Genomic DNA, 144,179 nt, shown 5'->3' with positions numbered 1-144,179 from the left:
CCACCTCCTTGGGGGCTCGACGTCCTCATCAGCACATTCGCACCACATGGTATAGTGGCTCTGATACCATTTTGTCACATCCCAGTCTTGCTCCGCCGGAGCACGATATTGTCCACTTTAGGCCCCGACCACGCCCTCACGGTTTTGTCATGATGTAAATTAAACTTGAAATCACCTTCACCCAAGTGTAGAAAACTACCACAAAATTTAAAGTTAGTAGAAAAACTTTTATTACATTCGAAAGTGTACGAAGTGCCAATTTTAAAGAGGCAAACGTTGGATTTGAAATACGTAATTTGCACGTAACGGTCACACACGTTTACTTCTGCTACGTTGACACCAATTATGTTAGTCATTGTCTTTTTCTTGATTTGAGAGTGGTTAGGTAATACTTTTGTTTGTTTTACTTGATTTATATAGTTGAAGATTATTTGTTAGAGATATCTTCATGTAATTCAATACATAACAAGAGATGTGTGTTGTGTTAGTGCCAACTGATCAGCCTTATCAGAAACTTACTGCTTATAGTGCCCATTACTTTTATCAGTGGAACTTTTTTTTTTTCAATTTTTTAAATATTTTTTGTATTACTACTCATAACAATCCGTGTTTAATAAATAGCGTATATGTTTCAAGATTTTGTATTAATTTCTAATTACTTACTTAGGGTATGGTCCCCCGATCCATTCTCTTTAAATATTGTAACCAAACATGGTAACACAATATTTGTCATTTAGTATTATTGTCCAGTAGTATTCCTTTTTACTTGTAAGTGAGAAGTCTTAGATTTGATTCTCGTCAAAGGCAAAATTCAACCACATTATTGTTAGTTCATTGTGAGATCAAACACATCATTTCTCATTTAATGTAGATAATATCGTTTATTCCAAAAAAAAAAAAAAGTTTGTTCAAAAAAAAAAACATAGTACTTGTCACATCCCAGACCGGCTCCACCGTAATACGATATTGTCCGTTTTGGGCCACACCCTCACGGTTTTATTTTTGGGAACTCATGAACAACTTCCTAGTGGGTCACCCATTCTGGGATTGCTCTCGCCCAAACTCACATAACTTCGGAGTTCAGATGGAATCCGAAGCCAGTGAGTTCCCCAAAGGTCTTGTGCTATATGGAGGTGGGCATGTACATATAAGGCACATCACCCATTTTCGTTGGTCAATGTGGGATGTTACAATTCACCCCCTTAGGGGCCCAACGTCCTCGTCGACACACTTACACCACATGGCATAATGGCTTTGATATCATTTTGTCCCATTCCAGTCGACTTCGCCAGAGCACGATATTGTCCTCTTTGGGCCTTGGCCACGCCCTCACGGTTTTGTTTATGGGAACTCACACAATAACTTCCCAGTGAGTCACCCATCATAGGATTGCTCTCGCCAAAACTCGTTTAACTTCGGAGTTCCGATGGAATCCGAAGCCAATGAGTTCTCAAAAAGGCCTCGTGTTATATGGAGGTGGGTATGTACATATAAGGCACATCACACCCTCTCCGTTGGTCGATGTGGGATGTTACAGTACTTGACTCTTTGCCACCTTTTTACTTGTCCCTTTTAGAAGGATGCCCTTGTTTTTGTTGGTCCACATAATTATCTGCTTTTAAATACACAACTAATTGGTCACTTAGTATTACAGTCTAATGATATTTCTTACTGTATAAGTAGACGGTAAAGTTGTAAACACATGAGAAATAAAAAAATGAATAATTTTCGAATTCACTTTTTTTTTTTTTTTTTTTTTTTTATCAAGAAGTAAACTTCATTCAAAGCTTAAAATCTATTGCACAACTTCTCATGCAATCAAATATAAAAGCATTATGAGCTAAAGTCGGTAAACAATACTCCCAAAAGTTAGGGCAAGATAAGTGTCAGATCATTGTGTGCCAAGACGTCAGTTACAAAGTTTGCTTTTCTGTATACATGGTTCTACTAAATACAGTTAAACTCAAAGCCCAACCATCTTATGTCCTTAATAATAGATTTCAGGTTTCATGGAGCATCCCAGATTTCCTGCACCGATTGGATAATCAATCTTGAATCTCCCTCCACCATAATGTTCTTGATTCCTCTATGTCTGGCATACCTTAGACATTCTCTTAGAGTCATGGCCTCATCCACCGAGATGGTTACACCATCTAAGTTTAAAACTCCAACTCCAATAAGTTGCGCTTCAACATTTCTTAACACAAATGCAGCAGCTGCTTCCTTTATGTGTGAGTCAAATATAATAAGTTCACCAATCAAACGAAGACGAAGTATTACTAGACCAAACAAATACCCTTTATCTTTTGATGGTGTAAAATTTGACTTTCTCAAATTTCCTTCCAAAGTTGTAAATAGAATGCGTTCACTCAAGCACCTTTTTTGTTTTTTTGCCATCTTCACTTCAGCACGTTAGTGAATAATTTAACACATTTTGGTAGATGTGGATGATGATAATGTAAACACTTGAGCTGAGGACCACTTGCTATTTTTTTTCAGGACCAGTAAACTTTAAATTCGAAGGCAACCTCCCTAAAAATAGAAATATCACACATAAGTTTGACAATTTCTTGCACTACTTGTCAATCCGACACGAAAAATAAAATGACACAACATGTTAACGAATCAAGTCATTATGGGATCACCTATTAAAAGGTCGTACCCAGTGCACAAGGCTCCCGCTTTACGCAGGGTCTGGGAGAGGTGAATGTCGGCTAGCCTTACCCCCATTTTATGGAGAGGCTGCTTCCAAGTCTCGAACCCGAGACCTACCGCTCATGGGCGAAGGCACATGAGATAGCATGTGTGATAAAAAATCCATTAAAATAACCGATTTGACATCATACAGCTCAATAAGATAGCATGTGTGATAAAAAAAAATGACACGAACATGACAAAAGCGATCCCGTTTACCAGGCCTAATAACACATTACATGATGGACTAGGATTCTCTTCCCTTCTCTTTTTATCCCTTTTTATCCCATCCTCTCACATTATCTGTTTTGTTTTTCTCTTTCTATAAAAAAATTAATATAAGATATTGACGCGACTTAACCGTAATCATTCAAATAGAAGATGAGGAAAGAGAAGAAAAAAAAAAGGGGAGAAAATTTTACTCCTTACATGATTCTCTTTGCATTGGCTAAACATGACATTTATTGTCCTGAAACGTGACTTTTTTTTTGACAAATCTAACGTGACATTTGATAGCACTTGTTGAAATAAAACAATTCATTGGGTTGTTTGAAAGTCAAACAAATATAACTTTTTGTGGTCAATCAACAAATATATATTATAAATTTAGGACATAGCTTCTCTGTCCTTTCAGTTTCCATACACTTTCATCCCTTTTTATTTTTGCGATTACAGTTAAGTTACTTCAACATTTTATATCACTATTATATTTTGTCTTATTATCTCTATTAAAAATTAATATAAAATATTAGTATGACTTAACTGTGACCGCACAAATTAAAAATTGATAAGATTGTATGGAAACTGAAGGGCAGAAGCCAGGTCCATATATTAATGCATTTTTGATCTGGACCAGACAAACTTATAAGTTCAACAGTCAAATAATTACGTGATATTATTCTACGTGTCATAAATATTTTGAACAACAAAATAATTATTTTATGCACATTGACTTCTTGGGGTAAGATATTGAAGTGCCTCTAAATTTAAATTTAAACGGAAATTAAGAAAGAGAGAGAGAGAGAGAGAGAGAGAGAGAGAGAGAGAGCAAATGATGGGTCGGGTCCAAGGGACTCGGGTGTGCAGGTAATCGAGAGAGCAAATGGTGAGTCGGGTCCAAGGGACTCGGGTGTACAGGTAATCGACCCATTTCCAAGAAAGAATCACCGTTTTCTTGTTGTACATTGTATTTGTATCGTTGTAATTTAATCAATCAATATAGAAGAATACATAGCTTTTAAGGAAAGGAATACAATATCGAATTTCAAAGATTCGATATTTTTCAAGTTACACTTAATAGATCATTTTTGTAAAATATTAGCTAAATCAAAAATGATAGAGGCATTTAATTGACTTCATAAAATTTGACGTACAATATTTGAGTCATCTAATTAAGGTCTTAGGTTCGATTCTCGTCAAAAGTAAATTTGAACTGTATTATTGCTAGCACACTCCCTCACCACTTTAATGTAGATAATATCGTTTGTTAAAAAAAAAGTAAAACATTAAAATTTCATAGTGATAATTAAATAAGCAAATGATTTTGGATTGAGTTGAAATTCTATAAAGATGATTAATAAATCGAGACTTATACAATAAACAGTTCGAATCATTAAAGTTCGATATAGAGAGACTCCTACAATTAATTCTATTTTTTGAAAAAAATAATAGAAATCTCTTCTTTAAAGGGCCGGAGAAGAATATTCAGACTTCCAAATCTTACGAACACCGTCGTCACCTTCAACTTCCTCAAAACTCATCGACTGCGATATACAAGCCAATCAAAAAATACGACATCCCGTTTATTATATAATGGGCCCATATGGAGTTACTTGTTGGGCCAAACCGTTTGGAATTAACTTAATGGGCCACGTGTTTATTCAACTTATTGGGTTTTTGGGTCTTCAACTTTCATTTTCTTTTTATTCACAAGATGATTGGGCTCTACATGATAATCATTGCATAATTGTAGGAATTTTATTAATTTCTTTCATTTTAAGTTCATTTTACGGGTTGGAGTTTGTTTAAAGTAAAGGAGTGGCATAATGGCTATGTGATACTAAATTGAAACTAAATTTTAAAAGCATCTCCAATGGTCACTCAGTACTACGGTCAGGTGATATTCCTCTTCACTTGGAAGTGAGAAGTCTTAGGTTCAAATCTTATTGATGGTGAATTTGATAACAAATTAGGCTATTTATTGTGTGACTTAGCCGAACTTCCCCTCCCCTTATCAAATATTACTTTTGAAGGCTTATGTGGCAATGACAAATTTTTTTGCTCCAACCAATATATTTTATCTTATTTAATTATAATTGTAGGACCCACTCTTCAAAACAAATAAATAAAAACTAATTTTCATAATTTATGATTGGTGCATTACTAGAAACCACACAACAAAATATTTAAAAAAATAGTTTGACAGATTTTCTCATATGTCAAAATTGGCAGCACTATATATATATATATGTCAATCCACACAAAATTAGTATATCGGTTGAAGTTTTTATCTCATATGCTTTCGAATTTTATCACTGGCATTTTACTTAGCCTGCGAGGTTTTTCATTTCGGTTGGTTTGACGAAAAGAAAAAAAAAGAATTAGTCATTTGTTAGTGACATGTTTATTTAATTGGAATGAGAAAGTTTTGAATTAAAGATATGAAAAATAAGATGATTTGAAATACGTGATTTGCATGTGAAGATCACACACTTTTATTTCTGCAACATAACATTGACACCAATTATGTTAGTCATTGTATTTTTCTTGTTTTGTACTTTAGTTTGTTTTACTTGATTTATATAGTTGAAGATTATTTGTTAGAGATATCTTCATGTAATTCAATACATAAGATGTGTGTTGGTGCCAAGGGATCAGCCTTATCAGAAACTTTGCTTCCAAAAGAGATAATAGTGCCCATTACTTTTAGCAGTGGAACTTTTTTTTCAATTTTTTAAAATATTTTTTGTATTACTACTCATAATAATACTTGGTTAATAAACAGGGTATATGTTTCAAGATTTTGTATTAATTTCTAATTACTCACTTAGGGTATGGTCCCCTATCCATTCTCTTTAAATTATGTAAAAAAAAAAAGGGAACACAGTACTTGACACTTAATACTATTGGCCAGTAGTACTAGTATTCCTCTTTACTTGTAAGTGAGAGGTCTTAGGTTTGATTCTCGTCAAATGCGAATTTCAATCACATTATTGCTAGCCCATTGTGAGGTTAAGCATATCCCCTCCATTTTAGTATAGATAATATCGTTTGTTCGAAAAAAAGTTTGTTCAAAAAAAAAAAAAAAAACACACAGCACTTGACTCTTCGCCACCTTTTTACTTGTCCCTTTTAGAAGGATGTCCTTATTTTTGTTGGTCCACATAATTATATGTTTTTAAATTCACAACTAACTTGTCACTTAGTATTACGGTCTAATGATATTTCTTATAACTTATAAGTAAGATGTCACAAGTTCAAATCTCGAAAATAACGAGTTTGCAACTAATGTATTCCATGCAAGTTTTGTTTTAAGTCACTAGGCTTAGATGTAGGTTGAGAGATTAATTTCTTATTTTCGTTAATAGGCATAAGATAAATCTAGAGTTCGAAACCTTCCAATGTGACTAAAAAATAAATACCCAAAGTTTGAATTTTACTTAAGCATTGGTATATAAACACATTGCCAATGAAGATATTTCCCTAATAAATTTTAGATACATTTTTTCTAATATTAGCCAAAATTAAAACCTTATAAACTTTTAACCAAATATTTTATGACATATTAAATTGGACGCAGGGAACTCATAAATTGAAGAAGAGAAAGAATGAATAGATATTTGATCATCAAGGGGAAACTTGATATAAGTCCAATTTTTTTAAGTCAATAGTAGGAATAATCCAATTTATTAAAATAAGTCCAATTCCTTAAATTTAATTATTTAATTATCAATAATTATCTCTTCAATGAAAAAAATTATTGTAAAAATCAAATTTCTCCCTAATTATCTCTTTGATTATTTCTTTTTATTTATTTATTTTGTTATTTCTTGTTCTTCCTCTGCTTTATCCTATTTATAGATTTTATTTTAATTTTTATAATCAACCTTTATTACAGGTTAATTGTATTTATCTACCTATATGACAGATTTTTTTCATAATCAACCTATCATAGATTAATATGTCTTGTTTGTAGGTATATTTTGTTTTTTTCTACCTTTTAGTTAGGTTTCATATCTCGCTTATAAATATAATATACATTCATAAATTTGCTACTTGAGTTAGGGTAGAATGTTTTGCAGATATATTTATGTTAGTATATTAGTTTTTTGGGTAAATTACACTTTCATATATCAGGTTTGGGGTCTATTTCAATTCATTACAACATCTTTAAAACATTTCCCTTTTTTATTTCAAAATAATACTTCCGTTACATTTTCCATCCATTGATCCGTTAAATGCTGACGTGACTGCCACATATATGCCAAATGTCTGCCACGTGGCAACAAAAAAAACCTGAATTTTCTCCACAAAAAAAATCCACAATCCCTTCCCCCCCCCCCAGCGACCCACATCTGCAAGAACATCTGCAGGGAGGAAGAAAGGAAAAAAAAATTGAGAAGAAGAAGAAGATATGCAGGGAGGAAGAAAGGGAAAACAAAATTAAGGGGGGGGCGAGAGGAGGGTCGTCGGGCGGGGGGGGGGAATTGAGAAGAAGAAGAAGCTGCAGAAGGAAGAAAGGAAAATAAAATTGAGAAGAAGAAGAAGATTTGTAGGGAGGAAGAAAAGGAAAAAAAATTGAGGGGGGTGCGGGAGGAGGTTCGCCGGCCGGGGGGGGAATTGAGAAGAAGAAGAAGCTGCAGAAGGAAGAAAGGAAGAAAAAAATTGAGAAGAAGAAGAAAAAGATCTGCAAGGAGGAAGAAAGGGAAAAAAAATTGAGGGGGGACGGGAGGAGGGTCGCGGGGCGGGGGGGGGGAGGGTTCTTTTTCTTCTTCTTGGAGGAAGAAGGAAAAAAAATTGAGGGGGGGACGGGATGAGGGTCGCCGCCCGGGGGGGGGGGGGGACTGGAAGAGGGTCGGGGGGGGGGGAGGGAAGGGATTATGGGTTTTTTTGAGAAAATTCAGGTTTAAAAAAAAAAAAAATTGCCACGTGGCAGACATTTGGCAGCCACGTGACATATATGTGGCAGCCACGTCAGCATTTAACGGATCAATGGATGGAAAATGTAACGGATGTATTATTTTGAAATTAAATAGTACTTAAGGTATGAAAGTGAAATGTTTTGAAGATGTTGTAAGGAATTGATATAAACTCCAAACCTGAGGTATGAAAGTGTAATTTACCCTAGTTTTTTTGTTATAAGATATTAATTAGATATTTTGGAGTTTGAAAATGCATAATATTAAAAGATTTTAATTGATTTTTAATATTTTTAGAAAACATTAAATGAGTATAAAAGAAATAAATACATATAATTAGATAACTGGATTCACTCCTAAAAACACTCTGTGATTTTGGACCTAGATCTAAAAGCCCCTTTGATCAATTAGCCTTCTCAGTTGTTCTAATTTCTAATTTTTGATATATTGATTTACAAATCGTAAATTTAGAAACTAGTTTTATTTTTTAATTTTATATAGTAATAAACACATGAGAAGTTTTTTTATACGATAATATGTTTACACTAAGAGTTGAGAAAATAAAATTGGTATAGTAACCATCACAATATTGGAATTTAATACCCATCATTCACAAGTGAAGAAAAGTAATACTAAATCGTATAACTAACTAGGTGGTAAAGTTGTAAACGCATGAGAAATTAAAAAAATGAATAATTTTCGAATTCACTTTTTTTTATTTTTTATCAAGAAGTAAAATTCATTCAAAGCTTAAAATCTAGGGAACTTTAATTAAAAGCTTCTGGTACTGTTCATTTTAACGAAAAATCACATTTTTACACTAAGTAAGATAAGGCGAGACCATTGTGTGCCAAGACGTCAGCTACAAAGTTTTTTTTTTTTTTTTTTTGTATATATGGTTCCACTAAATACAGTTAAACTCAAAGCCCAACCATCTTATATCTTTAATAATATATTTCAGGTTCCATAAAGCATCCCAGATTTCCTGCACCGATTAGATGATCAATCTTGAATCTCCCTCCACCATAATGTTCTTTATTCCTCTATGTCCGGCATACCTTAACATTCCTTAGAGTCATGGCCTCATCCACCGAGATAATTACACCATCTAAGTTCAAGGCTCCAACTCCAATAAGTTGCCCTCCAACATTTCTTAACACAAATGCAGCAGCTGCTTCCTTTATGCGTCAGTCAAATATAATAACCAATCAAACGAAGATAGAGTACTACTAGATCAACGAATCACGAAAAAATACCCTTTATCTTTTGATAGTTGTTGATCCTAAAAACTATTAAGCTTACGTGGCGCGGCGACCGAGTAACTAATGAGCTAACTACGTCATTCGGTTGTTTGCAGGTGTGCCAACTCGTCTGCTGAGCTCGGTCGAGGAGTAAAATTTGTTGATGTTGCGTTGGGTGCTGCTGACTTCTGGTTCTAGAGCCTGAAGACAATGCTGCTAGTTCTGCGAAGTTCAATATCAAATTCGGCTTTCAATGTGCCAAATGTAATAACTTGTAACACCTCACTTTGCCGAAAAGGCTAAGGAGATGACCTTTGCCAATAAGGATTCGAAAATCCTTCTTGACCGAGACTTGAATAGATAACCAGTCGGCCTCGACGCAGTGCTGTTTATCCAAATTGAAAGTGCTCTGCGGTCGGCTGATTCTACGACAACAATGTTGTTTATCCAAACTGAAGATGTTCGCCGGTTACCTTCACAGTGTTGTTTATCCAAACTGAAGATGTGTTGGCAAAAAAGAAAAAAAAAATCTCAAGATGTTTGAGAGGTTTAGTATAGAGCGAGGGTTTGCACATGGCAGTTTGTGTGTTGAATTTATGCATCTCGTATTTATAGGACTATCATCTCGATGGCCGTCGTGTTGTAAAACTGCCGTCAATACCAACGCTTCCTCCTGCATAACAATTTCATGCAAAACAAAAGATTGTTATGCCTTATCACTTACCAGCACAACACCACCACGTGCTAATTAATAGCATGTACCAATTATTAGCACATATCTTTATGTTGATAAGCATCTTAATTTGAAATATGCCACATCTTGCATGCACGGCTAACCAACTCCAAAAGCACACGTGGAGTTGATTCTCTGTTGATTACGCATCTTGGCATCCCATTTAAATGCATGCATTAATCTTCTCTGCCAATCAATATCCGTTTGCCAACCAACGCTGCAATATATTAAGACTCTTGATAAAATGCTCTGATGCTTCAATCCACCACGCGTCCAAACTCCAAGAGTCCCAAATCAAATTGAACTGCATTACTTGCTTTGGAAATATAATTTGCATCTCATCTATCTTTAAACAATCAGCGGGATATATTAGGTTTAGATAATCTAACATATATTAAGAGATAATATTATGATTAAAACCACAATATTATTCCTTAATAATAGTTGAAAATCATCTCAACCACTTTATCATCCAACGGTCTAAAACTCTATTCATCTAACGGTCTCGATTACTCAAACCGATAGTGTAATTTTGGGCCCAAACAATAGTATAAAATTTGACCTTCTCAAATTTCATTCCAAAGTTGTAAATAAAATGTGTTCACTCAAACACGTTTTCTTCTTTTTTTTTTTTTTTTTTTTTGTCATCTTCACTTCATCACGTTAGTGAATAATTGAACACATTTTGGTACGTGTGGATGATGCTAATGTAAACACTTAAGAGCTGAGGACCACTTGCTATTTATTTAGTTTCAGGACCCGTAAGTTTTAAATTCGAAAGCAACCTCCCTAAAAATCAAAATATCACACATAGGCTTGACAATTTTTTGCACTACTTGTCAATCCAACACGAAAAATAAAATGATATGGCACGCTAACGAATCAAGTCGTTATGAAATCACCTGTTAAAAATCCATTAAAATAACGGATTCGATATGACAAAACTCTTTAAGATGATATATATAATACAGAAAACGACACAAACATAACAAATATAACCCCGTTTATCAGGCCTAGTAACCCATTACATGATTCTCTTTGCATTTGGTTAAACATGACATTTAATGTCCTGAAACGTGACTTTTTTTGGCCAAATCCAATGTGACATTTGATAGCACTTGTTGAAATAAAACAATTCATTGGGCTGTTAGAAAGTCAAATAAATATAACTTTTTGTGGTCAATCAACAAATATATTATATATTTATACATTTTTGATCCGGACTAGACAAACTTATGAGTTCAACAGTCAAATAATTATGTGATATTATTCTACGTGTCATAAATATTTTGAAGGAAGTTTTATCGAAAAGTCTGCGGTACTATTTATTTTAACAAAAAATTACATTTTTACACTAAAAAGTCAAATCTAGTACTATTCACTTTACCCTTTTATTTTGTCATTATCGTTAAAACTCAAAGTTTTCAAACATTTTTCATTAGTTTTCTTTATTTTGAACAATAAAATAATTATTTTATGTATATTGACTTCTTGTGATAAGTAATTGAGTGACTTTAAATTTAAATTTAAACGGAAACTAAGAGAGAGAGAGCGCGAATGGTGAGTCGGATTGAGGGAAGTGGATTTCATCCGGATTCACTTTGTGAGGATCTTAAGGATCTCTACATTTTAGTCATTTATCGTGTGATCATAAATCATTTGATTTTCTTATTTAAAATTAAACACAAATAGTATTTGATAAAAACTGATCGCACGATATACGATAAACGGTTAAAATGTGAGTATCCCTACAATCTCTACAAAGTAAATCCAGAAAGAATCCCCTTTCCGGGGACCCGGGTTGCAGGTATCGACCCATTTCCAAGAAAGAATTATTGTTTTCTTGTTGTACAGGGTATCGGTGTAAATTAATCAATCAGTTGACATGAATATTCAGCCTTCCAAATTTTACCGACGCCGTCGTCACCTTCAACTTCAACTTCAACTATTTGGAAGTTCCCTAATGGGCCAAATGTGTTTATTCAACTTGGTTTTTTGGGTGTTCAACTTTCATTTTTCTTTTTATTTATTTACAATATGATTGGGTACTACGTGATAATCATTGAGTTTGGTTGAAGTAAACTAGTGACATTATTCATTTTATTTTTCATTTTAGTCGGTTCGATGGCCAAGAATAAACACTACATATATTGTTGAATATATATACTTAATACATCTTATATTTGTTTCTCAATTAAAAGTAATCTTAATACATCTCAGACTCTTAGTTGAACAACCAACTTAATAAAACAAATTAAGGGGTTAAGAATTTGTATGTTTTGAGGCCTAAAAATGTCACATGCAAACCCCATCATGTCTCGAGGCCTAGTTGCTATACGAGCCTCATGCAAAGGTGCGTAATCGAGAAAGGAATGCATCCACAACCATGCCACGATACAGTAATTAAGCCAGATACTTGTATAAATCATGACATGATGCCAAGCTCTATCAAGCTAATTACGATTCACGCTAGAATAAGATCAAGTAGGGTGATATGGCCTTGCCAAGTGAATTGTGGTGTGGATGGTTACAGAAGTTTATTGGGCCTATGTGGAGTCAAGATTATGGAAGACTTTGGGCTACTTGGTGGCCCAAATATCCAAGCCTATAACCTTTGAAGCCCATGTGGGTACGCCTGAGAGAGAACCAAACCCAGTTTCCCATTTCCCTAGCAAGCTAACCAACTTAGTTAGGAGCGAATCAAATCCTTCAACCTTAGAATCACATGAAGAGCCAGTAAAGCCTACATTAATAGGTCACGCATAAGATCGACGCACAAAATTCATGAGGCGCCACTAGAAGTAGCGTCCATGGAAAACTAACCCGTAAAAACAACACCTTGGGAAGAAGGCATGATGCAAGTTTCATAAGGTGGCAGCACCTAGCCATCTTGCACCAAAATAGGGGTGGCAGAAAAACTATGGAGAAAGGGGAGAAAAGACCAAGCCACAATTAGAGATTCCTTAGGAAGCAATCGTTCAACCACAAATGTAGGTCAAAATCCTTAGAGAAAAGGGATAACACAAAGATTCGAAGCCCATAAAGCAACACCCCTGCAACCTTAGTGTTCTTCCATAGCTTTTCCTCTGAGTATTCTATCCATCATAAACTTCGTTACTACAATAGGAAACCAAGATTATCCAACCTAACACACTATACAACCATGCAAACTTTCTCTCATGCTAAATTGATGGACTTCTAGCATCCACACCATGTCTCACTCGAGCAAGCCATTATTTCCTGAATCATGCTAATCTTCGAGTCATTGATCTAACTGGGATATTTCCTAAGACAAGCTAACTCTTTCAAGATATTTTGGGACTTGATACGAAACCGAACTAAGGGAGACAAGAGGACGTTCTCAAAACCCAAGTCCACCTTGACCTAAAAGTCTCTCAACAATAAAGAAGATTGATTGGATTGAAGGAATCAAGTTCCATAAAGATGAAAATTTGCCAAAGAGGAATATACAAATGGGGGACAAAAGTTGGGATTAATTGGTTGAATATCAATTATCAACGTGAAGGTTCTCTTAGAATATATATTTTTTTCCAATCTATATGCTTGTAGTTTTATTGATTAGGGTTTTATTTTACAAAGGAGGGCGAGAATGGTTTTTAGAGTTGAAGAAGATAAATAATATTGAAATATACACATTAAAAGTGACTTAGGGTGTGTTTATATATATATTTTTTAAACCTTATGAGGTTAAAATTATCATTGTATATGAAGATATATAAATCATTTAATATTATATTTTTAATGTTGAGGGTGTTTAACACTATATGAAGTGCCAATAAAAAAAAGTCATAAGTGAAAATAGTTGCAACCAGAACCTCGAACAACGACGTTTAGCCAGCACACTAATAAAGTATTATTTTTTATTTTTAGTACCTTTTTTGAGAGAGGAGGGGAAAACTTCAAATTTTATTATTCAGGAAATACTCTATTTCTACCCCTCCCTTTCTTTCTCATCTCTTTTGACTCTCTATGTCTATTTTAATTTGGCTCTTAATTTCTAGTGTTTAGAGAAGCAGAGCTTTAATTCCATCTTTTATTTTCGAATTCCTGTAAGATGAGAATCAAAACTAAATCCTCTCACTTCCAAGCGAAGTGGAATTTGGCATTTGAAGTCGGAATTTTGGTTCAAGTAATGGCACTTAGCAAAGATAATGGCTTGTGTAATCGTATTGGAAAGTTTCAAAAGTCTCTCGTGAAGAGTCTCACTTTGGCACTTCTCAAATAAGATGCACACTACAAAATTTAAACTCAAAAAACAAAAGCTACTAGTATTAAATTCAAACAGTATCCTATTATATCATCCATTACAAACTTGAAAGTCTTAACATCTTTGCTTAGTCCTCAACTACGCTCTCACCGGAGGGAGGGTCATCGTTAATCAGCAAGATGGTCACAACTCTCGACAGCCCTTGGACTACAAGGGGCCAATATGCTTCAGCAATATCGTCATGATTTAGAATGGAATCTGGATAATTTGACAAATTAACCCTGTATTCTGGTCTATAACAACGAGATTCACCAAATGAGCCACATTTAACATCAAATCACCTGCATCCTCGCAACGATGGATGTCAAATGTTCCCATGGGCTCTATATCTCCATTTGGGTTAGCCATGGAAACTGGTATGAATTTGGGGAGAAACAAGTCTCTAGCTTCAACAGAGATTATAAATCCGGCTAGGTTAATCCAGGGAGGATTTTGAACATTCTGCAAGCCTTGGAGATCCACTCTTTGTTGTTCATTGCTGGCTTGGAGAACGTACGTGACACCATATCCTCCATCTGGGAGATCAATGTTGGGAAGCGGGTGGAGGGACAACTCATTAAGCACAAGCTGGTGCAATGTACCAGCATTAGGCTATCCTAGTGGATCAACGTGAGATACAGCAACGTTCAAATTATACGTGATCTTTCAGATTTCTACATGACCACCGCCATCATCGTCATTGTTGTCATCTCCAACGTCACCTTCAACTTCATCGTTTGCTTCCGATCCGTCGTCATCATTGTCTATGACAACGCCTTCATCACCACCAAGGTTTGCATCAGCATCCTTTGCCAAACCAGCATCCATATCCACTGCGGCAGCTGCACCACCAAGGGTTGATGCAAACCTTGGTGGTGCAGCTGCCGCAGTGGATATGGATGCTGGTTTGGCAGAGGATGCTGATGCAAACCTTGGTGGTGATGAAGGCGTTGTCATAGACAATGATGACGACGGATTAAAAGCAGACGATGAAGTTGAAGGTGACGTTGGAAACGACAACAATGACGATGATGGTGGTGCACACGTACAAATCCAAAGGATCACATACGATTTGAAGGTTCCTGTGTCTCGCGTTGATCCACTCGGACAACCTAATGCTGGTGTATTGCACCAGCTTGTGCTTAATGAGTTGTCCCTCCACCCGCTTCCTGACATTGATGTCCTTGATGGAAGATATGGTGTCACGTACGTTCTCCAAGCTGGCAATGAACAACGAAGAGTGGATCTCCAAGGCTTGCAGAATGTTCAAAAGCCGGATTATTGTCTCTGTTGAAGCTAGAGACTTGTTTCTCCCCAAATTCATACCAATTTCCATGGATACCCCAAATGGAGATGCACAACCCATGAGAACATTTGACATCCGTCGTTGCGAGGATACAGCTGATTTGATGTTAGATGTGGCTTATTTGGTGAATCCCGTTGTTATACGCTACAACACAGAATACAGGGTTAATTTGCCAAATTATACAGATTACAATCAATCTTTCTGGAACTTGATTAAATAAAAAAATAGCAATCCTATATCCATAATAGCATACAAATCAAGACAATTAAAGCAAAAGAGAGAATTTGCAAATAGCATACAAATCAAGACAATTAAAGCAAAAGAGAGAATTTGCAACTAACTTCCTCATGTTCTCGCTCATGCTAGGACTGGTAGACAAAGCCTTCTCCCGCAATCACATGCATGGAGGCCCAAATTAGAACAACGTATCCACTGAAAGCTTTGGAAGTAAATATGATAATTATGACGCAAATATAATGAAGCGAGATATTCCTACCATCTTGTATGGTCTCTGATTCCAAGGGTCTAAATGCACAAACGCGTTTCTCGTTATGTCCACAGAGGCCCTTTTCCTTCTTTTCTCTAGCAAACTTCTGAAAATATATTAAAAGCGTATGTGAAAACTGAAGCATCTTGTTCCAATGTAGCAATAAAAATTAAGACAATTGGGGCACAAAGTCATTGGCAACAAACTTCTCTTGAATCTCAGGAATGTCACTCTTTTCAGCAGCTTTCTTAACAATCATCTGCACAAAGGCACAACGGCACGAATCAGACTAGAGCACATGCCAGTGACTAGGAAGAAAACATATCTGATTCGCTGAAACTCTTACCGGTATCGGATCTGGATTGTTCTGTTCTGCTTGCATGCTTTCTGAATATTTTAGACCAAAAACATCAGAAAAAGACAGATGAGAAGATAAACATGGCTGAGCATCATCATTTACAAAATACACCATACGATCACTATGCTATCTGAATCTATAAAATTTGGAATTATTCCTTAGTGAGACCCATCTACCAAGACGAAATACTAAAATAGGCACATGGGTATTGCACAAGCAATACAATTACCCGGAAAGTTAAAAAAACATACCTAGATGGTTTTCTTGCTTATAAGAACTTTCGCCCAAGTCAAAACTCCCACCACGGCTGTCCTCTGCAAAATTTCAAACAATAAACATCACAACTGCACAAACTAACTAACGACTTAAATCGCAAGTATAGAAATAAAATTTCTTCCAAAATAAAGCGTCAAAAACATCAACCCCACATTTGTGAAACTTTTAACTAACAATTAAACTATAGAGGCCATCTTATCTCAAAGAAGAAAATTTAGCAACACACCATTTATGTAACTTTTTTCTCCACTGTAGGTCACATAAAGAAAGCCATCTTCATCCTTGTTTTCCTCATGGATGGCAGACATCAAGGCACCTGTACCATTGGACAAACTATTTACAATTACAACTCCAGGAACAAAAAATTATGCTTGAAGCCAAAATGAGTTGCAACTCACTGTTGGGAGGCTTAGTGTTCTTGAAAAAGACAAATATAGGTTTTTTAGAGCGCATGTGCCCCCGAAGAAAATGAACAAATTCCCTAAGAGGGGTACCATCATAGACATGACATCTGCAGTCAGAAAAAAATAAAATAAAATAAAATAAAACCACATGAGACCACCTCATTTAAGACAATCTAAAAAGAATTAAATGAAAAAGATAAAACCAAGCTACAAGTACAAATGATCTTGAGAGTTTGTGTCTGTACTTTGTAGTAACAAGTAGGTTTTCTTATATACTGATATGCTTATGAAAATTACTGGGTAGGAAGGCTTCCATACTTGGGTAACCAATCCAGGCAAACCATTACAACCAGAACCAGCCCTCGAACTTCCACTAAAGTACCCGACTCAATTATTTTGAAAATGTTAACAATCCATGAACAATACACATGACCAAAACCTCGGGTCCAGATAGATTACTTACACACATTAACAAGCTCATCCTACACAACAAGAACAAAACAAGTGTTGGGCTTTTTCACATATCTCATTTCTTTTTCTTTCCTATTTCCTGACAGATTTCAGATAGTAATCAAAAGCATAAATGAAAAGGGAACAATCCTAATTTATTACAGCAATGCAAATCAACTAACCTCCTCATGTCAACGTCAGGAACGTCACTCCTTGCATCCTTCTTCAAAATCACCTGCAAGGAAACTCAAATTAGAATAGAGTGCATTCACCAAATGGATTGCTAGTAAAATGTTTGATGCTTTGGATTGTTACCGGTATATAATCTGGACGCATCTCCCTTAATTTCACAGCATCTAAGCTAGCAAGGTGCTTGAATCTTTTCATTGGATCCCTGAACATATATCAAAGGCATAAATGAAAATTGCATTGTTGAAATACAATTCAAACCTAATGTTCATGGCAGGATTCACTATTCCTGGAGCCTTCTACATAATCACATGCAAGGAGACACAAATTAGATTACAGTGTACACTGAGTGTGTAAAACACAAACTTATTGATTCAGTGAAACCCTATGATGCACGGATACTTCTGTTTGGTCCCGTATCCCGTATCCGATACTTGATCGGATACGATACTTGCCCGATACTCTTGGATACTCGTCCGACACGTATCCTGGTTGATGGACACGAATTTGACATAATGGATATGCGTATCCTACATTTAGGATACACGTATCCTGCTTTTAAAATACATTTACACTTTCAAAAAAAGGTAATGAGGAGGAGAAAATTAATAAGAGACATCTATAATTGAAAGTTGCTAAATACAAAGAGCTTCCCTCTAATTAAAACCATGAATACAATTCTCACACTTATTCTACTGTATAAAGAGGATTAGATTTTGAACTTTCCTTCTCTAACAACTCAAATGTACTTAAATTTGAATGATGAATTATGTTTTAAAATGTATATTTTTGTTGCTATATAGATTTTTATTTGCCGTATCCATAGCGTATCGTATCTTAATTTTTAGAGATTTTCTGTATCGCCGTGTCGTGTCGTATCGTATCGCCGTATCCGTATCCGTATCCATGCTTCATAGGTGAAACCCTTACCAAATTCCTATCATTCCATGGGTCCAAAAAATAAATGGGCTTTGTAAGGGCTTGCATACTGTTTTCCTCTTTCCATGTGACGAATTTCTGGACATATATAACAAACATAATAAAACATTGAAAATCTTGTCCCATTGTAGCGATACAAATGAAGAAAATTATAACACAAGGGTATTGCAACGAACTTTTTCTCTTCCAAGTCTGGAATGGCACTCCTTGCAGTAGCATTCTCCTTCAACACCTGCATTAGCCACCTCCCAATGTCTAGGGAGTGAATATATGAATATAATTAATTAAGTGATATTCTTACAGCTAACATATTTCTATTGCTCTCTTATACTTGATTAGTTTCTAAAATATTCTAGTCCAAAAACATAAAAAGAAAACAGATATTAGAAAGCAATCAAGACCTAAAGTATTAGCCAAGGGTGCTGTTATTGGCTCTCCACAAAAATTCATCTTGCACTCCTCGTGTAGAAAAAATGACAAATCTTTACTGAAAGAGGAATGCAGGATGACCATTTTGGAGTGCCAATAACAACCCTCATAACCAATTTCCAAAATAAACCATAATTACCGTCAACCTTTCCACCAATGAAATTGTAAAATCAACCATAAGAAACCACATAGGCCTTCGACAAGGACAAAATACCAAAATTGCATAAACTGTTAACCAGAAAAGAGAAGAAAAAAAATCAACAAACCTTGAGGATTTTCAAAACTCCTACTACCGCTGTTCTCTGCAAATTTCAAATGACAAAACATAAAAACTTATCTTAATCAGAGATTAAAAAACAGCTTTAAATACAATCATGGCACAAAACTCTCTTCCCACGATAAAGTATAATCACAGTCAACCCTTCATCGATAAAAGTTATAATAACTTTTTGAATTACAGAAAACCATCTTCTCAAAAAGAAGAGAAATGACTACACACACCGTTTATGTTTTAGCATGAAGAAAAAAAACAGAAATATTTAGACTTGGCCAAATAAAAGGTTGTTATTTTAAAACCTCCATAGTTTGACCATCAAGCGGAAAAATTTGGATACAAAAATTAACACTAATTAGAAGCATAAAAGTCCCACTTTCTGTTTACTATTACTATTTTTTTAAAACAGCCCCAACCCCAAAAGAGCCAAAGCTCAGTAATTCTGGTTGAAAAATCAAACATCCAAAAATCATCACTGAATCTTAGAACAACCCAAAAAGGCACATGGCCATTGCCAAACTATAGTATCGCTCCCCCCCCCCCTCCCAAAAAAAAAAAAAAAAACACACATGGGCCACAACAAAAATAAAACGAACAAACCCACCCAAAAATTAATTAACTAGCGACATCAAACACAAGTATGACAAGAAAACATTAATGTTGAACTATTTCACAGAGAAACAGAACGCCAAAAACTTAAAGGGAATCAATAAAGGTTTGGTAATTGAAGAATTGATTGTTGAGAATTGAAAAACAACAGAGGGTCAAAATTCAATCAAATGGGGAAAGAATTCTTCAGCACAAATCATAAAAGATGATCACGTTCTTAAGGGTTTAATATCGGGGAACAAACCTGTTTTTGGGCTATTCCTGACTAAAAAATTCCAACAAGAAGCCTGCACTGTATTTTAATGTTTCTCAATTTCTCTCTTATTTCTCATATTACCAGTCTCATACTTCTTACCAAACTTATAAATATGCAAAAGAACAGTGTACTAAGTCACCATGGAAGTCAAATCAAGAATCCAAAACCTACAATTAAAGAACAAGAACAACACGGCAAATTTATCATAAATGAGCACCAAAGCATACAACCATTTAGGGTAGCAAGAAAAACAAAGAAAGTTCAATGTATTGAACAACTAAAAATTTTAAGTCACATTAACCTCGTTCAGCCTCACATCCATAAGATCAAAACTGAGGGTCCACTTTCCTTTAAGAAAGAACAAACTGTCCGAAATATCCATTTAAAGAAGGAATTTTGTTACTGTCTATATTTCTGACCCATCAAATTGAAGATTGAAAAAGCAAAATAAAAAGAGATGGATCGGATGAGTCAAAAAACTGGTCACCAAATATATAACAAGTTAGAGATACAATGTGTGCTCCAAATGTACCACATTTTATTACTTTTCAACTATTTTCTGCCATACCATACGCAAAACTGAATAGCAGGACATTCATGTTTAATCCAAAGAGATGGACTTTGTTACTACAGCTAACAAATCACGCGTTGAAATCGTGAAATCAGGCATGTAATTAAAATTGACTCAGGTAACAGCAAATTTCAAGCCTAAACCGAAACTTCAGAATCCGGAAAATTTCAAACCGGAACTTATAAATGTTTATAACATGCATTCCTTTTTCAACTAACACAGACCCCAAGTTTTCTTTTTCAGTGTCACGGTTACCCTCAGAAATTGTGGTTGTATTACAGAACTTTGCTCTCACGGTAAAAAATTAAGGGTTTTCTTTATCAATCTGTTAGGGTTACTAATTAGGGGTGTTTGCCAATTGAAAATGAAAAACCCAATTTTCAGGGTTTTCTATAAATAAATAAATAAAAACTTGGGATTTCTCTGAACTGACGAAGAAAACCCAAAGTTTTTAGGGTTCCTGAAAATTGGAAAAGAAACCCACAATTTTCAAACACTACCCCTAATATTTAAAGAGAAAATTAGGGTTCCTGTCAATAGAAAACAAAAAGGCTACAAGTTTTATGGTTCCTTGAAAATTAAAAGCCCTAAATTTTATCATTAGACTCAGACAGACGACAGATTCATAGAACGAACACCAGCTTCTAACATTACCAACGAATCCATGATATCAAAACACAAAAAGAAAACGGTGAAAATCGTGAATGATGATACCTTTACCGGCAGCCATCGACGAATCCATGACGACCCCAACTTTCACACAACGTTCTCTTTGATTCGGTTTGTTGCAACAAGAACCCCAAACGGTCACGTTATAGCCAACACACTAAAAGAGCAACTCCAGCGGGATGAATTGCTGGAGGGACAGTGGGTGGAACAGGGCCGGATTGCCCGAGGGAGCAAGGCCAGCTTTGGCTGGCGAGGGAGCTGGAGCAAGCCCGAGCGCCAGGCCCGTGCATTGGTGCCGGCCCTTGAGCCCGAGATGGGTCTGACGTCAGCTTACGTCAGACGCCTTTATTAATTTTTTTTCTGTCAAGCGCGCGTTAGGAGACACAAAATCAGAAAACCGGCCCGCGGCTCAGATTTTTTTTTTACCGTTGGGGAGCCACGTGGCTTCCCCACGGTCGTTGGATTTCAATGGATATAAATTGTGAACCGTTTGATTTCCAACGGTAAAAAAAATAAAAAAACTTCATTTAATATCAGCAGTTAGATCTGAGATCAACGGTCCACGTTATTAGACTTTAAAATTAAAAAAAAAAAGTTAAAAAATCAGAAATGTTACCGTTGTGCCACGTGGCACAATCTAGAGTGTTGGAATTCAAATCGGTTTAAATCCAAACAGTATAGATTAATTAGGTGAATTAAAAAAAATTTAAAATGTAAAAAATTATTAAAAATCCGAAAAAAAATTTGAAAAATTAAAAAAAAATTTGATTTTACTTTTCTATAAATACCTTCTCATTATCTTCTACCTTACACCACAATTTCATATCTTCTCAAAGTTTCAATCCAATTTCATATATTGTCAAGTTTGAATCCAATTTCATAGTTTTATATATTTACTTTTCTATAAATTCAAACTCAAGTTTGAATTCAATTTCATAGTTTTATATATTTACTTTTCTATAAATTCAACATATATTGTCAAGTTTGAATTCAATTTCATACTCATGGTTGCAAACAGCGCCCATGTGAACAAATGACGTTCCATTCTAAAACGGCGTCTAAAGTACGTATCAAGGAATGCACTTTTACAGACAAAATAATCGTCCAAGAGATACTCACCTCGTCGTTGCCTGTCTCTATCAATGTTTACAACACAGTTGGGCCTGCAGATCTGAGCCACAACTTGGATGACTCGACGGGGAATGTGAGGCTCTTGCCATTCTTGATTCGTCGTCTCTCCGTCTACGCTCCTCATCCTCTTCCCTTTGATTTTGGGCCGCCTGGCGTTTGAACATTCCTTCTGATTGGTTAAACAATTCTTCCTCTTGCTGATCGATTTCCCACATCATCCTTGAGGAAGAAGAAGATATTGTAAGAAGGAAGCAAAAACTATGAATAATAATAGAGATTTAGGTGAATAAGGAAGCAAAAACTATGAATAATGATATAGATCTTGAGAAAATTGGTGTGAGATTTCTGAGGATGGATGATGGATTATATGGAGGATTCATAAAGGATTAGGTTGTAGATAATGTCACGTGGCATGCTGTCATTCGTTAAAAATAAGGTGGAAATCTATCCTCAAAGATTGTAAACAGATTGTAACACATGGCGCGACATGATTGGTTAAAAATCTTATCAGAAATCCATCACCAATAATTGTCTTTTCGGATAATGACACGTGGTGCAACGAGAACGATTAAAAATCTTATCCGAAATTACGAATAAAATTATTTTATAAATAAAAAAAATACTAATATTTTATTGCTATATTCTTTTCGATTAATGACATGTGGCGCAACAAGAACGATTAAAAATCTTATCCGAAATTACAAATAAAATTATTTTATATTATTTTATAAATAAAAAAAATATTAATATTTTATTGCCAATTATTAGGGCTATTGAGTACAAGGGTGGAGATGCAAAAAGTCATTACTGTTTATTAAGGGTAGTTACTGTTCAATGGATGGATAGCATAATGGATTGTCCTAGGGACAATGGGCCACGCTGGAACTGCTATAATGAAATGTTTATTTGTTTTTTTTTTTTGACTTTTATTTGAGAGAGAGTGAGGGAGAGGCTCCAATTTTATTATTTAGGGAAAACTCTATTTCTACCCGGAAAAGATCCTCTTTGAATTCTCTTTGTGGGAATTCGAAGGATCAATAAATCATGTCCGTTTATCGTACATTATGCGGTCAGTAATTATTTAAAATTTAAAATTTAAAATTGAATATAAATAGTACCTAACAAAAATTGATCGCATGATGAACGGAAATGATCAATTGATCCCCGAATCCCCACAAAGAGGATATGGAGAGGATCCTTTTCCTTTCTATCCCTATCTCTTTCTATAATGGAAAACCAATGCACTTCCATGTATCAAAAACACAACTTGAAAAATAAGGTTATTCGGAAGTGTTTTTAAAATAGTTGAAAGTATTTTTTTGTTAAATTGATTTCATGTTCCAAAAACATAAGTGTTTTTTGAAAGAAGCATTAGATTTGTGTTTCTTATAAGAAGCGCTTAGAGTGTTTTTCTATGATCCACCTGAATTTTACTAAGAATTAATTCAAAAATATTTTTACTAAAAACTTTTTCAGCCATTTTAAAAGTACTATCAAAAGAGCAATAAATTGTTTATTAGTTGGTTGTTTGGTCCAAGTAATTGCCATTATCTGTAAATTGGAAATACTTGAAATTATATTATAATTTTTTTTTATATTGGGATAAACTCAATCCTTGGACAGTGAAACAACAAAAAAAAGAGACCTCACAAAACGTTATTATTCATGAAATTATAAGAGTTTGTTTGATATCCTACTTAAATCTAACTTTTTAAACTCAAAAATAATTTTCAAGTTTTAGGCTTTAAAAATTTGTTTGGTATGAGTGTTTTAAAAAACTGAACTTAAGACTAACTAAAAAGTATAGTTTATTATCTAAAAACATAAAAAATGAGTTTTTAGAGTTTTTAAACTTAAACTCACTCATTTCTTTTCTCTCCCTCCCCCCTCTCACTCCAAATCTATCTCTCTCTCTCTCTCTCTCTTTTTTTATATCTTTTTCGTCTCTTATCCAATTCGCTATTCTTTCTCTCTCCTTTTTTTTTATAATTTTTATAATTTTTTATATCTTTTTCGTCTCTTCTCCAATTCGCTATCTTCATTATTTCGTTATTTCTCTCACTCATTTTCCTCTCTATCTCGTCCAATCCTCCCTCTTCTTTCTCTTTCCTTCATTTATCTCTTACTTTCTTTCCTCCTCTCTTTTCTTTCTCCCTCTCCTACGACTCTATTTTTTTAGATCTATTTGTCTAGTTTGAGTCGTACAATTTAAAATTTTTAAATCGCAAACCAATCAAGTTTTTGAGTTTTAAAGAAAATTGTTTTCAAGAAATGTTTTTAAGAAATGTTTTGAGAAATGATAAAAAATTTCAAATACGATATCAAACAGGCCCTTAATGATAGTTCTAGCCATCGCTCTCCTAGGGTTTACGAGAAAACCTAGAGGGCCTTTTTTTTCTTAGTTAGAATTATTAACTTGGCTAAACTGACCACTTAAAAGCCAAGTGCTCTTTTACCCCTAGGTTGGACATAACCTAATAGGCAAGCTAGGCAGAGTCGTTTATTTAGTCTTACAACGCACTCACTCTTTTTCAAAGATTTAAATATTTAATTTTACTTTAAAATTTCAATTTTCCAACTTTTTATAGATCTTCTCTAATGTTAGAAATGTTCCAAGTTCTAATTTTTTCTCTCTTTATCATAAAAATAAAATTTTTGAAAAAAAATTATAACAACAAAGCTCTTAGCCCAAGTGATTAGGATAATCTGCACCCAAGATCTTAAATATCATCCTACATCTTCAAATTTCAATAATAAAAATTAGAGATAAGACCCACCAACACATGTATCTCTATTAAATAAATGATACAAATAATAGTAAAAATATATGGTAAGAATATCATTCTTGATAAAAATAAATAACCATTCCAATTCTGACAAATTTAGAGCATCGCTGGAAGTCAACCAATTGCAAGGGCAATTGGATTGAACTGCCTTTGGCCCAAAAAAAATCAACTTCACCAAGGAAAAAATGGACGACAATTGCAAGAAAGGCATGTACTTTGGCAGTTGCCCTGTCAAAGTAAAAAATTGGCCAGTTCAACTGTGATGATTAATCTAAGTCTAAAAAATTCATAAATATCATAAAAATTATTAGGGTAAATTACATAGTAGTTCCTTATGTTTGAGGTGTATTACAACCCCATACAACATCTTTAAAACATTTCACTTTCATACCTCAAATACTATTTTATTTCAAAATAATACATCCGTTACATTTTCTATCCATTGATCGGTTAAGTTAAGTGCTGATGTGGCTACTACCTATGTGCGACGAGGCAAAATTTTTTTTTTTATTAAAAAAAAAAAACCTGAATCTTCTTAAAAAAAAAAAAAAAAAACCTGAAAAACGCAGAACCCACTCCACCTTCCCCGCAACCCCTCCCCACCCCTCTTCTCCCTCCTGAGTCTCCCAACCCACATCTTCTACATCAACCCACAACTTCTACAATCCACATACTCTAACCCATGAAAAACGCAGCCGCGACCTTCGAACCTCACAGGGTCGCAGCAATACCCAGCTTCGAACCTCACATGGCCGTAGCAAAACCCAGCTTCAAAACTGCAAAGTCACGAAAAAACCCAGATTTCAAACTCAGAAACTCTGCAATCTACAAGGCCACAGCTTCAAACCAAACGGAAAAATCGAAGCCCTAATTGAGAAATCGCATTGCAGGGGACTTAAAGGGTAAAGTAAGTAAGGAGATTTCAATCCCAAACCCAACAATTTCAAGAAGAAAAAAAAAATCTAGCAGACATAATTGAAATCCCCCGCGCAATACCAAGAGAAAAAACGAAGAAAAATTGAGGATTTTTTAAGCCCTAGAACAAGTAAAGACAGCGGCGATTGGGGAGAGGAACTACTGACATGTGCCGGAGAGCTGGTTTCCCTCTTTCGCTGCGGGTGTGGCTGCGACTGTGACCCTGTGAGTGTTTCCCTGTCTGGTAGGGAGTTGGAAATGGTATTTATACCTAGAAAGCTAAAAGGCTGATTGAGCCTTGGGCTCTGGTGATGAGGTAGAAGACGGGTTGGTTTTGGGTGTTTGGATTGCAGGGAAGGGAAGGGCACGGGGAAGAAGATGTGGGTTTTATTTTTAAATATTATTTTTTTGCCACGTGGCAGTGACGTCAGCACTTAACGGATCAATTGATGGAAAATGTAACGGATGTATTATTTTGAAATAAAATATTATTTAAGGTATGAAAGTGAAATATTTTAAAAATGTTGTATGTGATTGTAATAGACTTCAAACATAAGGGGCTACTATGTAATTTACCCACAAACTTATGAAGTTTACATTCTTAAATTCTTATAAAGTTTAACACACTTGCATTGCAAATTATACATTTATAATTGCCCAAAAATCTACGATGATATTAATATATAAGGATAAGACAAAGAAAACATTAATATATATATATATACACACACACATATTGCTTAAGGGGAGGGATTCCCAATTTTCTAAAAAAATGGGAACACGCTCCCACTGTTAGATTGGTTTTAATGAAATTATGTGGTTGATATTAAAACACAGGCCACATAATCTCAACCATACAATTTTATTAAAGTTAAATCCAACGGTGGTGAGTGTGTCCCTATATTTTTTTTAAAAATGGGATCCCTCCCGTTAAGCAATATATATATATTAGTAAATAGTAATGACCCTTGCCCTTCCTCATTCCAAACTAATGAATCTGCACAAGGACAATTACTACTTTAAGTGAGCGGTAAAAACAATTTCATTGCTATTGTCATCCAATTGCTATTGTCTTTTACCAACCGATGGAAATGCTCTTAAAAAAAAAAAGAAAATGATTCTGGCCAGATCATTTTTCTAGGAATCTTATGATCGTGATCGTTCATCGTATATCGTCAAAAGCGAATTTGAATCATATTATTGCTAATCCATTATGAAACTTAACATACTCTCTCGTCCTTTAGTATAGATACTATCGTATGTAAAAAAAATAAAAAAATAAAAAAACCTTTGTCCAAATATTATCAAGGAAAAAAAGAAAAAAGAAATAAACGAACCCAACAAAGCAAACGTTTCGTGTGCAGCGAGGCAAAGCAAAATTCACAGCGAAGCGTTTTTTTCGTATTTAAGCATGTAACACCTGTGCAGTTACTTTCGCGAAAGTAACGGAGTCCATAGTCAGAGTCGCCAAATCACGTCATCTTCTCGAACCAGCAGTCATGTTGCAGAGACCTCGACGCCGCTGCGAAGGCACTGCCATGGGCGCCATCGTCCTCGATCTCCGGCCCGGCCTCGGAATCGGACCCTTCACCATCGGTAATCGGCAGTTAGTTTCTGAATTTTATTTGTTAATCATCGAATTAATTCGAAATTTGTTCATTTCTTTAACCTAAGAGCAAGAATTACTTGTGGAAATTGAAATTTGAATTGAATTATTTGCGAGCGTTTCATTTGTGTAAATTAATTTTACCATATTTGTGAGTTATCTCAGCTGTTTGATATATGTGTGGTTAAATGTGAGTTGTTTTTTCTTGGGATTTTTAGAGTCAAGTAGTTGATGGTGTAGAGATTGGATATGAAAAATTGATTTGGCATGTGTAGGTTTTTTAAATAAATTCACTGGTGTTAGAACCGCAGCTCGGATTATTTTTGGAATTGAATCATGGATTGAAATGTTTGTTTCAGGAATGCCGATATGCCAAGCATTTGCTCAGATAGAGCAGGAGCCTAACATTTACGACGTTGTCCACGTGAAGTTTTACGACGAGGTTGGATCTGTTTGCTAAGTTGTGTATCATTATGGCCTGTGTAATCTATTGTAGAAGCACATTTTGTTGGGTTTCATTTTTTTTTCCCTAATATTAGGCGTATGCACATGTTTCGTGGGATGAAACAAATAGCTCAGTGATTCATAAAGTGCATGTACTGAAATACCGATAAGTTGTAATGACTGCTTATCACTGTTCTTCTCCCATGCAGGAGCCCCTGAAGTTGGATATTGTTATCAGCTTTCCAGATCATGGTTTTCATCTTCGTTTTGATCCTTGGTCACAGGTTCGTTTTTGCATACGTCTGATTTGTTCTCTTTCGTGCTCGTGCCTTTTTCTTTGCGTATCAAAAATTTGTTTTTACATATGTGGCGATCTTTTGTTTACTTTGATTCCTCATAAATATATGACCCGAGGGTGATGCAGCTATTAACTAATGGCCATGTACTGTGGCATGTGGTATTTACTCATCAATTAAAATTGTTACTATTTAAAGAAAATCCACAAATACTTGACCGGATTCTTTTATTTTAATGGTTGTAGTAGCTAATACCGTGTGTTAAAAGTTACCTTAATTGGTTGTCATACAAAATAAGAAAATGTCTGTGGGATGTTAGAGCGGTACGCCATGGGTAGTCCATGAAACACTGGCAGATAGCCATCCTCTTCAGCTATTTTTCTCTTTAGCGGGTTAATACGGCTATGCTTTTGATTCGTATATGTCTATTTTATTTAAAATGGCAGGTGAATTTGTACATGGATTGCTTTTACTGTTGGGTTGTAATATCTATAAATACCTCCTGATATGATATGGCTTGCTGATTTGAAATTTTGGTGCAGAGGCTACGTCTTGTTGAAATATTTGATATAAAACGGCTTCAAATGCGCTATGCTACTTCTTTGATTGGGTGAGTTACTTTACTTGAGGCTTTCTATTATATACAATGAGGCATACTATTGAATTTCGTCTCTACTTTCAGGGGACCATCTACATTAGCTACTTTTGTAGCTGTATATGCACTATTTGGGCCAACTTTCCCTGGAATTTATGACAAGGATAGAGGTGTCTACACTCTGTTTTACCCAGTATGTAAATTTAACTTGACTTTCATATTTCTTTAATTTTATCTACTTATGAATCATCTTACAAGCTGGAATCTGTTTGTGTGTCTACCAACCATGGCTACTGTAGGGGCTTTCCTTTTCTTTTCCAATTCCTAGCCAGTATACAGACTGCTGCCATAATAGAGAAGGTATTTTACTGACACTGTTTACTCAATTGCTTCTTGCTTCAAAAATTTTGCAAGCTCTAATTACTTGAATTTTTTTTTTCGGTTGTTTATGAAAGTGGAATTGCCATTGGAGTTTCCTGATGGAACCACACCAGTTACGTGCCGTGTCTCTATATATGATAGTTCTACAGATAAAAAAGTTGGTGTGGGGTCCCTAATGGATAAGGCATCTGCTCCTCCATTACCTGTTGGCAGCCTCTATATGGAAGAGGTGCACGTTAAGGTTTGACTTTTTTCTCCATCTTCCTGGCGTAATTTCAGTTAAACCATGGTTTGTTTTCTTCTATGAGCTTGAGGTGAATCATGGAGATTTTAAACCATGATTTGGAGAAGAATCAAATGCTTTGGCTTTGCGGCTTCCTTCATTTGTGGTTTACTATTGCCCCAGTGAGCAGTTTGACACTGGTGATTGTTGTTCTTGGATGTAATCCAATTCAGTTTTTATTTTATCCAGCTAGGGGAAGAATTGTACTTCAATGTTGGTGGCCAGAATATTCCTTTTGGAGCTTCACCTCAGGCAAGTTTTAATTTTGCTTTGTTTAAGCTCTAGTTAGTCTTTCTATTTGGCTGGCTAGTTCTGCCATTCTTTCGTTGTTCATCCTGTGTAATTCATGTTTTTTCTTTTTATTTACAGGATGTTTGGACTGAATTGGGTCGTCCGTGTGGCATACATCAGAAGCAGGTAACTCCCACTGTTATGCCTATGTAGTATGTTTTCTAAATGCATTTGTCTTCTTGTTGGTGATTGTTGATTCTCTGTGCTGTGTAGGTAGACCAAATGGTTATTCATTCTGGCTTGGACCCTCGTCCACGGACAACTCTCTGTGGCGATTACTTCTACAATTACTTTACACGTGGTTTGGATATTTTATTTGATGGCCAGGTATTAACTTATTTTCTGGTTAAATATACGTTCAAAATGTTTTGCATGGTAATATTTGTGCTTGGAAGTTCTCAGATCACTTTTCTTTTTGTTTGCCTCCAGACTCACAAAATCAAGAAGTTTGTTTTGCATACAAACTATCCTGGTCATGCAGATTTCAACTCTTACATAAAGTGCAATTTTGCCATCTTTGCATCTGACTGTAAGTCCCCCACTGATTCTTCTGAAGTTTCAAGTTGGATCTATTGACTTAGAAACCTGATAAACACATTAATCATCCCTTGCAGTAGGGGGGTCTTATCAGGATGTAAATTACTGCAAACATAGGATTACACCTAGCACAAAGTGGGAGCAAGTGAAGGTAAACTTTCTCTTGGCCGTTGTTTTTTAAACTGTTATATTTGTACTTTGTTTCATTGTTTTCCATGAGTAACGACTTTCTCATTGATAGCTTCTGTCGTCAGTGTATTCCTTTCACTGTATCTTGACCATGATTGGGGTCATGGTAGTAACAAAAGATTACTTTTTGTAGGAAATCCTTGGGGACTCTGGCCGAGCTGCTATCCAGACTCAAGGTTCTACAAGCAATCCGTTTGGATCTACTTTTGTATATGGTTATCAAAATGCTGCATTTGAGGTGAGATGATGATTGCTAATTCATCGTTGCTTATGTTTTCTATGGTTGTGCATGGGATTGCTAATAAATATTTTGTTGATTATCAACAGGTGATGAAGAATGGTTACATTGCAACCGTGACCCTTTTCCAGTCATCGTGATTCTGTTGCAAACAGGTACTCCTTTTAGTAGTATCATGTTTCCTTGCTCATTGGCAAACAAATGCATTGTTATATCCCATCTATGAGATGACCAAGGCTTGTTGAATTTTTTTCTGTCCATCGTTGAAATGCATCTCGTGGTTCGGTGTTTTGATTTTTTTTGCCGCAGTTGGATGATGGAACTTAATGGGGAAAGCCGTTTGGATTCATAATTGTACAGTTGTATAGATTAAGTTTGTACAGAATAATTCATACGGTAAAAACACGTAAATACTCTGCATCTTCTCTGTTACTGTTCAAATGGAAGTTTGTTCTGTAAGCCCCTGATGCATTATCCATGCCCAGATTGTATGACGATGTTCAGTCGATCGACGTGACGTTTACAGATTTCTCATAACTGAATCAGCCTTGTATCATTTGGGATGACAATATCAGTTTGTACACAATGAAAAGAGAATATGAAGGATTTCATTTGCAGGTGCCTATGAACTATGTAGTAATTGAGGAGCGTGGCAAATGGCGAATGGCAAGCCCCTTTGCAAATGAACTCTTTTAAGGGTTACAGCTATTTGATGCTCCCCACAAATGTAGATAAAATTGCGATTGTTTTGAATCAACTCAACTTACCCGTGCACAGAGTATACAAAAAAATTTGTGTTCGAAGCTGAAACTGCTATTTTTAAAGTAGTTGGATGGTCGAAAGGCGGATTCTTACTTCTTTCTCTCATTCAACACTATGCATGAGACTTTTACAGCGCATGGTGGTTCCTGAGTGATAAAAGAAAGAAAAACTTTTCTTTTTTGTTTGAGTATCTTCATCGCATATGTATAAGTCGAATCTATTCAAAGTCTGAATGTCGAAAAATGATTACTAATCCTTCACTTTTTGGATAACTGCTATTTTTAAAGTAGTTGGATGGTCGAAAGGCGGATTCTCACTTCTTTCTCTCATTCAACACTATGCATGAGACTTTTACTGCGCATGGTGGTTCATGAGTGATAAAAGAAAGAAAAACTTGTCTTATTTTTTGTTTGAGTATCTTCATCGCAATGTATAAGTCGAATCCATTCAAAGTCTAAATGTCGAATGATTGATTTTTCTCTATCTTTCGCCAATAGCAAGTCACTGAGTTTCTTTTACAATAGGAAAATTACCGTTCATTTCATTTGGTTAAAAAGGTCCCCAAAAAAAACAAAAAAAACAAAAAAGTGGTTAAAAAAATCACATTCCGTTGCCGGGACTTGAACCCGGGTCTTTCGGGTGAGAGCCGAATATCCTGACCAACTAGACTACAACGGATCTCATGTTCTCTTGTACTATTTACTTTTTTATAAATGTATTTACTCGTATACAACGAGCCAAATGACTGTAGGCAACAGGGACTAGCACCTTCCTTTGTTTTCGGCAGCAAGGAAGGATTAGGAGGGTTTTAGCGTTTTTGGCCTTCTCTTCTCTCTGCCTCTCTCCTATCCGCTGTAGACGACGACGCCCCTGTTGCTGCCGCCACAGTCCTCCGCAAAACCCAGTCAACACCGCCGTCTTCAGCCCCTTTATCTTCCACCATCCGCCACCAGGTTTACCAATTTTTTCTCAAAAAATTTTCACCCTTTTTTCTGCTATAAGTTTCTTTGCCGGCTCAGAACTATCGTGGTCTGTGAATTCCAAATACTTGATAAAAACATAAAGGACTGATTAACTCTGCAATTGGTCAAAACCCAGAAGTCAACTTCTCTCGCATTCACTGCAAATTTCAGTTCCAGGTAAATCCATCACAAGTAAAGAAAACTGGAATTTGGGCAGCTAATTGGTATTCAATTGCATTTTCCTGCCATTGCCTTGTTGGGTTTGTGTTCCGGAATATCACGATAAAATTGTCAGTTTAAGTGATTCAGTGGTTATCCAGAAATGAACCATTTTTTTCCTTCATGCAGTGTGTTTGATTCTGTTTGTTTGTTTCGACAGAGAGTGCTGCGAAGATGACTTCTGTTTCGGGATTGACTGGTAGTCCCTCCAGATTCTGCTTCCAAATTCCAGCACGAAGTTCTGGTTCACTACGAGGGCGAGTTTCGAATTTCCCTCATGGTTGGAAGCCTGCAGGAAAGAATGAGCTACTTCGAGTGGAAAGGTACAGCCAGGGCAGTATCAGTTATTAATTTCACGTAGTGTGGTTACCTTCTCGGTTTGCTTATTTGTTTTCTTCTAAAATCAAGCAGAAGTTATTGGACTGGCTTTGCACAAAGGTTGAACGCACGGAAAACACATCTGATCAAGTTTGCCGTGGATGCATCCTACGGCGATATGTCCAATGAACCAACTGGTAATTTTCATCTTATTTTTCTGAGGGCAGTTATATTTTCATTTACTTTGGATGTTGTTGTATATGTATGAGTGCTTGTGTATAACTTCCTTCAAGCTTGAACACACTGGTCCTTGTTGCACAAAACGGTATGAAGAAAATTGGAATGTAGAACCTAACACGAAGGATTCTCAACAGCCCTTCAGCTGGTGTATTTGGTTGCGGCCTCTGACGTGTCTAAACTTCGTAACCAAGTCGAACCAAAACATTTAGGTGCATTTGTAGGAGTCTTGACATCGGTAGCTTGGTTAGGTTAGACGTATTTCGTTCAACCCTGTAACCGTTAATTTCATAAATTACCATTGACCTGATTCGTTTTTATCAGATATTGTAACAAATCAGCATCTTTATCGCTCTGATCTGTTTTCTTCTTCACTGCCTTTGCAAGTAAAGCTATTTTCCCTAGGATTAATGTGAGGGACCCCTACAAACGACTTGGAATAAGCAGGGAGGCTTCGGAAGATGAGATTCAAGGTGCAAGGAACTTCCTTATCCGACAATATGCAGGTCACAAACCAAGTGTTGATGCAATTGAATCAGCCCATGACAAAATAATCATGCAGAAGTTCTATGACAGGAAGAACCCAAAAATTGACTTTAAGAAAAAGTACAGGGAAGTCAATCAGTCCCGTGTTGTTCAGGCTGTGAGAAATAGGTTCCGAACTCCGTCCACAAATTTCATTGTAAAAACGTCCATTGCATTTCTAGTGCTTGCAGCTCTCACTGTTCTATTTCCAACCGAAGAAGGTCCAACCCTTCAGGTTGCCCTTTCCTTGTTGGCCACCATCTACTTTGTACATGACAGGCTGAAGAGCAAATTACGAGCTTTCCTCTACAGGTACGTAAATAGTTTCTGTATAATTACTCTATTTCTCTATTGATTTGTCCATATAGATCAACTGATTTGTTCTCTATTGAAATTTATTCTTTGTTATACTTCATTATCGTCAGTATTTTTGAATAATTGAACCGAAAATTACAACATGCTCTTCCTTCACTCCAAATTTGAACTCCGTATCTTAACTCACCATATTCAAACTTTAAATTTGGCAACGGCGAAAAGGTATGGATAAATTGTTTGCTTTGGTGCAGTGCTGGATCATTTGCTTTCTCATGGCTTTTCGGAACCTTCTTGATGGTGTCTGTGGTTCCACCTCTACTGAAAGGACCAAGGAGTTTCGAGGTGACAACGTCATTGATAACCTATGTGCTACTCTGGGTCTCGTCAACCTATCTCAAGTAGTTTCTGTTCTAACGACACACCTCAATTTTGTTGGAGTTGGAAACCGCAGATTTGCTCGGAGATTTAGCTCATGCGCGGACTTTTCCGCTATAGTGACGGTGCTGATGACGATGCTGATAATTCTGGCAAAATGTAGAAGAGATTTGTTTTCTGTCATTTGGAGAAAGGGTGTAAAATTAGATGAAAGTTAAGATCGGTTTAAGCAATTGACCTTTTGTTCCCTTATTTTTGTTAATTATAATAATCAATCATTTTTTTTCTTCTACATAAGTGGAAAACCAAGTATAGAACCATGTGTGTTTTCTCTTTTTGTTTAGGTGGCATCCTAATTTAATCTAAATTATTTGGAGAAGAGTTCAAATTTGGGTGCAAAAAAAGAGGACGCATACTGTTCTAATTAACTTGGCTATAATTAGATTTGCATTACGTGATAACGTATGTCATACTGTTCTAATTGTTTTCGGTGTTAATTGGTAAAATGAAGGTAAATTGGCATAAGTTTTATGATTCTCGCAGTGGACCCTCTCAGGGCTACTGAACTTCATAGACGGTCTGTGGTCGAGCTGTGGCGACGAGAGGATTATAATTTTCACAACCAACCACAAGGACCGTCTTCACCCGGCATTGTTGCGTCCGGGTTGAATACTGCACTCCAACTGGGTTCAGCATCTTAGCCTCGAACTACCTTGGCGTTCGTGGCAGAAACGACCACCGCCTGTGTGGAGAAGTTGAAGGGTTGATAGAGGACAAAGAGGTCAGCCCTGCTGAGGTTGCTGAGGAGCTCATGAAGAGGGACGATGTTGATGTCGCTCTTCATGGGCTCGTCAATTTCCTCAAACGTAAGAAGGTCGAGAACGATAAAAATAGAGACGGAAGGGGCTGATGACGCTGAAATTCAACAAGCAAAGAGGCCAAAAAATGGACGAAAACAATAAAAAGGAGGACCAAGAGGATAAACAACAACAAAGCCCTTTCCCACTAAGTGGGATCGGCTAACCAAGAGGATAAAAATGGGCAAAAATGTAAACGACGAATCATTGAATGTGTAAAATAAAATGCCGCATATTCGCTCTTTTGTTGGAAAAGAAACCTAACAACATGAAATAATCATCACAATATCATACAACGGATTACCAAAGCGGTTCTAAAATGCGCGCACGCGCTTGTTATTCTTCAATGGATTGTCCTGATATGTACACAAGGAAAGAAGAGGAACAACGATATACCTACAAATACGATCCGTGTACATACGGGGATATCCGTCATAGATTCATAACCAAACATCTCTTGAGAAGGCACAGAGTCAGATTAAGATTAGTTATACAAGTAGTTCCCACGTCAGATAACTATATTACATGTAACTCCTACCGGCTTCTTGGCATTCAGACAGCCACAAGTCGATGTGTTCAACAATTTGTTGCCGTACTTTGTTGACTGCATCAGGGTTGCTGCAGTTCTGGGAATTGCCTGAAACAAAAGTGATAAATCCTAATTAAATACGATAGCAAGCATTAAAAACTTATCAACAAGCACCGCCTTCCATGAAAATCTTGTTCGGATTCAAAGTATCCAGCTAATTTGATTGACACAATTAAAGCCCTTTACAAACATGGAAAACTTCCAATGGCCGCTAAAATTAGGACGCTTTTCCTCGGAAGCTAGTATGTGTCATTGAGGTTGCACAGTTACACTAACAATACATACCTTCAAGGGTTAAAGGAGACTGAGGGCATCCTCTCAAATCCGTTCCATGGCCACAGTTATGGCAAGAGATGATGTACGAAGGCACTGATAGTTTATACAAAAAACGAGAATTCAGAAAGATCTGACATAGTTCGAATATTTTCGCATCAATTCATAGGATAGCATTAATGAAACTTTTCATTGAAGCAATGTAGTACTCACTTTCTGGAGATGAAGTTTGTTTGGATGCATGACGCCAGGGGTCCTGTGAACCATTTGTAAAAACAATTTTTGAACCTGCAGATTCATTTTTCATAAGATCATGTGAACCAATGATTGATACACTGATGTGGTTTGTTGTAGAAAAAACAAGAAAAACGGATAACTGATGCCATAACTGGTAGTAAAACAAATGCTCTCAGTTGGTAGGCGGTCTCCGGGGATAGGTGGGGTAAGGTTAAGAGCCAGTATGGAACAGTAGATAGAAATTATGCTACTTAAATTGTAATATATAATAACCAGGGAAGATATTTACATATAAATAGGGAAAGAGAGATCGATGTTTTTACCTGCAATTTTTGTGCCTCCATAGTATAAGTTTGTTGCAAGAACGTCAGGATAGATGCCGTCTCCAAAAACATTTTTGCAAAGGTCTTCATGGTATCTGTGACAATGAAAAACTACGAATCAGAGACACATACAAGAGCTACAAAGTTGAACTACAGGACTGTAGGAAAAGGGTAAGTAGAAATAATAAACAAAATAGTATAATAAAAAGACATTTTCAGAATCATACTTTGTGTCAACTTTTGAAGACCTGATGCTATCATTTGCAGGAGCCACCTGAAAATATGCAACTTCAGTACAAACTTGGAACCACCACAACCGATCAGAACTGCCCTCAGTAACAGCAGTGTTCTTCAAGTGTTTCTGGTTATATGTATCAACGTCAATGCCAAAAGTTCCAAGGTAATAATCTTTAATGTATTTGGCGTACGCTTCCTGCAAGAAGATTATTTTTCCCATTAGAAACATTAGACACCCAGAGACAATTAACAAAGGCATTTTCATGAAGCATAAAAGCCCAAGGACAGAATTGGTGGCACTCCTTACAAGTTAAAACACATAGAGATATGTGCATAACGGGTAATTTATTTAGACACTGCCAGGTAGACTACAACTACTGTAAACACGTTGACCAAAAAACAATCTAGTAGCTGAGGATAATTATATAATACAACTGTGGACCAGGACTGCTTCATGCTTCAATTAAAGAACGAAAGGGAATGAAAAGAAGAGAAGCATACCACCAAATCCTCTCCATTCGTCTTTGCTTGAACAAGAGGTGAGCATAATTTATCGGGATTTCCATATTGAAACTGCAAAATGTCAAACAAATAATCATCAATAATTTGATAAACCGAAAATGGAGTGACAAAACTCATAAAGAAGTAACACTTACCGCTATAACAGCAGCATCCGCCAGAAAATACATGAAGTCACCATCAATATCAAGCTGCACACAGACTTAAGGTCAATATGCAAGTGAGAAAAGAAAAAAGAAAATCCCACCACTGAGAAACTGGACTCGGGCTATTAAATTACAGCATGATTTACAAATGGTGAGTGCAAAGTGTGAAAATTCCAACCTGGCTTGCACCAAACAACGCCTTTATTGCTTGTCCATTAGTTGTGAGACTTTGTTCAACAAGATGAGTAGTTTCTTGAAGTGCAGCTTTACATTCTGGACCTGCAGACTCACCAATCTGCATTTGGAGAGGATTGTAGTTAAGCGAAAAAGGGCCGAAAGTAGAGACCAAAACTGCAATCTCGTTCTCATCCTAAGGGCGAAGCGAAAAGGCCAAATTAACCGAGTGATCACCTGCTGGTCAAATTCAGTGAAGTCATAAATAGCTTCAACAACTGCAGAACTTGCAAGACTTCCACATGTCAAATGCGGGAACTTAACCCGAAACCACGCACTAAGAGCTCCCGGGTAAGAAACACCAAACACGAACCACGGATTGTCACCCTTGTTTCTATTCAGCTTCACATTTAACCCATTCTAACACAATCACACCAAAAAATCCAGTAAATTGCAAGCTCAATTGGGTAAAATATCTAATTCCAGGCAGCAAATTCAATAATTTCTTGCCTGATAAAACTCACGAAAAGCCGCCAGATCGAAAAGCGCTTGCTTGGATGACAAGTACTTCAAATTCTGCGTTGTATGCGTCTTGAAAGGAGAGCTTTTTCCGTAGTATCGATGCTCGGGCGAAACGATAGCTGCCCCAAACTTCTTAGCCAACACCTGCACATAATGAATTCAATAAAATCTCCAAAATTTCCGATTTTTCTTCTAAAATTACAAATTTTACACCTAAAATTCAGAAAAAAATCAGAACTTACACTCAGGTAATCGTTGGCAATGCCGCCGCATGCGGATTCTCCGCAAATTTTCAGGAAAATTGGTCCGTCGGAAGGTCTGAAGTAGTCGAGAAATTCGTAGTAGCGCTGCGGGAATTTGCGGCGGTCGTACGGCGAGAAGTGGTCAAGAGTCTGATCGAACCACAGCTCCTCCTTCGTCAATAACTTTCCGCCGCCGCTTCCCGACGAGCTCTCCAGCTGAAGAAGTGTTCGCGGATTGACAAAGCCATAAGAGAGCGGCGTCCACATCATCATTGCGAAGAGGAAGGACAAGGAGAACGAAAACGACGTCATCATCGGAAATCGGGTCTCGGAATCCCGGGTGGTTGATTGGCGCCGCAGGTGGCGGTGGATCGCTGTTTCTATAAACGTCAACTGCAGCAAGCAATCCTTTCTGTCCTGGATTTTAATTAGATTTTGATTTGCTTTAATTTAGACCGGGCCGGTCTTTATAGTTACGGAGGGCTGATGGACCGGCCCAAAATTCGGTGGTCTTGTAGTGGGCTGTTGAGTGTTGACTGATTTATTTATCTTGAGTGGAAATGAAGAAAAAAAAATTAGAATAAATAAAGGTGTCTTTGTTAATGTTTTGTAAAAATAAGTGAAAAATACGTTTCATGTTTTGTGAAAATAAACTCAAAAAATGACAATGTGTTGTAATATAATACGTGGATGGCCCACATGAATAGTTTGTTACTATTCATCCCAAGAAAAATCAGATGGATTACTATTCATATGAAGAAAAACGGTTGGGTTACTATTTATACACAGTATTTTCACTATTCATTTGAGGAAAGTTTGTAAAGTGAATAGTGTTACTACAATAATATTTTGCCTATAAAATGAAAACATACAGAGGAAAGAAAGAGGAGTTATGAAAGACTCGGCAGAGAAGAGAAATGGAACGAAGAGAGAAAAAAAAGGAAGAAGAGATGAGAGAATAAAGAGAGTAACCTTTGTACTCCTATTATTTCAGATTATAAATGAAAGCACCCCTGCTGCCCCGAGGACGTACTCCAGTCATATTGACTGCAGAGGAACCTCGTAAATATTGTGTCTTATTTCATTTATTCCACTGCACACACATTGCTGATTTTACAACAAAATGTAGAAAATAATATTTTTTCTAAGTTATGTAGAATATCAAATTGATATTTCCTATGCTTTTCAAAAACATTTTTCAAAATAATAGAAAATAAGAGGTACATTATAAAACAAAGTTAGAGTAAAAAAAAATAAAATCATGCACGCCACCACTGTTGTCTCCATTGTTATCGCCATTGCCACAACCACCACTATCTTACCATCATCATCACCACCGCCACCATCTTTTACACCACCACCTCCCACACCCATCATTGTCACTACTATATTCTCCATAGCCATCACCCTCGCCACAAGCGCCACCATCACAACCACCACCATTAACACAACCACCATATTTTCCACACTATTACCCCTGCCACCATAGCCATCACCACCTTCATTGTCTCATTGATGCGGCCACCACTATTGCGTCCATCACCACCACCTCCCACCACCATCACCATATTCTCCACCTTCATTATCCTCACCATGGCCACCACCACCTTCACCATTTCCTCCACCATCATATCAACCACCATTTTCACAATCATCCATCACAACCATTGTTAACACAACCATCCTTTACCACCTTCACAACCTCCAACCTCCTGTACCATAACCATCACAACCATTCTCTCCATCAGTTCCCACCTCCCCTTTATTGTCATCACCTATATCTCACCACTGCTAACACCTTTATTGTCACCACTACTACCACTATGCCAACCACCATTTCTACCAACACTAATCTTGTTCTTAACCACCATCCCATAGCCACCACCATTAATTATTACCAAACACAAATTTATCTATACATATATTTACATTTGGTAGTATTTTCATTGTTTTCATTCTAAAAAATTGTTATCGGATTAAATTACCAAATGCATTCTCAAATCATAAAATGCACAATCCTATTTGTCATTTTCATTTTACAAAACAATTTTTATAAAATGTTACCAAAAGGTTCTCATATTGGTGATTCTTACAGAAAGCACATCAAGTGCTTTTAAAATCCAAAAATATTTTCTCTAAAAACGGTTTTAATCATTGAAAAGTAATATCTAAACAAATCATTATAAGATGTAGGTTTAGGATAATATCGATCAATGTCACCCAAAGGTTGGCCCCCTACACATGAGTGCCTCCCAAGTCCCCTCTTGTCACCGATTCTCAAGTGACAAATGTCCATTGAATTAATAGATCAATTTTTGAACACAGGACAAACATCTAACTAATAACACCACTAAATTTATATGTTGGTTGCAATCAAAGGCGTTGTGGAAGGCATTCAAAAGATGCACCGGTGCAAGGCCCTTATGTTAGAAAGTCTTTAAAATTTTCATCCTCCAATAAATATAATTTCCAATAAAAAAAAAAAGTTTTAACGAAACACTTCCGATACTATTCACTTTTAACGGAAATGACATTTTTACTCTAAAAAGTCACTCCTGATACTATTCACTTACTACAACTTTCTATCATTTTGATTAAAAATCAAAGTTTTTAAGCATTTTTCGTTAATTTTCCTTAAAAAAAGATCAGTTTACATATAAATATTGATTTTCTCGTTTCAGCCAATGAGGGACCCTAAATATTTTGTAGTTACAGAAACGACGTCGTAAGTAGGATAAGGGTATGGTTGGTTGCATAAGCACTTAAGTAGAATTGGTTGCATAACCTCGAGAGAGCTTGAGTAATTACGTGTCCTTTTCAATGCATGCCGCACGGGAATAGTGGTTGCGTAATTGGGGTGAGGATATCCTTTTTGCGGAGAGATTTTCAATGTGATTGACATACGGAATGATACACGACGTGTCATTATATAAATAATGAGATATATGTGTTAAAAAATTAATAATTTAAAAAATAAAATTTCACATTACTTACAAAAAAAACACGTGGTGTACCATCCGTGTTTATGTCACAATGAAAAATTTATTCTCTTTGTGGGATGCTGGAGATCCTCACATTATGATCGTTTATTATACATCGTGCAATCAGTTATCGTTAGATATTATTTGTGTTTAATTTTAAATAAATTTTTCAAGATGATTTATGACCGTACAATGTACGATAAACGGTTAGGATGTGAAGATCCATAAGATTCCCACAATTTAAATCTGGATGAGATCTAAATCTGCATGATTGGATAACTTAAGACTTTTCTACGACGTGGAGAGGAACGAAATTTACACGAGTGGAGGTATTTAGATAGTAAATGGGGTTACATCAATGGGCGAAGGTACACAATTCATACCATACATTTGCAAAAAGTACTTCCGGTATTGTTCGATCTAAATATCTGCGGAGATATTTCGTCTTGAAAGAAATTTTGCTCCAACAAGCAAATATAATATTACAATTGATTAAGTGGAATCTATAGTTATTATATTAGTTTTTCACTTTTCTCTAACATTAAGAGAAAAAAGAACAGGTGTACTTCTACCCACAAACACAAGCGTCTTTTTGTAATTCTCTCATAAATGGTTATTAAATCATAAATTAAATGGGCTGTTAAAGAAAAATAAAATCTAAAATTAGTGAGATTATTCAATTAGTTAGATTGAGATGCTACCTTTGATGAAGTCGAAACTTTTATTGTTGAATTTTGCATGAATCCATTGTTTAAAAGAAAATCTTAAAAATTGTCCCCAAAAAAAAAATATTCCTTGAAAAACTATCTTAAAGAAAACTCCTTTATAAAATTCGTACATGACTTCCAAAATATCAAAATGGCCTTTAGTTGCAACTCTTCAATCCTTCTTGGATCCAATATTTTGTTTTTAAAAATGATAACTGTAACTAAATTACTTGAATACTCATTAATTTCTAAGGCAAAAAAAATTGATCCAAGAAGAAGGCGGTAACCCATTGAAGGCCATAACCTATCGAAAAAATATCTGAATAAAAGTTTTTTATTTTTTGAACAACGATATTATCTCTACTAAAAAGAATGGGATGAAACCTCTTACTTACAGGTGAAAAGGAATATCATTAGACCATACTAAATGGCTGAATAAAACTTACGTTGAACATGTTATTCAAACCGTTTTCTCAGAATTGAACAAGTACTTTTAAAATTCTCAAATTTCAGTGCAACTACAAAAACAAGAAGGTCCTCAGTTTTTGCATATACAAGCACTTGCAAAAATATGTTTTTCTTTTGAAGCAAAGTTATGGATACCTTTTTACTATTATTTCCTCTGCACAACTGAACTACATAAAGATCAAATGCCCATTTTACAGTTTTACACGAAGCAGCAGTACAACAAAGGTACACTGGAAGCACCCTTCTTGCGACTCGCTAGCGACGTAATCTGCTAGAGCCGATGATTCCAGATATGCCGATGCTAGTCCTGATTAACACGAAAAGCCGACAGGTTATGCACTGATCTAGTTAAAGTGATTCGAGTATATCAATAGAGAGAATGTGTTCTGTGGAGTTATGCACAAGGTCGTAGAACAATGCTAACTTGAAGTGTGAGCATTCCGAATCTGATAATCGACACAAAAACACAGAAGTATCGTTTCTCTAATAACGTCAGCTTGCTTTCATGATGTCCGAAAGACGGACTTGAGTACAAGATGTGTCTATTATATACTTGTGAAATGCAACAAACAAATAGATGTATAGAAAATGCAAACTCTCTTCTTAGACACAAGTAACGATGGCAATTCTCAACTTACGAGTTCCAAATTTAGCTGCCTTTCCGGCTTCAATTTTTTAGCTTATGAAGGAAACCGGCTTGTGTTCTTAGTTTAGCTGCACATACATTACAAACTTTTGCAATTTATCCCTAGTAAGCAACTATTGTGAAATACAGATGGGAACCGTTCTATATGACTGTGAGAATGTTCCGTTTGCAGCGTTGAGATACATGCTAAAACAAAAACAGAGCTAGGATCAAGCCGATCGTACTAAAAAATGAAAGCACTCGTACCTCTTTGTTTGAAGCTTGTCCATGCATCCGATGAGGCTTCATGTTCAAATCAATCAACTTATTATCCATCTTTACATGCCCATCAGCATTGGCATCTGAAGCACGAATAGGAGACACCCGGTGATTTTGCGGGTTCTCTCCTATTGTCATTCTAGGTGGATGGTGTTGTTGTACTCTTCTGATCTCAGCTGGATCAATGGGTTGGGAAGCTGGGTCATCACTATTACCAGGTTTATCTCCTGGAAACTACGGAACAACCAAATAGTGTAAAACATTTAAGTCATCCCCAACACTTACGCAAAGATAAAATAATCCGATTCTTAGTAAGTAGGATCAACAAACCCACCTCAACTCTTTGTCTCAGAACAAGATATCTTCCATGCATTCTTTTGCCTCCAACATGAACAATCATATCACATTGCAAACAGAGGGAACTTCCATCTATCTCGCAATAAAAGAAAGCTACACGTAGTTTCCAAGAAGATAGAATGAGCGTCGTTATGTTTCTTTTCTTTCTTTCCAACAACATTAAGACATTTATCAGCAGGGAATAGATAGAATCGAAAAATAGGCCTGCATACCAGGTGCGTTTTCACAAATGTCACAGCGGGGAACCTCACTTGGAGTTGCAAGACCAACGCGAACATGCCGGCTAGCAAGCTTATTGCACATATGAACCTGCCATCCGATCAACAGTCTAAAGCATCTCGAATACAAGCCGAACAGAGATTACACAAACATGAAAAACAAAAGTAAATTCCAAAATTTGTGACCAATTAGCAATGCCAGCATTTACCATAACCAATATCCAACGATTTTCGACAAGCATTCTCACTCAGTCACTAATATATTTCTAGCTCCAATTCTTCCTCTAGTTTTTCACTCTAGGAACCTTTTTACCCTTTCATTAAAGGACATATATTCTAAACTATTCTAATTTGCGGAAAAGATTTGCGCTTAAGCATGATTTGATCTTGAGGGCACGAGGCGGGCAGACTGCCTCGGCCAACTGACTTAACCCACGTCTGCTTACCTCACATTAGTTAAACATGGAGCAACTAACAATTCAACCAGATAATATGCGGTCCAATTTGCACCCAGCAAACTAAAAACATCATTACTTGGTACTTTTTTACCTAGATTTCCTGCTGTAACTTATGAAACTGCTAACTGGGCACTGTAAAAACTTTGAAAAATATTAACAGTCAAACGGTAAAAAAATCATACCTTCTCGTCGCAGGCGCTGCAAAGAGCAGCCTCGTCGGCAGCGCAAAACACGATTGCGGCTGCGCTTTCACAGGAATCACAAAGTGTTCTCATAATTACTAATCCCTTCCACCACTCTCATATTTCTTCAATCCAGTCCGCAAAGATAACACAGCACAAAAGCTCACAATCCAATCCAATCCAGTCCAATTCAATCCAATCCAGTCCAATCCGAAATCCAGAAAGCATAAAAAGTATGAAACTTTAAGCGAACCCAATTCAGCAAGATCGATTTGGGTGTGTTTGGTGAAGTCAATAACGATGGGGAGGACTAAGAACAGGAAAAGGATTCGAATTTTAGACAGAGATAAAAGTGGGTTGTGTTTGGTTTTTGTAGGGGAGATTCCGGAAGCCAAAACAATAATAGTAGTATAAATTATAAACAAACGAATATATAAATACACAAATGTATATAATATATATAACACTATCTGAAATTTGACAAGCAATGGCAACAGATAATATGATAAAATAAATACGTTGGACTTGTCAACTTTGTTAGCTCAAAACACAAACCCTCTCTCTCTCCTCTCTTTCTCTCTCCTCTCTATCTCTCTGTGGAACTTTGAGAAAGCTTGAAAGATTGGAGCTCGGCCACAAGTTTTGAAAACGCAGGAGGTGGGGCTGAGATTCGATGGTGGCTGGCTGATGGGGGATTCTCAGCCACCTGTTGGATATCTGACATGGGGCCCATTGAGTTTCTAGTAAATGTTGTTGCTTTGCTGTGATGGATTTGCTTACAGCTTCGATCCTGCATTGCCGTCCACAAAGCATCTTTGGAGTGCACAAATATATGAGTGGATGGGAAGGACGTGACATCATGAACATTACCAACCTATTATTTTCTTCAAGATCTGGTAATCAAATTAAAAACAAAATTTGTTTTACGAAGGAAAATGATTTTAGCAGTCTTTGTGTCCTCTCCATTTATCTGTTTTATTATTTTTTTAAATGATGATTGATTATTCAAGGATGTGTACAAAATTTTATTTAAAATTTTTCGTGTTTGAATTACAGAACTTTGTACTTATGATCTGAACCGTTCATATTATAAATGACATACCCTGACCGAGATCAAGGCATGCTGGCCGACACGTGAGAGTGACGTAACCATATGCATAGTACGGAAGCAATAGAGATAAGAAATATACGAATAATTAAAAATCGAATTACTAGAGTGCACTACTAAACAAGAAGTGATAGGAGTTAGTTACAAAGTAAACACTCCTACTTAAAGCATAATAAGTCTAGGTGCAGTGCAGTAGGACAAGTACTAGTTATACAGTACCAGGAATGTCCTACTATTATTTAGGTAGATCAGAACTACCGACGTCCTCAAGTCACCAACAACAAGCTTACTTAAAACTTGGAGGAGCGCAAAACAGAAAACGTGAGTGGGCAAAAACAAATGTTTTACAAAACCATTTCATTTATCAACATATCTAACCTCTCGCTGTAAAACATGTATAATTTTTTCCAGAATCAAGATATAAGCATATACATAAATATATATATATATATATGAAATCATATCAATTCAATTCATGTATCACGTAATCATAATCATATATATATATGCCATGCCAAGATATAATAGAATAAACAATTTAGGTAAGAACAATTTCATAGAAACATAGCATGTTAGCCGGAACCCTTGTGATAGTCTGTACGGCTAAATTAATAGCTCAAAAGTCACTCTAGCCGGAGTCACTAATATGACCTATACGGAAATATATTGCACAAGAGTCGGAACCAAACAAAAAGGTCTATACGACAATAATGGGTGTAATACAATCATGCTCAATACTACTCTCACATAATAACTGGGCGATAATTCGCCAGTCACCTACAAGTCGGAACCATAAGTAAGGTTTGTACAACAAGATTGTGCACCTAAATTGGATCCAATATGAGCATATAGTGTGAGATGTGACATAATAAACAGGCATGTGCCATATCTATGGCTAAATCACAATCACCCTAAGTGCAGTTTTATGAGCTCAACATTATTCAATCACATATCGCATCATTGATGATTCACATAACCAAACGCAACTTACCTGAGCTTACCTGAGCGTCCACATCACCACATTTATATATATAAAGCATCACATACCAATTCATGTATGAATTATAAACTTATATGCATGGCATTTATGGCATATTATCATTCAAACACATTTTTATGGGAAAGTATAAAGTATATAAATATATATTGAAAACCAAAAGCCCACTCACTGATATGTCGACGGGTCGTAACCCCTAAGTCATCCTTGGATACGCTCGTCCTTGGGATAAGTCTCACCTATATGCGAATTAACTATAAAAACGTTATTTTAAAGCACATATGCAAAACTAACTAATAACTTCTCATACATAGCTCAAAATGGGTATATGAATATACCACAGGAACCTACACAACTTCAGGAACATCCCCATATTTTAGATTAATTTTTGGACACCTCACGCGCCGACAAGTGCACGGCAAAACGCGCCGCCACGCGCAGGGAATCCGTCAGGAATATTCCGTTAAGTCCAACGGTAACCGTTCAAACTAACTGACGGAATATTCCCCTTTCTTCTCCGGTGAGTCGCCGGTCGTCGACGACTTCGCCAGTTTCTGGGTAAAACTTTAAAATCACTATTCTCCTTCGATTTTTCACCATTTTTCATGAAATTGGTACCAAAATGAAGCTAATAGCATGTAGAATCACATTATACAAGTTTCAAGGCTTAATTCTACTAGATTTTTCCTGAGAAAGGTCGATAGCTTGGCTTACCTAGAAACACATCGATCTCAGTCATCCGACGTCCAAATCCTTCCAACGAAGTACCCCTAGGCTCGTGAGGACCTCCTTAAGCTTCCTATGTCCTTAGAATTCCCTAAAACACAAGGTTTTACGTGTGCATGAACAATGCACAAAATCAGGGTTAGGGTTTCTCGAGTTTTCGAAGCATTCACGTCCAAACAAGGGTACCAATATACTCAGGAGGTTACAATGAGCAAGAACCTTACCTTTAAAGCTTCGATCCGTGCCTGAAAGGGGAAGTTCGAAGCTTGTTCGTACGAAAGAGGGAAGAGAGAGAGAGAGTCTGAGAGATGAGAGAGAGAACACGGGAATGAGAGAGAAGGTAGGTGGGTATGTGTGGTCCAAAAGCCATCAATCATAACTAAGAGAACACTTAGTTCTAATTGGTTCCAATAATAGAGGAATATAACTAATTGGTCCACACTCTTAAGTCTAACCCACAACATCCATAATAATTCTCAACGTCCAAGGGTAATTCCATCATTCCACATCGTCGAAAATTATATATTTGGGACGGGCTGTGACAATAAATCACTTTGTGAAAATCATGTCTGTAAAAAATGAATTAAAACTAAGACCGTTTAGTCAATTTATTGTCAAAACACCATGTGTGCTTATTTACCTTTCAATTTTTACAAATTATAAATATATAAAATTTGGCTAAATAATCAAGAAGTTTAATTAGAATCAATGGTTTTTGTTGTTTAAAATTAACGAGAGGTCCTAAGTTTGAAATGCTAAGTGCATGTTTATTCTTTTCAATTTTTATGAATTTTTATTTGGTTGTTAATTTATTTTTAATTAGTAGCTAGTAGCTATGTGGGTTGTTATTTTTAAACATTTGTTCCCATTCAAGTTTAATCTTCAACAAAGAGTAATGTGTTGACCAAATTTTTAGATAAAATTTGTAAATCATATGACGTGTCATAAAAAAGTTTAATTTAGTACCCATTTATTACTTATACATATCAATTAAAGACTCAAAAACATCATTATTTTTTTAATCCCATATTGACAATGTTAGTAAATAAGAAAAAACACATCACGATTTATACAAAAACACTTTAAAAGCTTAGATGAAAAACTAAACTCATTTTTATCTACTTGTAAACTTGGAGTTTTTTTATTTCCTTCTTACGATACAAAATAAATTAGTTTTTATGTGTTTCTAAATTATTAAGTTTGAAGTGATTTTCTAAGTATAATTTTATTAATGTTAAACAAATAATTAAAATTATGCGTTATATATATATATATATATGCGTGCGTGTTCATGTATCAAATTTGAATGGTAACACTCATAGCTTTGTTTTCTTGTTTAAATGACAAAAACTCATTACAATATCAAATTTGATTGAGGTCTCTTTAATAATTTTCGTCGTTCCCCATTCCTCAACCAATTTTGTTTAAGATATTGACAAAAGAACAAAAAGACAAAAGCATAAAAACAAAAAAAATTGGGTAAATTACATTTTATCCTTTCAGGTTTGTGGTCGATTGCAACTTTTTACAACATCTTTAAAACATTTTAATTTCATATATTTACTTATCATTTTATTTCAATTTCATACATCCGTTAAGTGATAACGTGACAAATATGAGATCCACATTTATGCTGACGTGGCTGCCAAATTTGTGTCATGTGACAAGTTTTTTTTATGCATTTAAAATATAATAATTTATCCTATTAAAAAAAAAAAAAACCTGAAACCCATCTTCCCTGACCCTCCTTCTCCATCTCCTCCACTCTCTTCACCCCCCCTCCCATCCAAAAAACCCACCCACAACCCAAACCCCACCATCCCACCCCTCCCTTGCAACACCCCCAACCCAAAAAACCCAGATTATTTGTAATCAACCAAAAAACCCAGGAAGAACAGCACTCCTTCAATTGTCAAATACCAAAATCCCCTTTCGATGTTGTTGTTGGCCGCATCTCATGGGTCCGATCGATGCCTATTCGAGGTTAGAATGAGAGAAGGAGGAAGAGAAAAAGATGGAGGAGGTCACCGAAAATATGTGGTTTTTTGGGTAATCTGTTTTAGAACATACACACACACACATATTTTTTGGTTGATTACAAATCTGGGTTTTTTGGGGTTTGGGTTGGGGTGGGATGGGGGGGGGGGGTTTGGGTTGCGGAGAAGGGGTCGGTTGCGGGTGGGTTTTTTGTATGGTAGGGGAGGCAAAGAGAGTGGAGGAGAGTGAGAAGGTGGTGGGTTCTAGAGTTTTTTTTTATTTTAATTTTAATTTTAAATAAGGTAAATTATTATATTTTAAATGCATAAAAAATTATTTTTTTACTACGTGGCACAATTTTGGCAGCCATGTCAGCACAAATTTGGCAGTCACGTCAGCACAAATGTGGATCTCATATTTGCCACATCATAACTTAACAGTTTACTTAACGAATTTTCTAACGAAGGTAAGAAATTAAAATAAAATGATAAGTAAATGTATGAAATTGAAATACTTTAAAGATATTGTAAGAAGTTGCAATCGATCTTAAACCTGAAGAGATAAAATGTAATTTATCCAAAAAAATTATGATGAACTTTTCAAACACTAAAAACAAGTGAAATGGGCTTTCATTCCTAGGCCCAGACCGGCCAGTTTAAGCCCGGCAGGCCGGCACTCATTAAACATAAAAACGCGGCAGCCGTTGAACTAATCCTCCAGAAACTCCACAGAAATGGCCGTTGGAGCTTACACCGAGAAGAACCGCCATGGCTACGAACAAACTCAAACCCTAATTTAATTTCCCCTTTTTTTTCCCTCCAATTTTAATTTTCCCGCCACAAAGAAATGCTGAAGCTCCTCTCCTCCTCCTCCGCATGCCTCCATGCCGGCCGAACCTGCACCAGACTCTGCTCCTCAACTTCCACCTCCACAACTCCAACATCACCGCCATTCAACCTCCCATTAATTTCAGAGCTCATAGAAAAGCAACACTGGTCGGAGTTCAAAACCCATCTCAAAGACTCGAGCTTTGTGACAGTTGCCCGCCAACTGTTCGACGCGGGAGCTGACTCAAAGATAATACTGAGGTACTTCACTTGGTCCCAGAAGGATCACAAATTTACTCACCCTCTTGAACTTACTTGTAGGCTCTTGCACTCCCTAGCAAATGTGAAAGAGTACTCGGATATCAGAGCTTTCTTGGATAGATTTGTTAGAAGCCATGAAAATCATTCAGTTTCTTCGATTTTTCACTTGCTTGCAATGGGTGGGAGTCAGTTTTGTGCAAATTGTGTTATAGTTGATATGTTGGTGTTGGCATATGTGAAAAATATGAGGACCCGGTTGGGTTTCGAGGCGTTTCAGAGAGCCGGTGATTACGGGTTTAAGTTGTCGAAATTGGCTTGTAACCCTTTGTTGAGTGGTTTGGTGAAGGAAAATGAAATTGGGTGTGTTGAGTATGTGTACAAAGAGATTATTAGGAGGAGGATAGAGGCTGATTTGTTCACTTTCAATATTGTGATTAATGGGTTGTGTAAAGTTGGGAAATTGAACAAGGCAAGGGATATTACTAACGACATGAAGGCTCGTGGGATCCCACCGAATGTGGTTACTTATAATTCTCTTATTGACGGGTATTGCAAAATGGGTGGTTTGGGGAAGATGCACAAAGCCGATGCCATTTTGAAGGAGATGGTGGCGTATAATATTCGCCCGAATGAGATTACTTTTAATATTTTGATTGATGGGTTCTGTAAAGATGAAAATGTAGCATCTGCACTCAAGGTTTTCGAGGAAATGAAGCAGGGTTTGAAACCCAATGTGGTTACATATAATTCACTTATTAATGGGTTATGTTGTAATGGGAAGCTGGACGAGGCTTGTGGTTTGCGGGATGAAATGCTTCGACTTGGTTTGAAGCCAAATATAGTTACCTACAATGCACTCATAAATGGGTTCTGCAAGAAGAAGAGGATGAAGGAAGCTAGAGAGTTGTTTGATGACATTAGGAACCAAGGTATGGCGCCTAATGTTATAACCTATAATATGCTAATTGATGCTTACTGTAAGGATGAGAGGATGGAGGAAGCATATGCATTGTTTCATTCAATGTCAGAGAGAGGGGTTTCCCCCAACACTTCGACATTTAACTGCCAAATTTCTGGTTTCTGTAGGCAAGGAAACGTGGGAACAGCCAGGAAGTTCTTAGATGAAATGGAGAGTAGGGGCTTGAAAGCTGATCCCATAACGTATAATATATTAATAGATGGATTGTGCAAAGGAGGGGAGTCCAGAAAGGCAGAAAGGTTATTGAATGAGATGTTCAAAAAGGGTTTGAGTCCTAGCCATGTGACATACAATACCTTGATGGATGGGTATTGCAGGGAAGGAAACATGAAGGCAGCTTTGAATGTGAGGGTACAGATGGAGAAAGAAGGGAAGCGGGCAAATATTGTAACATTCAACGTGTTGATCAAGGGATGTTGCATGAAGGGCAAACTTGAAGTTGCAAATAAACTTCTTAATGAGATGTTGGAGAAAGGTTTGATCCCAAATCGAACTACTTATGAAGTAGTAAAAGAAGAAATGATGGACAAAGGTTTCCTTCCTGATATTGATGGACATCTGTATAATATCTCTCGTTCTTAGCTGCTGAAATGAGAAACTTGGTTTCAGCCTCACCGTAACCATAATGTTTCTTCGATATAAAGCGGCCATGTATGCATCCACATCCGAAGGTGAATATTTGACGAATGAGAATAGGAGTAAAAGCATCAATCACAATCATCTCAACTCCACCGATCAAACCAAGACAGTTCACTCTCGTCTCTTCTCCCACCTCTTCAAGGTCTGTGATTCTTGCTGAATGTTGATCATACTTTAAAAAAAAAAAGCATTCAATTTATGTGCCTCATTTGTGGAGACATTTTTGGTCAAACTTAAAGAAATATATGAATCTTCGAAACCTATTTTTATCTGCCCATAACCTTCCCGTATGCATTCAATTTATGTGCCTCATTTAACCTCAAATTATAATTAGTGAAGAAAGATAAACTTCCGTAAGATATGTATCCAGCTCTATGTGGCCAAAATAACTAGAACTGTATTGGGGAGCTTCTTTTTTCATTAATATGAGCTTAATCACATGCCATATATTGGCTTCAAGGGATAAAGTATATTCATACACACAGTACAAGTTACAACCCAATCTTCCTCACAATTCTTTATTAAACATAGCAGAAAACCAATACAACTTATCTTCAGATCAAGACAGGATACATATATAGACACTGTAGTACACTTGTAACATTTTTCTTTAGACAAAAAGTAGTGAAACTTTTCACTCTTTTCGAAACTCAAAAGGAGAAGTTCATCATGTCCAGGCTCAAGCTTTCCATCATCAGAGTCTCCATGAATCCACAACTAGTCGGTGCCTTCTTGAAACTGCTGCCTCTGGGCTTGAAGGAACAAGCAGAGATTGGAATGATTGGGATGTTCTCACAGTTGCAGAGCTCGATCATATACCCATCTGGGTCATGGAAGAACACCTGGTCTACCTTGACCCCGTCATCCTCCACCACGGCTGTCACGTACCTCATCCCCATATCTTGCAGCCTCCTCTTAACAAGTCCAACATCAGTGCACTGCATGTTCATCACCGAAGAATGTTATATTTGACCACAATTTATATTACAGGTTCTATAAGTAGCAGTACAGCTCTTACCTGGAAGGAGATGTGGTTGTCCTTGGGATTGATCGGTCGCAATTCATAGTCTTCCATTGCTGGACTTTCAATCAAGTGTATCCCAATGCCATAACTATACAACCTACACAAGGTCAGACATATTAACTTGTTATTTTCTTTTACACAAAGCCGTGGATACACGTGTATTTGTTTACAGAATACAACCATGATATTCAACTTTGCTGCATATGAAAAACCAGTATATCCTATAGGCATTATGTTTATCGAATTCTTTTTTGGCACTCTAAAAAGCATGATAACAGAGAGAAAGCTAACCAGGCTCCATTGAAGTTGAAAGAAGAGGGGCGTTTGATGAGAACAAACCCCAACACTTCTTCATAGAACCTCATGGAAGTCCACACTGATCTGCACAACAAGGACACATGATTTAAAGAGAGCAAAGGCAGTGCCTCGCAGTTGCTTACTTCCTCAATCTCCATTTCACACTCTTACGATAACTCTCACTTGCAATTAGTTAGTCTCTCTTTGATTTTTCGTGTGCCCTGCATCACAAGACTAGAAGGGACTGCCTTTTATAAAGCCACACTTTGGAGCGTCTTTCAAGTTCAATTCGAAATTTTTGCACATCATCCTCACTCTTGCGAGGAACTTTCCTGGCAGATTCTCACAAGTTGAATCAGACATGTTAAATCTAGTCTTCCTCTTAGCTACCGTACACCTTCATATATTAGTAGGGGTGTAATATCTTTGAATGCCACATCGACCATGTCTAGGGCTGGAAATTTTTCCCAAAAATCCCAAACCAAAAAATCCCAATCCCGATCCCATACCGAAAATTCCCCAAACCGATAATACCGAAATTTTTGGGATTCATACCGAACTAATCCCGAACATTTTGGTACAGAAATGGGAATTACATATTCAATTATTCAGGAATCCCGAACCGAACCGAAAATATATAGGATATTTATTGTGTGGTATGCATGTTGAATGTTGAATTTAAGTAGTTTGATAGTAGACTACATTAGAAATAGAAGAAATAGAAATATGAAATTAAGTAGTTTGAAACCTTGGAACGTCAATTTGACTTTGTATGAATGAATTGGTATTTCAAATGGTACGAAATTTCAAATTGGTAAGAGGTAAAGAGCCTAAATTTCAATTGATATGAAAAATTTTAGGCCAAAAACTCAAATTTTAGCCCCAACCAAAAAAATCTCAAATTTCAACCCAAAACTCAAAATCCAATCCCTTCCCGAAATAACGAAATCATTTCGAGAATTCTAAAAATTAGGAATACCGAAATCTTAGTCCAGGATTGGTCTTCAAATTCCTGTCTCGAAATTTTTTGGTTTGGGATTCGATATCCCATACCGAACCATCCCTAATCACAGTAGAGGGCCCCTCTATTTTTCTCTCAGAATTAAGAAGGAAATTCGAATTTCGGATCTCTTCCACTATTGGGAAGAGAAATAACTTTATATCAAAAGCTAGTTGGTACAGGAAAAGATAAGTACTAAAATTATACACCATGCAAATATTTTTTAACCCGTTTCAAGTTCAAAGGGTTACACACAGTTTGCTTGCTAGCCTAAAGCAAAGACAAAATGATTGTGGTGATTAAAACTTCGACTCAACCTTAATTGAATAGAGGCCTTTTCATTACTTCTTTGAAGCTTGTAAGAAAGGGAAACTGCAAGGTGCCAAATATTGAGAAATTTCTTTGATGTTTCCTCTCCCACCTGACATCCTTTATGTTCTGATCTTATAAACTCAACAGATCCAAATCGAAAGATGGGGCGAGATATCATCACCGAGAGATTGATACGTCCTTTTGAGCAAATTTCGAACGGTGATGATCAAAATGTTTTGAATGTGTTTCTAATTTCTAGCACATGTAGCCTGTTTACTGTTTAATATATGAGAGTGACAGAAAGTGCTGTCATGACCATTTTAATCCTTCATATGTATTGTAGCTTTTTCTATACTTTTGGGTGAGTCTAGATCTTGTGTTTTGGCGTTTGTCCGGGATAATTTTTTTGCTTCTGGGCGCGTTTCTTTTCTGCCTTGTAGAGCTCGGCGCTTTTTCTGTCTTGTAGATGTCTTTGTTGTACTTTCGGAGTTTATCTATTGAAATTGTTACTTTGATCAAAGGAACAAAATGAGGAGGAAGGTCCTATAATCCTAGAAACCATGGCAAAGTATTCAATTCACGCAGTTGATTGATTCAAATTCAGTTCAAAACTCGTCTGATCAGTGGAAATAGGAGAGTATTGGATCTTTGGTTTTATGAGTTTATATCCATTGTATTTGGGTCGGGCTAGTTACTTAACCTACCATGTTCGTGTAATGAATCCAAACTCAACGTAACTCCGGTAACACTCTTGCACTCGTGGTCTTAGTGCTTGTCGCTTATGCTTAATTATCACAACTGCGAGGTGTGTTAAATTATGAGTAATGCTAAGTAGATTAAATTATGTGTAATGCTAAGTAGATTAATTTCCAAATTAAAATTTTAAAATATGTGATGTGTCATCAATAGGAAATAAACACGTTAATAAATACTTAAGTAATAATTTAATCATCAACAATCACGTCATATGATTTACAAAATATGATCTACATAATTGATCTCACTAACATAACCTTTAAATTATATAATTCTATGATGGATCACGGTAGAAGTAAGGTGTGCAAATAAAGGTTATTCAAGACTAATGTGGGACAATTGGGATAATGACAATCCATCCTATACTTAAAGGTTTCTTTAGCCCACTTTGTTGACAATTGCTCCATCATTAATTAGATTTACAAAAGAAAAGTTCTTTGTCCTCACATAAGAACACGAACTTTTTATACTTGCCCGCTGTCGAGCTAAAAATATACATTAGGCGCCACGTGGTTTTTTGAACAAAAGAGAACAAAAATACTCTTGAGGCATACCGGGATTCCTACGCGCGAGCAGTGGGCAATCATCTTTCAACCAAGTCAAAAGTGCCCAAAATAGGTAACAATTTAAAGCCTATTTCATCAAATCCTTTCTATAAGGTAATTCCCAAAACCTAATTTATTTAATATGTTTTATATTCCATTATTTAGCTAATCAATTAGCTAAATAATATATTCCTTTCAATTTTCCTAAAAATTGACTAATTAAGGGATTAATTACCTAATCAATCCCTTAATTACCAAATTGAAACACCCATTCAAACCTAAAAGTCACTAGAGGGCCGACTATCCCCATTTCAAAACCTAATCCATCACTTTTTCTACCTTTTTCACAATTTCTTCCTTTTTATTAGCCAATAAATTCCATAACCACCAAAACATTTCCTTTTATGTTTAATTAGCCAATTAATTGCCTAATTAAACAAAAACAAAACCTAAAAACCCTACTAAGTGGCCGGCCACATTCCTTTCTAAAGTGAACCAACCTAGCCCTATAAATAGGCTTCTATTTTCACCAAATAGTCAGTCCAACACTTTGGCAAAAATCCCAAAATTCTCTAAACACTCTTTCTCTCTAAATTCTAACTTTGGCATTTGAGGTTCTTCGGCCAAAGCCCCCCCCATTCATCGTGGGCGCGTGAGGCTCTTGGCCTTAACCTAAGATGTTAATTGTTTTGTAGGTGCAAAATTGTCGAAGATCAAGGAGGAAGAAATTTGCATCCACAAATTGGTGCTTTCATTGAGAGTTGAAATCCATACTCGTAGAAGACTCTCGCACAAAAAGGTTTTTTCTTTATTTTCTAGTCCATTTGAATATTTTTCATACGTTCTTATTATTAGAATTTTTTACTTGCAAAGGTTTTTACTTGCAAATGTTCTTTGATAAAACGTGTAAGCAAAATATAATGGCTAGAAATTTAGAAAATTCCACAAGTGAAAATTCTAATGTTCAAGAAATGGGATTGTGGAGATACATGAGGCTAAATGCGACAATAAGTGGAGCATCACCACCACCACGAGTTTCCACCACGGGAACCATCGCGGTGGCTACCTCGGTAGCCACCCGTGGCGAGGTCCATGGTGCCTTCACCATGGCCCGAGCCGTGCCATCCAAGCTTGCACGCGTCCGAGCCCAAGCCTCGCATTCGCATGCATTACGCGCTGAGCAGACTGCTCCCGACGAGCAGCCCACTCCCGTGGTCCAACCTGCTCCTGACGAGCAGCCCACTCTTGCGGCCTAGCCTGCTCTCATGGCCCAACCTGCTCTCACAGCCCAGCCTGCTCCCGCCAAGCAGCTTACTCTCGTGGCCCAGCCTGCTCCCGACGAGCAGCCTACTCCCGTGGTTCAGCCTGCTCATTTCGAGCAGCCTGCTCTTGTGGCCCAACCTGTTCCCGATGAGCAGCCCACTCCCGTGGTCCAGCCTGCTCCCGTCGAGCAGCCCACTCTCACTGCCCAACCTACTCTCGTGGCCCAGCTTGCTCCCGTGGCTTTCTAAGCAGCCCAAGTCGGCCCAAGACTATCTCAACCATCTGGACCTACCATCGAGCCGTGGGCATTCTCACCACATTTTTTCGCGGATTTGACATTTCCCAACTCAAATCTCGCGCCCAGAGTCTACCACCCTTCCACTGCCCAATGAGGCGCATTCATTCCAAGCTCTTCCAATCCAAATGGCGAACAACACTTGTCTCGACAAGTCATATAGTTGACGAGCGCCCTTGCACAACAGACAACCTTGGTGAATCAACTTTTGCAACGCATCGAGATCCAACGTGCCCCGGACGAAGTATCCTGAAGTAGGACAAGGGCAGATGAACCTTTCTAGCAGCGTCCCGGTAAACAACCATTAGACCAGCCACGAGCCGAACGTTCGGGCAGTGTACATTCCCGATTGGGCCCCTGAGATAGCGTAAACACTCGTCTTAGTGCGCGGAGGAGCGTGCACTCTAGACTAGGCCCACGGATGAGCATACATTCAAGGTTGGGGTCACACTCCGATAGTCAACATGAGCAACCTTCCAGGAAAAGTGTTCATTCGCGGCTAAGCCTGCAAGGAGCATCATCCACCTCACATTAGAGTAGGCAGCACGACGGAAGGAGAGAAGCAGTTACTCAATCCAGCTCAAGTTTAACCAGCAGCCTGCGAAGAACTCGCTCGCCTGTTAGGAACGCACCACATGCACTGCATCTGCGGCATAAACGAGCTAAACACATGGAAGAACAACCTAGACCAGCAAGTCATGGCTGGGGGCAGCCGAGAGCTCCGTTACCCCAACAAAGGTAAATTCAGGAAGAAGTAGAGAGACTCTTGACTAAGTGATTGCATGATTCCAACGCAACGAGGTCACCGACGAGGCACTACGACGGAACATGACCAACATAAGCAAGTCACCCTTCATGGACGAGATCAAGCAGGCAGAGTCTCCACATGAGTTCAGTATGCCACATTTCACATCTTTCAAAGGGGATGAAGACCCAGAGAGACACTTAAAGTGCTATCGAAACGCAATGATCCTTTATCAAAACAACGATGATCTCATGTGCAAGATATTCGCCACCACTCTACAAGGCGAGGCATAAGATTGGTTCTACACCCTGATGCCACAATCCATCCGGAATTTCTACGAACTTTCTTTGGTTTTCACCAAAGAATATTCATCCTATCGCTCGATCAAAAAGAAGTTTGACCATTTGTTCAACGTCAAAAAGAACCCAAAGGAGTCGCTTCGTGACTATGTGAGAAGGTTCAAAGTAGAGAAGGCAAAAATAGTCGGATGCAACGACTCGATAGCTAGAGCAGCCTTCCAAAAAGGACTTCCAGCAGACCACCCACTGTTCGAAAAACTGATAATGAAAGAAGATCTAACTCTAGCAGACTCTTTCGCTCTGGCAAAGAAGCATGCACTTTAGGACAAAGTTCGTCGATGCCCATTTAAGGCAAATCCAAACGATCTTGAATATGAAGTTCCCTACTACTCTGAAGGAGATTCAAAGTCTGACTGGACGAGTAGTCACATCTAAAGCAGAAATAAGCTCTACCATCATACGAGAAGAGCTGGGGGCCCGACTACCTGTATTCCACAGTTTAAAAGCTCTATTCGATGCTATCAGTTGTATTCCACAATTTAAAAGCTCTCATTGATGTTATCAGAAATTCAAAAGCTAACTTCGGTGATAGTTGTTGTAACCTAAAAGCTCAAGTTTTACCTTCAAACGTACGCGGTCATCATGATGATGCACTATTCCACCAAATCTTGACGAACGCAACAACTAGGCCCAAAAGACATGCCAAGGGTAGACGAACACTGGAAGGAACACTCAAAAGCAAGTTTTGTCCTCGTCGCCCCATAAGATTTTACATAAAAGCAACATGTACCGACAGTTGAACACTATCTCCTGCTGTGCGTCACACGGCCCTAGCCAACCTTTGCTCCATTATTCAGCTCTAGAGTGGCCCAATACCGGAAATTGAGCATTTTCTGCTACATGTAACATGGCCCCAGCCCCATGGCTCCCTACCGCGCCTTCACACCTAGCCTTGACAACGCAACAGAGCGGCCCAATGGCGCTCTGAAGGCAGCCAAGCACACTTTAGCTGCACCTGCTCCCTCAATGGAGATTTTTGGCATTTGCATATCGATGATGTAATACCTAGAGAAAGTACGCAAGCAGCTTGGGGCATTTCAGACTTAAACTCTCACTCAAGTTCTCCAGGCAGACAACGCCCATGCAGACGTACTAGCCGGCCTAGGCTCTGCACTTGATCACCAACTCAAAACACTCTATTCCGATAGAATATCTTGACAAGCCAAGCATAGAGATGGAGCCAGCAGCCTAAGTGTCATAGCATTTTCATCCAAAGATCCCATATCAGACCACATATCCGCTGCCTAGCGCCTCCTGACGATTTGAAAGTTCTAAGATCAATCCACGAAGGTGTATGTGGAAACCACTCCGGAGGCCAATCCTAAATATAGAAGGCTCTTAACGCAGGCTAATATTGGCCTACCATGCACCAATATGCTAAGGAGTTAGTACAAAAGTGCCTTAAGAATATGGCATCTAGCAGCACATGTCCACGCCGAGATATCCTCAAAGCAATGGGCAGGCTGAAGTATCCAACAAGACGATCATCGACTGCCTCAAGAAATCCCTCACCAACAAGAAGGGAAAATGGCTAAACGAACTCCTCGGATGTCTATGGGCATATCGCACCACCAAAAGATGAACAACCGAACATAAAGGAGATGGCCACAAGTTTAGATCTGGCAGAGGAGAAGCGTGAGCAGTCCATCATTTGAATCGTAGCCTACTAGCAGCAACTCCTCCTTAGCTACAACAAAAAGGCCAAGATCCGGCAGTTTTAACCCAAAGATCTAGTCCTAAGAAAAACCTTCATCACTGCCCACAGAGAAGGCTTCAAAAAGATGGATCCCATCTGGGAAGGTCCGTATAAGATCAGCAGAGTAGGTGGTAAGAGTAATTACACCCTCGCCACCATGAAACGGCAAAAAGATTGAAAATCAGTGCATGGCCTACAATATGAAGAAGTACCATGTGTGACCTCATGCTATAGCAAAACCCGAAGATTCAAGAAGCTCGACGGGCACCACCTCACAAGCTGATGACTATCCAGTTATTATGTAGTTCCTACCTTACAGCTAAGTTCTTGTTCGTTTCACTCATTTTTTTAATGAGGAATTTAGAAGTAATCACAACTTGGCTCGGCTGCATGCTTATAACAACTGATCACTCTTGCACTTCAAAAGAAGACTGCGCCCTACTTAGGGATTCATCGCAGGAATTGCGCCCTTCGAGGGACCAACCATGCTCTCCAGTGCGAGATGGTAAACTAATTGATTTCCAGTGCGAGAGGGTAAACCAATTCCCCATACCTATATGGGTCAGCTCTCCAAGGCTGGAGGATAAACTTTACACTCCGAATATCCAGATGTGGATGAGCCTGGCTGCCCTAGTATAACTAGATGCACGATGGCTTGTGCCGGGATTCCTAGAAGTAGCCACAATGGTCTTTTTCAAGGCTTAGCTAATTGAAGGATTTTAGGTCTCTTGGCCTAATCCGTAGGGAACCGGACCCCAGAGACGGAGGGGGCACATTATGCAGTACGCCCTACAGACGGCTGCCCTGGAACCCTAAAGCTGCTATCGAGTGCACTAAGGTAGCTTACGAATTCTGGAAGACTGCCTACGGCTTGCCATTTGAGCAGTAAAACCACGCTAGACTTATACAACCGCACATTCTTGTGAAAGGTTAAACAAGCTAGCACACATATATGAAGTTTTATCCACTGCCGACATGCTACGTAGTCAATAAGCTTCACCTCTGCCAAGCGCGGAACAACCTACACCAAGTCCTAAAATGTCGTGATACTTGCTACGCAACCTACGGAATTGGAGAAAGTTAAGTTAACAGCCTAGTGGTTACGCGAACTTGTCTGTTTCTGTAAGTAAGGCATCCGGCTGCCAACTCTATGGCTAACAACTTTGCAAAGTTCTACACCAACACCTACTGCTGCATAGGCTACGCGGGCTTGTCTGCTTATAAAAAAGTAGCATGCCTGCCACTGGTCTATTAAGTCTAAAGGTTAGGGTATAAACAAAAGAAGCGAAGATGAAGAAAAGCCAAGGAAAACATGTTTATAAACAACTAGCAAAGGCCGAAGGAGTTCAAGCAAAACAAGAGCTATAAGAAAAAATAAATAAAATCCTAAAGGCTACCTAGAAGACTATAGCAGCTTGGACATCCCACAACTACTCGGTTGCCACACCTTCAGCAGTCGTGACGCTCTTAGCAGCGGTATCATCCGGCGCTTAACCCTCAGCTGCCCCTACTTCGCCAATGGAAGCCTCAAAAGTAAAATCAAGCAAGTCTTCCGGAGAAATAGAGAAGGTCTCGAAACCCCGATCCTAGCTTTTTCACATTTCAGCTGCTCATCTTCCTCGAGCAGACCAACATGGATGCCCTGCAGGTCATCCACTTCCTTCTTCAGACTTTCGTTGATCTTTAGTACACCTTGAAGTTCCAACACTTGGGGTTCAAGCTTATCGACGATTCTCTTGAAGTGGATCACTTGATTATAAGCAGCAATCAACTTTTCATCCTTTGCATAAGCAGCGAAACAAAGCTCAGAAACTGCAAACTCAAGATCTTGAATCTAAGGTATGTAACATGCAATCTCCTTCTCTGCACTTTCATGTTTAACTTGGATCACGTCAAGCCTAGTCTTCAAGTCAACGATTTTTTGGCGAGCGGTCTCAAGCTGCAAAAAAGTGAGGGTAGACATATGAGACCCCTTCAAAGCAACGAGCTCAAAATCTGCCATAGTATTTGTCGTCTCCTTAACAGCCTTGCTATATCTGCATCATAGCAAGCAGAGCAGTCATTCAATATTGGGTCGTATGTTTCGCAAACAAGCTTGGGCAAACACGTTTTTGACGCCATCAACAAACTTGGCACAAACGTCCATGTTTTCAAGAGATATGGTTTCAAAGGCACATAGATCTCAGCAGCCTCCCCAGAAGCAGGCTTAGTGGATTTCTTACAGCTGCCTACGCGAGCAGTCTCCTCATTCCCAGCAGGCGAATCAGTCTCAGCAGCATAAGGAATGGGCCTTGGCGCCACTTTAGTAGCAGAGTCCACCTTATCGCTCTTCATAATAGCAAGCCTCTCCAAAGGTGAACCGGACTTAGCTCCCAACAGACATCTTGGTACAAAATTCGGCATTAGGGGCATGACAAGACCTTTATGCTGAACAATCTTATCAGCAATCATACGAGCCATTCTTGACATGGCAGGCGCCACATGCTCAGATTTAGCAGCCTTATTTTTCGTCCCCTTGGAACAATCATAAGCCTGAAGGCAGTCGGCGATCCTGCGCGAGCGAAATAAGTCTTTGGTTTTTTCTTAACCAGTATCTCTTGAGCAGGCAGGGAAGATCATTTTTCCCACTTTCACTTACAGCAGGATCCACAACAGTGATTGGACGAGCTAATTCATTCGCCTTGATTTTATTCATCTCCTTTTTTGGGAGCAGCCCACGTTTCTTCTGACGAATAGAGTTAAAGTAACCAACGCCATTCGTGGTACCTAGTAGGGGAGTTCAACCCAACATTCCAGCAGCTCATGAGGCCCACAATCTCTTCATTTCTCTCAATCACCGGCCTAGCTCGCGTCATGTCCAAAAGCCTAAAAGGACATGAGCCATGTGACTCACCTAGTACTGCGCCCCAGCGCCACAATCCGCGGCCCCAGCCACACAAGCTGCCCTTGGTTCTAGCCAAGTCGAGCAGCTTAAAGTAGTGGTCCCTGCCACAATACCTCATCGGCCTATGCCGAGCTGACTCCTAGCCCATGCCAGCCGACGTGCCGCACCACCCCGACGGTTGCCCAGCGGTAGCACCATCTAAGAAGAAGACAAGGAAAATTAATTTTTTCTTACCTCAGTGCGGCACGAAGAAGACGAAGAAAGCAACGAAAAACGGTGATTTGCACGGGCAAGATGTAAAAGATTGCTAGAGGAGGGGGAACAAATATTCTCTAAGCTATCTCTCTCTTGTAGGGTAGAATAAATCGCTCTCCAAAGTTGATTTAATAACCCACTTAAGGTGGACTTAAATAGGCTTTGAGAGAAATTTATTTCCCTTTCCTATAACGATCTAATTTCCTATTAAAGAGAGAATCTACATCAAAATAGGAAGCAGTCCTAAGTTTCCTAAAGCAAGAAGATATCTACACTTGCTGCCTTTTTTTGCGAACAGCCCAACAGGTGTGGGGGCATTTGTGGAGCCAAAAATATTCACTAGGCGCCATGTGGTTTTTTGGACAAAAGAGGACAAAAATACCCTTGAGGCATACCGGGATTCCTACGCGCGAGCAGTGGGCAATCATCTTTCAACCAAGTCAAAAGTGCCCAAAATAGGTAACAATTTAAAGCCTATTTCATCAAATCCTTTCTATAAGGTAATTCCCAAAACCTAATTTATTTAATATGTTTTATATTCCATTATTTAGCTAATCAATTAGCTAAATAATATATTCCTTTCAAATGTCCTAAAAATTGATTAATTAAGGGATTAATTACCTAATTAATCCCTTAATTACCAAATTGAAACACCCATTCAAACCTAAAAGTCACTAGAGGGCCGGCTATCCCCATTTCAAAACCTAATCCATCACTTTTTCTACCTTTTTCACCATTTCTTCCTTTTTATTAGCCAATAAATTCCATAACCACCAAAACATTTCCTTTTATGTTTAATTAGCCAATTAATTGCCTAATTAAACAAAAACAAAACCAAAAAACCCTACTAAGTGGCTGGCCACATTCCTCTTTAAAGTGAACCAACCTAGCCCTATAAATAGGCTCCTATTTTCACCAAATAGTCAGTCCAACACTTTGGCAAAAATCCCAAAATTCTCTAAACACTCTTTCTCTCTAAATTCTAACTTTGGCATAAGAGGTTCTTCGGCCAAAGCCCCTCATTCATGGTGGGCGTGTGAGGCTCTTGGCCTTAACCTAAGGTGTTAATTGTTTTGTAGGTGCAAAATTGTCGAAGATCAAGGAGGAAGAAATTTGCATCCATACCCGCAACAAGATATATCAAATGTCTATTATCATAAGTAGACAAATCCTAAAAATAAACTGAAAATATGAGTACACCCCCTTGAAATTCAATTTTAACAAAAACCCATCATGATAAGTTTATCTAACAAAAATTCAATGACTAGACTCCAACTAAGCAATATCCATAATTAAGTTTGGCTTGGCAAAATTTGTATTTTTAGATGTCTAAATTACCCTTAATAAAACTTACTTTGGGTATCTCCCTTATTATCTACATTTATTTTACATTATTTCATTCAATTAAATGTCTTCAAATACCTTATGGGGATTTGGAAAAAAATTTAAATGTCATGATTCCTATGCATTTAATAATAAAAATTTACATGATATCAATGTTCCTTATTATATAGTTGTTTTCACATTATGCTAACAGATAAATTAGTATATCCTAAAAATATAAAAATATTCAAAATTATCAATATTTTAAATATAACATAGGTAAATTATTTTGCACAACATATATATAATAACAATACAAGTTCCTAGTAAATTATGTAATGATACATGCAAAATAATTTACCTACAAAATAAATAAATATTTTTTTATTCAAAATTAATTAAATACCAATATTTTGTAAAAAAATATAAAACAATTTACCTACATGCAAAATAATTTACCTACAGAATAAAAGAATGTCGATTGATTACACACTTTATATAATAATAACAAAATGTGGCTAGTATATATGTAATATCACATGAAAAAAAATTTACCTACAAAATAAATAAATTTTTTTAGCCAATTGATTCAAAATTAATTAATTACATATTATTTTACATAAAAATATAGATAAATTATTTGTACACATATATATAATTTTAACAAAATGTGCCTAATACATACATGCAAAATAATTTACCTACAATGATTGTCAAACAAATAAAAGAAATGAAACATATGATGGTAAGAGAAGTATAATGTAGATAATTTTATAATAATAAGGCACTTATTTCCCACAATTATGGGGATAATTAAATTCATTAACATAATTAGAGTGTTTTGGCACAATTGTAAATTGTTTGAAAATAATAGGTATTTATTTGTTTACATGGTAGTCTACTTCAAATTTGGGTTTTATTTGGATGTTTAAAATGAGATGGATTTTTTGTCAAATAAATAAGTGTTGCATGAGCTTATATCTAAAGAACCCAAAAATAAATTCTACCTCACTTGTATCATTGATATGTGGTACACTAACTCGTGTCCTTAGCATATTGAAAAATCTCTTTAAGAAGACAAACAGACGTAAAGACAGATGTATAGGTTGTGCCATGTAAAAGAAATACAATCTATTAGAAGGTCCTGGCTATGTTCAAGTATTCAAGTACTTGTATTTTCTAATTTAGTAGGAGAAAAGTGTGTTAAGGCCTATGGGCCACTTTTAGCTCGAATTTGTGCAAAATTCATCTCCCAGCAAGGGCCAAAATGAATTTGCTTAAAAGAATAATTAGGTCTAAATTTAGCCAAGGACATGTTACATATATCAAGCCCTTAAGCCCCTTAGTGTGCCCTAACATGTGCATCTCAAGACAAGATAGAAAGAGTTAGCCTTGCATATCTGGAGATGAAAAAAATTTAGCACTAAAATATATTTTTTTTAAATATGAATTTTTAAGAGCTAAAACATAGTCAAGAGCGACATTTAACCCTCCATGACTATATGTTGATGTACTATTTTCTAATTTAGCAAGGGGAAAAAAATGTTAAAATGATGAGGTCTAGAAAAAAGGAAGGGGAATATTTTGATGTAGCCAAAGAGACATTTTGAAAATAATTTCTTAATTTCATCAGTTTTAACTTTTATATAACCTACTCCATATGTGTAGTTTGTTCATTAAGGATGTGAACCTAATTTTCCCTTTATATAATTTTAGCCGAATCATAGCTAGGTTCGAATTTATGATAATATTGGTCTCTTAGAACATGCTCATTGAGAGCATAAACATCTCTCTTCGAATCACTACTTCTTTAATTATCTAGAAGTGTTTCGAACTCTTAACCTAACCTACTCCTATTTGGGTTAAAACTTGAACTTTGGGCTCAAGAAGGAGTTGGCCCAAAAGAAAGAGGTCTAGAAGGAGAAAAGCCCGAAGCCCAGCCAAAGCCCAGAAAGCAGGATAGGCCATTTTCTGACTAGGTGCAGACCATTTGAACCACTTGCTCACCTACTTAGAGGTCAAGTGGTGTAGACCAGCCAGCTAATCAGCCCAAAAGCACTTTACAGTGGCAGTACAAGTAAAAAGCTGATGAGTCATTGCCCTTCAAGTTGCATTCGGGCAAGATTACTGGTACATGAGGCCAAGCCGAAGTGTCTATAAAAGAAGAAAGAGAAATCAAAGATAAGGACACTCAATCAAACAAACAAATACAAGCACAAAATTTGCTCAAACCAGATTTGCCTTCAACGAAGCTGTAGTCAGCCCAAGCCTTCATCCCTTTCGGGATCAACCCTCACCTAAAGCCTTTGTAATAGCTCTGCTACCTTGTCTAAAACTTGCTATAGTATTGATTTCCTTTTGTAAACCCATCTCCCTACCCCTCTTTCTAAGCTCTCAAACCCATTAATAAACCACAAAGATAGAAAGTTGCAAGACGATCAGCCTTGCCCGACATTCTTTGTTTTTTGTCTTTTCATTCAGTAGTCTAGCAATATGTTGTATACTTCCAGTTGTATCCAAGTTATTTCTGGCAAGTTGATGATTAAAAAGGCTCCTCAGTTCTTGAATCCGATTTAAATATGTCTTCACAGATTAAATCAGATCTAAGTTCTAAGCCCTCGGGCATGTAAGATTGATCATTTAAAAGTCCTTGATCTCAAGGCATAAAAAAGAACCTTATGTGGACTTAACCCATCCACGACAGTCTTTGATAAACAAGAAGTCCGAAGTTACTTGGGGCACAAGTAATCGACCTATCCCTTAGTATTATTTCTATTATATTATGATTATCGTAGAACGTTTGAGCATAGAAGGAATTTTGATGGGAAGCCTCAAGGCCTACACCTAAGGCCCTACAAAGGCACCTATTTGGATTCTTTCTGCTTTTCTGGCTCGGGTAATCAGAAGTATAATAGTCATAATACTTCTATAATCAATGAAACAAACATTATATATTCAAGTACTGGGTTAGTTCCTGATTGGAAGCCTCAAGGCCTACACCTAAGGCCCCACAAAGACACATTTCATAACTAAAACAGTCTCTCGGGTATATATAAAACTAAAACTCAACATCCGTTTTACATCTGCCATGCTGAAGATGGCAGTGACACGCCTGAGCACTTAAAAGTTAATCTTGATTGTGAGCCTCAAGGCCTATACCTAAGGCCCCACAAAGACACATTTCAAAGGTAACTCTGTCCTTCTCTTTTAGCCTTGCCCGACAAGCCCGCTAGTAAAGCAGAAGCCCGACAGAAAGCATCGACCGGCGCCAACTTCTCGGGAAGCTGTGTGCTCGTCGGCTAGGAAACATCCCCAACGGAAATTCTAGCCACGAACAACTCCTATCTACCACACAATTCATCCTCATCATTGAGCAAACGATAACCTCTATTTAATTCAATATTAATTCAAGATGCACGATTCATGACAAGGGGAATATAACATAAACAAGACAAATAAAGCTCCATTTTCTTGTTGTCAATTGCTAGTTACAAATATAATTGGAATCTCATGACCTCGTGATATCCTTATGTAATTTTTTTTTCTGAAAGGTTGGTGCCCCATTGTCACCAAAAATAAAAAAATAAAAAAAATAAAAAAAGAAATATCACTGTCGGCAACAATGAATATAAAGCTAAAAAAAAATGGAAAAATGGTTGGTGCCAGCACATGCAATTCCAGTCGAATGAATCTGCATGCTCATTACATATATCTAGTACTCTCTGATATACGATTAAATATTATTTTTGGATTCCATTAATAGTTATTTTGGTGCTACATTAACTTTCCTTTTCATATGTTTTTTTCTGTGGAGTTTTTCGACAGATGCATGGGGTCCTGCTAATCAAGGACGAATGTTTAACCTGCACTTTCTTCTTCTTCTTCTCTCCAATTCACATGGTGTGTCTCAACCTCGTGCATGCATAATACATTATTATTTACTCTTTTTCGGGTCAAAGAGAAGCGGTCCCCATACTCATCGTTTCGCAGCTTTTTGTTTGCCTCTCCCATCGGGAGAAAACTATAAAAAGCTCCCCATCTGATTTTTTATTTTGTAACTAAAGCCTGCATGGCTGCATGCCACAATTTCTTTTCATCTATTAAACTCTTTTTTCTGTGGATATTTTATATATGGACATAATATACATATGGGATCCATCCATCAAACCTTGCCCATGTGATGTGTAGCATTAATATTGAATAATGACTACTGTTGTATTAGAAGGGATGGGAAAAATTGTCTGAACTCTGAATGTATTGGAGAGGAAAATTCTATTAGTCATTAACACTACTTGTCATTAACACTACTTGTGGGTGAATAAATTTAAAATTATTAAGAAATTTTAAAATGACATAAGTTGAAATGATGAAATTTTATTTTCTAGAATTTGTAAATTTTATTGTTTGACTAGCCTAAAAAATATGATAAAATTCAAAATTGAAATTTTATTTTCTGGAATATGTACAATTTTATGGTTTGGCTAACCTATCAATTTGTAAATTCTGTCTTTGTCCAAATTTAAGTTTATTTGCCTCATTCAAACATAGTATAAGACAATTCGCCACTTATTAACTTTAAACATTGAAAATGAATTTATTGTAAGGATTTTTTTTAAACCCTAGATGTTCATTACTTGACTTCTACTTTGTGAAGAATGAACTAGTACTACTCATATTTTGGTGAAGTTCAACCTGTTTTTTTTTAATTATTAATTAAGAATTTTAATTGGTATATTATGGTTGAAGAAATTTTATAGTGAAGGAACCTTTTTAATATATTAGTTCTACGATTAGGATTTTTTCAATTAAAAAAAAGGATTATGATTTTTAAAATATTAATAATATAGTGGAAAAAACATGTGAGTGGGCATAATAGGATGATAAGAAAATACAAAAAAAATTTCGTCAACCATGAATGTCGTTCAAGTCAATGGTTATCATTTGCTAATGAATTTACCGTCCAGTTGCACATGTTTAGTGACGGATTTAGAATTTATGAGAACTACTTTAAAATATTTCAAGAACAATTAATTAAGATCATTATTCTTTACACGCAAAGTCTCGGATTTGATTTCAACTCTCGGAATCTTATTTTATGTAATGTTATTCGTATTAGATTCGGATCCTCTGCTCGATATTTTTCCCGCTAGGATATTGTAAATTTTCTCTCTCTATTTATTTTATGAGACTTTTAACATGGGCGGTGGAAAGCATTTCGGGAGTTTACTTTCGAAAGTTAGAGCAAAAGAAGCACAACTTCTCATGTGCTCCACCGAATTTACAGGCTTACAGCGACCATAATTCAATGCCCTTCTCTTTTTAGCCCTGGTTGCCACGCAAATTAGGTGCAATGTCGTGGGCAAATCAGTCATTTCAACACCCTCCTCCCTCCCGGTCCCGGGTAGCCACTCGTTTCTGCGTTAGCGCGGTAGTTTTATTCAAAGGCCAGCAATGATTTGTCGCAGCAGCTCCGAAAGCAACAGTCAATTATCACAGAAGTCGACGCCATAACCACTCACACATTTTTCTTCACAAAATATTATAGAAAAATTGTTCGCTTTGGAGCTTCAAGCTTTCAACAATGGCGGTCTTAGGTTGCAGGAGGTAAGAGAATTTTAACGTGTTTTGCTTCTGGATTTTCGAAATGCAGATCGATTTCTATGTTTCGTAATGCTGAGTGTGTTTTCACTGTATTTTAATTGCTTTTATTTTTTTGTTGGGAATTTTTTTTCCAATTTCTAGTGACTCTGATTGCTGATCGATTTCTATGTTTGGTAATGCTGAATATATTTATACTGTAACTGAATTGATTTTTTTTTTTCGATTTATTTTCCGATTTCTAGTGAATATGTGTAGTGACAGCGTTCTGAGTTACATTTTTGGGGAAATTTCTAAATTTGGGGTTTTGGATAATCCAGAAATTGGATGATTTTTGGGTCGAATTGGTTGGCATCGTGTGGCAATTACTGAGAAGATTAGTGATTTTTTTGGATTCGAGTTTTTGAATTTTGAGTGTTCTATTTTTGGGAAATGTGGGTTTGGAAGTGCTGTTTGGATTTCTCTGTACAGAGCCAAATTTAGAAAGATGGAAGCATCCAAAAACCATGAGTTTCCCCAGAAAAAAAATCTGACAATTCACACCACCGCCATTAACTCTCTCTCTCTCTCTCTCTCTCTCTCTCTAAACTTGGAAAACATTCCTTGAAAGTGACTCTGAATTCTGAACCTAAGGATTAAAACATAAATATTAAAAGTTTGTGTTTTTCTTTCTCTGGTCTTTCTTTGATTCTTGGAAAAGCACTTTTTTTAATCAGAAACGGGTTTTGATTACAATAAGCACTTTTGACAGCCTGGGTTCGGCTACCCTGTCGGAAAAATCCAAACTTTCGATTATAATAGAGAGCCACTGTTTGTTTGTGTGTTGGGTATGTGTTTGTCTGTCACATTTCTGAATATAAATTAAATTTTGGAAGAGATTTTGTATTATGGTCGAGACACAACGCGGAACGAAATGCCGGTGAATCAGCACTGACAAATGATTGGTCTGTTAATTGCAGATGACGATTGTCCGTGTATAACTAGGTTGGCCATTGTGTTCTTTGGAAACCCAGCAGCACATTTGATTTATTGAGCATTTGGGAACATAAAGCATTTTGTTGAATTGAAAGGAACGTTGTTGGGAGCTGAATAGAAGAGTCAATGATTCATGGTTTTTAGAGAAATGTGTTGGATACTTGGTATTTAGTTTTGTTATCAATCTTGCTTGGAGGTGGATTTTGGAAGAAAATAGGGTAAGAGTGAAAGATGGTGGCCGTTGATGGCGAGGAGCCAATGCAAGAGCCAGCTGGCCACGGGGAGAGAATATTGGTTTCAGTCCGGCTGCGGCCTCTGGTTGAGAAGGAGACTGCTAGAAATGATGTGTCGGATTGGGAATGCATTAATGACACAACTATCATATACAGGAACAATCTTTCAGTTTCCGAACGCTCCATGTACCCAACTGCCTACACATTTGGTGAGTGCCTACATTGCAGGTTTATAAAATTAGATATCCTTTGGTGATGCATTCTGATTTTTTGCCTAAATTCATCAAGTATTGTGGACTTTGAATTTTAGATTGCATGGCCATTTAGCTGTTTGTGAAGAATTAGTTTCCATCAGTAGGAGTTTCAGAAATGTTTTGATTTCAATCATCTTTTTTTCTCTTGCGCTAGCATATGCTGAGATCATTTCCTGTAAATTTTGTCATATTAATACTAATGAATCTGTCCAGACTTTTGTTTCATCCATATATCTTCGTTAATTTGTTGGTAAATCATTTTGCATACCCTTTGTTGTTACAATTGTGTCACATGGATTTAGATTTAAAATGTTATTACTCTTCTAATCTGTATTTTTTCCCTGTCATGGTACCAGACAGAGTATTTGGGACTGACTGCTCCACAAGGCGGGTGTATGAAGAGGGAGCCAAGAGAGTTGCTCTTTCAGTTGTCAGCGGTATAAACTGTAAGTCGAAGACATTTTACTTTCCTTTCTTTGTCATTATTCTTATTTAATTAACAGTTTTTTTAGCTGAACATTTGGAGTAATACCTAAACATGTTTATGTGGTAATCTCCTTTCAGCAAGTATCTTTGCATATGGACAAACAAGCAGTGGAAAGACGTATACCATGAGTGCAATTACGGACTACACTGTTGCGGATATATATGACTACATAGAGAAGGTAATTAATAGACATATTAAGAATCTTTCTTTCTTCTGTTTCTGCATTTCATTAATGTCTTTGGTTTTCCATATTTGATGAATTATCTGTATTATATGTAGCACACGGAGAGAGAATTCAATTTGAAGTTCTCTGCCCTGGAGATCTACAACGAATCTGTTAGGGACCTCCTTAGTGCAGATACCACTCCGCTTAGACTTCTAGATGATCCAGAGGTAAATATCACTTTTGATATGCTTTAAAACTCCTATATGTAAGTTTCATGTACTAATTGTTGGCCTTTTAAATAGAGAGGTACAATTGTTGAGAAACTCACCGAGGAAACTCTAACGGACTGGAACCATTTCAAAGAACTTCTATCTGTCTGTGAAGGTAAGGATGCCTTAAGTAGTATGTCTTTCAAAGTTCCCACATGACTATGATAGAAAATTCAAACAATGTCTTGATAAATTCCACAGCTCAAAGACAGATAGGGGAAACAGCCCTAAATGAAGCAAGCTCCAGATCTCATCAGATTCTCAGATTGGTACGATTAATATCACTTTGTTTTTTCGTTGGCTAAGAAATAGTTGGTTGCTTAATAATTATGTTAAATTACCTCAAGAGTCTAATATGCTGTGGAATCAGGTCATTGAAAGTTCAGCGCGTGAGTTTCTTGGCTATGACAAATCAAGCTCCCTTACTGCTGTTGTGGTAAGTACTAAAAGTTTTTAAAGAAAAAAATGAATAAATAATCACGACTAAAGGAATAAAGGATAACAACAGAATGATATAATTCTTTACTGTACAGAACTTTGTCGATCTTGCTGGAAGTGAACGTGCATCCCAGACGTTATCAGCTGGAGCAAGGTTGAAAGAGGGTTGCCACATAAATCGCAGTTTACTAACTCTAGGCACTGTTATCCGTAAGCTCAGGTCAGCTTGAGTAGCTTGTCTTTCATTTTCTCAGTTATGGTCTTTGCAAAAATTTATTCTACTTTGTGCAATTGAATGTCGAGTCTTATTATTCCTATTGATTCTTTGTATTAGTTCATGTAAAATGAAGTTCTAGCATAATAAGAATTTTTATGAAATTGTTCAATACTGTGGTTTCACGCAGCAAGGGAAGAAGTGGGCATGTTCCTTACAGAGATTCAAAGCTAACCCGCATACTGCAGTCCTCGTTGGGAGGAAATGCTAGAACTGCCATCATCTGTACCATGAGTCCTGCACATAGCCATGTTGAGCAATCAAGAAATACCCTCTTATTTGCGAGCTGTGCTAAAGAAGTGACAACAAGCGCACAAGTTAACGTGGTCATGTCGGATAAAGCATTGGTGAAGCATTTGCAAAAAGAATTGACTAGACTAGAGAATGAGTTGAGAGGTTCAGGACACAAAATTGTTTCAGCTGATTCTTCAACATTACTGAGAGAAAAGGACCTTCAAATTGAAAAGGTAACGAATAGGCTCCTATTATTATCTGTCAGATCCTCAAAAATGCATTTGGTACCTATCCCGAACATATCTAAAACCGGGCAAAGAAACACATAACAAAGGCCAGTATCTATGCTGACCTCTTAAAAGATCACGGATTCACGAAAAAATTTAAAAGCCAGGTTATTCCAACTATGGAAAGCCGAGGTGAATTATACTCTTTGATATGCAGTTACCTACAAATATTTTCTTTCTGGTCTTTGCACAATTTGATGAAGCATGTTTCTCGATGCTAGTTACTTGTAGTCATGGGTCATGATTCTCGAGTCCTCTCATGCAGAAATCTCTGAACATCTTCACTTGTGCTCACCTTGTTAGAAACCATGGCAATTTGATTGTCCTTTGATCCGTGGTTCTCATATGTATGAGGCATAGTACAGTTTTTCCTATTCATGATTCAGGCTCCTTCTTCTTGTCTAAAACTTTTGGTTTTGTTTATTCATTATGCAGCTCAAAAAAGAGGTATCGGAGCTAACTCAGCAACGAGACCTTGCTCAATCTCAGGTTAAGGATCTGGTGCGAGTGCTTGGAGATGATAAACCATCAGAAGTATGTGTACTAAAATAAACTGAAGAATTTTATTTCACTACAATTTTCTCCGTCTGTGCTAAGTTGAATTTCTTTTCATATAATTGTAGGAGGATCTGGAACGTTATTACCCCAAATTGCGTGGGCAAGTTTCATGGGACTTTGAAATGAAAATGGCAGGTGCGCCTGTTCGGGCCGTCTCTCGTGGCCGAGCCAACAGTGTGAGATCTTTTGGCACCTCTCAGTATTCTGATGGAGACAGTAGGACTAGTTCAGAGGAGACTCTGTTCCAACTTCCTGACTTGGAAGAGAATTTCATGCACACTGATTCCTCCCGGCAGTTATCCGATGGCATTCCTAATTTTGTTGACGGTAATCTGCATCAAGAGGAAAGCAAAGAACAGTTTGATGGAAATTCAGAGGATTTCTGCAAGGAAGTTCGCTGCATTGAAATGGAAGAGTCTGGCACAAACAGATATATAGTGTCAAATATATCAGATTCAAGTGCTAGTAGATACCAAAACTCAAATATGTCGTCTCCTTTCGCAAACACAGCTACCTCAGGACTGACCACAGTCGAAAATGGAGATGGCACAAATCAGGAATTGGAGTCACCCCTACCTAAACAAAAAGGTTTTGTAGTTCCTTCTTCTGAAAGGACACCTCAATGGCTGCCCGAGAAAGAAATGTTTTGCCCCTCTGTTGTGATGTTGAGGAGGAGTAGAAGCTGCAAAGCAAGGCTTATGAATAATTCGTCTCCATGGTGGCTTGAGTTGGTAGAGAAGAATGAGAGCACACCTACTATTGAGTTTGAGAAAAAATTTATAGGAAGGCCCGAGGGTTTCCAAAAGAAACTTCCTTCTCTGAACTATGGTGCTGAGACTGAAAGGCTATCAAGAAATGCTTCTCAGGCTTCTGCAAGAAGTGCTGCTATTGATGAGCGTAAAGCACAGGGTACAAAATGCACAACTGATGACAAGGTAACTGAAAGCAGTACTTTAGTTGAAGGAGCAGAGGAAACGACCGATACACAATGCAATACTCAACTTGCTGATTCTGTGGTGAGTGATTTTGATTATATTGCATCACAAAAAAAAGAGAAGTTGTAGACAATCTGATTAATTATAGTTCTAACATGGATTGTCTCGTGTTGCAGGTACCGGAGACGGATTCAATGCCCATACCGTCTCCAAAGGATGTAAAAGATGTTGGCTTGGACCCAATGCCCATTGATGACGAAAGCCCTTCAAGGTGGCCTTCAGAATTCAACAAGCTGCAAAGAGAGATCATTGAACTTTGGGATGCCTGCAATGTGTCATTGGTTCACAGGACTTACTTCTTCCTCCTATTTAAAGGTGACCCAAGTGATTCGATTTACATGGAGGTTGAGGTCAGGAGATTGTCCTTCCTCAAAGACACATTTTCGCGTGGAAATCAGACTCTGGAAGATGGCCAAACTCTAACACCCGCTTCAAGGTAAGTTCGTTATCACCGATCTAGAATAGAAGGTTGCAGACACTCACGATATGTTTTAACTTTGTTACATATTGCCTGCATTGGTCGGCTTAAAACATGTTTTATTCTGTATATAGCATGAAGGCTTTGACTAGTGAGAGACACATGCTGAGCAAGCAAATGCGAAGGCGACTGTCTGAGGATGAAAGAAATAACCTCTACCTAAAGTGGGGTATCAGTCTACACTCGAAGCATAGGCGGTTGCAATTGGCAAACCTCCTGTGGAGTAACACACAAAACCTGGACCATATCATGGACAGTGCCACAATTGTTGCAAAGTTGGTAGGTTCAGTAGAGCCCGAGCAAGCATTCAAGGAGATGTTTGGTCTCAGGTTTGCACCGCGAGACACTCTCACCAAGCGGAAATCTCACTTTTGGTCAGAAAGTTTCAGGTCTCTTGTGTAAGCTTTTGCAAGATTGATCACCCAGTACAGAAATTTCATCGAGTCCAATTCCATTCGCGTATAGATTATGATTCCGTGTCAAATATCCCATTTGATATTCTCTCTTCAGATTGTATATTTTTATTTTTTGGATCTGCTTTCTGATTGTAATATTTTTGTTTTTGAGTTAAAAAGTTGTGATTGTAAATTTGGTCAGGCTAGAAATGGTGCGTAAGGCTTCCCTAGTTTCTTGTAAAGTAAAGCTCCTTACCGACGCTCAAAAGAAAAGAACACCAAGCTACAATTTTTACCATTCTCAATCACTACTAATTCTTAATTCTGCCCATCTTATCTCTCTTTTCTCTGTCTATCTAATTTCCTATGACAAAAGAAAAGAAACAACCTGCCTTTATGTAGGTGTTTTCTCCAATATTAGGTTCAATATTGTGGGATGCGAGTAGTTGGTCGATCGGCATGGTATAGCTGATCAAACCAACACTCGCATCCTACAACATCCCGGAAGATTTGTCACGCATTGAAGTATTTCTGGTCTTATGTCTGACTCAAAGTCTTATTAGAAGATAATGAAAATTTAGCTCAACATTTTATGAAAATAGACTACTTGAGATCCTAGAATGTAGCCTAGATGATCTAACCAAAGCCTAATTAGTCATAAGAGATTATATGACATTTGTTTTTAGGTTTAAGAAATGCCGCCCGACTAGCGCCTAGCGTCTTTTAGAACCTTAAGAATGATAAAGATCCAACATACTCGTATCATTGTGTAAGAGTGTGTAGAGTGTTTCAGTTGGGGTCATATAAGATCGTTGCAACTCCCAACCATACCTGGCGTGCACGCGAGCTTCAGCCTCAGCAACTTCATTTTCTGGTACATCCGGTGCAGCGTAGAATAATTTGTTCAATTTTTCATGGTCGGTAAAATAATGATGCTTGGGCGCCCATTTAAGCGCGGCGAGCACCTTAGCCTGGGCAAGCTCTTCACTCCCAGGCACATGAATCGCAATGTAACATATAAGAACCAAGGCATGAAGCTGAACATTCCAATACCCAAAATAAAAAAGTCGGATCAGTTGCGTAGCTGCTCCAGCAATTATTATTGGCTTGGAAACCTCAACGTGAAAATAGTTGCTTGTTGTACATGCAAATTTTGTGAGGGCAATGCAAGCATTTTTCGTAACGAAATTGTTTGTTTCATGTAAAAGTCGCAGAAGAGGGTCGACAATCATCCTTGTGTCTGTTGCTTCAAATGTTGTTGCTAAATTCCCAACAGCTTTAATGCACGGGATCAGGAGCTCCGGATCTTCCTTCTCATCGGTGAACTTTATTACTAATTGATCAACGATAGATTTCCGAGCTGGAGAATTACGATACAAGGCAGATGTTCTCAGTTCAGCATCCTCCTCAGCAACCGCAGTGATCTCCATTAATGCTTCGGCAGATTGCAATTGAACATCTTTGGTACCCTTTTCTAGGTTCACAGCTAAAATTAAGAGGACACTTGATTCTGCGATGCTAGGAACAATGGCTGAGTTCCCTTTGGCTAGTTTGGCAAGGGCTCTGGTCGCCATAGCTTTCATTTCAGCCTTGGTGGCAGGGTCTTCATTGCCATTGACATTACTATTGGTTTTGCTCGTGGCATGGTTACTATCTACTTCAACAGTTTCGAATGCTAGATGGCTCAAGAGCCAGTAGACTACATCACGCTGTACGAAAACATCGCGGCATTTGGGGTGTCTAGCTGCGATCTCTGCGTCCACACTATTCACAGAACTAAGCAGGATGGTCAGCCACGACACGTCGCCAATTACATTTTCGAGTTGCATCAACATATCCCTGAGCCTTAAAGGGTTGATGCCGTGGGGCACGAAACACGTGATGTTGAAATGGTTGATGATCTTGATGATGATGTGAGCATAAGAGTTCTTCATCAGCCTGGATTGAAATCGTTGGGGATTAGTTCGACCAGCTCGAGGATGTACCGTATGGGGCGGTCGAAGATATCAGGGCCGGAGAGGCGGGAACTGCGGAGTTGGCGGAGAAGCCCCGCCAACTTTTGAGACTTGGATTTGATCTCGAGGATCCACTTCTTCTCTGCCTCACCACTACAAAACCATTTTTTAGTGTCAGCTATGCAAAATCCGACAGAAAATGGATGCAATGATGGATATAATAAGTGACAAAATTGTAGCATCAGGAAATGAATTTTTTGACAGAAAATACTCTAAAACCGACAGAAATTGTGTCGATATAACTGACAGAAAATATATTAATAATGAATAAATAAGAGCACTCTCTGTCGGATAAAACCAACAGAAAATACTAAAACCGACAGAACTTGTGTCAGATATAACCGACAGGAAATTTATTAATAATGAATAAATAAAAGCATTCTTGTCGAATAAAACCGACAGAAAATATATTAATAATAAAAAAAATATAAACCACTTTCAATCATTTCTTTCCCCTCCCCTCCATTCACTGCATTTTCCATATTCAACCTATGTTTCCATACTCAACCTATGTTCACCTGAAAGGCTTTCAAAATGACATCGTCATGAAGGGCAACATGGTTTCGGCAATTGCGGCAGCTGTACAACCTTGGCCCAACCAATTCCGTCATCGAAATCGAGATTACTACGAACGAGAATAGACCCCTTAAAGCCAAAATATACAAATCAAGACCCTCTCCTTACAGAGCATCTCGCAATCAGCATAACTTCTTAGCATCTTCATGTGTCGTTGGTGTGTTCATCAGGAGCAAAGGAACACTGCATCTGTTCTTAGAACGGAGAGACTGAAAGAAATTGGAGCGGTGATGTTATGGTATCTGAAGTGCAGATCACATAATATATTATGCAATTTCTGTTGACAGAACAAAACAGGACAGTGATTACGTGAAGAATCAAACAACTTAAGCCAATGATTAAGAGCAGTAATGGTGATCAGTTAAGCCAATAATTGCACAAAAACCCAACTTAAAAAATCACCACAAGATCAGAAACAAGGTAAAACTAAAACACAATAATTGGAAATGAATCGTGGCTTAAAAATAAAACCCAGAATTTAAAAAGTGAATGAATTATTTCACCTTGTCCTTTCCCAGAGGCTCTTAGTTGCAAGTGTTGGACTGGAAGTAAATGAGGAGAGAAGAGAAGGAGAAGGAAATGAGGAGAGGAGAAAAGGGGGAAGGAAGAAGGCACCGGTGCAAGTAAGAGACAAATGGGTATTATGTTGGAAAATTTGATTGAGGGGCTGAGGAAATCAGGAGCGAGGAGTCGAGGGCCTGGGACCTGGAGGCGAAAGTGGGTTTTGGGGTTTGGAGGGAAAGAGATTTGATTGAGGGGGTTTTGGGGGAAGAAGTGTAAAAATATATTCGGCTGAAATTCAATTAATATTCAACAAAGATACAAAGGCCATTTATACAGACTCATTCTCTTGGAAGAGAATTAACCTAGCCTACAATCAAGCTATACAAAAAAGGAAGATTTTGTACAAATCAATTACAGACTTTGTTTTTGAGTTAAAAAGTTGTGATTGTAAATTTGGTCAGGCTAGAAATGGTGCGTAAGGCTTCCCTAGTTTCTTGTAAAGTAAAGCTCCTTACCGACGCTCAAAAGAAAAGAACACCAAGCTACAATTTTTACCATTCTCAATCACTACTAATTCTTAATTCTGCCCATCTTATCTCTCTTTTCTCTGTCTATCTAATTTCCTATGACAAAAGAAAAGAAACAACCTGCCTTTATGTAGGTGTTTTCTCCAATATTAGGTTCAATATTGTGGGATGCGAGTAGTTGGTCGATCGGCATGGTATAGCTGATCAAACCAACACTCGCATCCTACAACATCCCGGAAGATTTGTCACGCATTGAAGTATTTCTGGTCTTATGTCTGACTCAAAGTCTTATTAGAAGATAATGAAAATTTAGCTCAACATTTTATGAAAATAGACTACTTGAGATCCTAGAATGTAGCCTAGATGATCTAACCAAAGCCTAATTAGTCATAAGAGATTATATGACATTTGTTTTTAGGTTTAAGAAATGCCGCCCGACTAGCGCCTAGCGTCTTTTAGAACCTTAAGAATGATAAAGATCCAACATACTCGTATCATTGTGTAAGAGTGTGTAGAGTGTTTCAGTTGGGGTCATATAAGATCGTTGCAACTCCCAACCATACCTGGCGTGCACGCGAGCTTCAGCCTCAGCAACTTCATTTTCTGGTACATCCGGTGCAGCGTAGAATAATTTGTTCAATTTTTCATGGTCGGTAAAATAATGATGCTTGGGCGCCCATTTAAGCGCGGCGAGCACCTTAGCCTGGGCAAGCTCTTCACTCCCAGGCACATGAATCGCAATGTAACATATAAGAACCAAGGCATGAAGCTGAACATTCCAATACCCAAAATAAAAAAGTCGGATCAGTTGCGTAGCTGCTCCGGCAATTATTATTGCCTTGGAAACCTCAACGTGAAAATAGTTGCTTGTACATGAAAATTTTGTGAGGGCAATGCAAGCATTTTTCGTAACGAAATTGTTTTTTTCATGTAAAAGTCGCAGAAGAGGGTCGACAATCATCCTTGTGTCTGTTGCTTCAAACGTTGAGAAGAGAATGCTTTGAATAATAATATATTCTTCTCAATAAGAGGAACTTATAGGTGTACAACCCTAATATAAAAGGAAAGAAAACTAATTACAAGTGATTACATGGGATTACATATCAATTAGGGATCCTACCTAAAATACAAAAGTCAACACTCCCTCTCAAGTTGGTGCATATATGTCGCTCATGCCCAACTTGTGTAAGAACCTTGAAAACTTGTGACTCGAAACAGCTTTTGTGAGGATATCTGCCAACTGATCTTCTGTTCTTATCGCCGGTACTTCAATTATTTTCCCTTCCAATTTTTCTTTGATGAAGAACCGATCAACTTCAACATGCTTTGTTCTATCATGTTGTACCGGATTATGTGCAATGTCACGAGCAGCTTTATTATCACAAAATAATTTCATGGGCTGATCATGTTGTATACCCAAATCGCTTAACAGAAGCTTAAGCCACAAAATTTCACAAATCCCCAAAGCCATACCTCTGTATTCTGCTTCTGCACTGGAACGGGCAACCACATTCTGTTTCTTACTTCTCCATGTAACTAAGTTACCCCCAACAAACGTAAAGTAACCTGATGTTGAGCGTCTATCATCAATGGAACCTGCCCAGTCTGCATCAGTATAACCTTCAACACTAAAGTGATTATTCCTCTTAAACAAAATTCCTTTGCCCGGACTTCCCTTCAAATATCGCAATATTCTCATCACGGCATTCATATGTTGTTCTCCAGGATCATGCATGTATTGACTCACTACACTCAAGGCATAAGCAAGGTCCGGTCTTGTGTGTGCCAAATACATCAAACGGCCTACTAACCTTTGGTATCTTCCTTTGTCAACTGGTACTTGATTAGGATAAACACTAAGCTTCAATCCTTCTTCTAATGGTGTAGCTACTGGCTGACAAGCTGACATGCCAGTTTCGTGCAACAAATCAATAATATACTTCCTCTGAGACAAGAAAATTCCAGAACTGTTTCTCGACACCTCAATCCCTAAAAAATATTTCAGGGATCCAAGGTCCTTCATTTCAAATTCTGTAGACAGGTATCTTTGCAAGGCCCCACGTTCTTCCGGATCATTACCTATTACCACCATATCGTCTACATACACAATAAGTGCAGTAAGCTTCCCATTCTGTCTTTTCAGGAACAAAGTATGATCAGAGTTACTTTGTATGTAACCGAATGCTCTCATAGATTTTGTGAATCTTCCGAACCATGCTCGAGGAGACTGCTTCAAGCCATACAAGGATTTCTTCAACCTGCACACTTTTCTTTTGTATTTATCTGGAGCATTACATCCCGATGGAAGATCCATATAAATCTCTTCTGTCAAGTCTCCATGCAAGAAGGCGTTCTTCACATCGAACTGTTGTAAGGGCCAATTAAGATTTGCAGCCAATGACAACAAAACACGAACTGTGTTGATCTTGGCTACAGGTGCAAATGTATCTGTGTAGTCGATTCCATATTTTTGAGTGTATCCTTTTGCTACCAGTCTTGCCTTGAAACGATCCACCGTCCCATCTGCTTTGTATTTCACAGTATAGACCCATTTGCATCCCACAGGTTTCTTACCAGCTGGCAAATCTGTGATTTCCCAGGTAGCATTCTTCTTCAAAGACTTCAACTCTTCATTCATTGCTACTTGCCAACGTGGATCAGTTAAAGCCTCCTGCACACTGTTAGGAATAGATACAGTAGATAATTGATGCACAAACGACTTATTTGATTCTGACAGGTGACTGGTAGACACATAATTACTTAACGGGTATAACACATTAGACTCAAGGTTGGGCTTACTCACTGGATACCTAGTTTTGCATTTAGGGTCGGCTTCATAAGTAAGTTTAGGAATACCTCGGTTGACGCGATCAGGTAGACGACGTGGTGGTGGTGCATCCGGGATCGAAGACGATTGATTATGGTTATTGGGACTCAAGATCGACTGTGAGGTAGCTGGCGATACAGGGCTGTCCGGTGGTGAGGAAACTGGCAGTGAGCTATCTGGCAGTGAGTTATCTGGCGATGTCGACTCGTCCCTTTCAAGGTTTTCAACATTGTTTCCATGTGAATGATCACCACTGGTCTCCAAGACATTACCACTTAATTCCAATTCATTCACATCATTATTTTCGTGTGAATGATCACCACTTATTTCCAAGACATCACCACTTAAATCCAAATCATTCACTCTATCTATATCTGGAATAGTATAATCAAGAGTTTGAACTTCTTTCTGATTCTCCCCCTGAAGTGAAAACTCGGGATTGGCAAAGTACATATCATTCTCATGAAACGCAACATCCATAGTGACAAACAACTTATTCGTCGGTGGGTGATAACAACGGTATCCTTTCTGCCTTGATGCATACCCCACAAACACACATCGTAAGGCTCGAGGTTCAAGCTTACTTCGTTGTTGTTTCTGAAGATGAACGAATGCCACACAACCAAACACATGAGGTGGAAGATTAGGGACTGCAGGAGCATCAACATGTGAAGAAAGTGCCTGAAGGGGTGTCTGAAAATCAACCGATCGGGATGGAACACGATTAATGAGATACGCAGCTGAGGTGAGAGCTTCTCCCCAATAGGATAACGGGAGACGAGCCTCGAGTAAAGAAGCACGAATAACCTCCAGAAGCTGACAGTTCTTGCGTTCGGCAACCCCATTTTGTTGTGGAGTATATGGACATGTAGTTTGATGAACAATCCCATGATGATCAAGAAAGGCACGAAGTTCAGAGTTAACATATTCGCCACCATTATCACTCATGAGAACCTGTATTTGTGACTTATATTATACTTGTACCATTTTGTAAAACTGTTGAAACAAAGAAGTAACTTCACCTTTGGATTTCATCAAACAAACCCAAGTCATACGTGTGCAGTCATCAATAAAAGTAACGAACCAATGAGCACCACTAAATGTAGCAGTTTTAGATGGACCCCAAACATCAGAATGAATTATCATAAATGGAACAGAACTTTTATTCAAACTGGATGGAAACGAAGCACGATGACTTTTAGCTAGTTCACAAACACCACATTTAAAGCTAGAAACATCATGCTTACCAAAGAGGCTAAGAAACAACCTCCGTAGATAGCCGAAAGAAGCATGTCCAAGTCGACGATGCCACAACCAAACCTCCGAAGCTTTATTCCTATCCCCCGGATTTCCTTCCACTGCAAGAGCTTGAGTCAACATTCGAGAACTGTTTGATGTCAGCTCCAAGTAGTAGAGCTTCCCTTTCCTAATACCATAACCAATCGTCTTGCGAGTCCGAATATCCTTAAAAACACAAAAAGAAGGCCAAAAAATCACAAGGCAATGCAGGACAACAGTTATTTGAGCAACAGATAATAAATTATAGTCAAGAGAAGGCACAACAAGTACGGTATCAAGACTAAGGGTATCTGAAAGAGAGACGGTTCCTTCCCCGATAACAGGGGCAGGATTACCATTGGCGACACCGACGACAGTTTTGGTGGATGGTTTTAGGGTTTCTACCTGTCTAGAATCACAAGTCATATGTTCAGTAGCACCAGAATCAATTATCCATGTATTATTCGTAACAGAGGTAGAAACCTTTAAAGCCTTACCATTGTTACCTGTATTAGCAGAATCACAAGTCCAGACTGCCATACCCAAGCAACTTCAATCAATACGTTACTCGGTGATTGATAAAGCCCAAATTTCCAAGCAAACCAAGCCCAAGAAGCTTCAATTTTTCACGGCTTCAGATCAAATCAGAAGCAAATAGGCCAATTGGTCTGTCGTGTCACACAACAGAGAGTCAAACGATTCGATGAATTCGAATCAGCAACGACGGCGTCGCTCGCTGTTCGTTTCGAATTCAGAGAGGGTAGCAACGACAACAGTCGCTCGCTGATCGAGGTCGACGCACCACACACGGCTGAGCCGCAACAGTGCTATTGCAGCTATGGGGTAATTTTTTTCTTTTTTTTTCGACCTGGCTCTGATGCCAAGAAGAGAATGCTTTGAATAATAATATATTCTTCTCAATAAGAGGAACTTATAGGTGTACAACCCTAACATAAAAGGAAAGAAAACTAATTACAAGTGATTACATGGGATTACATATCAATTAGGGATCCTACCTAAAATACAAAAGTCAACATGTTGTTGCTAAATTCCCAACAGCTTTAATGCACGGGATCAGGAGCTCCGGATCTTCCTTCTCATCGGTGAACTTTATTACTAATTGATCAACGATAGATTTCCGAGCTGGAGAATTACGATACAAGGCAGATGTTCTCAGTTCAGCATCCTCCTCAGCAACCGCAGTGATCTCCATTAATGCTTCGGCAGATTGCAATTGAACATATTTGGTACCCTTTTCTAGGTTCACAGCTAAAATTAAGAGGACACTTGATTCTGCGATGCTAGGAACAATGGCTGAGTTCCCTTTGGCTAGTTTGGCAAGGGCTCTGGTCGCCATAGCTTTCATTTCAGCTTTGGTGGCAGGGTCTTCATTGCCATTGACATTACTATTGGTTTTGCTCGTGGCATGGTTACTATCTACTTCAACAGTTTCAAATGCTAGATGGCTCAAGAGCCAGTAGACTACATCACGCTGTACGAAAACATCGCGGCATTTGGGGTGTCTAGCTGCGATCTCTGCGTCCACACTATTCACAGAACTAAGCAGGATGGTCAGCCACGACACGTCGCCAATTACATTTTCGAGTTGCATCAACATATCCCTGAGCCTTAAAGGGTTGATGCCGTGGGGCACGAAACACGTGATGTTGAAATGGTTGATGATCTTGATGATGATGTGAGCATAAGAGTTCTTCATCAGCCTGGATTGAAATCGTTGAGGATTAGTTCGACCAGCTCGAGGATGTACCGTATGGGGCGGTCGAAGATATCAGGGCCAAAGAGGCGGGAACTGCGGAGTTGGCGGAGAAGCCCCGCCAACTTTTGAGACTTGGATTTGATCTTGAGGATCCACTTCTTCTCTCCCTCACCACTACAAAACCATTTTTTAGTGTCACTATGCAAAATCCGACAGAAAATGGATGCAATGACGGATATAATAAGTGACAGAATTGTAGCATCAGGAAATGAATTTTTCGACAGAAAATACTCTAAAACCGACAGAAATTGTGTCGATATAACTGACAGAAAATATATTAATAATGAATAAATAAGAGCACTCTCTGTCGGATAAAACCAACAGAAAATACTAAAACCGACATAACTTGTGTCAGATATAACCGATATGAAATTTATTAATAATGAATAAATAAAAGCATTCTTGTCGAATAAAACCGACAGAAAATATATTAATAATAAAAAAAATATAAACCACTTTCAATCATTTCTTTCCCCTCCCATCCATTCACTGCATTTTCCATATTCAACCTATGTTTCCATACTCAACCTATGTTCACCTGAAAGGCTTTCAAAATGACATCGTCGTGAAGGGCAACATGGTTTCGGCAATTGCGGCAGCTGTACAACCTTGGCCCAACCAATTTCGTCATCGAAATCGAGATTACTACGAACGAGAACAGACCCCTTAAAGCCAAAATATACAAATCAAGACCCTCTCCTTAAGAGCATCTCGCAATCAGCATAACTTCTTAGCATCTTCATGTATTGTTGGTGTGTTCATCAGGAGCAAAGGAACACTGCATCTGTTCTTAGAACGGAGAGACTGAAAGAAATTGGAGCGGTGATGTTATGGTATCTGAAGTGCAGATCACAGAATATATTATGCAATTTCTGTTGACAGAACAAAATAGGACAGTGATTACGTGAAGAATCAAACAACTTAAGCCAATGATTAAGAGCAGTAATGGTGATCAGTTAAGCCAATAATTGCACAAAAACCCAACTTCAAAAATCACCACAAGATCAGAAACAAGGTAAAACTAAAACACAATAATTGGAAATGAATCGTGGCTTAAAAATAAAACCCAGAATTTAAAAAGTGAATGAATTATTTCACCTTGTCCTTTCCTAAAGGCTCTTAGTTGCAAGTGTTGGACTGGAAGTAAATGAGGAGAGAAGAGAAGGAGAAGGAAATGAGGAGAGGAGAAAAGGGGGAAGGAAGGGGGAAGGAAGAAGGCACCTGCGCAAGTAAGAGACAGATGGGTATTATGTTGGAAAATTTGATTGAGGGGCTGAGGAAATCAGGAGCGAGGAGTTGAGGGCCTGGGACCTAGAGGCGAAAGTGGGTTTTGGGGTTTGGAGGGAAAGAGATTTGATTGAGGGGGTTTTGGGGGAAGAAGTGTAAAAATATATTCGGCTGAAATTCAATTAATATTCAACAAAAATACAAAAGGCCATTTATACAGACTCATTCTCTTGGAAGAGAATTAACCTAGCTTACAATCAAGCTATACAAAAAAGGAAGATTTTGTACAAATCAATTACACACTTTGTTTCCTATTCTAAACCAAGATATCAGGCATCTTGATATCATTGACTTTTCAACACTCCCCCTTAAGTTGGAGAGTGTACATCGAGAACTCCCAACTTGCGTATGATGGATGAGAAAGCCTCATTTCCTAATGCCTTTGTGAACACATTTGCAAGCTGGTTTGAAGAAGGAATGTACCTTGTGACGACTGAACCATCTTGTATCTTGTCTCGAATAAAATGAAAATCAATCTCTATATGTCTAGTTCGCTCATGAAAAACTGGATTAGCAGCTATATGGAGCGCCGCTTTGTTGTCACAATGTAGCAAGACCGGTTTTGGGTGAAGCAAACCTAAATCCCTCAGAAGATATCGAAGCCATAACAGTTCACAACAAGTTCCAGTCATGGCTCTATATTCGGCCTCTGCTGATGATAAAGAAATGGTCTTTTGTCTTTTTGACCTCCAAGAGATCAACGAAGAGCCCAAAAAAACGCAGTAACCTGTAGTTGACCTTCGTGTCGTAGGACATCCCGCCCAATCTGAATCACAATATGCACTTAAGTTCAAGTTGTTTTGAGAAGAGAAAAACAAACCTTGTCCAGGCGTACTCTTCAAGTATTTCAGAATTCGGAGGGCTGCTTCCATGTGCGGTTGTCGTGGTTCATGCATGAATCGACTTAACACATGCACGGGATAAGTGATGTCCGGCCTTGTAATAGTTAAATAGATCAATCGACCAACCAACCTTCTATACTTTGCCGGATCTTTAAGCAACTCACTAGTGTTAGAAAGTTTAACATTCTGCTCCATAGGAAACTCTACTGGGCGAGCTCCCAAAAGGCCACTATCTTTCAAAATTTCTAAAGCATATTTTCGCTGAGAAATAAAGATCCCTTTCTTTGACTGTGAAACCTCTATTCCCAGAAAGTACTTCAAGTTACCGAGATCCTTGATTTTGAAGTGACCATGAAGAAACTTTTTAAGAGCATTAATTCCTTCAGGATCATTGCCGGTGATCAAGATATCGTCAACATAGATCAGGAGGGCTATAAAGGATTGCCCTTGCTGCCTCGTAAATAGAGAATAATCTGCCTTTGATTGAATATAACCAGCGGATTTAATTGCTTCTGAAAACTTTGCAAACCATTGCCGGGAAGCTTGCTTCAAGCCATAGAGGGATTTATTAAGGCGACACATGAGATTCTCCCCCTGTCGCCGAAGACCAGGAGGAAGGGTCATGTAGAGTTCTTCATGAAGATCACCATGAAGAAAAGCGTTGTGGACATCAAGTTGGTGAAGAGATCAATCGCGGGCAGCAGCGAGGGCTAATAAACAACGAACAGTGACCATCTTAGCAGTAGGGGAGAAGGTATCGTGATAATCAACACCTTCAAGTTGAGTGTAACCCTTGGCGATGAGGCGAGCTTTATAACGTTCAATAGAACCATCAGAACGATGTTTGATCTTATACACCCAACGACAACCAATGAGAGTTTTGCCGACAGGGAGAGTAGTGAGTGTCCAAGTATTAGTGGCCTCCAAAGCATGCAATTCAGAGTCCATGGCAGCTTGCCAATGGGGATGAAGGGCAGCCTGAGCATAAGTGTGAGGTTCGACCTGCTGACTGATAGAAGCAAGGAAAGATTGTTGTTGGGGTGAGAAGCGATGATAAGTGAGAAAATTAGCAAGAGGATACCTTGTACCAGTGGTAGGACCTGTCGACGAAGAGGACGAATCAATTGGTTGGGTAGAAGGCAAAGTAGGGCAAACATAATCACTGAAGCGAGCTGGAGGAGCTGAGCGACGGTCAGAGCGGCGAAGCACGGGCATGGAAGATTCTGGGGGCATGGGCGCTGGGAGCGCTGTTATGGCAGTAGCAGGGACAGAGAGATGTGGAGCATCGGACGCGGGAGGTGGACAAGGAGAAGACTCAACAGGTGACACGGGAGGAAATGTGGGTGCGGAAGGGAACGCAGAGAGAACAGTGTAGTCAGGAGTGCCATGTTGCAGAAACGTCTCGAAGTGCCATCTTGGACAGGAGCCAACGCCACCAAATAGTAAAGTCCTCCTCGTTGCTTACCCAAACCAATCGTTCTCTTCGTGGTCAGGTCCTGCAAAATACACCAAGTGGGAAAAAAGGTGACGGAACAATTTAATCCTCCAGTAATTCGACTCACTGACATCAAATCTACATTAAAAGTAGGCACACATAACACATCTCGTAGTAAAAAGGTAGAATTCAAAGGTAAATCTCCAGTTAATGCAATAGGTGCTTGTTCTCCACTTGGCAATAAAACTAGCAGCATATGATCATTTTTCACACTATTAGTGAGCAGTTTCGGTGAGGAGGTGATATGGTCCGTCGCACCACTATCGATAATCCATCGATGGAGATGTGAAGGATTTTTTGACAAACCTTTGGTAGGGTTGGTAGCATTGGCTTGAGGGGCAGCAGATACATCTTTCCCATTCATGATACTGAGAATTTGTTGAAATTGAGAATCTGATAAACCTGACATCACGGACTGCATTTCTTGCACAGAAGGTCCTTATGAGGAAACTATGTTGGCTAACGAAGAGCCGGTGTCTCGCTTGGGGCGATTCCCACCACGTGGATTGGATTTGTTGGTCTTATAAAGACGATGCCCAGGTGGGTACCCATGCAACTGATAGCAAGTATCAATAGTGTGGTAATCTTGATCGCAATGCGTACAATGCATGGGTTTGCGAGTGGAAGAACCTGACGACTTGGAATGGTGGCCCTGGCGAACTGTCATGGCTGCTGTTGCAATGGTGGTGTGAGAAAGGCTCAAAGAGCGTTGTTTCTCCTCTTGTGAGATTGAGGAGTAAGCTTGACGTACAGTAGGCAAGGGATTCATCAAGAGGATTTGTCCTCGAACAACACTATATGAATCATTGAGTCCCATAAGGAACTGCATCAACCTGTTCCTTTCATTTTGAGCACCGCATGTGCATGAGGATGAATCACTGTAAGAAGACAACTCATCCCACAGACTCTTCAACTTGGTATAATAGGCTACAATAGAGAGTTGATCTTGAGAAAGACACGAAATATCCCGCTGCAATTGAAAAATCCAAGGGGCATTACTTTGGGAGTAGCGCTCTTCCAATTCGTCCCAAATCTCATGAGCGCTAGTCATGTAGAGAATGCTGTCTGAAATATCTGAATCGATTGAGTTGATGATCCAGGCAACAATCATGTCGTTGCATCTCTTCCATGTAGCATGATCGTTCGGCTGGGTTTTTGTTGACGGTTGTGGAACAGTGCCATCAACAAAACCAATCTTGTTTTTAGCACTCAAGGAAATCTTCATGGCTCGGGACCAGGTGGAATAGTTATCCCCATTAAGGGGTTTCGAGACCAGCACCATAGCTGGGTGGTCTAAATGATGAATGAACAGTGGATTGGAAGCATCAGGCTTGCTTTCGCTCGAAGTTCGATCATCGGCCATTGCTAATATCAATGGAAATAAAAAAACACGTTGCTTGTGATGAACAGCGGCAAAAAGAAATAACAGCAGAAGAAAATAGAACTAGGGTTTTGGCCTAGCTCTTGATACCATGTAAAAATATATTCGGCTGAAATTCAATTAATATTCAACAAAGATACAAAAGGCCATTTATACAGACTCATTCTCTTGGAAGAGAATTAACCTAGCCTACAATCAAGCTATACAAAAAAGGAAGATTTTGTACAAATCAATTACAGACTTTGTTTCCTATTCTAAACCAAGATATCAGGCATCTTGATATCATTGACTTTTCAACAAGAAGTGGGAAAATATGAGGTGGGTTTAGGGCGGGAGGAGTGAGAGAGCTTGGAGGTTGGGGTGGGGATGAATGTAGGTGATGAGATTGATGGTGCGTTTGGTACGCAGACGGGACGGGACGGGACGGGACGGAACGGGACGGGACGGGACGGGACGGGACGGAACGAAGGTGTAATTTTTGAAAAAGACATGGGGTATATTTGTCTTAAAATGGTAAAACATTGTGTTCCACATACGTGGAACAAACCCGTTCCAGGGGGGAGGTGGAACGCAAAAACACCCAAAATCTGTCCCGTGGAACAGCCCGTTCCACCCATTTTTGGCGCACCAAACGCGGGACGGAACGCCTCGTCCCGTTCCGTCCCGTCCCGTCCCGCGTACCAAACGCACCCTGAGAGAACGTCCATGGTTGCTTGCTCAGTCGGGAGCTATGATAGCAGGGAAAGAGAATTTGGCGTTTGGATGCTTGTTAGCCAAAATGAGGTCACGTGTTAGAAGACGATCCCATTTGGATCCCTTGGATTTCATTATTGTCGGTGAAAACCGACAGAACATTTTTTAAAGTATAAACCGACAGAAAAAAATGGTGGCAAAAATCCCCCCCAAATTTTGTTACGATTTTAAAAAATAAAAAAATAATTGTTTAATTTAATAAATAAATAAATAAACTGTATTTATATAGAATACGTTTTTAAAAATTAAATAAATAATTATTTGGTTTAATAGATAATAATCCATGTAAAATATGCAACAAAGAAAAAATCCCCCCAAAATTTTAAATTCCCCCCCCCCCCAAAATTTGTTACGATTTAAAAAAGTAAAATAATAGTTGTTTAATTTAATAAATAAATAAATAAACTGTATTTATATAGAATACGTTTTTAAAAATTAAATAAATAATTGTTTGGTTTAATAGATAATAATCCATGTAAAATATGCAACAAAGAAACAAAAAGATAATTGTACAATGAAAATGTCATCACACAAACTAAATATTGTCTAATCAATACTTGAAAAACATAAATAAAAATTTAGCACAAACTGCTTTTCTCACTTCAAAATTTAGGCAAATTTAACGGAGATATGCATTCTACGAAACTAGTTTCAATGATCTAACTATCAAACTTGTTTGTAGATACTACAAGATTGCATACGTAAAAAATTGAAGAAAAAAAAAACATTCAGAGATTAGGCAACGGAACAAAAGTTTTTTACGGTTATAAATGAAAAATCACAATTTAACGGTTATTTTAGCTCCGGTTTTGATGATTTTTTTATAGCTACACTCCGCTACCCTATAAGAACGCAATGAACGAATTTGATATTCAATTTAAAATATTTACACTAGTGGATACCAGAAACTCTTATTTTATACTTAATGGAAGTATAATATTAACTCTAAGTGTTTGTTTAATCTACCATTTTAACGCGATATGCATTCTACGAAACTTTTTTCAACGATCAAACCGTCAAACTTATTTGTACACACTCCAAGATTGCATACGTAAAAACTCGTAATAAATAAACATTCAGAGATTAGGTAACGGAACAAAAGTTTTCGACGGTTATAAACGAAAAATCACAATTTAACGGTTATTTTAGCTTCAATTTTAATGATTTTTTACAGCTATACTCCTCGACCCTATAAGAATGCAATGAATAAATTTGATTTCAATTTAAAATATTTACACTAATGGATACCACAAAATCTTATTTTATACTTAAATGAAGTATAACATTAATTCTTAAGTGTTTATTTAATCTACTGTTTTGATGCCATACACATTCTACTAAACTTTTTTCAATGATCTAACCGTCAAACTTATTTGTACACACTCCGATATCGCATACGTAAAAGATCACAAAAAACAAACATTCAGAGATTAGGTAACAGAACAAAAGTTTTCGACAGTTATAAACAAAAAATCACAATTTAACGGTTACTTTAGCTCCGATTTTGATGATTTTTTACAGCTACACTCCTCGTCCCTATAAGAATGCATTGAATGAATTTGATCTTTAATTTAAAATATTTACACCATTGGATACTACAAAATCTTATTTTATACTTGATAGGGAAGTATAACATTAACTCTAAGTGTTTGTTTAATATACTGTTTTGATACGATACACATTCTACGAAACGTTTTTCAACGATCCACCGTCAAACTTGTTTATACACACTCCGAGATCGCATACGTAAAAAATCACAAAAAACAACATTCAGAGATTAGGTTACGGAACAAAAGTTTTCGATGGTTATAAACGAAAAATCACAATTTAACGGTTATTTTAGCTCCAATTTTGATGATTTTTTACAGCTACACTCTTCGACCATATAAGAGTGCAATGAATGAATTCGATCTTCAATTTAAAATATTTACACTAATTTTATACTTAATGGAAGTATAACATTAACTCTTAAGTGTTTGTTAAATCTATCAATTTGATATGATATGCATTTTACGAAAGTAGTTTCAACGATTCATCCATCAAATATGTTTGTATATACTCGGAGATAGCATGTGTAAAAAATCGCAAAAAAAAAAAAAAAAAAAACATTAAGAGATTATTCTGGTGGCTGTCCAAAATTTTGCTTTGTTTGTGTCGGTTATATCCGACAGGACCATGAGTGAAAAAAAATATTTAAAACATGTGTTTATTTATTTATTTTTAATCAGTATAACATTTTAAAATAATAAAATCAGACATGATAGAGTACACCAAATGTTCATGTGTGTTTATGTGCCAGACAATGTGCTTTGTGACGCATTGAAATTTTTTTTGTGAATTTCTTTGTATCTTGTTGCTTGCTTGTGAGGGAGCATAATCCTTATTACAAAAATGATAGAGCTTCAGATTGTAGTCTGTTGTTATTATTCTCTCAGAAAATTTATGGCTCTTGGGAAATTGGTTCATTAGACTTTAGGGTCATGAGTGACAAAAACAATATTTAAAATACGTGTTTATTTATTTATTTTTAATCAATATAACATTTTAAAATAATAAAATTTTAATTTCTGTCAGTTATAACCTCCAGAATACTAAAATAATAACCGCCAGAAAGTAAAATAATAAAATAGTCAATTTCTGTCAGTTATAACTGCCACCATTAACTTAAAAAACCGACAGAATATGTCAAAAATATTTTTAAAAAAGGATTCAAAAATACTGTTGGTTATAACCGCCATTATTTTTCTAATATCCACCACTAATTAAATGATGAGTCGGATATAATTTATCCGACATGATTTTTCTAATATCCACCACCATCATCTGCCACCTAAAACTAATATTGTAGTAGTGCTGGTAGTTCTTAAAGCCCTTGTCCAAACCCTTTGTGACTTGGCCAGCAAGTTTGATCATCTTGGCCAATATTGGATTCACCATTTTTGGAATTTTGGATACAAAACTGCAGTTGAAAATCAAAATTTCTTCACCGTATCGGTTTTCAGTTTGAAACAAGCAAAAAACGATGAAAAGAATAATAGTAAGTTATCGGATTAATCTACCACTTGAATTATATACATCTTTCAAACGAAAAAGAAAAGAGAGAGATAAATATGTAGATAGTAGGAGGGAAGAGATCAATTCAAACGTGCCTCTTGTGTTCGTTTCCGCGTCTAACGAAGTGGAACCCTTTTGTTGGCATTGAAAATATTAGATAAACCACACTGCAAATTACGGGTGCATACGAAAACCATATTCATCCAATACATATGACACACTGAAGTATAAAGTTAAACCCTAATATAACTAACTCCTTATAAATCAGATGAACAGAGAAAAATATACTATTATAATATATATATATAAATCAGATGAACAGAGAAAAATATACTATTATTATATATATATATATATATTTATTTATATATTAAATTAAATTTTAGAAAATTTTGAAAGAATGAGGTAATATATTTTTATATGGTATAGTATTATTGTTTTATTTCTTTTCATAATTATTTTGGTAAAATTCTCATAATTTGAATGGTTTATAATGTTTGGTTTTTCTATACTTAGTTTATGAGAAAGAGAGTTTTGATGTGGAAAACTTTACTGAAAACATTATCAACGTAAGTCTTGAAGGCAATAGATCAAGCCAAAGTTCCAATACAATTTCCCCATGGTGATCGATGAAATTGAAGGATTTTGTAAAATGAATAACATGCAAGCTTTGAGTTTCATTGGTAAGGTTTTAACTTTTGAGAAAGGCTTCGCAACTTTGAAAAGAAAAACTCATTCATTTTGCATATCGTTGCACATTTGATATTTTGTATTAGACTAGTAGTGTATTGGTGCCTTTTTATTAAGCTCTTATTTTGGAGTGTAGATGTAGTACTTAACGATAAATGTGCTTTTATGCTTTGAAGTAATATTTATGTGGGAATTTGGTATGTGCAAATTTAAGGAAAAAAATTATTTTTCTTAACCGGTCATAACAGGTCGGGTCAATTTACTTGTTGGGTAAAGTGACTCGACGTGTTAATAACACGTTAAGATAATGGGTGTAACACGATGTGATCTGTCAAGATAACAAGTTTTACACAAACACGACACGACAAACCCGACCTGTTTGCCAGACCTAGCGTGTGCATGCTGTATGCACATTCAAAAAATCATATTTCTGTTCCAAGATTATGAAATTGTCCTATTTTGAGGTATTTCCCTTTTTTTTATGTCAAGTATAGGGTAGCTGGGTGATTGGTTGGTAAAACACCAAGGACTAGGAGCTTTATATATAGAGACAAAAAAATTCACTATATTTCAAGGAACTCCACTAGTTTTTAAACATGTCAATGAGAGACAAAAACATAAAAACAACTAAAGTCCAGCCTAAAAACATGGAAACAATGTTCTAAAATACCAGTTATACCCCTAAGGCTTTAGGGCTGTTATAGAAACCAACCCTCATAACTCCAACAAAATTAATATGTACCAGAAGCTCAACCCATCCTCGATTATTTCTGCATAATCAATTCAATCAATCTTCGACCATTTTCATAAAATTAGTTCAACCCGTCTTTGACTATTTTTGCATAATCAGTTCAATACGTCCCTGACCTTTTTTGCAGAATCAGTTCAATCAGTCATCGATCCTTTTTGCATAATCAATTCAATCCACCTTTTTGCAAAATCAGTTCAACCCGTCCACCACCATTTTTGCAAAATCAGTTCAACCCGTTCGACCATTTTTGTGGAATTAGTTCAACCGGTTCTCGACATTTTTTTGCAGAATCAGTTTAATCAGTCATCGACCATTTTTGCAGAATCAGTTCAATCAGTCCTCGGCCATTTTTGTAGAATAAATTAAACCCACCATATTGCAGAATCAGTTCAACTCATCCTTGACCATTTTTGCAGAATCAGTTCAACCCGTCTTCGATAATTATTGCAGAATTAGTTCAACCCGTCCTCGAACATTTTTCAGAATCCGTTCAACCTGTCATCAACCAATTTTTGCAGAATCAGTTCAATAAGTCTCAACCATTTTTGCAGAATCAGTTCAACCCATCATTGACCATTTTTGTAGAATTATTTCAACTTATCTACGACAATTTTTGCAGAATCAATTCAACCAAAGTTTCTTTAAAATTATGACTATAAACCCACACCATTTATTGGATCTCTTAGCAATGCTTATTGCCTAAATAGCACCCCAAACCAAAACCATTTATCAATAACATTAATATCGATTCAACTGAAGGTAGAAACGCGAGCTCACTGTGGAGAATTTTTTTGGGGTTCCCAGCACAAAAGCCAGGTGGTGTTCCCACCAATTGAAATTTGACATCTAAATATTCTTTTATATCTTTAATTGTTAAAAATTGAGATGCTAAATCGTCGACGGAAAACCAATTAATTTAACGTAGTTGTACTTCCACCGTCAACTCTTACCGCCATTACCAATTACTCATTATGTAAATCTTTTCACTAATTTAGAAATCATCACAAAATTTACCAACACCCAGAAAATGAAAACATGAGAAAGAGAGATAATCGGGTTTGGGCACGGCGTGCTTTGGGATTTAGAAGTTGACTTCCGTTATTTTTTACTCTCTTTTTAGACTACGGTTTTCAATTCAAAAGTGGAGGGTAAGTGTTGGGCAAACAAGATTGAATTCGAAATCGAGTAGGAAATATGATGGAATTCGAAAGCAAGTTGCAGAAGTGCTTGATGGGGAAGTTCACATCCCTTAGTTTTTGTTTGACTATTGGACTTCCAGCTTTTAAGAATTTATTTGATTAAAAAGGGATAAAAGAAGATTTAGATGTCAAAAGTCTATTGGTAGGGAACACCACTTGACACAGAGTAATAGATGAAGAGATAACAGTGTGAAAAAACGTTTCTACTATAAAGGGTAATTTTGTAACATACACTCCAGAGAAAAAAAAGAAAGAAGGTAATGATGTTATATTTCACATGTATTAACTTTTGTCTCTCCTTTTCATGTTTAAAAAGTGTTGATTCAATATACAATTAAGGAAATAGTCTAATCCAATTGGGAAATTTGATCAAGATCTATGTTTGGCGCAGAGGGTTGGGATTAAAGACTCCCAATCCTAATCAGAGTCAATAAATTTAAATGGAATTTGAAAACCCACAGAACAAGGACAATACTAACAAGGACAAAGATTGTCTGCCCTCCTTGTTCCCGTGCCCTCTCATGTCATCCTGTTTGTGTGGTCACGGTTAAGCCACGTCAACATTTTATATTACTATTCATTTTTATCTTATTATCTTTATAAAAAAACAATATAAAATGTTGAAATGGCTTAACCGTGACCACATAAAACAAGAAGGCAGGGGAACAAAGAGGGCAGACAATCCTTGTCCCCCTTATTGCTCGAACGAAGGGACGGAGTTCGATGATCGATTGACGACATTCTATGAATTTGGGTCTGAGTGAGAAACCGAGAGTCGAAGTCAGTTGAAGCTTCGAGTTCGAGAGAATGAACTAAGGAGGAACAAACAGAGAGTCAAGAGTGTTTGCCCTTTAGATTAGAACCAAGGGTGGAGATTTAATCTCATATATTAGACTGGTGGAAAAGGTCTAGGTCGGGCACCCTTTTGCTCATATATTTGGACCTGCCCCGCCCCACCCTGTTTAGTATTAAGAATATTTGGAACAGCCCTGTACCCACCCCAAATCGCATGTACCAACCCCGACATGCGGATCCCCCTCCTACCTCCGCCTCCCTTCCTCTACGCAACCCAAATTCCCACCCTTCCGCTGCCCATAATTGTTTTAGATGTCCGATTTCTCCTTAAGAAAAAGATGAATGCCCAACAATTCCAACACCTACTGTGTATACATTTTCGTCAAAATGTACAATGAAACGACAATTAAAGAAAATCATCAAAAACCCTAAACCCTAACTTTTAAACCCTCTACTGGTGTTTGGGTTAAAACTTGAACTTTGGGCTCAAAAAGGAGTTGGCCCAAAAGAAAGAAGTCTAGAAGGAGAAAAGCCCGAAGCCCAGCCAAAGCCCAGAAAGCAGGAGAGCCCCTTTTCTGACTAGGTGCAGACCATTTGAACCACTTGCTCACATACTTAGAGGTCAAGTGGTGTAGACCAGCCAGCTAATCAGCCCAAAAACACTTTATAGTGGCAGTACAAGTAAAAAGCTGATGAGTCATTGCCCTTCAAGTTGCATTCGGGCAAGATCACTGCTACAGGAGGCCAAGCCAAAGTGTCTATAAAAGAAGAAAGAGAAATCAGAGATAAGGACACTCAATCAAACAAACAAATACAAGCACAAACTCTGCTCAAACCAGATTTGCTTTCAACGAAGCTGTAGTCAGCCCAAGCCTTCATCCCTTTCGGGATCAACCCTCACCCAAAGCCTTTGTAATAGCTCTGCTACCTTGTCTAAAACTTGCTGTAGTATCGATTTCCTTCGGTAAACCCATCTCCCTACCCCTCTTTCTAAAGCTCTCAAACCCCTTGATAAACAACAAAGATAGGAAGTTGCAAGATGATCAGCCTTGCCCGACCTTCTTTGTTTTTGTCTTTTCATTCAGTAGTCTAGCAATATGTTGTATACTTCCAGTTGTATCCAAGTTATTTCTGGCAAGTTGATGATTAAAAAGGCTCCTCAGTTCTTGAATCCGATTTAAATATGTCTTCACAGATTAAATCAGATCTAAGTTCTAAGCCCTCGGGCATGTAAGATTGATCATTTAAAAGTCCTTGGTCTCAAGGCATAAAAAAGAACCTTATGTGGACTTAACCCATCCACGACAGTCTTTGATAAACAAGAAGTCCGAAGTTACTTGGGGCGCAAGTAATCGACCTATCCCTTAGTGTTATTTCTATTATATTATGATTATCGAAGAACGTTTGAGAATAGAAGGAATTCTGATGGGAAACCTTAAGGCCTACACCTAAGGCCCTACAAAGGCACCTATTTGGATTCTTTCTGCTTGTTGGGCTCGGGTAATCAGAAGTATAATAATCATAATACTTCTGTAATCAATGAAACAAAACATTATATATTCAAGTACTGTGTTAGTTCTTGATTGGAAGCCTTAAGGCCTACACCTAAGACCCCACAAAGGCACTTTTCATAACTAAAACAGCTTCTCGGGTATATATACAACTAAAACTCAACATCCGTTTTACATCTGCCATGCTGAAGATGGCAGTGGCACGCCTGAGCACTTAAAAGTTAATCTTGATTGTGAGCACCTTTCAAAGTTAACTCTGTCATTCTCTTTCAGCCTTGCCCGATAAACTTTGCCCGACAAGCCCGCCAATGAAGCAGAAGCCCGACAGAAAACATCAACCGGCGCCAACCTCTCGGAGAGCTGTGTGCTCGTCGGCTAGGAAACATCCCCAACAGAAATTCTAGTCACGAACAACTGGGACATCTCACAAACTCCCTCGCCCCACAAACTGCCCTTTTCCTCTACAACCAAATGCTCTACTACCCAACCTCCCACAACCACTACACCTTCACCTACGCTCTCAAGGCATGTTGCTTCCTCCATGATAACAACAAGGGCCGGGAAGTCCACGCTCGCGTCGTAAAAACTGGGCACTTTTCCGATACCTTCATCCAAAACTCGTTGCTTCACTTCTACGTAACCCAAGCTGACATTGTATCTGCTACCTGGGTTTTCGATTCTTTACCAAACCTTGATGTTGTTTCGTGGACTTCGATGATTTCGGGTCTTAACAAGTGTAGATTTGTGGAGGAAGCAATTGTTAAGTTTATGTCCATGGATGTGCCGCCTAATTCTACTACTCTTGTCATTGTCATGTCCGCTTGTTTGAGTTTAGGAGCTTTAAAGTTTGGTAAATCTGTTCATGGATATTGTATGAGGAAGTTATCTGAAAGGAATGTTATTTTGGACAATGCAGTGTTGGATTTTTACATGAGATGTGGGTCTTTGGTGAGTGCACGGTACCTGTTTGTAAATATGCCCAAGAGAGATGTGTATTCTTGGACTAGGTGGGTGGTTATGCACAAAGAGGATTTTGTGATGAGGCAGTGAAGCTTTTTCAGGAGATGGTTCAGGGAGAGGAAGTTGAGCCTAATGAGGATACCATTGTAAATGTATTGTCAGCGTGTTCTTCGATTGGGGCATTGAGTTTAGGCCAGTGGGTGAATTCGTATATAAGTGCACGGCCAGATCTCGTGTTGAATGGCATTCTGGGAAATGCATTAATAAACATGTATGTAAAGTATGGGGAAGTAGGTATGGCAGTTTCGGTTTTTAAAACCCTGGTTTGCAAGGATCACATTTCGTGGAGTACCATCATAAGCGGCATGGCCATGAATGGTTATGGTATACACACGTTGCAGCTCTTTTCGCTCATGCTAGTCCACGGGATTCCTCTTGATGATGTAACCTTGGCTTGTTATCAGCATGTAGTCACGCATGTCTAGTTGATCAAGGGTTGATGATTTTCAATGCTATGAAAAATGTTTATCGGATTGCCCCTCAAACACTGCACTACGCCTACCTAGTTGATATGTATGGTCGAGCAGGGTTCTTAGAGGAAGCAGCGAATTTCATGAAGGAAATGCTAACAGAAGCAGACGGCGTTGTTTGGGGAGCGTTGCTTAATGCATGCAAAATTCATGGGAATGAGAAGATGCTTAAGAGGATCAGAAATGGTCTCCTCAAGAGTAGAGGAGTAGGCATCGGAACTTATGCTCTCGTATCGAATACATATGCCACTCACGAACGGTGGGATGAGGCTAATAAGGTTCGTGATGAAATGAGACAAATGGGGTTGAAGAAATTAGCTGCATACAGTCAGATATATGTGGATCCAAACACATTGACGTTCCTTTAGATTGAGCAACAAATCTACTCTATCTCAAACACTTCAAAACTTTATACTTCGATTATTAGACAATACGATATTTTCATTTTCATCTTGCTATAATAGGAATAATAATGCTCGATAAATACGTTTCTTCATTTACTGCAGAACAATTAAGGCTAGTCGTGTTCTTTTTCCTGATTGTCGTTACTTTTTCACGCAATAATAGTCACTAACACAACATGTAAGTTCAGTTCATGGTTTTTGCAACCCTATTGTAATAAACTAGTCAGTGAATTAATTTGCAGACAAGAAATATTTGTGCGAAATAATAAATAGTTATGTGATTGTTAAGATTAATTAAACATTTTAAGGGAACTTGTAAGTTGCATTTATGGTACAAAAATAAATACCAAATTAGAAACCCTCGTATTTGATATCTCACATCAGTAAATACGTTCCTAAAGTAGTTTTAAAGGAAAATGCGTTTTTCATTTTACAAATGACTCTCACCTTTGCCTCATCCTTTATAAGTATATAACTCCTTGCACCAAAGTTCAACTGCATCTAAGGGATCATTTTCTAAGAAAATCAAAAGTTACTCATTATTTTCATCATTATGGCCGGACTAAACATGTTTCCAATTATGGTCATTTTGCTTTTTGTGAATTGCGCACTTCCAACATTGGCGCATTTGGATGACTCGCCGGCAGTGGTTGAGTGCAAAAAACATTTCAGCATAAAGTACGCATTCGACATGTACAACTATATTTTCAAAGGGAAGAAAATCGGTGACTTTAGTTGCCGGGCCCTTGTGGTGCTGGGAAGATCGTGCCATAATGTTTTCGTGAATAACACCTTTACTTATGAACACATCGGGAATAGAACTGCCATTCAAGTTAGGGCTGATCGAGTATTTAATCATTGTATAATTGTAACTTCTGTCCCACCTCCTTCTTCGCTATCTTAAATTGAGAATTGAACTTCACTAGGGCTAACAAATTTGTGGGATGTTTCATGAGTAAGAATAAAATATCGATGTATTTGCTTTGATGCCTTGTTACGACTTCACTTTGTTGCTTTGAGTTGTAAAGCATTTTCAAATGATTGAGGAAAGAACAATAGTAATAAAACAACTACCACTCCAATTTAAAAAATTTCGTGAAACATCGGAAGTAATAGAAATCAGTTTTACATTTGTTTGGCCTTTACCTTTGCATTATTTTCGGTTATTGCAGCTACACTGCATATTGATGTGTAATGCTTATTTTTCTAGAAACTTAGGTTGCTCGTCCCATCTCAAGCATGTACGGAACTATTGTCCGCTATATGGCTACTCGTATGATCGCGATATTCTTGGTAACAGTCATACGTTCATTGTTTTCGGATCCAAGATTAGAAAGATGAAAACTTCACTACGACGTATTGCCCAAATTTTTTAAAAACCAATGTTCAAATAGGCTTATGAAAGACTCTTGATTGACTCATGTTGGCCTTTTAGTTCAAGTTGTTATACACATGCTACACTTTGTAAAAGTGTGTTCATTTTGCACACATCCGTATCTTTTATATATATATTTATCTTTTTTTCTTTAGTTTGAGTAACCAAAACAAGAACATTTGTTGAATGATTTGAAACTTAACATTGACGCAACTGCAGATCGTTAACGATATATCCGGGCGTGTGGGGCATGAGTATTGTACCATATGCAGTAGGGTGTGATATAATATTTGTTCTAAAATGAGTTTACCAAGAAAGGGGTGCTCATTTAGTTAATGTATTGTACTTCAACAATTCTTCACTTCTTAACAAATTTAATCTCTTACGTCACATTTTCATTTTGTTATAATAGGAATAATAATGCTTGATAAATATGTTTGTCCATTTATTGCAGCACAATTAAGGCGAGTCGTGTTCTTTTTCCTGATTGTCGTTACTTTTTCACACAATGATTGTCGCTAACATGACATGTAAGTTCAGTTCATGGTTTTTGCAACTCTATTGTACTAAACTAGTTGGTGTATTAATTTGCAAACATGTAATTTTAGCGTTACGAAAATAAATACCAAATTAGAAACCCTCGTATTTCATACCTCACATCAGCAAATACGTTGCTAAAGTAGTTTTAAAGGAAAATGCGTTTTTCAATTTACAAATGACCCTCACCTTTGCCTCATCCTTTATAAGTATATAACTCCTTGCACCAGAGTTCAACTGCATCTAAGGGATCATTTTCTAAGAAAATCAAAAGTTACTCATTATTTCCATCATTATGGCCGGACTAAACATGTTTCCAATTATAGTCATTTTGCTTTTTGTGAATTGCGCACTTCCAACATTGGCGCATTTGGATGACTCGCCGGCAGTGGTTGAGTGCAAAAAACATTTCAGCATAAAGTACGCATTCGACGTGTACAACTATATTTTCAAAGGGAAGAAAATCGGTGACTTTAGTTGCCGGGCCCTTGTGGCGCTGGGAAAACCGTGCCATAATGTTTTCGTGAATAACACCTTTACTTATGAACACACCAGGAACAGAACTGCCATTCAAGCTAGGGCTGATCGAGTATTTAATCATTGTATAATTGCAACTTCTGTCCCACCTCCTTCTTCGCTATCTTAAATTGAGAATTAAACTTCACTAGGGCTAACAAATTTGTGGGATGTTTCATGAGTAAGAATAAAATTTCGATGTATTTGCTTTGATGCTTTGTTACGACTTCACTTTGTTGCTTTGAGTTGTAAAGCATTTTCAAATGATTGAGGAATGAACAATAGCAATAAAACAACTACCACTCCAATTTAAAAAACTTTGTGAAACATCGTAAGTAATAAAGATCAGTTTTACATTTGTTTGGCCTTTACCTTTGCATTATTTTCGGTTATTGCAGCTACATTGCATATTGATGTGTAATGCTTATTTTTCTAGAAACTTAGGTTGGTCGTCCCATTTCAAGCATGTACGGAACTATTGTCCGCTATATGGCTACTCGTATGATTGCGATATTTTTGGTAACAGTCACACGTTCATTGTTTCTGGGTCCAAGCTTAGATTGATGAAAACTTCACTACGACTTATTGCCCAAATTGTTTACAAAACGAGGTTGAAATAGGCTTATGAAAGACTCTTGATTGACTCTTATTGGCCTTTTGGTTCAAGTTGTTATGCACATGCTACACTTTGTAAAAGAGTGTTCATTTTGCACAGCTCTGTATCTTTTATATTTTTTTTAATCTTTTTTCTTTAGTCTGAACAACCAAACCAAGAACATTTGTTGAATGATTTGAAACTTAACATTGACGCAACTGTAGATCGTCAACGTTATATCCTGGCGTGTGGGGCATGAGTATTGTACTATACGCAGTAGGGTGTGATATAATATTTGTTCTAAAATGAGTTTACCAAGAAAAGGGCGCTCATTTAGTTAATGTATTGTACTTCAATAATTCTTCGCTTCTTAACAAATTTAATCTCTTACGTCACATTTTCATTTTGACATAGTAGGAATAATAAAGTCGAGAAATATGTTTGTCCTTTTATTGCAGAACAATTAAGGCTAGTCGCTTTCTTTTTCCTGCTTGTCTTCACTTTTTCACACAACGGTAGTCACTAACACGACATACAAGTTCAGTTCACCGGTTTTCGCAACTCTATGGTATTAAACTAGTCGGTGTATTAATTTGCAAACATGTAATTTTAGTGTGCAATAATAAATAGCTAGGTGATTGTTGAGATTAATTAAACAATTTATGGGTACTTGTAAGTTGAGTTTACGTTACGAAAAATAAATACCAAATTAGAAACCCTCGTATTTGATACCTCACATCAGCAAATACGTTGGTAAAGTAGTTTTAAAGGAAAATGCGTTTTTTATTTTATGAATAACTCTCACCTTTGCCTCATCCCTTATAAGTATAGAACTCCTTGAACCAGAATTCAACTGCATCTAAGGGATCATTTTCTAAGAAAATCAAAAGTCACTCATTATTTCCATCAATATGGCCGGACTAAACATGTTTCCAATTATGGTCATTTTGCTTTTGGCGAATTGCACAGTTCCAACATCGGCGCATTTGGATGACTCGCCGGCAGTGGTTGAGTGCAAAAAACATTTCAGCATAAAGTACGCATTCGACGTGTACAACTATATTTTCAAAGGGAAGAAAATCGGTGACTTTAGTTGCCGGGCCCTTGTGGCGTTGGGAAAACCGTGCCATAATGTTTTCGTGAATAGCACCTTTACTTATGAACACACCGGGAACAGAACTGCCATTCAAGATAGGGCTGACCGAGTATTTAATCATTGTATAATTGCAACTTCTGTCCCACCTCCTTCTTCGCTATCTTAAATTGAGAATTGAACTTCACTAGGGCTAACAAATTTGTGGGATGTTTGATGAGTAAGAATAAAATATCGATGTATTTGCTTTGATGCCTTGTTACGACTTCACTTTGTTGCTTTGAGTTGTAAAGCATTTTCGAATGATTGAGGAATGAACAATAGTACTACAACAACTGCCACTCCAATTGAAAAAACTTTGTGAAACATCGTAAGTAATAGAGATCAGTTTTACATTTGTTTAGCCTTTACCTTTGTATTTCAGTTATTGCAGCTACACTGCATATTGATGTGTAATGCTTATTTTTCTAGAAACTTAGGTTGCTCGTCCCATTTCTAGCATGTACGGAACTATTGTCCGCTATATGGCTACTCGTATGATCGCGATATTCTTGGTAACAGTCATATGTTCATTGATTCCGGGTCCAAGCTTAGAATGATGAAAACTTCACTACGACGTATTGCCCAAATTGTTTACAAAACGAGGTTGAAATAGGCTTATGAAAGACTCTTGATTGACTCTTATTGGCTTTTTGGTTCAAGTTGTTATGCACATGTTACACTTTGTAAATGTGTGTTCATTTTGCACAGCTTCGTATCTTTTATATTTGTTTTCATCTTTTTTTCTATAGTTTGAATAACCAAAACAAGAACATTTGTTGAATGATTTGAAACTTAACATTGACGCAACTGTAGATCGTCAATGTTATATCCGGGCGTGTGGGGCATGAGTATTGTACTATATGCAGTAGGGTGTGATATAATATTTGTTCTAAAATGAGTTTACCAAGAAAAGGGTGCTCATTTAGTTAATGTATTGTACGTCAACAATTCTTCGCTTCTTAACAAATTTAATCTCTTACGTCACATTTTCATTTTGACATAGTAGGAATAATAATGTCGAGAAATATGTTTGTCCATTTATTGCAGAACAATTAAGGCTAGTCTCGTTCTTTTTCCTGCTTGTCGTCACTTTTTCACGCAACGGTAGTCACTAACACGACATACAAGTTCATTTCACCGGTTTTGGCAACTCTATTGTATTAAACTAGTCGGTGTATTAATTTGCAAACATGTAATTTTAGTGTGAAATAATAAATAGCTAGGTGATTGTTGAGATTAATTAAACAATTTATGGGTACTTGCAAGTTGAGTTTACGTTACGAAAAATAAATACCAAATTAGAAACCCTCGTATTTGATACCCCACATCAGCAAATATGTTGCTAAAGTAGTTTTAAAGGAAAATGCGTTTTTCATTTTACGAATGACTCTCACCGTTGCCTCATCCCTTATAAGTATATAACTCCTTGCACCACAGTTCAACAACATCTAAGGGATCATTTTCTAAGAAAATCAAAAGTCACTCATTATTTCCATCATTATGGCAGGGCTAAACATGTTTCCAATTATGGTCATTTTGCTTTTTGCGAATTGTGCACTTCCTACATTGGCGCATTTGGATGACTCGCCAGCAATGGTTGAGTGCAAAAAACATTTCAGCATAAAGTACGCATTCGACGTGTACAACTATATTTTCAAAGGGAAGAAAATCGGTGACTTTAGTTGCCGGGCCCTTGTGGCGCTGGGAAAACCGTGCCATAATGTTTTCGTGAATAGCACCTTTACTTATGAACACACCGGGAACAGAACTGCCATTCAAGTTAGGGCTGACCGAGTATTTAATCATTGTATAATTGCAACTTCTGTCCCACCTCCTTCTTCGCTATCTTAAATTGAGAATTGAACTTCACTAGGGCTAACAAATTTGTGGGATGTTTAATGAGTAAGAATAAAATTTTGATGTATTTGCTTTGATGCTTTGTTACGACTTTACTTTGTTTCTTTGAGTTGTAAAACATTTTCAAATGATTGAGGAATGAACAATAGTAATAAAACAACTACCACTCCAATTTAAAAAACTTTGTGGAACATCGTAAGTAATAGAGATCAGTTTTACATTTGTTTGGCCTTTACCTTTGCATTATTTTCGGTTATTGCAGCTACACTGCATATTAATGTGTAATGCTTATTTTTCTAGAAACTTAGGTTGCTCATCCCTATTCAAGCATGTACGGAACTATTGTCCGCTATATGGCTACTTGTATGATCGCGATATTCTTAGTAACAGTCATACGTTTATTGTTTCCGGGTCCAAACTTAGAATGATGAAAACTTCACTACGACGTATTGCCCAAATTGTTTACAAAACGAGGTTGACATAATCTTATGAAAGACTCTTGATTGACTCTTATTGGCCTTTTGGTTCAAGTTGTTATGCACATGCTACACCTTGTAAAAGTGTGATCATTTTGCACAGATCCGTATCTTTTATATTTTTTTTAATCTTTATTTCTTTAGTCTGAATAACCAAAAAAGAACATTTGTTGAATGATTTGAAACTTAACATTGACGCAACTGTAGATCGTCAACATTATATCCGGGCATGTGGGGCATGAGTATTGTACTATACGCAGTAGGGTGTGATATAATATTTGTTCTAAAATGAGTTTACCAAGAAAAAGGTGCTCATTTAGTTAATGTATTGTACTTCGACAATTCTTCGCTTTTTAACAAATTATTCTCTTACGTCACATTTTCATTTTGACATAGTAGGAATAATAATGTCGAGAAATATGTTTGTCCATTTATTGCAGAACAATTAAGGCTAGTTGCGTTCTTTTTCCTGCTTGTCGTCACTTTTGCACGCAACAGTAGTCACTAACACGACATACAAGTTCAGTTCACCGTTTTCGCAACTCTATTGTATTAAACTAGTCGGTGTATTAATTTGCAAACATGTAATTTTAGTGTGAAATAATAAATAGCTAGGTGATTGTTGAGATTAATTAAACAATTTATGGGTACTTGTAAGTTGGGTTTACGGTACGAAAATAAATACCAAATTAGAAACCCTCGTATTTGATACCTCACATAAGCAAATACGTTGCTAAAGTAGTTTTAAAGGAAAATGCGTTTTTCATTTTACGAATGACTCTCACCTTTGCCTCATCCCTTATAAGTATATAACTGCTTGCACCAAAGTTCAACTGCATCTAAAGGATCATTTTCTAAGAAAATCAAAAGTTACTCATTATTTCCATCATTATGGCCGGGCTAAACATGTTTCCAATTATGGTCATTTTGCTTTTGGCGAATTGCGCACTTCCAACATTGGCGCATTTGGATGACTCGCCGGCAGTGGTTGAGTGCAAAAAACATTTCAGCATAAAGTACGCATTCGACGTGTACAACTATATTTTCAAAGGGAAGAAAATCGGTGACTTTAGTTGCCGGGCCCTTGTGGCGCTGGGAAAACCGTGCCATAATGTTTTCGTGAATAGCACCTTTACTTATGAACACACCGGGAACAGAACTGCCATTCAAGTTAGGGCTGACCGAGTATTTAATCATTGTATAATTGCAACTTCTGTCCCACCTCCTTCTTCGCTATCTTAAATTGAGAATTGAACTTCACTAGGGCTAACAAATTTGTGGGATGTTTCATAAGTAAGAATAAAATTTTGATGTATTAGCTTTGATGCCTTGTTACGACTTCACTTTGTTGCTTTGAGTTGTAAAGCATTTTCAAATGATTGAGGAATGAACAATAGTAATAAATCAACTGCCACTCCAATTTAAAAAACTTTGTGAAACATCGTAAGTAATAAAGATCAGTTTTACATTTTGTTTGGCCTTTACCTTTGCATTATTTTCGGTTATTGCAGCTACACTGCATATTGATGTGTAATGCTTATGTATCTAGAAACTTAGGTTGCTCGTCCCATTTCAAGCATGTACGGAACTATTGTCCGCTATATGGCTACTCGTATGATCGCGATATTCTTGGTAACAGTCATAGGTTCATTGTTTCCGGGTCTAAGCTTAGAATGATGAAAACTTCACTATGACGTATTGCCCAAATTGTTTACAAAACGAGGTTGAAATAAGCTTTTGGTGACTTTAGTTGCCGGGCCTTTATGGCGTTGGGAAGATCGTGCCATAACATTTTCGTGAACAACACCTTTACTTATGAACACACTTGGAACATAACTGCCATTGAAGCTAGGGCTGACTGAGTATTTAATCATTGTATAATTACAACTTCCGTCCCACCTCCTTCTTCGCTATCTTAAATTGAGAATTGAACCTCTCTAGGGCTAACATATTGTGAGATGTTTCATGAGTTAGAATAAAATTTCATTGTATCTGCTTTGATGCCTTGATACGACTTCACTTTTTTGCTTTGAGTTATAAAGCATTTTCAAAATGATTGAGGAAATCAACAGTAGTAATAAAACAACTACCACACCAATTTAAAAAACTTCTGGATACATCGTAAGTAATAGAGATCACTTTTACATTTGTTGGCCTTTACCTGTGCATTACGTTTGGTTATTGCAGCTACGCTGCATATTGATATGTAATGCTTTTTTTTCTTTGTCTCAAAACTTATTTTCCTTGTCCAATTTCAAGGATGTACGGAACTATTGTCTGCTATATGGCTACTCGTACGATTGGAATCTTCCTGGTAACAATCATACATGTCTTATTCATTGTTTATGGGTCCAAGTTGAGAAAGATGAAAACGTGGCCATGGTGTATTGCCCAAAATTCTTTCAAAATGACATTGAATTAGGCTTGTGAAACACTCTTGATCAACTCATATTGGCCTTTTGGTTCAAGTTGTTATGCACATGCCACACTTTGTAAAAGTGTGTTCATTTTGCACACCTCTGTATCTTTTTTTTAATATTTTTTTTATCTTTTTTTCTTTGGTCCAAATAACCAAAACTAGAATATCTGTTGAATGATTTGAAACTTATCATAGACGTAATTGTAGGTCATTAACATTATATTCGGGCATGTGGGGCATGAGTATTGTACTATACGCAGTAGGGTGTGATATAATATTTGTGATAAAATGAGTTTACCAAGAAAGGGTGCTCATTTACTTAATCTATTGCACTTCAACAATTCTTCACTTCATAACAAATTTAATCTCTTACATCACATTTTCATTTTAATATAGTTGGAATAATAATGCTTGAGAAATATTTTTGTCCATTTACTACATAACAATTAAGGCTTGTTGTGTTCTTTTTCATGGTTGTCTTCTCTTTTTCATGCAACGATAGTCACTAACACAACATGCAAGTTCAGTTCATAGTTTTCGCAACTCTCTTGTAATAAACTAGTCATTGAATTAATTTGCAAACAAGTAATATTTGTGCGAAATAATAAATAGCTATGTGATTATTGAGATTAATTAAACAATTTATGAGAACTTGTAAGTTGCGTTAATGGTACCAAAATAAATACCAAATAGAAACTCTCGTATTTCATACCTTACATCAGTAAATACGTTGCTAAAGTAGTTTTAAAGGAAAATGTGGTTTTCATTTTTCGAATGACTCGTACCTTTGCCTTATCCCTTATAAGTGTAGAACTTCTTGCATCAAAGTTCAACTACATCTAAGGGGTCATTTTCTAAGAAAATCAAAAGTTACTTGTTCCACAATTATGGCCAGACGAAACATACATCCAATTGTGGTCATTTTGCTTTTGGCGAGTTGCGCACTTCCAACATTGGCGCATTTGGATGACTAGCCGGCCGTGGTTGAGTGCAAAAAACATTTCAGCATAAAGTACGCATTCGACGTGTACAACTATATTTTCAAAGGAAAGAAAATCAGTGACTTTAGTTGCCAGGCTCTTGTGGCATTAGGAAGACCGTGCCATAATGTTTTCATGAACAACACCTTTACTTATGAACACTCCGGGAACAGAACTACCATTCAAGCTAGGGCTGACCAAGTATGTAATTATTGTATAATTGCAACTTCTGTCCCACCTTCTTCTTCGTTATCTTAAACAAAGAATTCAACTTCTCTAGCGCTAACAAATTTGTGGGATGTTTCATGAGTTAGAATAAAATTTTGATGTATTTGCTTTGATGCCTTGTTACGACTTCACATTGTTGGTTTGCGTTGTAAATCATTTTCTAAATTATTGAGGAATGAACAATAGTAATAAAACAACTACCACACCAATTTAAAAAAACTTCGTGAAACATCGTAAGTAATGGAGATCAGTTTTATATTTGTTCGGCCTTTACCCGTGCATTATGTTTGGTTATTGCAGCTACATTGGATATTGATGTGTAATGCTTATTTTTCTAGAAACTTAAGTTGCTCGTCCCATTTCAAGCATGTACAAAACTATTGTCCGCTATATGGCTACTCGTATGATCGTGAAATTCCTGGTAAAAGTAAGACATGTCTTTTTCATTGTTTCCAGGTCCAAGTTTAGAAAGATGAAAACTTCACTACGGCGTATTGCCCATAATTTTTACAAAACGATGTTTAAATAGGCTTATGAACGACTCTTGATTGACTCCTAATTGCCTTTTGGTTCAAGTTGTTATGCACATGCTACACTTTGTAAAAGTGTGTTCATTTTGCACACCTTCGTATCTTTTATATTCTTTTTATCTTTTTTTTGTTTGGTCTGAATAACCAAAGCAAGAACATTTGTTGAATGATTTGAAACTTAACATTGACACAACTCAATGGCGGAGCCACCCACATGGCTAAGGTGGGCTATAGCTCAGGGATGTTTTCTGTAATGATAGTGCTATTCATGCACTCATTTTTACTTCTCACACACCTTCTCTCAATTTTCGACATTTGTATAGAATGAATTGAAGATGATCAATGGTAAAAGATTAATAAGGGTGTGTTGGAGGTAAAAATGAAAGTGAATAAAACTATTCTTTTGTAATCTCATGCTTATAGGCCATTCAATTTCAATACAGGTTATTATTTAATGTATATTTAGTAAAGGATAGGTAATAAATAATAAGTTTGGGGTGTGCTATCCACACATCCATTTTTACTTCTCACATACCTTTTTAATTTTCGACCGTCGGATCAAATGACTTGAAAAGGATCAAATGACTTGAAAAATATCAAATGATAGAAATTGATGAGGGGTGTGTGAGAAGTAAAAAGGGATGTGTAGATATCACACACCATAAGTTTTATGCTAAAAATTATAAATTAGTTCTATCTCCCGTCCCCCTTTATCCTATCCTAAAACCCCTCAGTGACTATATTTCTGGGTCTTTCAACCAACTCACTTTGAATATGGTATGGAGTAAAGAAAAAGATCATTTACCATATGCGATATAGCTTCTGTGCTTCTTTCTCAAGAAAAGAAAAATGATTTTTTTTTTAAATCCACAAGGAAATCCCTATGTCCGCAATTTCGTACTTTCCATTGCGATTTTCCAATGAAGTCACCTTTGGTATGCTCTTAATCTCTTTATTTACTTATTCCTGATTTAATTAATAGGTTAATTATTTATATTGTCCTTGAATACATCGGCTAGGTTATGATTTTGAGAATAATTTATATTCTATTGTCGTTCTTTTATATTGATTACTATATAGTTTTATGTAAGCAAAAAAAAAAAGGGGAACTTTAATGAAAAGCTCCTGGTACTGTTCACTTTAACGAAAAACCACATTTTTACACTAAAAAGTCAATCCTAATACTATTCACTTTACCCTTTATTTTGTTCTTATCGTTAAAACTCAAAGTTTTCAAGCCCTTTTCATTAGTTTTCCTAAAAAATAAACGTATGATTTATGGCACTAATTTCAGTTAGCCCACCCAAGAAAAAAATCTTGGCTCCGCCCTTGACGCAACTGTAGCTCGTTAACGTTATATTTGGGCGTGTGGGGGCATGAGTATTATACCATACGAAGTAGGGTGTGATATAATATTTGTGCTAAAATGAGTTTACCAATAAAAGGGTGCTCATTTACTTAATCTATTCTACTTCAACAATTCTTCGCTTCTTCACAAATTTGACATAGTAGGAATAATAATGGCGAGAAATACGTTTGTCCATGTACTGCAGAACAATTAAGGCTAGTCTCATTATTGTTCCTGCTTGTCGTTACTTTTAAACAAACCGGAGTTCAAGGCAAACGAGCAAAATTAACCCCCTTCAGAAGGTACTTATATGCAGTTTTACATAACATTATGATATTTTGATTACTATTATTTCCTCTTGCAGAGAATATTGAGGAGTGACACAAAAGCATGGACCATATCATGGATAGTGCCGAAATTGTTGCAAAGCTGGTAGGTTCAGTAGATCCCTAACCCTAGGAGAGAGACAGAGAGTAAACCTTTCCAATTTTCTTGTCTAGTACCCTTTTGGCTCTAAAAAAAATCATGTACGTAGTGTTCACTATTTGTTACTAGGTTTTAGGGTTTATATGTGTTAATGTGATTCAAGCGAAATTTTCCTTCATTCATTCCTCTTTGTAATTGTTTTAAACATTATGGTATTATCGCAAAATAGTTGTATTCGTTGCCAATAATTTTTATTACTAAGGGTTTTAATAGCATTCAAATTCTTAGTTTTTTTTTTTCCTGAGATTAGAATTCTGCGATACACTCTAGAATTTAAACACATGATGGTCCTACTTCGATTTTTACCAATTTCTCTCTCCTAACCACTAACGTGTATTTAACCCACCAATGTTGTGGTTTGTAAAAAATAAAAAATAAAAAAGCTCATTAAATATCCGAACTATCATTCCTAATTTTTTTTTTCAAATACAAATTTACAAAAGTGGGTCGTCAAAAACACAAATAGATTTTCTTCTAATGAGGAAAGGGGATCGTATAACTTGTAAGGATTGCAAAGTTATACCAGGAGAGAGCGTGGCTAATCAACATCGCTTGTTGGTGATGGATGTACATATCAAAAGAGTGAGAAAAAAGAACAAGACTTGGAAGTGCCCAAGGACTAGATGGTGGAATCTAAAAGAAGAAAAACAAGCCATTTTCAAAGACAAAATAATCACCCAGTGTGTGTGGGATAGAGAGGGGGAAGCTAACCAAATGTGGGATTCCATGGCTAGTTGTATCCGAAAAGTAGCAAAAGAGGTATTAGGAGAGTCCAAGGGCTTTGCCCCACACCAAAAGGAATCTTGGTGGTGGAATGAGGAGGTACAAACAAAGGTGAAGGCTAAGAAGGAATGTTGTAAAGCCTTATACAAGGATAGGACCGATGAAAATGGTGAAAGGTATAGAAAAGCGAAGCAAGAGGCGAAGAAAGCTGTGAGAGAAGCTAAGTTAGCGGCTTATGACGATATGTATAAGCGACTAGATACCAAAGAAGGAGAGTTGGATATCTATAAACTAGCTAGAGCAAGGGAAAAGAAGACAAGGGACCTAAACCAAGTGAGGTGCATCAAGGATGAGGATGGAAAGGTTCTTGCTACAGAGAACGCGGTTAAAGACAGATGGAAAAGTTATTTTCATAATCTTTTTAATGAAGGACATGAAAGGAGTTCTTCTTTAGGGGAGTTGAGTAACTCAGAAGAGTGTAGAAACTACTCTTTTTATCGTAAAATCTGGAAGGAAGAAGTGGTTGTAGCTTTGAAGAAGATGAAGCATAGAAAAGCAGTAGGCCCAGACGATATACCAATCGAAGTGTGGAAAGTTTTGGGAAAGACAGGTATAACATGGCTCACTGACCTTTTCAATAGGATTTTGAAAACGAAGAAGATGCCAAATGAGTGGCGAACGAGCACTTTGGTGCCTATCTACAAGAATAAGGGCGATGTACAAAATTGCATGAACTATAGGGGTATTAAGCTAATGAGTCATACAATGAAGCTCTGGGAGAGAGTCATTGAGCATAGATTGAGGCAAGAGACACGGGTTTCGGACAACCAATTCGGGTTCATGCCAGGGCGCTCAACCATGGAGGCAATCTATCTCTTACGAAGATTGATGGAAAGATATAGAGATGGGAAAAAGGATTTACACATGGTCTTTATAGATTTGGAAAAAGCGTATGATAGGGTCCCAAGAGACATTCTTTGGAGGATTTTAGAGAAGAAAGGAGTACGAGTAGCATATATCCAAGCTATACATGATATGTATGAAGGAGTAAAGACTGCCGTAAGAACTCATGAAGGACAAACCGAAAGCTTTCCCATAACTGTAGGATTACATCAAGGCTCATCCTTAAGTCCTTACCTTTTTGCGTTGGTAATGGATGAGTTAACAGGACATATTCAAGATGATATTCCTTGGTGTATGCTTTTCGCAGACGATATAGTGTTGATAGATGAAACTCAGGAAGGGGTAAATGCAAAGCTTAACCTTTGGAGAGAAGTGTTGGAATCTAAAGGTCTTCGCCTAAGCCGATCAAAGACAGAATATATGGAGTGTAAGTTCAGTGCAAATGGAGGCCAAAACGAGTTAGGGGTGAGGATCAGAGATCAAGAAATACCAAAGAGCGACCGTTTTCGTTACCTAGGATCTATCTTCCAAAAGAATGGAGAATTAGATGGAGATCTCAACCATAGAATACAAGTTGGATGGATGAAGTGGAAGAGTGCATCCGGCGTGTTGTGTGACCGCCGTATGCCACTGAAGCTCAAGGGAAAATTTTATAGGACGGCAATAAGGCTGGCGATGCTGTATGGCACAGAATGTTGGGCGGTGAAGCATCAACACGTACACAAAATGGGTGTAGCGGAGATGAGGATGCTTCGTTGGATGTGTGGGCACACGAGAAAGGATAAGATTGGGAATGAGGATATCCGGGGTAAAGTAGAAGTAGCCGAAATTGAAGGAAAGATGAGAGAAAATCGGTTACGGTGGTTTGGACATGTGCAAAGAAGGCCTACTGACGCTCCGATTAGAAGATGCGACTATGGGACAGAGGTTCAGGGCCGAAGGGGTAGAGGAAGACCTAGGAAAACTTGACAGAACACAATGGCGTTCTAAGATTCATATAGCCGATCCCACTCAGTGACTTGGATTTTCCAAGTCTCCAACCGAGAAGTTGTCCTCGCTCGGGAAATTAAGGGAACACTACCTCAACCTACATGCTCCACTCACAAAGCTTCAACATACAAGCTTCAACAAAAGAAAATTCAAAAAACTTAGCGAAGAAGGCTTTGGTGATTTAACACAATACGTTGAAATGAAGGAAAGCTTATTTATTGATATCCCCGATAAGTTACAAATATGTACATATACTTGAGTCAAAATAAACAAACAAGAGGGAGCCTTCACAAAGGTTGCTTAGGAGAAGTCTCAGCAGTCGGTAGAGCCCCAGAAAGAGAAGGCATCAGAGGGGGATCATTCGGAGCCTCAGTACTGGACAGAACCCTAGAAGGAGGAGGCATCAGAGGTTGATCATTTGGAGCTTCATTACGCGGTACAGCCCCAGAAGACGAAGGCAATAAATGCCTTTGGAACAAACCCACAAATCTCTGATGATCAAGTAAAACCTGACCATCAGATTCCTTCATCTGGTCAAGCTTCCTCTTCATGTTTGTAGCATAGTCATGTGCGAGCCGGTGCAACTTTTTATTCTCATGCTTGAGCCCTCTAATCTCCTGTTTGAGACTCATCACTTCAGCCGCCAATGATTCAACTTGGCGGGTTCGAGCAAATAGGCGTTGGGCCATATTAGATACAGAACCTGCACACTGAACACTAAGAGCCAGAGAATCCTTAACAGCCAACTCATCAGACCGTTTGGAAAGTAGTCGGTTATCTTTGGGAGGACCAGTAGGGGAGACGAAGGATGGGTGCCATATGTTGTCTGGAGAAGGTGGGGCTGCCTCTTCAACAAGGTTCAAGTCAAAACGACGGTCGGAGGGGCCAGACATTTTCAAAGGTGTTGAAGAGAGAAGAGGTCGGACAAATCAAGATCTTAGAAGTGCAAGAATGGAGCTTCTACTGGTGGATATTCAAGTGTGTTTTGGAACTTAATGTCAGCCCCTATAAAAATCTGCACTCGACGAAGCTTTAGAAATTGAAGAGGCGCCTGCTCAGAAATCGAAGAGGCGTTTGCTTTCTCAAAAGCTGGGCGGCTCAGAGACCACGAGGGTCGATCTCAGAAATCGAAGAGGCGTTTGCTTTCTCAAAAGCTGGGCTGCTCAAAGACCACGAAGGCCGATCTCAGAAATCGAAGAGGTTTGCTTTCTCAAAAGCTGGGCTGCTTAGAGACCACGAGGGCCGATCTCAGAAATCGAAGAGGTTTGCTTTCTCAAAAGCTGGGCTGCTCAGAGACCACGAGGGCCGATCTCAGAAATCGAAGAGGCACCTACTTTTCCAGCCTTGTCAGCACCTGTCACACGCACTCAGCTTTGCGGAAATTATGGGCATTCTGTCGAAGATTTCTGGCGAAGTAGAAAGCACATGAATCGTACTGTTCAATCACGCACTTCCCACACGCAACAGTAGCTCATGGGTACCACATATAACTTTGCCAAAGTTCTCTGACAAAGTTGAGATTACTTTTCCAGCCTTGTCAGCACCTGTCACACGCACACTCAGCTTTGCGGAAATTATGGGCATTCTGTCGAAGATTTCTGGCGAAGTAGAAAGCACATGAATCGTACTGTTCACTCACCCACTTCCCACACGCAACAGTAGCTCATGGGTACCACATATAACTTTGCCAAAGTTCTCTGACAAAGTTGAGACACGTGAAGCTTGCAGCTTTCACTACATCGCTCTAACCAAGAAGGGTAAAAGAATAGCAAAGAAACAACACTAACAAAGTGTAGACACATAAATTTTGAAGGCCTAGCTACCATATTATTACCTACAAGGGTAAAGGAACAGTACCACTGCTGGATAATTGGAAAGTCCCGGTGTGTCAACCTCTGTGCTTTGTGGCAAGGTAGACTAGCAAACATGCCCAACCTTTACTCACATTCGAGAAAACACTCCCAACAAGATTGCTTGCACCAAAATCGAAGAGGCATCGCCCTCCGAATCTCGAGAGCCAGACTCCCAACATGATTACTTTCTCAAAAATCGAAGAGAGGGTAAAGGAACAGTACCACTGCTGGATAATTGGAAAGTCCCTGTGTGTCAACCTCTGTGCTTCGTGGCAAGGTAGACTAGCAAACATGCCCAACCTTTACTCACATTCGAGAAAACACCCCCAACAAGATTGCTTGCTCCAAAATCGAAGAGGCACCGCCCTCCGAATCTCGAGAGCCAGACTCCTAACATGATTACTTTCTCAAAAATCGAAGAGATGGTAAAGGAACAGTACCACTGCTGGATAATTGGAAAGTCCCTCTGTGTCAACCTTTGTGCTTCGTGGCAAGGTAGACTAGCAAACATGCCCAACCTTTACTCACATTCGAGAAAACACTCCCACCAAGATTGCTTGCTCCAAAATCGAAGAGGCACCGCCCTCCGAATCTCAAGAGCCAAACTCCCAACATGATTACTTTCTCAAAAATCGAAGACACCGCTCTCCGAATCTCGAGAGCCAGACCCCCAGCAGGATTGCTTTCTCAAAAATCGAAGAGGCATCGTTCTCCGAATCTCGAGAGCCAGATCCCCGACAGGATTGCTTGTTCGAAAACCGAAGAGGCACCACTTTCCCAACTTCAAGAGCCGGATCTCCATGGATAAAGCTTGTCTGTAATCTTCACACGCAACATCAGCTTTCCAGATACCACAGACCACTTTTTCAAAGTGCTCTGACAGAGTTAAAACTTGTGAAGCTGGCAGCTCCCACTACCGTGCTATGACCAAGCAGGGTAAAGGAATAGCATTATTACTTGATGTTAGGGAGACTCCTATATATGTCGACCTCCATCCCCAACGAACAGGCAGACCTGCAAAAATGCTCAACCCTTCCTCTTATCTGAGAGGGCACTCCCAACGAAGCCTTTCGAAATATTCAGCTTTCTTTCCCCCCGATAATACCTCTGTAAACAAGCTATACTAGAGCAAGAATATCTCATATCATCAGGGTTAAAAGCAAGAGTATCCCATATCATGCTTTTTCCCTGTCTTTTCCTTTGGCCTTGTTCTTACCTGCAAGACAAGGAGAAAGAGAGCAATCAGTCAGCACTTGGAATCAAGCTTCCAGCCAGAAACTGACTGCCTGGAACCCCTTACCTGATTACTTACCTGGCATTGCTCTCGAGTACTCATCTTCAACATCTTATGCTTCCAGGGAAGATACCGCATCTGCCTGAGGAACAAATAGGGCAAGTGAGAAGGATACAAGGAAGCATGTGGAGACAAGCGTAACAGCACACGTGCCGATACATCCACTACTCTGTCAAAAGCAAAAGTATCCCATATCAGCAGGGTCGAACGTACTCTAGATTTGATGGACTTGTTTTGACCCTCAAATTCTTCAGTCGGCCTTATACTCTGGAGGAAACCAGAAAACCCTCCAGCCCAGTTCAAGAATAAGCCTGTGGAAAGTTACTTCTTCAAAAGCAAAAGTATCCCATATCATCTCTTCTCATTTTTCTTCTCTTTATCCTTCATGCTGCCTGCAAGATAGGGAGAATGTGAACAATCAGTCGGAGCTCTGATTGCTTACCTTGTCTGTTACTTCTTTCAGCAGATCCCCTAGCTCGGCGACTTGGGGGACTCCTACTACATGGTTTGTATCGCGCTTGACCAAGCCTGAAACTACAAGTAAGCTTCAAGTGACATTGATACATTACCTTGTGCATCTCCACCAGATACAAATACCACCCCTGGATGGAGGAAGAGTACTTCCAGAGAAAATGCCACATCTACCTATGAGACAGATAAGGAAAGTCAAGACGATACCACACTCCGGTACTTAGAAGTTTCGTGGTTACGAGATCATTCTCCCACAATATTTCCTAATGTCATTTGTACTAAATCATTCACTTGTACTCCCTAAAGGAGAGCTTGAACCTATGTACTTGTGTAAACCCTTCACAATTAATGAGAACTCCTCTATTCCGTGGACGTAGCCAATCTGGGTGAACCACGTACATCTTATGTTTGCTTTCCTATCTCTATCCATTTATATACTTATCCACACTAATGACCGGAGCAATCTAGCGAAGATCACAAAAAGTGACCGTTTTCGCTACCTAGGATCTATCTTGCAAGAGAACGGAGAATTAGATGGAGATCTCAACCATAGAATGCTGGATGGATGAAGTGTAAGAGTGTATCCGGCGTGTTGGGTGACCGTCGTAGGCCACTGAAGCTCAAGGGAAAATTTTATAGGACGGCAATAAGGCCAGCGATGTTGTATGGCACAGAATGTTGGGCGGTGAAGCATCAACACGTACACAAAATGGGTGTAGCGGAGATGAGGATGCTTCGTGGGATGTATGGGCACACGAGAAAGGATAAGATTGGGAATGAGGATATCCGAGGTAAAGGAGGAGTAGCCAAAATTGAAGGAAATATGAGAGAAAATCGGTTCCGGTGGTTTGGACATGTGCAAAGAAGGCCTACTGATGCTCCGGTTTGAAAATGTGACTACGGGACAGAGGTTCAGGGCCGAAGGGGTAGAGGAAGACCTAGGAAAACTTTGGAAGAGACCCTAAGAAAAGACTTGAGTACTTGGATCTAACGGAGGACATGACACAAAACCGAGCGCAATGGCGTTCTAGGATTCATATAGCCGACCCCACTTAGTGGGAAAAAGCTTTGTTGTTGTTGTTGTTGTTGTACAAATTTACAAATATCCGAACTATCATTCCTATGGTTCTGAGACTCAAAGGATATCAAGAAATGCTTCTCAGGCTTCTGCAAGAAATGCTGCCATTGATGAGCGTAAAGCACTGGATACAAAATCCACAACTGATGACAAGATAACTGAAAGCATTACTTTAGTTGAAGGAACGACCGATAGTTCTATGGTGAGTAATTTTGATTATATTGCTTCATAAAGAAGAGAAGTTGTAGACAAGCTGACTCATTATGGTTCTAACATGGATTGTCTCGTGTTGCCGGTACCGGAGACGGATTCAAAGCCCTTACCATCTTCAAGGGATGTAAAAGATGTTGGCTTACACCCAATGCCCATTGATGACGATAACCCTTCAAGGTGGCCTTCAGAATTCAACAAGCTGCAAAGAGAGGTAATTGAACTTTGGGATGCCAGGAACGTGTCATTGGTTCACAGGACTTAGTTCTTCCTCCTATTTAAAGGTGACCCAAGTGATTCTATTTACATGGAGGTTGAGGTCAGGAGATTGTCCTTCGTCAAATACACATTTCACGTGGAGATCAGACTTTGGAAGATGGCCAATCTCTTAACACCCGCTTCAAGGTACGTTCATTATCACCGATCTAGAATAGAAGGTTGCAGATACTGGTGATATGTTTTTACTTTGTTATATATTGCCTGCATTGATCGACTTAAAAGATGTTTTATTCTGTATATAGCATGAAGGCTTTGACCAGTGAGAGACACATGCTGGCAAGCAAATGCGAAGGCGACTTTCTGAGGATGAAAGAAATAACCTCTACCAAAAGTGGGGTATCAGTCTACACTCAAAGCATAGGCGGTTGCAATCGGCAAACCTCCTGTGGAGTAACACCCAAAACCTGGACCATATCATGGACAGTGCCACCATTGTTGCAAAGTTGGTAGGTTCAGTAGAGCCCGAGCAAGCATTCAAGGAGATGTTTGGTCTCAGATTTGCACCTCGAGACACTGTCACCAAGCGGAAATCTCACTTTTGGTTAGAAAGTTTCAAGTCTATTGTGTAAGCTTGCGAGATTGATCACCCAGTACAGAAGTTTCATCGAGTCCATTTCCATTCGCGTATAGGTTATGATTCCATGACAAGTATCCCATTATCACTTCTCTCTTCTGATTGTATATTTTTTCTTTTTTGATCTGCTTTCTGATTGTAATTTTTTTGTTTTTATGAGTTAAAGTTCTGATTGTAATTGATTGTAAATTTGATCAGGCTAGAAATGGTGCGTAAGGCTTCCCTAGTTTCTTGTAAAGTAAAATTCCTTACCGATACTCGAAAGAAAAGAACACTAAGCTACATTTTTTACCTTTCTCAGATACTACTAATTCTTAATTTCTCATCTCTTTCTATCCCTCATCTCATTCGTACAACAAAAGAAAAGAAACAACCTGGCTTTATGTACGTTTTCTCCAATACTAGATTCAATACTGCAGGATGTGAGTAGTTAGTCGATTGGCACGGTATGATTGATCAACCGACCACTCACATCCTACAAAATTCCGCAAGGTTTGTCATGCATTCTAGTCTTATGTATAACTCTAGTCTAATTCAAAGATAATCAAAATAAAGTTGAGCTCTACACAAGTTTTTTTTTTCTTTCATTCTTTTGGCATTGGAATAACATCAAGTTGATTTATTTCTATAACAAAACGCAAACTAGCTATCGAGACAAAGGCTTATAATTTCTTGGAATTGTGAATATTATTCATAGAAACCATTATACATATACCATACAAAAATAAAAGTACAAAAAATCAGTAAATAACTAGAACTAAAATTCACACCAGGTTATGTTCTTTTTTGTTTGTAATTTATATATTCATGTTCGCTTTTGAACCACATTATTACTAATTCATTGTGAGGTTAGTCCATTCTCCTACCTTTTAGTGTAGATAATATCGTTTTTCAAAAAAAATATTTATATATTCATGTTAGGTTAAAGGGTACTATCACAGTCAAACAAAAAATTATACATTCACATTAGGTTAAAGGGTACTATCACAGTCTTTAAAAAAAATTCTATTTCGAGTGCCTTATGAGGTGACATTTTTCTGAGTACCTTAGACCATCTCCAACCTAAGGCCATCATTAACCGAGGGCTGGCAAGAGGGCTCGTTTTAGTCCTTTGGTCGTCCAAGATATTAATATTTTAATGAACAGTACATTGCCATATTTGCCTCCGTCTCCAACTGAGGGCCAAACATAATTTATTATTTAAAAACTACCACTTAAATTCAAATCCAATGGCTAAGTGATTCAGCATGACGTCAGCTAGCCGTTGGATTTGAATTCTTTTTTGCTATAAATAAGGTGGATATTGGGCTATAATTCACACAACTTTGAATTCAATCTATTTCAATTCAAGTTTGCAATGAATTCCAACTTTGGATCTCTTCGGATTCCAACTGGGGGTCCTCATCCAATTCCAAATTGGAAGCAAAATGGGCTCAAATGAGACGAGAAGATGAGGAGTCTGATGAAGAAGTTTAAGTAAGGCGCAACAAACAAAACAGAGCAACAGCCATGGTATGTCAGCCAACTGAGGAACAACCTCAATGGGGTGGCTCTCTTGTTGGTCGCTCTTACAAACTACGAAACAGAGCGATGTCGTATGCCAATCTGATGAACAACTACTTCAACCCCAACTCGGTGTACACAAAAAAGGATTTCAGACGTCGCTTCTAGATGAGGCGTCATGTCTTCGAGTGTTTACTTCGTGATGTCTAGTAGGTCAATCCATACTTTCGACGGAAGCGGGACAGAGCAGGCTGTCCTGGTTTTTCACCTCATCATAAGGTTACTGTTGCACTCTGAATGATGACCTATGGTTCCCCAGCTAATTCGATGGATGAAACCCATGGTATGTCTGAGTTTACATGCCTTCATACTCTTGAACAATTATATGACACAATTGTTCAGGTTTACAAAGAAGAGTACATTCGCAAGCCAAATCAAGAAGATCTGAATCGACTCATTCACAAAGCTGAAGACCGTGGGTTTCCGGGCATCATAGGGTCATTAGACTGCATGCATTGGGATTGGAAGAATTGTCCCACTGGATGGCAAGGAGGCTTTAGCGGAAGGTCAAGAAAGCCAACTGTTGTGTTGGTACGACTAATATCACATTGTTTTTTCGTTGGCTAAGAAATAGTTGCTTGCTTAATAATTATGTTAAATTACCTCAAGAGTCTAATATGCTGTGGTTTTATCAGGTCATTGAAAGTTCAGCGCGTGAGTTTCTTGGCTATGACAAATCAAGCTCCCTTACTGCTGTTGTTGTAATTACTAAAAGTTTTTAAAGAAAAAAATGAATAAATAATCACGACTAAAGGAATAAAGGATAACAACAGAATGATATAATTCTTTACTGTACAGAACTTTGTTGATCTTGCTGGAAGTGAACGTGCGTCCCAGACGTTATCAGCTGGAGCAAGTTTGAAAGAGGGTTGCCACATAAATAGCAGTTTACTAACTCTAGGCACTGTTATCCGTAAGCTCAGGTCAGCTTGAGTAGCTTGTCTTTCATTTTCTCAGTTATGGTCTTTGCAAAAATTTATTCTACTTTGTGCAATTGAAATGTCGAGTCTTATTATTCCCATTGATTCTTTGTATTAGTTCATGTAAAATGAAGTTCTAGCATAATAAGAATTTTTACGAAATTGTTCAATACTGTGGTTTCACGCAGCAAGGAAAGAAGTGGGCATGTTCCTTACAGAGATTCAAAGCTAACCCGCATACTGCAGTCCTCATTGGGAGGAAATGCTAGAACTGCCATCATCTGTACCATGAGTCCTGCACATAGCCATGTTGAGCAATCAAGAAATACCCTCTTATTTGCGAGCTGTGCTAAAGAAGTGACAACAAGCGCACAAGTTAACGTGGTCATGTCGGATAAAGCATTGGTGAAGCATTTGCAAAAAGAATTGACTAGACTAGAGAATGAGTTGAGAGGTTCAGGACACAAAATTGTTTCAGCTGATTCGTCAACATTACTGAGAGAAAAGGACCTTCAAATTGAAAAGGTAACGAATAGGCTCCTATTATTATCTGTCAGGTCCTCAAAAATGCATTTGGTACCTATCCCGAACATATCTAAAACCGGGCAAAGAAACACATAACAAAGGCCAGTATCTATGCTGACCTCTTAAAAGATCACGGATTCACGAAAAAATTTAAAAGCCAGGTTATTCCAACTATGGAAAGCCGAGGTGAATTATACTCTTTAATATGCAGTTACCTACAAATATTTTCTTTCTGGTCTTTGCACAATTTGATGAAGCATGTTTCTTGATGCTAGTTACTTGTAGTCATGGGTCATGATTCTCGAGTCCTCTCATGCAGAAATCTCTGAACATCTTCACTTGTGCTCACCTTGTTAGAAACCATGGCAATTTGATTGTCCTTTGTTCCGTGGTTCTCATATGTATGAGGCATAGTACAGTTTTTCCTATTCATGATTCAGGCTCCTTCTTCTTGTCTAAAACTTTTGGTTTTGTTTATTCATTATGCAGCTCAAAAAAGAGGTATCGGAGCTAACTCAGCAACGAGACCTTGCTCAATCTCAGGTTAAGGATCTGGTGCGAGTGCTTGGAGATGATAAACCATCAGAAGTATGTGTACTAAAATAAACTGAAGAATTTTATTTCACTACAATTTTCTCCGTCTGTGCTAAGTTGAATTTCTTTTCATATAATTGTAGGAGGATCTGGAACGTTATTACCCCAAATTGCGTGGGCAAGTTTCATGGGACTTTGAAATGAAAATGGCAGGTGCGCCTGTTCGGGCCGTCTCTCGTGGCCGAGCCAACAGTGTGAGATCTTTTGGCACCTCTCAGTATTCTGATGGAGACAGTAGGACTAGTTCAGAGGAGACTCTGTTCCAACTTCCTGACTTGGAAGAGAATTTCATGCACACTGATTCCTCCCGGCAGTTATCCGATGGCATTCCTAATTTTGTTGACGGTAATCTGCATCAAGAGGAAAGCAAAGAACAGTTTGATGGAAATTCAGAGGATTTCTGCAAGGAAGTTCGCTGCATTGAAATGGAAGAGTCTGGCACAAACAGATATATAGTGTCAAATATATCAGATTCAAGTGCTAGTAGATACCAAAACTCAAATATGTCGTCTCCTTTCGCAAACACAGCTACCTCAGGACTGACCACAGTCGAAAATGGAGATGGCACAAATCAGGAATTGGAGTCACCCCTACCTAAACAAAAAGGTTTTGTAGTTCCTTCTTCTGAAAGGACACCTCAATGGCTGCCCGAGAAAGAAATGTTTTGCCCCTCTGTTGTGATGTTGAGGAGGAGTAGAAGCTGCAAAGCAAGGCTTATCAAGAAACTTCCTTCTCTGAACTATGGTGCTGAAACTGAAAGGCTATCAAGAAATGCTTCTCAGGCTTCTGCGAGAAGTGCTGCTATTGATGAGCGTAAAGCACAGGATACAAAATCCACAACTGATGACAAGGTAACTGAAAGCAGTACTTTAGTTGAAGGAGCAGAGGAAACGACCGATACACAATGCAATACTCAACTTGCTGATTCTGTGGTGAGTGATTTTGATTATATTGCATCACAAAAAAAAGAGAAGTTGTAGACAATCTGATTCATTATAGTTCTAACATGGATTGTCTCGTGTTGCAGGTACCAGAGATGGATTCAATGCCCATACCGTCTCCAAAGGATGTAAAAGATGTTGGCTTGGACCCAATGCCCATTGATGACGAAAGCCCTTCAAGGTGGCCTTCAGAATTCAACAAGCTGCAAAGAGAGATCATTGAACTTTGGGATGCCTGCAATGTGTCATTGGTTCACAGGACTTACTTCTTCCTCCTATTTAAAGGTGACCCAAGTGATTCGATTTACATGGAGGTTGAGGTCAGGAGATTGTCCTTCCTCAAAGACACATTTTCGCGTGGAAATCAGACTCTGGAAGATGGCCAAACTCTAACACCCGCTTCAAGGTATGTTTGTTATCACCGATCTAGAATAGAAGGTTGCAGACACTCACGATATGTTTTAACTTTGTTACATATTGCCTGCATTGGTCGGCTTAAAACATGTTTTATTCTGTAAATAGCATGAGGGCTTTGACTAGTGAGAGACACATGCTGAGCAAGCAAATGCGAAGGCGACTGTCTGAGGATGAAAGAAATAACCTCTACCTAAAGTGGGGTATCAGTCTACACTCGAAGCATAGGCGGTTGCAATTGGCAAACCTCCTGTGGAGTGACACACAAAACCTGGACCATATCATGGACAGTGCCACAATTGTTGCAAAGTTGGTAGGTTCAGTAGAGCCCGAGCAAGCATTCAAGGAGATGTTTGGTCTCAGGTTTGCACCGCGAGACACTCTCACCAAGCGGAAATCTCACTTTTGGTCAGAAAGTTTCAGGTCTCTTGTGTAAGCTTTTGCAAGATTGATCACCCAGTACAGAAATTTCATCGAGTCCAATTCCATTCGCGTATAGATTATGATTCCGTGTCAAATATCCCATTTGATATTCTCTCTTCAGATTGTATATTTTTATTTTTTGGATCTGCTTTCTGATTGTAATATTTTTGTTTTTGAGTTAAAAAGTTGTGATTGTAAATTTGGTCAGGCTAGAAATGGTGCGTAAGGCTTCCCTAGTTTCTTGTAAAGTAAAGCTCCTTACCGACGCTCAAAAGAAAAGAACACCAAGCTACAATTTTTACCATTCTCAATCACTACTAATTCTTAATTCTGCCCATCTTATCTCTCTTTTCTCTGTCTATCTAATTTCCTATGACAAAAGAAAAGAAACAACCTGCCTTTATGTAGGTGTTTTCTCCAATATTAGGTTCAATATTGTGGGATGCGAGTAGTTGGTCGATCGGCATGGTATAGCTGATCAAACCAACACTCGCATCCTACAACATCCCGGAAGATTTGTCACGCATTGAAGTATTTCTGGTCTTATGTCTGACTCAAAGTCTTATTAGAAGATAATGAAAATTTAGCTCAACATTTTATGAAAATAGACTACTTGAGATCCTAGAATGTAGCCTAGATGATCTAACCAAAGCCTAATTAGTCATAAGAGATTATATGACATTTGTTTTTAGGTTTAAGAAATGCCGCCCGACTAGCGCCTAGCGTCTTTTAGAACCTTAAGAATGATAAAGATCCAACATACTCGTATCATTGTGTAAGAGTGTGTAGAGTGTTTCAGTTGGGGTCATATAAGATCGTTGCAACTCCCAACCATACCTGGCGTGCACGCGAGCTTCAGCCTCAGCAACTTCATTTTCTGGTACATCCGGTGCAGCGTAGAATAATTTGTTCAATTTTTCATGGTCGGTAAAATAATGATGCTTGGGCGCCCATTTAAGCGCGGCGAGCATCTTAGCCTGGGCAAGCTCCTTAGCCTGGGCAAGCTCTTCACTCCCAGGCACATGAATCGCAATGTAACATATAAGAACCAAGGCATGAAGCTGAACATTCCAATACCCAAAATGAAAAAGTCGGATCAGTTGCGTAGCTGCTCCAGCAATTATTATTGCCTTGGAAACCTCAACGTGAAAATAGTTGCTTGTACATGCAAATTTTGTGAGGGCAATGCAAGCATTTTTCGTAACGAAATTGTTTTTTTCATGTAAAAGTCGCAGAAGAGGGTCGACAATCATCCTTGTGTCTGTTGCTTCAAATGTTGAGAAGAGAATGCTTTGAATAATAATATATTCTTCTCAATAAGAGGAACTTATAGGTGTACAACCCTAATATAAAAGGAAAGAAAACTAATTACAAGTGATTGCATGGGATTACATATCAATTAGGGATCCTACCTAAAATACAAAAGTCAACACTCCCCCTCAAGTTGGTGCATATATGTCGCTCATGCCCAACTTGTGTAAGAACCTTGAAAACTTGTGACTCGAAACAGCTTTTGTGAGGATATCTGCCAACTGATCTTCTGTTCTTATCGCCGGTACTTCAATTATTTTCCCTTCCAATTTTTCTTTGATGAAGAACCGATCAACTTCAACATGCTTTGTTCTATCATGTTGTACCGGATTATGTGCAATGTCACGAGCAGCTTTATTATCACAAAATAATTTCATGGGCTGATCATGTTGTATACCCAAATCGCTTAACAGAAGCTTAAGCCACAAAATTTCACAAATCCCCAAAGCCATACCTCTGTATTCTGCTTCTGCACTGGAACGGGCAACCACATTCTGTTTCTTACTTCTCCATGTAACCAAGTTACCCCCAACAAACGTAAAGTAACCTGATGTTGAGCGTCTATCATCAATGGAACCTGCCCAGTCTGCATCAGTATAACCTTCAACACTAAAGTGATTATTCCTCTTAAACAAAATTCCTTTGCCCGGACTTCCCTTCAAATATCGCAATATTCTCATCACGGCATTCATATGTTGTTCTCCAGGATCATGCATGTATTGACTCACTACACTCAAGGCATAAGCAAGGTCCGGTCTTGTGTGTGCCAAATACATCAAACGGCCTACTAACCTTTGGTATCTTCCTTTGTCAACTGGTACTTGATTAGGATAAACACTAAGCTTCAATCCTTCTTCTAATGGTGTAGCTACTGGCTGACAAGCTGACATGCCAGTTTCGTGCAACAAATCAATAATATACTTCCTCTGAGACAAGAAAATTCCAGAACTGTTTCTCGACACCTCAATCCCTAAAAAATATTTCAGGGATCCAAGGTCCTTCATTTCAAATTCTGTAGACAGGTATCTTTGCAAGGCCCCACGTTCTTCCGGATCATTACCTGTTACCACCATATCGTCTACATACACAATAAGTGCAGTAAGCTTCCCATTCTGTCTTTTCAGGAACAAAGTATGATCAGAGTTACTTTGTATGTAACCGAATGCTCTCATAGATTTTGTGAATCTTCCGAACCATGCTCGAGGAGACTGCTTCAAGCCATACAAGGATTTCTTCAACCTGCACACTTTTCTTTTGTATTTATCTGGAGCATTACATCCCGATGGAAGATCCATATAAATCTCTTCTGTCAAGTCTCCATGCAAGAAGGCGTTCTTCACATCGAACTGTTGTAAGGGCCAATTAAGATTTGCAGCCAATGACAACAAAACACGAACTGTGTTGATCTTGGCTACAGGTGCAAATGTATCTGTGTAGTCGATTCCATATTTTTGAGTGTATCCTTTTGCTACCAGTCTTGCCTTGAAACGATCCACCGTCCCATCTGCTTTGTATTTCACAGTATAGACCCATTTGCATCCCACAGGTTTCTTACCAGCTGGCAAATCTGTGATTTCCCAGGTAGCATTCTTCTTCAAAGACTTCAACTCTTCATTCATTGCTACTTGCCAACGTGGATCAGTTAAAGCCTCCTGCACAATGTTAGGAATAGATACAGTAGATAATTAATGCACAAACGACTTATTTGATTCTGACAGGTGACTGGTAGACACATAATTACTTAACGGGTATAACACATTAGACTCAAGGTTGGGCTTACTCACTGGATACCTAGTTTTGCATTTAGGGTCGGCTTCATAAGTAAGTTTAGGAATACCTCGGTTGACGCGATCAGGGAGACGACGTGGTGGTGGTGCATCCGGGATCGAAGACGATTGATTATGGTTATTGGGACTCAAGATCGACTGTGAGGTAGCTGGCGACACAGGGCTGTCCGGTGGTGAGGAAACTGGCAGTGAGCTATCTGGCAGTGAGTTATCTGGCGATGTCGACTCGTCCCTTTCAAGGTTTTCAACATTGTTTCCATGTGAATGATCACCACTTGTCTCCAAGACATTACCACTTAATTCCAATTCATTCACATCATTATTTTCGTGTGAATGATCACCACTTATTTCCAAGACATCACCACTTAAATCCAAATCATTCACTCTATCTATATCTGGAATAGTATAATCAAGAGTTTGAACTTCTTTCTGATTCTCCCCCTGAAGTGAAAACTCGGGATTGGCAAAGTACATATCATTCTCATGAAACGCAACATCCATAGTGACAAACAACTTATTCGTCGGTGGGTGATAACAACGGTATCCTTTCTGCCTTGATGCATACCCCACAAACACACATCGTAAGGCTCGAGGTTCAAGCTTACTTCGTTGTTGTTTCTGAAGATGAACGAATGCCACACAACCAAACACATGAGGTGGAAGATTAGGGACTGCAGGAGCATCAACATGTGAAGAAAGTGCCTGAAGGGGTGTCTGAAAATCAACCGATCGGGATGGAACACGATTAATGAGATACGCAGCTGAGGTGAGAGCTTATCCCCAATAGGATAACGGGAGACGAGCCTCGAGTAAAGAAGCACGAACAACCTCCAGAAGCTGACGGTTCTTGCGTTCGGCAACCCCATTTTGTTGTGGAGTATATGGACATGTAGTTTGATGAACAATCCCATGATGATCAAGAAAGGCACGAAGTTCAGAGTTAACATATTCGCCACCATTATCACTCCTGAGAACCTGTATTTGTGACTTATATTATACTTGTACCATTTTGTAAAACTGTTGAAACAAAGAAGTAACTTCACCTTTGGATTTCATCAAACAAACCCAAGTCATACGTGTGCAGTCATCAATAAAAGTAACGAACCAATGAGCACCACCAAATGTAGCAGTTTTAGATGGACCCCAAACATCAAAATGAATTATCATAAATGGAACAGAACTTTTATTCAAACTGGATGGAAACGAAGCACGATGACTTTTAGCTAGTTCACAAACACCACATTTAAAGCTAGAAACATCATGCTTACCAAAGAGGCTAAGAAACAACCTCCGTAGATAGCCGAAAGAAGCATGTCCAAGTCGACGATGCCACAACCAAACCTCCGAAGCTTTATTCCTATCCACCGGATTTCCTTCCACTGCAAGAGCTTGAGTCAACATTCGAGAACTGTTTGATGTCAGCTCCAAGTAGTAGAGCTTCCCTTTCCTAATACCATAACCAATCGTCTTGCGAGTCCGAATATCCTTAAAAACACAAAAAGAAGGCCAAAAAATCACAAGGCAATGCAGGACAACATTATTTGAGCAACAGATAATAAATTATAGTCAAGAGAAGGCACAACAAGTACGGTATCAAGACTAAGGGTATCTGAAAGAGAGACGGTTCCTTCCCCGATAACAGGGGCAGGATTACCATTGGCGACACTGACGACAGTTTTGGTGGATGGTTTTAGGGTTTCTACCTGTCTAGAATCACAAGTCATATGTTCAGTAGCACCAGAATCAATTATCCATGTATTATTCGTAACAGAGGTAGAAACCTTTAAAGCCTTACCATTGTTACCTGTATTAGCAGAATCACAAGTCCAGACTGCCATTCCCAAGCAACTTCAATCAATACGTTACTCGGTGATTGATAAAGCCCAAATTTCCAAGCAAACCAAGCCCAAGAAGCTTCAATTTTTCACGGCTTCAGATCAAATCAGAAGCAAATAGGCCAATTGGTCTGTCGTGTCACACAACAGAGAGTCAAACGATTCGATGAATTCGAATCAGCAACGACGGCGTCGCTCGCTGTTCGTTTCGAATTCAGAGAGGGTAGCAACGACAACAGTCGCTCGCTGATCGAGGTCGACGCACCATACACGGCTGAGCCGCAACAGTGCTATCGCAGCTATGGGGTAATTTTTTTCTTTTTTTTTCGACCTGGCTCTGATGCCAAGAAGAGAATGCTTTGAATAATAATATATTCTTCTCAATAAGAGGAACTTATAGGTGTACAACCCTAACATAAAAGGAAAGAAAACTAATTACAAGTGATTACATGGGATTACATATCAATTAGGGATCCTACCTAAAATACAAAAGTCAACATGTTGTTGCTAAATTCCCAACAGCTTTAATGCACGGGATCAAGAGCTCCGGATCTTCCTTCTCATCGGTGAACTTTATTACTAATTGATCAACGATAGATTTCCGAGCTGGAGAATTACGATACAAGGCAGATGTTCTCAGTTCAGCATCCTCCTCAGCAACCGCAGTGATCTCCATTAATGCTTCGGCAGATTGCAATTGAACATATTTGGTACCCTTTTCTAGGTTCACAGCTAAAATTAAGAGGACACTTGATTCTGCGATGCTAGGAACAATGGCTGAGTTCCCTTTGGCTAGTTTGGCAAGGGCTCTGGTCGCCATAGCTTTCATTTCAGCTTTGGTGGCAGGGTCTTCATTGCCATTGACATTACTATTGGTTTTGCTCGTGGCATGGTTACTATCTACTTCAACAGTTTCGAATGCTAGATGGCTCAAGAGCCAGTAGACTACATCACGCTGTACGAAAACATCGCGGCATTTGGGATGTCTAGCTGCGATCTCTACGTCCACACTATTCACAGAACTAAGCAGGATGGTCAGCCACGACACGTCGCCAATTACATTTTCGAGTTGCATCAACATATCCCTGAGCCTTAAAGGGTTGATGCCGTGGGGCACGAAACACGTGATGTTGAAATGGTTGATGATCTTGATGATGATGTGAGCATAAGAGTTCTTCATCAGCCTGGATTGAAATCGTTGAGGATTAGTTCGACCAGCTCGAGGATGTACCGTATGGGGCGGTCGAAGATATCAGGGCCAGAGAGGCGGGAACTGCGGAGTTGGCGGAGAAGCCCCGCCAACTTTTGAGACTTGGATTTGATCTCGAGGATCCACTTCTTCTCTCCCTCACCACTACAAAACCATTTTTTAGTGTCACTATGCAAAATCCGACAGAAAATGGATGCAATGACGGATATAATAAGTGACAGAATTGTAGCATCAGGAAATGAATTTTTCGACAGAAAATACTCTAAAACCGACAGAAATTGTGTCGATATAACTGACAGAAAATATATTAATAATGAATAAATAAGAGCACTCTCTGTCGGATAAAACCAACAGAAAATACTAAAACCGACATAACTTGTGTCAGATATAACCGATATGAAATTTATTAATAATGAATAAATAAAAGCATTCTTGTCGAATAAAACTGACAGAAAATATATTAATAATAAAAAAAATATAAACCACTTTCAATCATTTCTTTCCCCTCCCATCCATTCACTGCATTTTCCATATTCAACCTATGTTTCCATACTCAACCTATGTTCACCTGAAAGGCTTTCAAAATGACATCGTCGTGAAGGGCAACATGGTTTCGGCAATTGCGGCAGCTGTACAACCTTGGCCCAACCAATTTCGTCATCGAAATCGAGATTACTACGAACGAGAACAGACCCCTTAAAGCCAAAATATACAAATCAAGACCCTCTCCTTAAGAGCATCTCGCAATCAGCATAACTTCTTAGCATCTTCATGTATTGTTGGTGTGTTCATTAGGAGCAAAGGAACACTGCATCTGTTCTTAGAACGGAGAGACTGAAAGAAATTGGAGCGGTGATGTTATGGTATCTGAAGTGCAGATCACAGAATATATTATGCAATTTCTGTTGACAGAACAAAATAGGACAGTGATTACGTGAAGAATCAAACAACTTAAGCCAATGATTAAGAGCAGTAATGGTGATCAGGTAAGCCAATAATTGCACAAAAACCCAACTTCAAAAATCACCACAAGATCAGAAACAAGGTAAAACTAAAACACAATAATTGGAAATGAATCGTGGCTTAAAAATAAAACCCAGAATTTAAAAAGTGAATGAATTATTTCACCTTGTCCTTTCCTAAAGGCTCTTAGTTGCAAGTGTTGGACTGGAAGTAAATGAGGAGAGAAGAGAAGGAGAAGGAAATGAGGAGAGGAGAAAAGGGGGAAGGAAGGGGGAAGGAAGAAGGCACCTGCGCAAGTAAGAGACAGATGGGTATTATGTTGGAAAATTTGATTGAGGGGCTGAGGAAATCAGGAGCGAGGAGTTGAGGGCCTGGGACCTAGAGGCGAAAGTGGGTTTTGGGGTTTGGAGGGAAAGAGATTTGATTGAGGGGGTTTTGGGGGAAGAAGTGTAAAAATATATTCGGCTGAAATTCAATTAATATTCAACAAAAATACAAAAGGCCATTTATACAGACTCATTCTCTTGGAAGAGAATTAACCTAGCTTACAATCAAGCTATACAAAAAAGGAAGATTTTGTACAAATCAATTACACACTTTGTTTCCTATTCTAAACCAAGATATCAGGCATCTTGATATCATTGACTTTTCAACACTCCCCCTCAAGTTGGAGAGTGTACATCGAGAACTCCCAACTTGCGTATGATGGATGAGAAAGCCTCATTTCCTAATGCCTTTGTGAACACATCTGCAAGCTGGGTTGAAGAAGGAATGTACCTTGTGACGACTGAACCATCTTGTATCTTGTCTCGAATAAAATGACAATCAATCTCTATATGTCTAGTTCGTTCATGAAAAACTGGATTAGCAGCTATATGGAGCGCCGCTTTGTTGTCACAATGTAGCAAGACCGGTTTTGGGTGAAGCAAACCTAAATCCCTCAGAAGATATCGAAGCCATGACAGTTCACAACAAGTTCCAGTCATGGCTCTATATTCGGCCTCTGCTGATGATAAAGAAATGGTCTTTTGTCTTTTTGACCTCCAAGAGATCAACGAAGAGCCCAAAAAAACGCAGTAACCTGTAGTTGACCTTCGTGTCGTAGGACATCCCGCCCAATCTGAATCACAATATGCACTTAAGTTCAAGTTGTTTTGAGAAGAGAAAAACAAACCTTGTCCAGGCGTACTCTTCAAGTATTTCAGAATTCGGAGGGCTGCTTCCATGTGCGGTTGTCGTGGTTCATGCATGAATCGACTTAACACATGCACAGGATAAGTGATGTCCGGCCTTGTAATAGTTAAATAGATCAATCGACCAACCAACCTTCTATACTTTGCCGGATCTTTAAGCAACTCACTAGTGTTAGAAAGTTTAACATTCTGCTCCATAGGAAACTCTACTGGGCGAGCTCCCAAAAGGCCACTATCTTTCAAAATTTCTAAAGCATATTTTCGCTGAGAAATAAAGATCCCTTTCTTTGACTGTGAAACCTCTATTCCCAGAAAGTACTTCAAGTTACCGAGATCCTTGATTTTGAAGTGACCATGAAGAAACTTTTTAAGAGCATTAATTCCTTCAGGATCATTGCCGGTGATCAAGATATCGTCAACATAGATCAGGAGGGCTATAAAGGATTGCCCTTGCTGCCTCGTAAATAGAGAATAATCTGCCTTTGATTGAATATAACCAGCGGATTTAATTGCTTCTGAAAACTTTGCAAACCATTGCCGGGAAGCTTGCTTCAAGCCATAGAGGGATTTATTAAGGCGACACATGAGATTCTCCCCCTGTCGCCGAAGACCAGGAGGAAGGGTCATGTAGAGTTCTTCATGAAGATCACCATGAAGAAAAGCGTTGTGGACATCAAGTTGGTGAAGAAACCAATCGCGGGCAGCAGCGAGGGCTAATAAACAACGAACAGTGACCATCTTAGCAGTAGGGGAGAAGGTATCGTGATAATCAACACCTTCAAGTTGAGTGTAACCCTTGGCGATGAGGCGAGCTTTATAACGTTCAATAGAACCATCAGAACGATGTTTGATCTTATACACCCAACGACAACCAATGAGAGTTTTGCTGGCAGGGAGAGTAGTGAGTGTCCAAGTATTAGTGGCCTCCAAAGCATGCAATTCAGAGTCCATGGCAGCTTGCCAATGGGGATGAAGGGCAGCCTGAGCATAAGTGTGAGGTTCGACCTGCTGACTGATAGAAGCAAGGAAAGATTGTTGTTGGGGTGAGAAGCGATGATAAGTGAGAAAATTAGCAAGAGGATACCTTGTACCAGTGGTAGGACCTGTCGACGAAGAGGACAAATCAATTGGTTGGGTAGAAGGCAAAGTAGGGCAAACATAATCACTGAAGCGAGCTGGAGGAGCTGAGCGACGGTCAGAGCGGCGAAGCACGGGCATGGAAGATTCTGGGGGCATGGGCGCTGGGAGCGCTGTTATGGCAGTAGCAGGGACAGAGAGAGGTGGAGCATCGGACGCGGGAGGTGGACAAGGAGAAGACTCAACAGGTGACACGGGAGGAAATGTGGGTGCGGAAGGGAACGCAGAGAGAACAGTGTAGTCAGGAAGGGGTTGAGGTAAGACAGGTCCGGGAAGGGGAAGTTAGTCATCGGATATGGAATGATGTTGGTAAGGAAAAATATGCTCGTGGAAAATGACATCACGACTGGTAAAAAACTTATGGGTGGTGAGGTCGTAGAGCTTATAGGCCTTTTGACCAACTGGATACCCTAGAAAAACACACTTATGAGCACGGGGAGCAAACTTATGAGAAATGTGAGTATTTGTGGCATAGGCAAGACATCCAAAGACTCGTAAGTGGGAATAGGTAGGTGATTTGGAATAGAGACGTTCAAAAGGTGTAGTGTTGGAAAGAATTTTGGTAGGGAGATGATTAATAAGGTGAACGGCCGTGAGCACACATTCACCCCAAAAACGAAGTGGTAGGTTGGCTTGGAAACGCAAACTACGGGCTGTTTCAAGGATGTGACGATGCTTGCGTTCTACAACCCCATTTTGTTGGGGCGTATAAACGCAAGAGTGTTGGTATACGACACCGTGTTCTTGGAAAAAATCACGAAGGGAGAAAAATTCACCTCCATTGTCGACACGGATTTGACAAACAAGTGTATCAAATTGAGTACGAACATAAGAGAAAAAATTCTTAAGGAGGTGTTGAGTCTCATTTTTATGGTGCATAAGAAAGATCCATGTGAAACGAGAATAATCATCTACTATGGTCAAAAAATATTTGGCTCCACAAGTGGAGGCAATTTTATAAGAACCCAAAATATCACAATGAATTAAAGCAAAAGGTTTCTGGGTTGCAATGGTACTAACACCAAAAGGTAAACGACTTTGCTTGGCTAATGGACAAACATCGCAAGCATTATTAGACTGAAAAGGAAAATGTAACATAGTTTTGGACATGAAATCTAATCTAGATGATGACAAATGACCTAAACGGCGATGCCACAACTTTGTAGGTGATAGGACCATGTTGCAGAAACGTCTCGAAGTGCCATCTTGGACAGGAGCCAATGCCACCAAATAGTAAAGTCCTCCTCGTTGCTTACCCAAACCAATCGTTCTCTTCGTGGTCAGGTCCTGCAAAATACACCAAGTGGGAAAAAAGGTGACGGAACAATTTAATCCTCCAGTAATTCGACTCACTGACATCAAATCTACATTAAAAGTAGGCACACATAACACATCTCGTAGTAAAAAGGTAGAATTCAAAGGTAAATCTCCAGTTAATGCAATAGGTGCTTGTTCTCCACTTGGCAATAAAACTGGCAGCATATGATCATTTTTCACACTATTAGTGAGCAGTTTCGGTGAGGAGGTGATATGGTCCGTCGCACCACTATCGATAATCCATCGATGGAGATGTGAAGGATTTTTTGACAAACCTTTGGTAGGGTTGGTAGCATTGGCTTGAGGGGCAGCGGATACATCTTTCCCATTCATGATACTGAGAATTTGTTGAAATTGAGAATCTGATAAACCTGACATCACGGACTGCATTTCTTGCACAGAAGGTCCTTCTGAGGAAACTATGTTGGCTAACGAAGAGCCGGTGTCTCGCTTGGGGCGATTCCCACCACGTGGATTGGATTTGTTGGTCTTATAAAGACGATGCCCAGGTGGGTACCCATGCAACTGATAGCAAGTATCAATAGTGTGGTAATCTTGATCGCAATGCATACAATGCATGGGTTTGCGAGTGGAAGAACCTGAGGACTTGGAATGGTGGCCCTGGCGAACTGCCATGGCTGCTGTTGCAGTGGTGGTGCAAGAAAAGCTCAAAGAGCGTTGTTTCTCCTCTTGTGAGATTGGGGAGTAAGCTTGACGTACAGTAGGCAAGGGATTCATCAAGAGGATTTGTCCTCGAACAACACTATATGAATCATTGAGTCCCATAAGGAACTGCATCAACCTGTTCCTTTCATTTTGAGCACCGCATGTGCATGAGGATGAATCACTGTAAGAAGACAACTCATCCCACAGACTCTTCAACTTGGTATAATAGGCTGCAATAGAGAGTTGATCTTGAGAAAGACACGAAATATCCCGCTGCAATTGAAAAATCCGAGGGGCATTACTTTGGGAGTAGCGCTCTTCCAATTCGTCCCAAATCTCATGAGCGCTAGTCATGTAGAGAATGCTGTCTGAAATATCTGAATCGATTGAGTTGATGATCCAGGCAACAATCATGTCGTTGCATCTCTTCCATGTAGCATGATCGTTCGGCTGGGTTTTTGCTGACGGTTGTGGAACAGTGCCATCAACAAAACCAATCTTGTTTTTAGCACTCAAGGAAATCTTCATGGCTCGGGACCAGGTGGAATAGTTATCCCCATTAAGGGGTTTCGAGACCAGCACCATAGCTGGGTGGTCTGAATGATGAATGAACAGTGGATTGGAAGCATCAGGCTTGCTTTCGCTCGAAGTTCGATCATCGGCCATTGCTAATATCAATGGAAATAAAAAAACACGTTGCTTGTGATGAACAGCGGCAAAAAGAAATAACAGCAGAAGAAAATAGAACTAGGGTTTTGGCCTAGCTCTTGATACCATGTAAAAATATATTCGGCTGAAATTCAATTAATATTCAACAAAGATACAAAAGGCCATTTATACAGACTCATTCTCTTGGAAGAGAATTAACCTAGCCTACAATCAAGCTATACAAAAAAGGAAGATTTTGTACAAATCAATTACAGACTTTGTTTCCTATTCTAAACCAAGATATCAGGCATCTTGATATCATTGACTTTTCAACAAGAAGTGGGAAAATATGAGGTGGGTTTAGGGCGGGAGGAGTGAGAGAGCTTGGAGGTTAGGGTGGGGATGAATGTAGGTGATGAGATTGATGGTGCGTTTGGTACACAGACGGGACGGGACGGGACGGGACGGAACGGGACGGGACGGGACGGGACGGGACGGGACGGGACGGAACGAATGTGTAATTTTTGAAAAAGACATGGGGTATATTTGTCTTAAAATGGTAAAACATTGTGTTCCACATACGTGGAACAAACCCGTTCCAGGGGGGAGGTGGAACGCAAAAACACCCAAAATCTGTCCCATGGAACAGCCCGTTCCACCCATTTTTGGCGCACCAAACGCGGGACGGAACGCCTCGTCCCGTTCCGTCCCGTCCCGTCCCGCGTACCAAACGCACCCTGAGAGAACGTCCATGGTTGCTTGCTCAGTCGGGAGCTATGATAGCAGGGAAAGAGAATTTGGCGTTTGGATGCTTGTTAGCCAAAATGAGGTCACGTGTTAGAAGACGAGCCCATTTGGATCCCTTGGATTTCATTATTGTCGGTGAAAACCGATAGAACATTTTTTAAAGTATAAACCGACAGAAAAAAATGGTGGCAAAAATCCCCCCCAAATTTTGTTACGATTTTAAAAAATAAAAAAATAATTGTTTAATTTAATAAATAAATAAATAAACTGTATTTATATAGAATACGTTTTTAAAAATTAAATAAATAATTATTTGGTTTAATAGATAATAATCCATGTAAAATATGCAACAAAGAAAAAATCCCCCCAAAATTTTAAATTCCCCCCCCCCAAAATTTTGTTACGATTTAAAAAAATAAAATAATAGTTGTTTAATTTAATAAATAAATAAATAAACTGTATTTATATAGAATACGTTTTTAAAAATTAAATAAATAATTGTTTGGTTTAATAGATAATAATCCATGTAAAATATGCAACAAAGAAACAAAAAGATAATTGTACAATGAAAATGTCATCACACAAACTAAATATTGTCTAATCAATACTTGAAAAACATAAATAAAAATTTAGCACAAACTGCTTTTCTCACTTCAAAATTTAGGCAAATTTAACGGAGATATGCATTCTACGAAACTAGTTTCAATGATCTAACTATCAAACTTGTTTGTAGATACTACAAGATTGCATACGTAAAAAATTGAAGAAAAAAAAACATTCAGAGATTAGGCAACGGAACAAAAGTTTTTTACGGTTATAAATGAAAAATCACAATTTAACGGTTATTTTAGCTCCGGTTTTGATGATTTTTTTATAGCTACACTCTGCTACCCTATAAGAACGCAATGAACGAATTTGATCTTCAATTTAAAATATTTACACTAGTGGATACCACAAACTCTTATTTTATACTTAATGGAAGTATAATATTAACTCTAAGTGTTTGTTTAATCTACCATTTTAACGCGATATGCATTCTACGAAACTTTTTTCAACGATCAAACCGTCAAACTTATTTGTACACACTCCAAGATTGCATAAGTAAAAACTCGTAATAAATAAACATTCAGAGATTAGGTAATGGAACAAAAGTTTTCGACGGTTATAAACGAAAAATCACAATTTAACGGTTATTTTAGCTTCAATTTTAATGATTTTTTACAGCTACACTTCTCGACCCTATAAGAATGCAATGAATAAATTTGATTTCAATTTAAAATATTTACACTAATGGATACCACAAAATCTTATTTTATACTTAAATGAAGTATAACATTAATTCTTAAGTGTTTATTTAATCTACTGTTTTGATGCCATACACATTCTACTAAACTTTTTTCAATGATCTAACCGTCAAACTTATTTGTACACACTCCGATATCGCATACGTAAAAGATCACAAAAAACAAACATTCAGAGATTAGGTAACAAAACAAAAGTTTTCGACAGTTATAAATAAAAAATCACAATTTAACGGTTACTTTAGCTCCGATTTTGATGATTTTTTACAGCTACACTCCTCGTCCCTATAAGAATGCATTGAATGAATTTGATCTTCAATTTAAAATATTTACACCATTGGATACTACAAAATCTTATTTTATACTTGATAGGGAAGTATAACATTAACTCTAAGTGTTTGTTTAATATACTGTTTTGATACGATACACATTCTACGAAACGTTTTTCAACGATCCACCGTCAAACTTGTTTATACACACTCCGAGATCGCATACGTAAAAAATCACAAAAAACAACATTCAGAGATTAGGTAACAAAACAAAAGTTTTCGACAGTTATAAATAAAAAATCACAATTTAACGGTTACTTTAGCTCCGATTTTGATGATTTTTTACAGCTACACTCCTCGTCCCTATAAGAATGCATTGAATGAATTTGATCTTCAATTTAAAATATTTACACCATTGGATACTACAAAATCTTATTTTATACTTGATAGGGAAGTATAACATTAACTCTAAGTGTTTGTTTAATATACTGTTTTGATACGATACACATTCTACGAAACGTTTTTCAACGATCCACCGTCAAACTTGTTTATACACACTCCGAGATCGCATACGTAAAAAATCACAAAAAACAACATTCAGAGATTAGGTTACGGAACAAAAGTTTTCGATGGTTATAAACGAAAAATCACAATTTAACGGTTATTTTAGCTCCAATTTTGATGATTTTTTACAGCTACACTCTTCGACCATATAAGAGTGCAATGAATGAATTCGATCTTCAATTTAAAATATTTACACTAATTTTATACTTAATGGAAGTATAACATTAACTCTTAAGTGTTTGTTAAATCTATCAATTTGATATGATATGCATTTTACGAAACTAGTTTCAACGATTCAACCATCAAATATGTTTGTATATACTCGGAGATAGCATGTGTAAAAAATCGCAAAAAAAAAAAAAAAAAAACATTAAGAGATTATTCTGGTGGCTGCCCAAAATTTTGCTTTGTTTGTGTCGGTTATATCCGACAGGACCATGAGTGAAAAAAAAATATTTAAAACATGTGTTTATTTATTTATTTTTAATCAGTATAACATTTTAAAATAATAAAATCAGACATGATAGAGTACACCAAATGTTCATGTGTGTTTATGTGCCAGACAATGTGCTTTGTGACGCATTGAAAATTTTTTTGTGAATTTCTTTGTATCTTGTTGCTTGCTTGTGAGGGAGCATAATCCTTATTACAAAAATGATAGAGCTTCAGATTGTAGTCTGTTGTTATTATTCTCTCAGAAAATTTATGGCTCTTGGGAAATTGGTTCATTAGACTTTAGGGTCATGAGTGACAAAAACAATATTTAAAATACGTGTTTATTTATTTATTTTTAATCAATATAACATTTTAAAATAATAAAATTTTAATTTCTGTCAGTTA

At 38.0% G+C, this 144,179-nt stretch overlaps 7 protein-coding genes, 1 long non-coding RNA gene, 1 other non-coding gene and 1 pseudogene across 20 annotated transcripts; 4 read left to right on the top strand and 6 right to left on the bottom strand.

The window, feature by feature from the left end:
- Positions 1–14,068: 14,068 nt before the first annotated feature.
- Positions 14,069–22,737, bottom strand: LOC126584820 (uncharacterized). 11 transcript variants are annotated; one of them, XM_050249202.1, is made up of 16 exons: positions 22,410–22,737; positions 21,336–21,650; positions 20,039–20,086; positions 19,178–19,213; positions 18,659–18,737; positions 18,474–18,560; positions 17,670–17,748; positions 17,537–17,589; positions 16,899–17,011; positions 16,727–16,816; positions 16,476–16,538; positions 16,213–16,253; positions 16,073–16,125; positions 15,876–15,972; positions 15,721–15,761; positions 14,069–14,292 (listed from the first exon to the last, which is right to left on the bottom strand). In XM_050249202.1, exons 2-16 carry the CDS (start codon positions 21,361–21,363, stop codon positions 14,274–14,276), a joined length of 927 nt encoding a protein of 308 aa, XP_050105159.1. In that variant the 5' UTR covers positions 21,364–21,650; positions 22,410–22,737; the 3' UTR covers positions 14,069–14,273. The 11 variants fall into 11 exon arrangements, 10 of the variants coding, with proteins under 10 accessions (XP_050105159.1, XP_050105134.1, XP_050105180.1 ...); XM_050249177.1 differs by lacking the exon at positions 14,069–14,292 and adding an exon at positions 15,566–15,669 and having other exon boundaries at positions 15,716–15,761; XM_050249223.1 differs by lacking the exon at positions 14,069–14,292 and adding an exon at positions 15,566–15,669 and having other exon boundaries at positions 15,716–15,761; positions 20,039–20,081.
- A 2,736-nt stretch (positions 22,738–25,473) lies between these two features.
- Positions 25,474–26,482, bottom strand: LOC126610033 (uncharacterized). Its single transcript, XR_007618348.1, has 2 exons — positions 26,290–26,482; positions 25,474–25,983 (listed from the first exon to the last, which is right to left on the bottom strand). It is a non-coding gene; the product is annotated as an uncharacterized LOC126610033 (long non-coding RNA).
- Positions 26,483–27,464: 982 nt separating this feature from the next.
- LOC126613652 (PHAF1 protein At3g51130-like) lies at positions 27,465–31,593 on the top strand. The gene is made up of 15 exons (XM_050281234.1): positions 27,465–27,718; positions 28,088–28,170; positions 28,382–28,456; positions 29,011–29,078; positions 29,151–29,256; positions 29,363–29,423; positions 29,519–29,685; positions 29,917–29,979; positions 30,097–30,144; positions 30,232–30,345; positions 30,448–30,547; positions 30,633–30,706; positions 30,878–30,982; positions 31,072–31,137; positions 31,292–31,593. Exons 1-14 carry the CDS (start codon positions 27,622–27,624, stop codon positions 31,120–31,122), a joined length of 1,212 nt encoding a protein of 403 aa, XP_050137191.1. The 5' UTR covers positions 27,465–27,621; the 3' UTR covers positions 31,123–31,137; positions 31,292–31,593.
- A 756-nt stretch (positions 31,594–32,349) lies between these two features.
- TRNAE-CUC (transfer RNA glutamic acid (anticodon CUC)) lies at positions 32,350–32,422 on the bottom strand. Its single transcript has one exon. It is a non-coding gene; the product is annotated as a tRNA-Glu (tRNA).
- Positions 32,423–32,495: 73 nt separating this feature from the next.
- Positions 32,496–34,992, top strand: LOC126613898 (protein CHAPERONE-LIKE PROTEIN OF POR1, chloroplastic-like; annotated as a pseudogene).
- An 872-nt stretch (positions 34,993–35,864) lies between these two features.
- On the bottom strand, positions 35,865–39,252 carry LOC126605460 (probable serine protease EDA2). Its single transcript, XM_050272872.1, has 11 exons — positions 38,815–39,252; positions 38,561–38,716; positions 38,288–38,470; positions 38,055–38,171; positions 37,868–37,921; positions 37,713–37,784; positions 37,202–37,407; positions 36,975–37,069; positions 36,628–36,702; positions 36,427–36,510; positions 35,865–36,189 (listed from the first exon to the last, which is right to left on the bottom strand). The coding sequence occupies exons 1-11, from the start codon at positions 39,127–39,129 to the stop codon at positions 36,074–36,076; spliced, it is 1,473 nt and encodes a 490-aa protein (XP_050128829.1). The 5' UTR covers positions 39,130–39,252; the 3' UTR covers positions 35,865–36,073.
- Positions 39,253–42,970: 3,718 nt separating this feature from the next.
- Positions 42,971–45,712, bottom strand: LOC126613686 (B-box zinc finger protein 19-like). The gene is made up of 5 exons (XM_050281266.1): positions 45,090–45,712; positions 44,444–44,540; positions 44,209–44,324; positions 43,863–44,108; positions 42,971–43,277 (listed from the first exon to the last, which is right to left on the bottom strand). Exons 1-5 carry the CDS (start codon positions 45,180–45,182, stop codon positions 43,272–43,274), a joined length of 558 nt encoding a protein of 185 aa, XP_050137223.1. The 5' UTR covers positions 45,183–45,712; the 3' UTR covers positions 42,971–43,271.
- A 4,475-nt stretch (positions 45,713–50,187) lies between these two features.
- LOC126613719 (pentatricopeptide repeat-containing protein At1g09820) lies at positions 50,188–52,866 on the top strand. The gene has a single exon (XM_050281296.1). The coding sequence runs from the start codon at positions 50,744–50,746 to the stop codon at positions 52,544–52,546; it is 1,803 nt and encodes a 600-aa protein (XP_050137253.1). The 5' UTR covers positions 50,188–50,743; the 3' UTR covers positions 52,547–52,866.
- A 228-nt stretch (positions 52,867–53,094) lies between these two features.
- On the bottom strand, positions 53,095–54,165 carry LOC126613720 (glyoxylase I 4-like). The gene is made up of 3 exons (XM_050281297.1): positions 53,919–54,165; positions 53,622–53,724; positions 53,095–53,541 (listed from the first exon to the last, which is right to left on the bottom strand). Exons 1-3 carry the CDS (start codon positions 54,080–54,082, stop codon positions 53,254–53,256), a joined length of 555 nt encoding a protein of 184 aa, XP_050137254.1. The 5' UTR covers positions 54,083–54,165; the 3' UTR covers positions 53,095–53,253.
- A 16,400-nt stretch (positions 54,166–70,565) lies between these two features.
- Positions 70,566–128,726, top strand: LOC126588468 (kinesin-like protein KIN-7H). Of its 2 annotated transcripts, none has more exons than XM_050253568.1 (14): positions 70,566–70,961; positions 71,915–72,372; positions 72,774–72,863; positions 72,982–73,082; positions 73,184–73,297; positions 73,373–73,454; positions 73,541–73,608; positions 73,710–73,775; positions 73,873–73,997; positions 74,182–74,518; positions 126,509–126,607; positions 126,697–127,545; positions 127,641–127,960; positions 128,077–128,726. In XM_050253568.1, exons 2-14 carry the CDS (start codon positions 72,162–72,164, stop codon positions 128,402–128,404), a joined length of 2,790 nt encoding a protein of 929 aa, XP_050109525.1. In that variant the 5' UTR covers positions 70,566–70,961; positions 71,915–72,161; the 3' UTR covers positions 128,405–128,726. The 2 variants fall into 2 exon arrangements, with proteins under 2 accessions (XP_050109525.1, XP_050109521.1); XM_050253564.1 differs by lacking the exons at positions 126,509–126,607; positions 126,697–127,545; positions 127,641–127,960; positions 128,077–128,726 and adding exons at positions 75,008–75,106; positions 75,196–76,146; positions 76,242–76,561; positions 76,678–77,327 and having other exon boundaries at positions 70,577–70,961.
- Positions 128,727–144,179: the final 15,453 nt, after the last annotated feature.

Source organism: Malus sylvestris, chromosome 2 (assembly GCF_916048215.2).
Source record: "Malus sylvestris chromosome 2, drMalSylv7.2, whole genome shotgun sequence".
In the NCBI taxonomy this organism is placed as follows: Eukaryota; Viridiplantae; Streptophyta; class Magnoliopsida; order Rosales; family Rosaceae; genus Malus; species Malus sylvestris.
Note: the sequence above shows the minus strand (reverse complement) of the source record. Positions and strands in the feature narration are given on the sequence as shown.

Excerpts from the sequence above, each read along its gene's own strand:
- LOC126613720 (XM_050281297.1), bottom strand. The coding sequence starts at position 54,082 with ATGGAGATTGAGGAAGTAAGCAACTGCGAGGCACTGCCTTTGCTCTCT. Across the intron at positions 53,725-53,918 it reads TTCAACTTCAATGGAGCCTG|GTTGTATAGTTATGGCATTG; the intron begins GTTAGCTTTCTC and ends GACCTTGTGTAG. Across the intron at positions 53,542-53,621 it reads ACAACCACATCTCCTTCCAG|TGCACTGATGTTGGACTTGT; the intron begins GTAAGAGCTGTA and ends ATGAACATGCAG.
- LOC126588468 (XM_050253564.1), top strand. The coding sequence starts at position 72,162 with ATGGTGGCCGTTGATGGCGAGGAGCCAATGCAAGAGCCAGCTGGCCAC. Across the intron at positions 73,455-73,540 it reads ACTTCTATCTGTCTGTGAAG|CTCAAAGACAGATAGGGGAA; the intron begins GTAAGGATGCCT and ends TAAATTCCACAG. Across the intron at positions 73,776-73,872 it reads GCTCCCTTACTGCTGTTGTG|AACTTTGTCGATCTTGCTGG; the intron begins GTAAGTACTAAA and ends TTTACTGTACAG.
- LOC126613686 (XM_050281266.1), bottom strand. The coding sequence starts at position 45,182 with ATGAGAACACTTTGTGATTCCTGTGAAAGCGCAGCCGCAATCGTGTTT. Across the intron at positions 44,541-45,089 it reads GCAGCGCCTGCGACGAGAAG|GTTCATATGTGCAATAAGCT; the intron begins GTATGATTTTTT and ends ATCGGATGGCAG. Across the intron at positions 44,109-44,208 it reads TTCTGAGACAAAGAGTTGAG|TTTCCAGGAGATAAACCTGG; the intron begins GTGGGTTTGTTG and ends GTTGTTCCGTAG.
- LOC126584820 (XM_050249177.1), bottom strand. The coding sequence starts at position 21,363 with ATGGATTCGTCGATGGCTGCCGGTAAAG. Across the intron at positions 17,012-17,536 it reads CCTGACGTTGACATGAGGAG|ATGTCATGTCTATGATGGTA; the intron begins GTTAGTTGATTT and ends TTCTGACTGCAG. Across the intron at positions 16,817-16,898 it reads GAACACTAAGCCTCCCAACA|GTGCCTTGATGTCTGCCATC; the intron begins GTGAGTTGCAAC and ends CCAATGGTACAG.
- LOC126613719 (XM_050281296.1), top strand. The coding sequence starts at position 50,744 with ATGCTGAAGCTCCTCTCCTCCTCCTCCGCATGCCTCCATGCCGGCCGA.
- LOC126605460 (XM_050272872.1), bottom strand. The coding sequence starts at position 39,129 with ATGATGACGTCGTTTTCGTTCTCCTTGTCCTTCCTCTTCGCAATGATG. Across the intron at positions 37,785-37,867 it reads CGGATGCTGCTGTTATAGCG|TTTCAATATGGAAATCCCGA; the intron begins GTAAGTGTTACT and ends GACATTTTGCAG. Across the intron at positions 37,408-37,712 it reads CGAATGGAGAGGATTTGGTG|GAAGCGTACGCCAAATACAT; the intron begins GTATGCTTCTCT and ends ATCTTCTTGCAG.
- LOC126613652 (XM_050281234.1), top strand. The coding sequence starts at position 27,622 with ATGTTGCAGAGACCTCGACGCCGCTGCGAAGGCACTGCCATGGGCGCC. Across the intron at positions 29,079-29,150 it reads TATGCTACTTCTTTGATTGG|GGGACCATCTACATTAGCTA; the intron begins GTGAGTTACTTT and ends CTCTACTTTCAG. Across the intron at positions 29,980-30,096 it reads CTTTTGGAGCTTCACCTCAG|GATGTTTGGACTGAATTGGG; the intron begins GCAAGTTTTAAT and ends TTTTATTTACAG.